The sequence below is a fragment of the Trematomus bernacchii genome, unplaced genomic scaffold (assembly GCF_902827165.1).
Source record: "Trematomus bernacchii unplaced genomic scaffold, fTreBer1.1, whole genome shotgun sequence".
Taxonomy (NCBI): domain Eukaryota; kingdom Metazoa; phylum Chordata; class Actinopteri; order Perciformes; family Nototheniidae; genus Trematomus; species Trematomus bernacchii.
This window is the reverse complement of record NW_022987767.1, coordinates 1,157,874-1,302,052: the sequence shown is the minus strand read 5'-3', so window position 1 is coordinate 1,302,052 and position 144,179 is coordinate 1,157,874. Positions and strand designations below refer to the sequence as shown.

General features: G+C 39.7%; 1 long non-coding RNA gene across 1 annotated transcript; it reads right to left on the bottom strand.

Annotated features, from left to right (window-relative positions):
* Positions 1-33,490: 33,490 nt before the first annotated feature.
* Positions 33,491-98,528, bottom strand: LOC117496712. The gene is made up of 3 exons (XR_004557318.1): positions 98,252-98,528; positions 86,439-86,562; positions 33,491-33,555 (listed from the first exon to the last, which is right to left on the bottom strand). It is a non-coding gene; the product is annotated as an uncharacterized LOC117496712 (long non-coding RNA).
* Between the last annotated feature and the right edge of the window lie 45,651 nt (positions 98,529-144,179).

Genomic DNA, 144,179 nt, shown 5'->3' with positions numbered 1-144,179 from the left:
GACACCAGGCTGCTTTCTGACATTGATAGAAACAAGATAGTATAGATCCACATTCAGCAACAACAAAGAACCAGCAAAGAGATCAACAAGAGTCTGTTCTGCTGCTACTGAAGTTGTCTCTTCACAGTCTGCTGCCACATGACTCACTCATATCAGAAAGAAATGGACCTGAGTTTCCGCAGTGACTCACTATGTAAGCTTGGATGAATGATATCATATTTGTACGAGTCACTTTAAGTATGAGAGCGGTCATGGTCTTAATAGGGTTGACACATCATCCATAGGATTTTCCCAGAAGTTGATCCAGTCATCAACAACACATTTTAACCAAAATCATAAAAGTAAAATCCAGGAAAAGCACATATCTTGTGGTTTTCCTTCTGTTTGGTTCTCGGCCTTGCAAATCTGTCATTACAGTGTTTTTTTTTTTATATATTTCTCCAGTAAATCCACTGATTGGTCAACACGAAGGAGGAAACTAGTAGCTTTGTGGGTTTTAGAGAACAATACTTATTCTAACCAGAAGACTTCTCCAACAGTTCTGTGATTAGAAATGTGTCCAACTTGCTAGATTTAAGGTTTCATTATCCTCCACACACGGCACACTATCTATTTTCTGTCAGATTTGAGAATTTCATGATCGTTATTTCTGGTATGACATCATTTCAGGACCGCAATCATTGTGGGAATGTCCTCCCAGTGGACTTCAATGTCCTGTATTGTTTCAGTGGGCCTTGAAAGCTATGAAATAATCTACCAGAGAGGTTAACAAACTACTTTGCTGCCAGTGGGGACAAACAAATCAACTTTCACCGTTCGAGCCAAATGCCCCTGACATAGAATTGTTTTTTCTGAATGCAAATAATGACCAAAGTTTGCTCAGTGATGAACAGATCGTTCTATCAGTTTTTCTTGGAAAACAATTTGTCCTTGAATGCACAATGTTTGTACCCATGGACTTTTATGAAAGGTCCCATTTACAAATTCACATGAATCCCCCACCCCCATCCCCCCCTAGTGCGAGATAAGGACAGGGGATTAATCAATATCTACTCCTACAGGAAAACACTGACACATACACACAGTGGCGTGTTGTCATCAAACCGGCCACAACTTCAAGGCCACAAAATGAATGATTTAAACAAAGTTTCTATTGACATAGAAGTTTCACCCATGTTTTTCTTCCAAAACATCCTCGACATAATATGGTCCATTTGTTTATGTAGTAAATGTCAGCAGGATATCATCTGCTGTGAATAACAAGGTTGTTGCCAGAGGGGGCAGCCGAATCCAACAAACCCCAACAAGTCCTTTTCTTCTCAGAAAATGGAATAACATATGTATATCAAATAGCTTTTATTATGAATATCATATCATTATATCCATGCTTTGTCTCCATCAAAGATAAGGACACTTGGTTCTTGGCTTGAGGCATTGGCTTGGCCGTTTTTTTTTTTTTTTCCCCCTGCAAAAGCCAGTTGAGGTAGCCTTCTTAGCAGCAATAAAAGGTAGGATTATCACCCTGCTTGTAAAGACTGCCAACCTATTTGGGTAAAGTGTAAAAAGCGACAGGAAACACAGCTGATAGTTAAGTCAAGGCAGGTGTTTGAGGAAATTACAGCTGCCGCACACAGAACGGGTGATCTGTCAGGGGCGTCTGCTTTGTTAGTTATACTGAGGATCAGAAAGGCGTGCTTTACTCATAATGACCCGCTGTATACACTGTAGTGACTTAGCATGTGGTTGTAATCTCCGTACTACAATAGACAATGTGATTCTTTTTAAACACACACCTCTGTATATTTGGTGTGGCTCTAAAGGGGTTTAACTGTGAAGACGCCTGGATTTAGAGGGATATAGAACAATTTGAATGTATGCTTTGGCTTGAAAGAAATGACCAGGACAAACACTCTAACTCTCCTGACTGTAAATAACATGGAGTACAGTAGCTTTATCTTTCTTAATTGGAAAGACTATAAAACCCCAAAGAGGAAACCAGCCAGTTGCAATGACAGTGGTAGCTGGGGTTGGATAGAAAACCCTCAGAGTTCAAAGATGAGAAGTTTCCCACAGAGAAACACCAAGGGACTCAATTCAACTTGTCTTTTTCTGTTTCTTTGGAACAAAATTCAGCTTGTTTTGATATAAGATTATGCTTCATTATGGTTGAAAAATATTTGCATATCTTACTGATCCTTTATCTTACATGGTGCGGATAATTAAGCGGCCTCCAATGGGATTATTCTCCAGCTGTAGGGCTTGTTTGTCCAGCAAACAGAATCCTACGCTCACTGGCCAGTCGCTCGGCCACTGGTCACTTCTGCTTATAGATTTCCTTTGCTGTGTGGCCTGAGACAGGTCACGAGGTCAGCCTCTTGCATGGCATTCTGGGAGTGATTGTTCTCCGAAGGCACTGGGTGTGGAATCTATCATCATTAATGCACCAGTCTTCTCTTGTTAACCGGCTGCCCAAACATGATGGAGAAAGAATGGAGGTCTTTTGAATTGGCTGCTTTTGAAAGGAGATCAAATTCGTCATTTCAGCTAATAATTGGGCCAAATAGGAAAATGCCAAAGAGGTCATGAGGTCAGCCCAATATGCTGATTAGAGACTAGATTTGATATCTGAGATTGAGAAAATGGATGATTAGCATAATTAAGTTAGTAATGCATAAGTAAAAGGTCGGAAGATTTAACTATCAGACATATAATTCCATTTTGTGATGGATGAATGTATAATTTCTTAAACAATAAACAAGAACCATATGACTTTACTGCAGAAAGACCACCAGTGTGATCACCATGCTTTTTTTTTTAGGGTTGCATGACAGCAGCTGTGGGTTCTCACACTGATGAATACGGTCAAACGTATGCATCCTCCGAAATGTTTACTTAAAGATTGTGATCCTGGGTTAGAAATTGCGACCCAGGACTAACATTAGTGTCCTCCATCACCCGGCCGTGCACTTCTTTCAGCTTACGGCTATTAAAACTGTCCACATGATATAGGTGAGAGGAGCCAGCTGCTAATGTTAGCATGAGCTCTTCCTTCCCCCCATCCGTCGTCCGAGGGAAGGGATTCTCCCATTTTATCATTGTTTCAGTTTAACCTTTGACCCCACAAGGGAAACTAAATAATTAATTCCATATTTCCCTATGGTGACGGCACGATTGGCTGTTAGTGACCATCAATCAGAGCTGAATGGTCACATGACTCATTGCTGAGATACAAGGAGTGCACTGCCTGGAGAAAGAAATAATTAAGATGCACAGAAAAAGCAAATAGTGGATGTCAAGGCAAAAAGTGAAGCAACTAAATAAAAGTTAAATGCAGTTTTTATCAGAAAATAAAAAGAGTTAGGGCTCCAACATAGTCTAAGTTAAGCCCGGGGCATGACGCAACATCTTGCAAGAAACAGCGTCTGAGGGCTTCTTAACATTTAACAAACTATTTAATGTGTCATACCCACTTAACGGGAAGAAACTCAGCTTTCAGACAATATTAACAATTTTTAGCTAAACGAAACAAAAGGGTAATAACAAAGGCTCTGAATTAGCCCTGAGCGAAAAAGTTCTAACGCACTTAGCACAGAACTCAAGGTAAAATACCCTTATTACTTATCGGATCTGCACAAACATCGATTATCGATTAGCAAACTGAGATTCCACAGATTCCAGAAATATAAGTATCATCACTGAGCGATCAGAACTCGCGACAGGGGAAGCAAAACCAGACATCACACCACGTAGCTTTACGGAGCGAACACGGCCAATTTGTCTTACCTTTTGCTGTATTCTGATCAAAAGTTGTGTTCAATGGCATTAAAACGATAAAAACGCTGCTGAAGGCTAATCCATAGGTTAATCTGATGTGTCTGTGTCACTTTGAAATGATTTCTGATAATCCATCTTCATATTTATGTCAAAAACGGAGATTCATATTAGCTGCTACGAGAATGTATGACAGCTTCCGGTTCCGGGGCATTCTGGCTGCGCATCACTCATTCACCAATGGGTAATGTTTAGATGGATTTTTAGGAACTTCCCCTCGATTCTATTGGCTCTAACGGTTACAAAGAGGTGTCAATCATCAAAATCGACCAAGGGGGGCCAGAGATATGGAAAATGCACCCAAATGACCCCAGAAGTGTTTTTTTTTTTCTAAACCTCTCTAAAAAGGTCAAATGTCACTTGTTTTGCATCAATCTTGATACAGGGTACTTATTATATGTTATAGTTTGGATTCCTAAAGCTTTTAGTCTACTATCCCATCATTCAATGGTGGTTTTCACTATAAGTAATGTTTTTTTTCTGGACGGACACTATCATTTACGTTTTTTTACTATGTTCAATCTGAATTTACTTTACAATAAAAAAATTCTGTATTGATTCTGACTTTTCTACATCCAACTCACAGGTTTATCATTGCTTTGAGAAAAAAGATTATTAATTTACCCCTTTTAGAAGAGAAGATGTAGTCATTTGTTCTGGGAATGTCATTTTCGAGCCTGAGGCCTGAAAAACAGGCTCGGGGCTTAACTGCATGCCTCATTGGTGTGATAGAGAAATAGGTTTAAAAATGTTTAATGCTTATTACCCATCAACAATTTTGCCACAAAAGCATAATTTTACTTAATCAGATAATCACTTTTATTATCTTGTACACAAAATGTAACCAAGATGCATCATAAGCAAAGATACCAGATCAGTAAATCCAACGTTTGGTTGAGGCTCGCTGTGTAGAAAGTGTGTTTATTTTTGATTCATTATTTTTGAACAGCATTGAATCTGGGTGAAAAGTGCAAAACCATAATAATAATGAAATTGGCCAGTATACAAATGTATTGCAATTTGAAATGATCATGAAGGCTGAAAAGGTTGGAGAGCAACAGAATAGCAAAAAGAAATAAAGCAAAAAGAGACGAAATGAGGCGAATCAAAACCAGAGAGAGATCTGTAGAGATATAAGGAATGGCATTAACTAAATGACACCACTTTCATTAGTAACAACAAAAAAAACTTTCTGAAACTATTGCCCCAGATAAGAACCGTGTGAAAAATCGATGTGGAGCTCAGTTGTCAGTATGACGGTGTGCTGACTAACTCTCAGAGGAGCAGGCAGAGTGGGAAGAGGGTTTTAAGGACGCCCACTGGAGATAAGAGACCGTTCACATGGGAACAGCGGTAGCCTCTTAATTTTTTTCTAAAGTCACCAAATCTTTAGAGGAACAGAGTTGAGTATTTGCCTCCCTTCTAATTGAGACTGGGATGACAGCTCAGGGCCGTACGGGAGATGGAAACAGTGGGAAAAGGGGAACAGGACCAGGGAATAATCTCCTCCTAAGCCGTGCCTATTTATCACGGAGGTAACGATAAGAATCAGATTTAAAGGTGAACCCTGAGATGGGTCAGAGCCTCACACAGGCGGTAACGCGATCTGCAGGAGAGCGCTGATAACCCGGGACAATACGGGGGGACACCTGTCAGATAAATAAAACAAACGGTGCACATCTATAAAAGGGGGCGTCCGCCTCGCAGAACAAACGCATCACTGAGGCTAGAGAGAGGAAGATAGGGATGGTGAGGAAGAGATAAAGGAAGCAAAAGAGATGAGTTATTTCAAAGAAGCTGAGAGACGGTCAGGGATTGTGAGGTGAACGTCAATGATGTGCAATGTCCACAAGAGTTAGCATTCCTGTGTGATGACTTCAATGTTCGAGCCGTGAATTAAGAAAAGTATAACTCAAAATGCATTCATTGCTTTGATAATCAATTTTAAAGTGGCTATTACAAATTAGTAGCCCCATTAAAAGCAGGGATATGAACTTCCTGGTTATGAAATATTAAAGCTGCACCTGGGACAATATTATTTAAAAACACATCAGGGACAATCATGCAGTGGGGATCTGAGCCATTCACACTTATAAGGACAGTGTGATTATTGAATAAATGTGCGGACTATTGCAAAGAAAAAGTATGTTTTTATTATTTTTAATGGATATTTAATTTTGAATTAAGAGACTGTTAACTAATTTGCTAAATACTAGGGCTCCACGATTTGGAACAAATAAATAATTGCAATTATTTTGACTGATATTGCAATTGCAAATCGCATTAAATTTAATGTTATTAGCCGTAGCCATCCACAGCAAGAAGCCAGAATACATCATAATGTTTACCAACTGCCTACTTTTATAGGCAACTAATGGCCGTGGTGTTTCCTGGTTTTAATTAGAACCAAAACCCAAAACTAGATGATTTCACAGAACACCTTTAACCAGGAACGAGGATCTAATCAGTGAGACGTTCTGCTGCAGTGGGCTGAGAACCTGCAGGCCTTACACTCCTCTGGATATAACTCTGCTGCTCAGCCTATTTCCAGCTGCTGGTTAACACTGAGCTGCTGGTGGGCGTCTTGAGCAGATTGCCCTCTGCTCGATATGTCGCCTGGTGAGGTCACTCCGTGGCCTCGGGGACCCTCGGGCACTTCCCCTCTGAGGAACAACAGTGCTTTGACCTCTGGGAATCTTCCCTCTCTGCAGCGCGTGTGAGGTCATGTTTTCCAGACCTTGCGCATGTTCTCCTGTTTTCTGTCCTCCCCAGCGCACTGTATCAACAGCGCTCTGCAGTTATGAAAATATCGCGAGACAGAAAGGATTATATCCTGTGCCACACAGCGAACAATGGAGGAAAACATGTCACTGACTTGAGGTTGCAAGATAAAATGCCTGCGATGTGTAGGCTGTGTTTGTCACTCATAAAAAGTCAATAGGAATGGAGGCGGACAGTCACCTCCCACACGGGGAATTAATGGCCGGAGCTGCCGAGCAGAGATGACTGATGACATCTATAGAGAGCGAACTGCCACTGTCACTGTGGGGTCTCTGGTGGGTCTCTGGTGGGTCTCTGGTGGGTCTCTGGTGGGTCTCTGGTGGGTCTCTGGTGGGTCTCTGGTGGGTCTCTGGTGGGTCTCTGGTGGGTCTCTGGTGGGGTCTCTGTGGGGTCTCTGTGGGGTCTCTGTGGGGTCTCTGTGGGGTCTCTGTGGGGTCTCTGTGGGGTCTCTGTGGGGTCTCTGGTGGGTCTCTGGTGGGTATCTGGTGGGTCTCTGTGGGGTCTCTGGTGGGTCTGTGGATCATGTCAGCAGCACCAAGGAATCACCTTTATGTTTCAATAGATAAAAATGACACTGTGATGTTCAACAGACAGAAGGATTCAATGATGCTCTGAGTACAAGCCTTGTTCCAAATAAACCACCTGTTGCAATGCTAATATATGTACTGTACTGCATAAAGCTGCACAATCTGGAAACAATTATAATTGCAAATATGTGGATTGGTCACATTTGGAGGGACTGATCATTTTTTGGAATCGTAAATCTCCTCATTGTTGAAAAATATAATTCAAATTATGCTGGTGCGATCTGAGGATCTATACCAGGGATGGGCAACTTGGATGGTGGTGGGGGCCACATAATGTATGTACTGGCCACCAGGGGGCCACAGATTCACTTGGAACACACACACACACACACACACACACACACACACACACACACACACACACACACACACACACACACACACACACACACACACACACACACACACACACACACACACACACACACACACACACACACACACACACACACACACACACACACACACACACACACACACACACACTGTATGTAATTGTAGTTGTCTAACTTGAACCTAGCTAAGACACTCTGCTGTTCCTCAGCGCCGCTCCCCCTCCCTCCCGCTGAAATTATGAATGAAAAGCGTATAGTAATCATAGATAACACGGCAGGGTCCGTGACAGTTTGTTTTCATCTGATTTCAAATAAACAAAGTCTTGGTTTTTAGAATATTAAACTTGTTTCGCCAAATTCAGATGATAAATACAACTTTTAAGCTTGTAACGGCATAATTACAAGCGGTAACTTAACGTCACAGCAGGCATAACAACAGCCGGTGTTTCTTGTGAGTGTTTCCCCGGGAAACAAACACAATACACACAAACGCGTCACAGATTATTTTGCGGTATTTGGCTGCCGAACAAAATCATGTACGCAGCTCGCAACGTAATTAGGAGTCTAGTGGACGGTATCAGTACTACAAGTAAACAAATACAAAATATGCCCCCGGGCCGCCATTTGCCCATCCCTGATCTATACCAAACAAATATGTCTTGTTAGGTCTGTATACTGTATGCAGGCCTGGGATATCTCTGCAGTTAAACAATACTTTAATTAAAAAGTTAATGTCATACATATTAAGCCTTTAACAAATAATTTGCTTCCTGCGATTTGAATATTGCACGAGTCCATGTTGCAATTTCAATAATATTTGTGCAGCACTAGTACTGACTTATTTTAAGTTTACCCCCGCGCATACACATTCAAAACAAACTGTGAAAATGCCACAAATAGTATGAAAAGATGAATTGAGGAAACATTTGGAAGCACATTCTTTTCTCCTCCCTTTCTGTTAGGGTAGTAAAGCTGTTGTGGAAACTTCTGCACAGGAAGTGCATGGCGAAATTGCCATTTCCCGCTTTTAACAATGCCCCAAAACATATTTCTGCCTCATCGTTAGAGCAGCTTAAAGATGCCCGTATTAGTCCACTGAGTGTACGTGCGAACGCTTTTAAATTATTTTAATTTACAGGAAGTCGAATCCAAACACTACTGTGTGACTGCGATGACTCACTGAATCACACAACTGTGAGGTTATGCTGTTTATATCCCCCTATGAGGTCATGCCTTACTCATATCATCTAAACACACAATTATGATGCCAGCCGTGCCCAATCATGGCATCTACAAACCTGTATTCATAAATGAATCACACAACGTGGACGGATTGTTCTGTCAAATATGTTTTTGTAAATTAGGTTTTTGAAAAATATATAATTTTTGTTTTCAAATGTAATTGTTATTTTACAAGTGTTGATCCAATCAATTAATTTAATTACAAATAAAGTTTAAAGAAACACACGGTGAAATACAAAGACACTGGAATAAACAGCTCAAAATAAAGTACATACAAAAAATGTGGGGCCTTTATTTGCCTATTCTTGCAAATACAATGACCTTTTCTGATATCCCCCAATAAAACACTTTTGTGTTTGTTTATTTGTATCCTAACCTGAAGATGTGAAATTTGACCAATCCAACTGTTTCCGTCATAATAATTGTAGTTTAAATGTATTGTATGTTGTTGTGTTTTGTATCATACTATTATAACATGACACCATCATCCACAACCACTTAACCATTGCTGTCAGTTTGAGTATAAACAAATACATTAAGTTCATAAAAGACTTTCAATGTTGTTCCAATGGTTGTTTTTCCTCACAGAGAGTAACTAAGTGCATGCAGAGTAGGCTAACAACAGTAAACAGATTCACCCCCCCCTCCTCCTCACATTCCACAACTTTTGATTCCCATGTGTTCTGGAAACTCTTTGCCTAACTACAGTACACTTGCATACTCTTAAACATTTCCCCCCCGATATGCCACTGCTCTTCTTTTCTGTCGGTTAAAAGTTATTTCTCCAATTCAGCAAGAGTTCCCTTTCTTATAACATCAGGGTTTTCCCCTTTCTGCTCTCCGTCTCACTTTCTCCTTTCTTCTCATTCCTCTTTTCTTTGACTCTTTCTGCCTCTTGTAGGCCAGTGTCTGCAGCTGTATTTTTAATCAAGTGAAGGATCCATAGAGAAATGGGCATTTCTTTCAGGGCATTACATTCTTCCCCCTCCTGTCTGCGCTCATGGATCACTGGTTAGCTTAGAAATACAGCCGGCACAAAAGCAGCAGCTGACATGTGGAGCTTAATGGTAATAATGGCCATTTTTAAGCCCAATCAATCACATTTAGTGGACATCTCCATTTTTGCCGGTGAAAAGGTGTAAATAATAATAATGATAATACAAGAAAAAGAAACAGGAGTGGCAAATGTGGTTGTTGGGGGGGAAAAAAAACACCTCGGTAAATATTTTAACTGCTTATTAAGATTTGGGGCTCACCACAAAAGGAGCATCTGTGCTGCACAGCGCCGACTGAAAGGAGAGACACAGATGGTTCTTAGTAGAACTAAACAGTGAAAACTGAGCCATGAACCGGGCAAAGTAAAGCCCATTTATTCAACTATTTATTTATTGTGAGTGAATAGACGTGGTGGTGTGCGGATGCAGTGGCTTTTCTCCATGGGAGGACTGTATGTGTGCTTTTGATTGTGCAAATTGAGCCCTGAGAGGACAGAATTCTTTGGACAGCCTGTTAAATGTGCAATGAATACCTCCGTTTGTTTATCTTTGCAAGGTTCAGATATTTCAATGTCTCTTCGCCTCTCCTTTTATGAGTCTCTGCGACTTGTGGTGCGATTCTTAGACACGCAACTCAGAGGACAGGAGGAGGGGGGGGGGGGGAGAGAGTCAGGTTGTCTTTGAATTACAATGTTCTTAAATTTATGATCAAGAACATGGCCATTTTCTTGGCAAGTGGAAAATAACTGTCAAAACAGTGAAGAACGCATCTGAATTAGTACGGTTGAGTGTGTTGGCTGAAATGAATCCCACTCTGGCTCTGTCCATCGGAGTAATTAAGGTAAATGTAATAAGAGAAAGCAGAGAACATAGCTTTTCACAAGATAATATGGAACATTTTACAGCTTTCATCCCTTCCTAATCCTCCCTGCTCTTTTATCTTGTTGCCTTTTTATTGGCTGAGCAGCTCCTGGGAACTTTAGCCTAATAAAAAACAATCCTGCGGAATTTCCAGAGTATTTATGCAGTATGCAAAAAGATGGGTATGCACTTTCTTCAGTGGACAGCACTTGTGTTTTATTTTTTAACCAGAGTAAATAAGATTGTGTGGGAGGCCTGTACCCTGCGTAGTTTAAGTGATAATCACAGAGAATGTGTTTGTGGACAGCAGCATGAAGGTAATAAGGAGCTTGGGTGTAATATTGAGTTGTGGAGCTGCAACACAATGATCTGATTCATTTGCCTCAAAACACCCCACTTTTAGCCCTCAAAACATCTATATTGTATACAACGGACACACAGAGTGTTCAAATGCTAAATGTCTCATGGTTCTACTCTACAGGATACTGTGTGACACTTGCAAGAAGATAAACAGATGCATTGTGGGCCGAAATGATGAATGCCATTTGTTAGATTTTGCTCTTTTAGAGGTCACACTCAAATCTTTGTCCAGGTAATACATTACATTTCATCTGCAATAGCTCAGTTCATTTTCAAAATCAAACTCATAAAAGCATCATATAAGCAATAACCCAAGAGAGCCCTCGTAGAAATTTACATATTAATCCAATGTTAAAAATCCTCCTCTATTAAAACCTTTACTGGCTAAAATAAAACTGAAAATACTTCATGACAAAATGAATCTGTCCTCTGCCAAGACTTTGTTCAGAGGAAGCCTTTCTACAGGCACACATCCCGGTGTCGCCAGCATGTAACGCTGCATTTAAAGCAACACACACACATATTTCAACAGTCACCTCGATCCTGGTGTTGCCACGGAGTTAGAAAACTATCTCCTGCTATAAATAGAGTCACTTAAACTTCCTCCACATGAAGATGCAGGTGCAAATCAGCAGCAGAGCGACACTGCATTTAGCCCGCAGATAAAGAAACATGTCACGTACTGTAGCACCTCGACGAGGGGGGGGTATTTCAGGCTACAGTTGATTGTTGCTAGCTAATATGGACAACATACAATACTTCTTACAAATCGTTGTGATAATAGCAGATTATCTTCTGAAGGATATGAGAACATGTTAGGTAAAACTACAGGTTTATAAGACGAGAAAAAAAATCGTCTTCTCTTTGGTCAAGGATGTGATGCCTTTTGTATTTAAAGATTCAGACAAATGTAACGTTTATAGTCAGAGCTTCCTCTTTTTGTTGTTACCTCATGTTGTAAGGAATGTAACTTTTTGGAAAATACACTTTTTGGCTTACCGGCCTAGAAGTTTGATACCACTTGTGTCTATAATAAACTTAGATCTATCTTAGATTAGCATAAACAATAGACACTGGAAGCAGATGGAAAAATACTTGAATTATCACAGTTTTTAATTACAACTGCTGAACCACACCACGAAGAGCTGTTCATTTGCAAAACTCAATGTCCAACATTCTTATTTCAATTATTTATTTTCTTGTTTTCTGATCAGGATTACAATAAAAATAATCAATACAACATATCTGAACTAGTAGCTTACTCATTTGGTTGACGCTTTTATCCATGCAACTTACAATAAGTGCACAAACCATAGAGATTCAAACTCCGAACAACAAGGAAAGTGCAGATATTTTCACTTCAAGCAAATCATACCATTGTATGTTCTGGTGAATTTATTACAAGGCCTAAGCTAACTCTTTAAACTGCTTTTTTTTTTTACAATCATTTAATTGTCGAAACAGATCGATTTCAGTTTGCGACAGAAGATATACAGAGTTTCTGTTGTCCTGATGTCAATGGGGAGCTCAATCCACCATTTAGGAGCCATGATAGCAAACAGGCGTGTTTTTGAGGTGTACCTGGGTCCCACTCGCAGTGATGGAGTAGCAAGCCGATTGGCTGATGCTGAGCGAAGTTCACGTGTGGAGTGTATGGTTTAACTATGGCCTGGATATAGGAAGGGGCTGATCCCTTCACAGCTTGGTAGGCCGGTAGCAGTGTCTTGAAGCTGATTCTGGCATCCAATGGCAGCCAGTGGAGGGAGCGAAGGAGTGGTGTAGTGTGGGAGAACTTGGGGAGGTTGAAGACCAGTCGGGCTGCAGCATTCTGAATTAGCTGTAGAGGTCGGATGGCGTTTTCAGGTAGACCAGCCAATCTCTTACAAGTTGTTAGTGATGTCTACAGGCCCTTAAAATATTTGTATATCTTCCCAAACTGAGGTCATAGCATTATAAGCCGAGCACACCAAACACTTTTCTCTCAACATCCACACAACTCCAAACAGAAAAGTGCCCCTACTGTTAGAGTTGTTAACTGGTTAGCTGGTGATAAGCAGCCGCTCAGAGGGTTATTGACTGAGGGTCAGAGACCGCGGCCGGGGAGCAGGGGTCCGGAGCCCACCTGGGGGAAAGATGGTAACACCCCATATGCCTCTGCCCTGCGTTAATAATCCAATTATTGCTGCTCAGCATCAGATTGATGTGAAACTGATTCATCCATCATGTGAAGTGACAGGCGAGACTGCGTCCTGCTACTTCCTGTTCGGCCTTTCTTTTATTTTTTCCCCAAACACAAACATATTTCTGACAAGTCATGAAAAGACTCTCAGGCCCCATCTGCTGCTCCTGCCTGCTAATGACTGACTGATCGAACCAGGGTGTGATTGGCCAGACGTATGGATCAACTATTTCGATCTTAATTTCTTTGGATAAGATTGTTGTTCTCCTTTATGGTTGCCTTGATAAAAATAATATTTGTGTCTACGATGTTTCTAACCTTAATGAGGGATAGAAAGTCAATCATTTTATGTCCAGGAAACTTAAAGGGGACCTATCATGCAAAATGCACTTTTGTACGTCTTTTATACATGAATATGTGTCCCCGGTGTTCCAGGGAACTCACCAAGTGTCAGAAAACACAACCCTCTCTATTTTCCTCCATACCCAAATCTCTAAAAAAGGGGCTGCAACGGATCTGATAAAAACTGATCCAGATTTGAACACTGTCCTGACGTCAGGACAGTGGCGCTACGGCTATTGGGCCAACTCCACCAATCAGGAGGAGACAACCACGGCCATTGCCGTTCGAAAGCGCTGGAGACGCTGTAGTACATATGCCAGGCCTGTAGATGGTGCTGTTCTCACAGAATCAGCCCTTGCAAAAACAGAGCTAAAAAATGTCAAATTGAGCAAAATGAGGCATGGCTAAAATGCATGATCTGTTTGGTATTTTGAAAAAAAAAGTATAAATATGCCTTATATAGGTATGGTCCTACACTATATTATTCAAATATAGCATGATAGGTCCACTTTAATTTAATTTCACAAGCCCATCAGAAGAATCTAGGCACTTTCGATTAAATTGCATTTTTTAAATGGTTACAAAAATAGAAAATAACTGCAAATAAGTTTCCATTTAAAATCAACAGATCGGAGCACCAATCTAACAGAACAGCGTTACCATGTGCGGTGCCACCCACTAAGAAATAATGCAATACACACATCTACATGCTTGCATAAGGGTGTGTGAGTGTGTGACTGACAGCAGATTTACACTGCTGCTATACTGTCAGTGTTTGGGACAATATTTACAACTCACAGTAAAAGCTTTTTTGTTGGGCATCTTACAGTACAGTGGAGTGAAATCATGCCATTAACAGGGTCAATCCTTTTAGCCAGACTTGTAATGAACATTACTAACACTTGCTACCATATTAATTAGTACCAAGAAACAAATACAACTGCTTCCTTTTACGCTTGTATTTATTTTATGGCTTTGACTGTAATTGGCTTTTTTACTTGATGAGTTGTTTCATTGGCATCAAAGAGGCAAAACTTTGTTCAGTGCCAAAAATAATCTGATAACTTTTATTCTTCTGGTGATTCTGTAAATCAAACCCAAGATTGACAGCTATGACCTTTGCAGTTTACAGTTATGCGGGTGTTGTTCATGGCAGTAATGGTGAAGAAGTAACTAAAGCCTCCCATGTCATGCTTTTCCGGTTATTACCCGTCCCCTTGTGTGTTATGTAGCTTTTTATGCATGTAAACCGTCTGCAAAGTCACAAACCCTCAAAGTACACCCTGTAGCGAGTAAAACTCTAACACAGAAAAGACCTGTCTATGCTGCCCCAGAACGCCTCGTTGGAGATTTCTCTTTTTCCATTGTTTTATTCCTGGGTACAGTGACGTGACCATACCCACACACTCTCTCAGCGGCGAAACTGTGACGCGCTGGGGGGATGTGGGTGCTAGTGGAGCCTCGCAGATGGGGGTGCTGCAGCCCCCTCAGCACCCCCCCCCTTACCGCGTCCATTTGTGATGTCTCGCTGTCTCGTAGATCCCACGCATCAAGCAGGAAATTAACCCAGCTCACACTGTCCGCTCCTCACAGCAGCGAGCCCCGCAACGTCCCGCCAACACGGCACCCAGACCCCACGCAGCATTCTCATCTGTTTGTCATTACTGGTGTCATTTTCTGGTTGCTAACGCCATTGTAACACATAATCACTGATGTTCCGCTGTAACGGTGGTGGACTCATCACAACAGAGTAGGCGAGCTGACCAATCAGAGCACAGTGGGCTCACAGGGAGGGGGGGGCAGGAGCTCCAACAAGCCGTTTAGGACAGAGAGTGAATACACATACTATACAGAGATGCTGTATGAGAAACCAATGTGAGTTTGGAAAATTGCACAATATAAATCTATTTTAGTAGACCTCAACAATGGAATTATGATCAGTAGAAATGGCCATGACATGGGACCTTTAAGGTGAATCTGACCATTTACCAGTTGATTTACGGTCCAACCCTCACCTATGGTCATGACCTTTGGGTAGTGACCGAAAGAAGGAGATTGCTGAGCTTCACTCATGGGGTCAGTGAGCGCAGCCTTAGGGACAAGCTAAGGTGTTCAGATATCCGGAAGGAGCTCTGATTATAACCACTGCTCATCCGTGTTGAAAGGTTGAATGATAGAACGGAGGGTTTTGGAGGTTTGACAGAAACATATTAGAATAGAATAGAGTATTATCAAGTATAAATAAACGTGTTTCATATGTTGATGGCACATTTTATAAGGAAATACTTATTATACTTATAGCGATCTGGTAGATTTGAATTAAGAGCCTCCAGGAGGCACTTTTACACAAAATAAGCCATTCTCCAATGGTAGTAATGATATGGAATTTGCTAAGCGAATTAATGTTTCCTTTCCTTTTTTCCTTTTGTATTTTATCAACATTTTCTAGCTCGACTTAAGTACTAACTGCACATTGCAAAACTTATCAGGCTCTACTCAAAAATATTCAATATACTGTATGTTACAAGTTGCATTCCAGACAACACATTTTTAGTGTTGTTTAAAAAATTGCTAGATTACAGATATTTGATCAAAATGTTGTGCTAAGCCAAGAACAAAAAATAGGACTAGTTTGCGAAAAAAGTATACAAGATAATACTGTATTACACATAGTTTATGAAGGTGAATCTATAGATATATAAGTGGGCATGGTCTGCCATCAGAGCCTGGTTAGCTAAACCACCACTAGAAGAAGTCAAAACACAGTTTTCTTCCCCCCTAAGCAGACGCCTCGCCTCTCAAACAGCTGTGTCTACCATTGTGGCATATCACACTAAACTGATTATAACACCCTGCAACAATCAGCAACAAAAAGGACTCTGATATGCATAATTGTAATCATGTTTGACAATATTGTTAAGTAAAAGAGCCCGCATAAATCAGGATGTGGTGTTGTGCGTCCTCTGGGGCTCCAGCAGGACGGTTGAGGGGCTTCACTCAGCTCAAAAAGGGGAAGGGGAAAAAGTAATGTTTGGTTAGCGACACTGGCTTCCACAGAGCGACTTCTGCTTTACATTCAAGTCCCTTACACACACATACAACAGTATCTGCTGCGGGATTGGAGCGTGTAATGAGAGCCAAAATAAAGAGGCACTTAAAGTGTGGCCCCAGCACCCACAAAGGCTTCCTCAGTGCGGTATATAATAGGGCCTGACCGTGTAACCCCTGCACCCCAGCCCACCCCCACATCTGTGTTATTAATGTAACAGTGCCATGCATGGGCTGTGACTTAGCCTCAAGCTGCCAAACACACATTTAACCTCAGCCCATCTTCTTAATTGATATAAATAACGGTAAGAAAACTACTTGGCAAAAAGGCTACAGGTATTCATCATGGTATTGTGTTGAAATGACACATGTTGTGTTCAAGGGAACGTTTTTATTTCCAACAAAAAGAACATTGAGGACATTAAAATGTATCTACGCCCTGCCATAAGCAACATGCTATTGTCCTGTGGCTGTTAGCGCGTTATCCTGTCTGTTTTTATTGTTTGTCATTTTTCCGGAGCTGACATTAACCTCACGCGTCTGTAAATCATGTCCCTTAAAGTGCCAATGGGAACACAGGCTGGTGTTACAGCTTGATTGGTGCAGTGAGGGGTGGAGAAGGGAATAAGGGCAATGAGACCTGTGGATTCTCAGAGATATCTCTTCTCAATGCCTCATGGACCATTAACTGCCTATCAAAGACCCACCAGGCTCCACTCTCTGATCTGCTATCAGAGTAATGGGGAGACATTCAATCACACGCAATTCTATGAGGCATTTCAGGCCTCTGTATGAGTGAGTTACTGAGCTGTAATGTCAAATATTTAGTGTTAGTTTGTGGTAAAACATAGCTGAAAGTTACATCTTTTTTAGCTACAATTCAAATGTTTGTAGTAAAAACCATGTTCAGGGGAAACAAAGGTGACAAAATGTCCATTTATCTAGTTCCAGGTGGGCTTTGTGTTAATATGTTAGACAAGCACCACTGTGGCTTTATCAGCTGGTGAGTATGGTAGAAAATCTCTCATAAATCGTATTTGCCATTCTCAGGACCAGAAGAAAAGGAAAAAGCAGCCCATTGCTAGATCCTGTCAACAGAGTCCTGCATTTTATATAATTACCATGTTTATTGGATTTTTATTTTCACAGTGACAAAGGGGCCATCTGCCTACAGCAGCTCTCCAGTCGAGCTCTAAGATCAGCTGTGAAACAAACTGGGGACCAGATCAAAGCTCTCTGACTCCCCCATCATCTACAGAGGGAACATTTAATGCCCCCTTTTTCATGGCCAGTGCAATACAACCATTACATAATTTATACAATTTCTCCATATGTTTCCTTTTTGTGCACAATTATTTGGTAATTGTGGGAAATGATCGGGTAATCTTTGCCTATTGTGATCATAGAGTAACAATTGTGTACATATTCAAACTTTTTCTCAACATTTTACATTGTTATTCATGCGTTTCATGAGTTTAGTGATCTTTGGAGCCGTGAAACATATTCAAACAACCCTAACTCCTCCATAACAGGATTGAATTGTATCCAAGAAAAACTATTTCTCCACAAACACTGAGATATAGGTTGTTTTGCTAGATACTCAGTTTCCCTCCTAAACAATGTTGTGTAATAAACCACCTCAGACTCAGAAACCAAATCAATGATTTGTCACACATATAGCTTTTGGTGAGTGAGGAATGAATTTGTATCTAATGCATTGTTTACCCAGTAGGTAGTAGGGCACCTTATCAATTGTTCCATTACCTCACATGCAATGATGTCAATAACAGTATTTTAACACTCATGTCAGCTTGAGTCCGTCTGGTAGACGCGTTAGACAAGAAACACAAAATCAAAGATAAGAGCACTTCAAAGTTTGCTCGGGAGCTGTCAGGAAATCAAATTAAAGTTGTTCTGAGAATTGTTTTTAACTTACTCAAAGCCCAAGGTGGGTGGAGTATGTTAAAAAGCAAACAAGGTCACATGTTGACTTTGAATGAAAGAGGAAACAATTATTGTTAAGATCACTTTTTTTCTCTTCAGCCATTACTGCAAACCTATGTTACCTACCATATCTCGTAAGTATTAGCCATTATGTTTTATTATAGCGCATGGATTCCCTTCCCTTGTCCCAACCGGCTCATCTGTGTCACCGCGGTGCCCTTCGACGCAGAGAGGTGACAGGCCTGTTAAAAGACGCTCCGCTGGGAACAAGGAGAGTGGAGAGACTGCCTCTCTGCCTCTCTCACTGGGATCGTATTTCTGAGGGTTATCAAGCGGCTCATTTAAATGAGGGCTGGTCACAGCAGGAACCAGCTGAACAAAGTTACTATTACCAGCGCCTCTCCTGTGCTGCTCTCACTCTCCCCTAATTGGGTTTGACTGCATTTGTTTAAATCCACAGTGGAAGAAAGAGAAAGGAGGGTGGAGGGGTTGCAGTGAAACTGAAGTGTGTCAGTTTGTCCAGACACGGTGGCACTTTAGAAAAAAGGGCTACCACTCCCTGGGCTTATTAAACAAAGGTTGGGGGGGGGGTGAGGGCTGGTGGGCCACAGAACAGGCCAGTGACTGGAACAAGCCAATCCTGCTCTCTGCTTGCACATGCACAATCACCTCTGGTGGTCCCAGCTCATTTCCTCAGTCAGCGGGAGCACTGACACACTGTGTATGGCGGAGCATGGACACCCACATAGGCATGTAACACATGAACATGTACACAAACACTCCTAATCCATAACCACTCCCACAGTTACAAAGCCACTAACTTGTTCAATGCTGAGCTCCAAGGTACATATGGTCGCCCTACGGCTCTCGTGACAAGAGGGCGGCTTTGATTTAAATATAATGACATTTGACAGGAGTCGAGAGAAAGTGAGAGGACATTAAAAGCTCAATATGTTTGAATCAGCAGCTTTTTTCCCCCCAAGGACAACACTGACCCTTTCACATATACTAAAACGAAGGTTCGACAACTCAACACAGTTACCCTCTCTGGCATACTGCAAAGTCAGATGATGCTGATCAACAGCCAATAGCTCTGAGGTAACCGGGGACAAAGCCGATCAAATGCTGTTTAAATGTCAGCCGTCCGTAGTTCCCCGCTCACATAAACAAAGACAAATGATAACTTTAATGGCCACCTACTTTTTCAAGCATGTTTCTTCCCCTCTTGACCACACTTTGCCTCGCATCACGCTAAAAAGGGATTCCTTGTAAATTTTATTGCAGCAGTGTCAAAAAGACTCCCATCGAAGAAGCAGTAAATATTCTAACAACGTCTAGATGCAAGGCCATTCCTGCTGGCTCCAGGCACTGAATTAGGCCGGCCTGTTTCTAGTTAGACAGTCATTAAAGAGATCTTACAGCCACAGCAAATGGTTTCCTGTCCTGAGTGCTTAACTCCTGTAGTAGGAAATGTCCTAGGCCGTAAAGGGTGAACCAAACTTCCTGAACATTTTTTAAAGTTACCGCAGAGGGCACGCGGCGTGTTCCGACCATTCGATGTGGCCAATCAAAAAGGACCCTGCTTGACCCTTACATGGCACTGACCGTTTAAACAGGTGGTGTCAATTTATTGGACCAGCGTTGTGTTTAATATGGGAATGACAGGCTTATTCACTCGCCGGGGAAAAACTCAACCTGGTATGAAAAGAATAACACGGAGAAAGAGGAAGGATAAACAATGAAAGCTTCATTGCTGGGAAAATATCATCCATCAAAGCCGAGTTGGACATTTTTTTTAAAGGGTTTTCCTTTCCCATTGGTGTTGCTGGATCTAGGGCACGAAGCACAGAGTGGTCCAACAACAAGCTGTATTTAATCTAATTAACTCGAAAAACTTCTATGTATTGAGGAGCATATCTACATCAGTGCTAGGCAATGTGGATTCTATCAAACATCACAATATTCTTCACTAAATACATTGATATTAGGACAATATTTGTTGATGTTTTTTTCTGAAACATGTGGATTTGGGGGCAGATGTTTCTAAGTTGGAAAATAGGTGTCTACTAATCAGGAGGCCAGTGGTTTGATCCCCAACCCCTGCAGTCAACATGTTAAAGTGTCCTTGAGCGAAATACTTAACCCCAAATTCCTAGCTACGCAAGTCACTTTGGTTAAAAGCCTCAGCTGAATCATATGAATTGCGATAAAAAATGTACACACAAGGACATTTTTGATAAATAATTTGGATATAATGATTAAGTGTGTTAAGAAAAAAATACAAATTTGTAAATCACATCTAACTATTATGTAGCTTTTAAAACCAGGAACATTATAACATGCCATATTACAATAGTTCAAATCTAGCACAATATCTAGTTGTATATCACAATAATGATATAAAATTATTATTATCAAATCAAATCAAATTTTATTTATAGAGCACATTAAAAAACGACGTTTGCTCGAGCCAAAGTGCTGTACATGTAATACAAGCACACTACAATAACAAGAAAAGACAAACATGTACAACAGAAATATAAAAAACAAAACACAGGGAAATGTCAGGTGTCATACTCAGCTCTGACTAGAAGGCCAGAGAGAAGAAGTGTGTCTTCAGTGAAGATTTAAAAACCCCTAAGGTCTGGGCTGACCTCACATGAAGGGGCAGACTTATTATATTGTAATTTGAGAAGCCCTAATATCCACTCTTGCCATTAGCACATTTTGCAAGTATAAAGACTATCACGTATCCATTTCTTAGAGGAATCACCCTCCCCATCACCGCCTCCCTTCTAACAGCCAGTTTGCAGGCAGCGTAATAACTCCCTAGACGGTAAAGGTGTTGATCCGGAGAGGCAGAGCACCTGCTGACTCCACTCTACAGGTGACTCCGTCTTTCTTTGACCTCACAAAACAAAACAGCAACCTGGATCTCCTGTTCCCACCGCACACTGTCTGGTCTTTGACTAGAGGAAAGCCTGGCCTGGCAGACAGAATGCATCATCTATTAGTCATGTGGAAACACATTCACATTCAGCTTAGCAGGATGTATACGGCAGCACAAAAGGCGGGGTTTATGGCGCTACGGTTTGTCAGGCCGTGCATATGTCTCCGTGCCTGGGGCAGAGAGTTGAGACACAGAGCGAAAATATGATATTACAGATACGGTGAGATGAGTGACTAATATCCCGGGAGCTGAGTTCCCACATGACTGTTATGAATCAATGCACTCAAGAGTCGATACAAGTACAGTAAATGTCAAGTTAATAGCCGGCTGCAATGGACATGAGTTTTAAAAGGAAAAGATGAACAATGCTCACGTTGTAAAAGAGGTGGGGTTGTTGGTAGGTCAGATTCCTTGAGTCCATTAGCTATCCATACACCATGTTGATACTTCAGAGATATGAAGGGTATAATTGTCATTGTTCCAAACCAAGGCTTGGAACAAATGGCTGAGTCACAAAATATGTACTCACAGAGAATCAATGAGATATAAAAAAAACACTTGGTAAAAATATAATGGGTGATAAACCTGACAAACATTTGAGTAATAGAAAAGTATGCCTGTAATTAATCACATATCCACACACCACATCCTATAACTATAAAAACGGTTGTGCAATACCAGGCTCAGTCATTTTATATGTTCATGTTTTCAATAGTCTTAGTGCTTAACTAACACATGTATGTATACTTAGTTGATTTTGTTAATGTGCGCTTGCTTCTATATGTTAGCAACACTTCTCTACAGCTCCCTTTGCTGTAACAACGTACATGTCCCCACATTGGGATGAGTAAAAGTGTTTCTTATTGTGATTACTGACCATATGTGCAGGCAGGGGTTTAAGCTCGTAGAAACACTATAATTCACACATGCAGCGGGCCAGGTGCCGCTCTGTTTGAGGCAATGTGTCAATAGGAGCAGATATGTAACTCCGGAGCATAGCGTCGGTAATGATGCTGTCCAGCCATTAATCACCGGCTCTAGAGAAAACAGAGAGTTCACTCATGGCAGAATCGGCCTGGCCCTGGGACGGAGATTAGAGCCCTAATGAAAGCAAAACAAAGCTGGACATGTGAAATTTATTGGCACATTTATAAAAGCAGCCCCTGAAGGACACTGCCACCAATAATCATTTCAGAATCCCGGTCAAGTGCCGTTTCCTCGGCCAGACGCAATCTTGAGAGGGGATATTTGTGGAGTGGCTGAACAAACACAGATTTGCTGGTATCTCCATCTTTCCCAGCAGCTGGGAAGGCAGAGGGAAGGCAGAGCTGGTGTTTTACGCCCCGCCTCGCTGCAGTCGACTTCTGGGAACAACACTCTCTGTCCTCCTGGCTCCTCCTATGACCCAGAGAGCTGTAGCATGTAGCAGCTTTCTCTGTCTGCCGCCTCCAAACGCCTCTTTTCTTCGAGTCTTTAACCCAATGGCGGACGTATAATCTCAGAAATAAGTAGGACTTTAGATTTCTAGTCAATCCACTTATTTCTAAATTGGTGTGTTTTGCTGAACCAAAAAAATGCATTCTTTGTTTATTTGTGTTCAGTTTCTTATGTTAGTGAGACATGGCCATCACTGAAATCTAACTACAATAAATAAGAAAATATGTGGAATAAAGATAATTGTTCATATTGGGTCCTTTTTTTATATTTTTTGTGTCAAAAACTACCTCAAATCGTAGAGTTATGCCAGTAAGAAGTCATTTCAAAATAGTAAAAAACAGATGAAACAAAATGTCAAACATTATCAAGATGATTTGAAATGTGTTTAATTCTTAGCAATTAGTAAAACCTTGGAAACACTCAACCTAAAACACTAACTTCAGTCATTCGATGCCAAGTTATCATAAATCTGTCCAACACAGAGGGCATGGATCAAGATAGAAGTGAAGATATTTGGCCCTAATGGCAAGTTGCCTAATGTGTACCACATGCAGCAGGCTGAAAGGAAAGGGAAATGGTACTTAAAATGGCCATTGTTCTAATTCAGAGCCAATCTGGAGATAATGACACCCACATCAATAGCAGACAGTCGATTCACGGATAACATCTTTTTTCCTTTTCGTTGGGCTGTTATCATCAGCTCGGGGATTAACCATTTTCAAGTCGAGGTTATGACCTTGGTGCTGTGATTGTTTATGATTTTAGTCCTTGAAGATGTGCCTAAAAATCTATGCGTCTAATTATTCATGAGAACTGCAAACAGGCGAGTTGTAATAATGTGTTCAGAGTACACCATGGCTACACATGACTCAATAAAAGAATATGAGGCAATATGAATACAAGTAATGCACGCGAAGGAATTAAATCCTAATCCTACTAACATTTGGATAGCATTTCTAATAATTGGACGAGTTTCATGTTTGTACTTTCTGTCTGTGACAAGCCCAGTTCCACTAATTACAAGTCGAATCAGTTCATTAGTGGCCAGCAGGTTGTTGTGATGTGTGCTTTGTGTTGGTCTTTAGTTGATGGTCAGTTGCTACGCCTGTCTTTGTTTCCCTTCGTACACTGAGCCGTTCTCCATGGTAACCACTAATTAGGGATGATTCCTACTGGTGCCCTTTGCCCTGGGAAATGTGCCTTTTTCATCCCCGCTCTCCCTGTGTTGTAATGCTACACCACCCCTCTGAGCAGTTTAAATTATTCACCTCTCTAAAATAGGCCTCTGGGTGCATGAAGCCTGACTGACCTCTGACCTGCGTGACTTGGACCTTTGCTACAGAAATCTATATTTTTCAATTTGTGGATCTCCTGACATCGAGGCAAAGGTGAAGCAGAAGAGGAAGTGAACACAAGAACTGGTTGTCAACATGAAGAGCTGCAAAGGCCCCTGAACGCCTCACTCATTTGCTGTGAGTGGAGGGCACACTCTAGACCTGTAGTTGTCAAGAAATGTCACAAAAAGATACAAAAAAACCTGCTGCTGGACAGGGGGAAACGTCAGGGCCTTACCGACATTTTCAATTCATGTGCAGGTCATAAATATTAGTTGAGTGTGTCGGATTTTATGGCAAACCATATTAAAAAATGTAGAATGTGTCCTCAAAACAAAACTGCATGGTGTTTTAAGATAATGGCATCTCCAAAGATGTAAGGATACATCAAAAGGGAACATGCTTGGCTGTACAAAAGCCAAATCTATCGAGTATACTGAGTTGAGATATTTGATCTTTGACATTAAGATGACTTCGTAAAAGTGTCAGGGAATCACCAAAATCATAAGAACTATCCTCAGGGCATCATGGATATATGAAACAAATGTAATGGCAATTAATCCCAAAGCTTTTGAGATATTATTATTTATACAAAGTAGTGTAAAGACGACTGACAACAATAATCCGAAATACAGACAATGCCATTTCTAGAGCCATGACGCTAGCGTGGAAAAAAGAGAACGAAGACATACAATGGGTGTTTCTCAATGTCGAGGACGCTTGCTTGGTAGCACATGTACCTCCGAGTGAGTTCCTCCAGAAGCGAGGCAAGAATCCTTCCTGGCATTCGGAAAACAAAGAGTGGAACAGGCGAGCAAGTGTGCAGGTGTGCGTCATATGAGAGGCCCCGCCTTACATTTTCCGCCAAAGATTTGGGAAATTGGTCCGTGCGCAAAGCATTGTGGGGATTTTAAGACCGCGGAGTCTACACATGTTCAGCCTCGAAATTTCCCGCAACGAAGTACGCCGGGCTCGGTAGAATTCCAAGTATCCTGGACATTGGAACAGTCCTTCGGCGGCACTCGATGACGTAGTATCCTTGAAATAGTGGCTCTGGAGCAGCTTTCTTCGACATTGAGAAACACCCTGTATATCTGTTCTTCAAAGTTTCCTGCCATCTTTGTTTTGTGTATGACTGGCTCCCTCTGTTTAATTAAAGTGCATTCATGTCTCGTGTAATATCACTGTAAAATAGTGTGAAAGCTAGTAGCTGGTACGTATTATGCTGTGATTAATGGCTCTGACATTGTACAGTCTGTGACAATGTGCTAGTGTCATCCTGTCAAACAAATCAAGCTGGACAACTGGCGGGAATCTCTTCTACACTATCTGACCACAGTATAAGATATAGGCTTAATTTGGTTATTTAGACCCTGTGCAAAAACATTGAAACTATTACATTAATTGGATGTTACAGCCCTAGAATAAAGATTATTCTCTTGAGACAAAGCAAAGTAAGCCTAAAGGTCAGAGCGGTGTCCCTGATTGTGTCTGAGGAGTATTTGGTGTTGCAGAGGCTTGAAAATGCAGCAGGGTGCCACCGCTGACACGGAGACACTTCGACCCGCAGCTCTAATCCCTTTTGAACCAGCCGAGGCTCCGGCGTGGGACCATATGTTTGGGAGAGCACAAGAGCTCTCCTGTGCTATTTTACGGGGGGGGGAAACATTTTTGCCAGCCTCACCCCCCCCCCCCCCCCCTGCAATCGGATCAGTCATCAAGTCATCCTGCGAGCCTGGATGAGAGATCTCCGAAGGGAAAAAACAAACACTTGCAGTTCTCTCCCCGGGATAGCAGGGAAAAGTAAATTACATAAAGCAGACATATGTCATTCTGATTCCACTCAAATTGTGGATTACTGCTTTGATTAATCACTCTTTAATCTCAGAGCTGAATTTATATGTCTCCCATCGCAGAGAAATAAGATTATTCCTCTCTAGCAAAGGGCCGTGATTATTTCTTTCTTCTGCCTGAGCTATTCTTCATCGCCGGCGGATTGCAACTCAATTATCTCTGTGTCAGACGATTATCTCCCAGTTTAATTTCATCTTCATTACGCCCCAGTCATATTTCAATTAAACATGCTATCATAGCGTTAACACATACTGTACTTAAACACGTTATTCCTTTAGTTAATATTGTGCTAAGAGCTCCCGTGGAGGGTAACAGATGTCATAATTATGCACTCGTTAAACATATCTCACACGTGTCGGGACCTTAGCGGTATTAATCTAATCGCAATATGCTTTAGTTGTGATCTATAATACTGCCACAATCTGCTTGGGTCTTTGCTTAATTATGATATACAGAACAAGTATCCGCAAGCCGGGTTAAGGAGGTTCAAGGATTACTAGATTACTCACGCATTGTTTCTTAGTGCTGCGATCAATGCTGCTGTAACAATCTAATCTGGGAGAGCTCCTCAGAAATGTGAATATGTAGAGCAACATGTAACTGTTTGAAAGGGATTTGTGCTCCGCATTATGTCACGAGCATGACGCAACTTTGGTCAAACACAAGTTTTCCTGTCGCCTTGATATCTTTAGTGATTCACTGTGAAGTTTGCTAAGCTTAAGAGGAAGGAGTCGCAGTACACGGTGTGCCAGAAACGCTCAAGAAACCCAGGGCAGTTTTAGTGCAAAGGATTACTGGGTTTTGTGCAGGATTTACTCGCCTGTTTTGACAAGGTCAAACTCTCCAGAAGTGCACTTGTGTTTTGAAACATTTTCAGAGTTTTTGCAAAGTCATTTTCACATTAAAACTCCATAACACAACTGTAGATATAACGGTCTTTCCGACGGTGATATGATCCAATCTAGAAATAGGCTTTTTTCATTCTTACGTCATCAAACGCAGCACGGTCAGCATGATTTGTATTAAATCTAAATCAGAGTACTTTGTAGTATTAAATTATTACGATGTTATGTTTTCAAAAAATAAAGCTGTTTCTGTATTCTGTGCACAAATGCAACAACAAATATGAGGGTAAAAATAAGGATGGAGGTTTTAAGAGAAGGTCTCCATGTTTCCTAAGCTTTTCTATTCCAGTAAGTGTATTTTTAAAGACAACCAAGGACACAGTATTAACTCGTAAACATTTATTATCTTTCTAAGATAAGATGCTGGAACTTTATAGATTGAATGTTTCAGTTTTGTTTATGTCAAAAATATTGTATTATTGCTCCTTGAACTGAATCCATGTCCCTCTCCTCAAGGTCTTTTTATCTTAGGAAAACAGCTTTCATCCTGCATGGTATTATTTATAATAAACACAGCGGTTAGATGTGTAGTGCCTCTTATCTACTCTCATAGGATAAATCACAGTTTTAACATCAATATTTAGGAGAAAAATAATAGACATATCAAGGAGATAACTGTTAGACAACCACAATCCCTGTTGTTGACTTGTGGATCTGTTATTCAGAGATGGATTATCGGCAAAATCTGCTTTTTGTGGATTTGATCTCCTTGCAGATTATCCATGTATTTTCCTCCAAAGGATAAGAAACACTAATCTCTCAATAACACTGCTGGAAGAGGATACCGCATGTAACGCCATGTAATAAGTAACAATGGAAAAACATTGAAATAGGAGAGGGATCTTGTTCTTATTTCCTTCACTTCCTCTTATCTTATTTCTAATGGAAATCTACTCCTCGCTCCAAACTACTCTGAAAAGTTGAGCTATATGGTCTTTAGTTGCAATCAAGGAGAGCCAGCCAAGTATGTCTCCACATCTAACCCAGCATGATAATGCACTAACCCTGTTGCCAGTTCAATGAATCCAGACACTGGCTGCCTGAGTTTCCTCCCGCTAAGAAGGGAGAATAGATTACCAATAGCTCAGGCAGGGAGGCAAACAAACATACAAATAAGCTGCACTCAGTCGAAGAACGCCTAGCAATTAAAGCAAAATGCCTGTGATGCCCACCAGATAGGAAATGTGTGGGACATGAACCAAATGTGCAGAGCAGAGCTGCCAAGCGGCCCACATCGAGCGGAAGAGCTGCAGGGAGGGCTGTCAGACATGGAGGAAACATTATGCAAACTTTAAATCTTTATTCAGTTAAATCAGAAACAAAGGATGTTGTGAAGGTCTTAATGAAATTATTGTAGAAATTCATACAATCAGATAGATCTGCAGATAAAAGTTGGACGGAGTATTAACCGTGCTCTGAGTGGGGGAACTATGAAAAAGGAGAACGGAGACCCCCATGTTTGTGTTTGGCTGGTATAAAACATCACCTGATTGATGCCCTGAAACAAAGGTTTACCGCTAATGGATGCTGTGTGGTGTTTTAACTCAATCTGGGAAGTGTTTGAAGTTGAACTTGATAATCTCTTCAATCTCAAAGGGATATCCTGGCGACTAATTTTTTAGAATCAGCAGTAATATGAATAATATGCGTGAGAGGCCCAGGGCCATTGGCTGCTCTGCTCTGAACATTGTGTGCAGCTACACACACATGCACACACACACAGGCAGGTGTGTGGTGGAGAGAAATAGAGCGGTTTGTTAATAGTTGATATTTAGCAGAGGTTGGGTGAGTTAGAGAACGGCTGGATGGGAAACAACCGTGAGGATTGGAGGACTTTCACACTTTTTCATTCTGTGTTATTAAAATAATTGCTTGCATGTTGGGCTGCAAAATGTATTGTGTTTTTCTACAATCGCAATATGGACTAGTTTGATATCCAAATCGTAGTGCAACATTTGGTAAAAAGCAAAATCAGTGAAAAAATAATCATTATTGTAACAAATGGTATTCTTGAGATTTAATAAACGAAAACCTTGTTTGGTACATCATCATTTAATATATTTTTAAATGTGAATAATGTTTCAAAATATGATCCATCCCTCTAATATCTGGACTCTTATATCAGTCGAAATAATTGCAATTAGTTATATTTTACAAATCGTGCAGCCCAATCTGCATGTATGAGTACAGGAGTAATGTAAATATGTTTGTCTTCTTTTGGATACTATATTAATATGTATATACGTTCTACTGTTGCTACCTTTTTTCTTTATTTATCCTATTTTTATTGTATTATATGTTTAACTCAACCCATGCCTGTTTACATGCTACTGTGACAAAAGAAAATCCATTTGGGATGAATAAAGTATAATCTAATGTTTGTGCATATTTGTTTTTATTTGTCTTTTTGCATGTAAACATACAACTATGTTAAATCTTAAAGGTGGGGATGGAGAGGAGGACAGGGGGAGTGTGGAGAGGGGGGGGGGGGGGGGAGAAGGAGCAGAGGCAATCAGGGATTATTGTTACTGACAGCGCTGCACCTTGATGGGCTAGGCGCTGCATTGTTTGTCACCTAACCAACCTCAATCAATCAATCATCTCCCTCCGCCCGCATCACCGATCAATCAGCTGGGCGCTACGCCCACAGAGGGCTGCTCAGGTTACACCGGCCAATCAACTGTCACCGCATCAAGTAAGACCATATCACAGCACTTAGGACAAAACTCAATATTCAAAGAGTGGCTGATGAATTTCAATGTGCTAAAAACTCATTTTGGGGAATGTTTTATAGTCATGTAATGATTACATTTCCTGATCGATGAATAGTGAGAGCCAGGTGGACCACAGCAGGTAATTATCTGGACTGATGTGTAGTGATCAGAGCTTCTCGACATGTAATGTAATGTTTTATGCTCGCGTGCTGTTTGTGTCCCAGGCTACTTCCTCCTGCATCTTCGTGCATTTTGTGAGCATGTTTGCTTGTTAACTCCTAACACATGTACCATAGCTCTGAGGCATTCTTCAAACGACGGTAATTCTTAGGAAATGGCGATAAGTCGGAGATATGTGTGATTTGCTCTGGAAAGTTTCACATGAAATGTTATCAATGAGGAATTAAAAGAAATCTCCTCATCACCTGAAGAAAACTATTATCAACCTTACACATTTAATGAATAACACTTCTCCGGGTTTTTTTTTTTACACGGCGGTGGCTGAGCTGTTATATATTTAATTGTTTTGAAACAATAAGTGTCCGCATCTAAAAGCTGCTTTATCAAAGACTGTAACAACAACAACACATGTGTGGAAATGCAAATACTCAGAACTCAAACTCTGAAAGGAATCATGCTCAATAACGGTGCAATACTCTTCAGGTGCAATAGACACTGTGCTATTTACGCATTATTTAATTAAAATGTATTTACAAATAGTAGACAATACCGGCTTCTTCAATACTTTGTATGTTCACTTACTTAATTTACTACTTCTTATTTTGTATAGGGGTGTACTTATGGTGTGCTTGCCTTTTTATTTAAAGTCTACTCTTTTTCCGTTTGCCTTTTATCAGCAGTGTATCTTGGCTGTACCGCTTTAAATTCTCCCGCTGTGAGACGAATAAAATATGTTTGTATTTTTTAACTATGTGAACTGTCACCACTACAATACGTCAGAATATGATTCTTCCTATGAGTTTGTCCATGATGGATATATATGTACTGAAGGAGCACCTCCAGCAGCTATCCTATTGATCCCCTCATGTTGTGTGGAAGCTGTGTTTCATCCGATGAGGATTGTCTCCCTCCCCGATCCCCAACTGGGGCTGATGTTTCTTTTTTCAGCACATTAGGTTGCAGCCTTAGGGGTGCTTTGACCAGTGGATCAATGGCTCTCGCGCTCTTGTCACCATTCATTTGGAGTGAGCGAGCGCTGGCTCCAGTCCTCGTCTGCCGCTGGCCCTCCTCTCACCTGGCCTCCCCTCTCTCCCTCTCTCCTTCTCTCCCTCTCTCCCTGAGCTCCCCTGACAGCTGGCTGCCACCACCAGCAGCAGACAGACGACAAGTCCTTGGGCTCCACAAACGCATGCACGCCCTCCACAAACACACGCATCTGGATGCTGACGCCATGCAGCCCCACTTTTGTTTTCCCCCTCCTCTCCACGGTTCCTCCACCCCCTTCTACCCGTCTACTTGTCTGTCTCTGGTGCTCTTGTTCTCTGTCTGGGTTTCTCAGCCTCTTCCTCTGGTCTCTGGAGTCAGGAAGGAGCAGATCATCCAGTTGGAGGGGAACCAGCTGTGGGCCAGAGTGGCTCCAACGTCAGCTTGTGATCCAGCATGTAACCACTCCTGCTCCAACTAGCTATTCACATCGGGGAACACACAGCTAAGTTAGATCGTCCTATAAAATCAAAGAATAGAAGTCTTTCATTCGATCAAATATGATGTGAAAAAAGTAAGGATAAAAAATAAGGTTTTCAACTTCTGTTACGTGTAGCAAAACCAGATCAAACTGCTTTTACTGCAACATTAAAACTGTTTACTATTCAGGAACAACAAGCACTCCTAAATATCCCCACTAGTTATTGTGCCCTTGTGCTACAGAACATATTGCACTGTATGTAAAAATGAACAAACATCGGCTGGGCGTCAGCCATCGACGAGGAGGCTTGTTTTATCGCCTGTACTTTATTACAGTTTGCCATCTGCACGGAGGTATGTTAATAGCTAGCTGCGACTATTTACACATATGAAAAAGTACATCCATCTGCCATGTTCCGCCAATCTCACATGAATCAGTCCCGCCTTCCCCTAAGAACAACTGCTGTTTATTCACAAGGTGACAGGCAGCACGAAAGCCTGGCGACACCTGCACCTTACATCCTGCCGTCTGACATATGTGAACCTCGCACAAACACACACGTACACACAGAAACATCTCACATCCGTCCTATAACACACCCTCTCCATCACCACGTTTCTCAAGGTTACAACACACAATATGTCTCGGGCCCCCCCCTTGACACTCTTTGTTTTGAGAGGATTCATATGGAGAGGCACTCGTGTCAAATGAGCAAGAGCCTATCAATTCTAATCAGTCAAAAAGGGATTATGAGGTTAATTACTTATATAGTCATTTAGGTTAATTCCTTAGCCAGGACTTGGCTTAAATCTCTACAAGGTGACAAAGTCTGGCTGGGTACACTGGGCCATTTAAGGCAACCATGAGATCCATAGCAATTACTATCTCGCAGAAATACTGTATACACATTCCTTATAAAGAGACAGAGAAAGGCCTTGAGGAAAAACTAAGATGCTTTTAACAGCAGCAATAATCAAATAAAATACGGTTATGCATAACGTGCTCGACTCTGCATCGAATTACAGCTTCTTTTTGCCGTACATATCAGCGCACTTTATTGGATGAATAATAACAATCCATATAAACTAAATATCGGCGTGGAAACTGGAAAATAAATCTTGATTATGTACACAAAAACATCCCTGGCTGCAGTGTGTACAAGCCGAGCATTATGCCATAAGTGTGGGGTAAATCACCCTCTGTGAAAATGTATGGCCCCACATCAGTCATAGCAATAATCGCACTAATCGCTGCTTTCTGCAGCAACAACAACACAAATAGGGAAGCTTTATTCAGGGCTGACAGGCGGCTAAAGAGGCAAAACACACAGAAGAGTAGTGTGCTTTTTTTACGATACTTTACACCAAAAATATAAAAAATTCAATCAAATAAAATTCATTTTTGATGTTTGATTACAAAAAGTCACTTTAAGGCCCTGAAAAATATGATTTAATACAGAAACTATAAATAAATAAATATTCATTCCTATAATTCAAACAATGAACATATGGGTGTTTGGACCTAAGTTATAAACAATAATAATCATGGAAACAATATTGATACAAATAATAATAATGTTAATAGTGATATTAATACTCATACTACTAATACTAAGCTTTTTTGATTTAGTTTGATTATGAAACTGTAGTCATGGGGAAAGCAGCTCAGTCCCAATCTGTTACCTAACATGAGAAATGCACCATGTCAGCGCAGTAACCAGAGCAGGTAGAGTACAGTGAGCTGGTCGGAGGTGAGGGAACATTAAGCATTAATCCCCACCTGACACTAATACTTGATGTATGATTGACCCTGAGGCAGGACACTGCACATTACAATCTGGGCCATATGGCAAGACATTAGCCCTTCAACCCTCCAGCAGGATAATCTCTCCGTTCTGGCAATGCTTTTTTCTTCACAGATTTCTTCGCACAATAATTGCATGACAGTATTAACGTATTGGGACAGATTTAGAACCCTGCGTCACTGCAAGGGAGGGGCTTTGCAAAGGAAACATAATCTGTGATCAAGGAGGCCAGCACACACCCTGGACACACGGTATATAAAGACATTTTATATGTGTTATTATTTGTATTAAGATAAACGTAACATTTTAAAGAAAAAAAGTACATTAAGTTGTATTTTTTATGGACAAATGACAGGTTAAGAGTGTTTAAAAACGAGTTTATTCTTCATCCGGGCAGCTGAGGAACCCTGGAAAAGACACACAATTACAGTAAATACATTTTATTCACAAACAGTTAAAAAAAATTGTAAGATTGTTATACATATTGGAGTTAAATGAAATAGAACACACCAATAAACGAACCGAAGCTTGGGAATAAAGGCCCTGACACTAAGCAGAACGTATTTAAAATATAACACGTCTAGAATTGTATAGATTACATGTATTCTACAGAAATATATACAAGCCGAAAAATATGTAACACAAACCAAATTCCCTAAAACTGGTCTAACCCTAACGACTAAATGGTCCCAAAATATTAAATGATCAGTCTACACATGGGTTTTAAATATATAATACATTATAAACACAGACGGATCACAAGAGAAAATAATGCTATGAATAAAATGCATGATAAATGTCCTGAATAAAGCCGGCTGACTGTTCCCCAACACCTTCTAGCTCCTTGATTCCCTACTCTCCCCCTCTGACCCTTTGACACACTCATCCAGCCTCCCTGAAACCACTGTCACAACCACAACCCCCCTCCAAACAATACACACACACACCACGGCTACCAATCCCCGCAGCCCCAAACACACACACACACACACCACAAACACATGAATACACTCACCAGCATCAAGCTGTCCCCCCCCCAAACCCTTCAATCCCCCAGCCCTGAAACACTAGTCCTCCTGAAACCTCAGCCCTCTCCTCTGCAGCCCCACCTAGTAATGAACAAATTCACTGCGCATTACTCTGGACTTGATCTCTAGCAAAATAGTGCTGGAACAAACAATTTGGTTTGTCAACACCTTTCTCTGGACTCCTCCATCAATGTCAGAGGTCCAAATTTAAACAGCAAAGTGCATTTGACTGCAGGACCCTGAGCTGATTAGACTTCCCAGCTCAGCGAATTGCTCTAGACAGGACGGCAGCTCTGATTGCTAACCCGGCTTGAAAATAGTCTCCGCTGCCCGGGATTAGCATGAATATTTTGATATAGATCGATAAGCAATCTCCACTCCATAAGAAATGCCAGCAGCCTTCATTTGGCTGATCAAAGGCACATCAGCCGCCGGGCGACAGCTGGCTATTGTTTTTCAGCTCGGCCTATGTTGAGGGAGCGAATCCATGGGAGGGATCCACAAGCACAGCTCCAGCTCTCTTCCCACCTAATCGTGGAAACAATCACTGCTTCACAGGATCCCATCTCCCAGGGCTGAAGACACTCAAATGAGGGAGGCAGAGGGCCGACGCAGGGGGGGACAGAGTTCATTACCGCCGTGGTCTCAGACCGCTCGCTGCTGACCCGGAAGGAAAGGAGGGTCAGCAATCTGTCTGTTTATCTTTTCTGCACCTAAACGCATCTCATTGGATTAGACACTACACTGACCAAGGGGTCGAGGTTGATCACACTATATCTTTGGGGAGGTAGCAAAGGGAGAGTCCGGTTTTGATATGCTATGTTTACATCCAGTGGGAGCTGAAGGTGGATAGGGGACACAAAAAAAAGCTACACAAGGTGACACAATTCTTCAGCAAGCTTCCATCTGGAACGTCCCTAAAACAATGGGCACATAGTGTAGTGCAAGAGTGAGCCCTTAACCAGGAAATGAGTTAGCATTTTAGCACTTCCAGGCTCCCTTGCCTTGAAGTCATTGGTCTTTTGAATATGTTTTTGGTTTGATTCCCAAAAGAAGGTGTTTAATACAAGCTTACGATAGTTTCATGTTTTCTTCTATGATATAAACCCACATCAGTAGATAACCCCCTGGTGATCGCATGAAGCTTTCAAGTTTCTTAAACGCACGTTGTTAACATGTGACTAAGTGAGACTAAAAGTCATCACAGGATATTAGCCGCCTTTAGCCTAGCGGTGGAGTTATGCAAGCGTTATGTAGTGTGTATAGCATGACGTTAGCTATCAACTTCTGTCACGCTTGAACTATTTTAAAAGTGGTGTTAATCTGTGGAGATTACCCTGCTTCACAAAACTCGTAAATATCCTAAATGTGTGTTTACAACAGATCATATTTTCTGCATTATTCCAAAATCCAATGTGAAACTGCTATTCCTTTTAGTCTGGGGAGCCCTTGCAATGCTAACTTCAGGGTCATCAATGCACCACTCTATACCCACTAGCCACCCCCCAAATAATAAATGTCTGTCCAGCATATCCTCCCCAACAGCAGCGACTGGACTGATCACTCACAACACTAACCCCACTGATTTGCCAGACCCCATAAAAGGGCGCAGGTGTGACCCGAGCATTTAGTAGTTAACTGGTGCGGAGTGAGACCACACGCCTCTGACAGACCGGAGGCTGCCACACAGGACCAATATGAGAGGCGGAAAAAACCAACGGGGGGAATAGTGCACCAATTGTAAATTACAGGTTTAATTCATTAGGAAGTGTCACTTTATTCCAGGGCAGCCTGAGCAGGCCGATTAAAAAGTGGTAATCAGGATTAATTAGGAGAATATATATGTGAGGATTAGCAGGCCTATCCCCTGCATGCCCCAGCAGCTCTCTCTCCCAACATGCATCTCTCTCTCCTCTGTTACCCTCTGCCTGGGGAGAATTCGGCTCTGCTGCCCTCTTTCTCACAATCTCCTCTCTCTATTAACCAGTCTCTACACTCCGCTTCTCCCCTCTCTCATGACTTTTTCTCAACCGACCTAACACAACCTCTGATTAGTCATGAACTGGATTTTTAGCAAAGGCTCAGGTCATGTCTTTTTTTGGTTGAGGCAGAGCTTTAGGCCTTTCAGGGGAAATTATTTCTGATTTTGACTTGATTATATCAGATAACTTAATCAAAGATTGTGTGAAATAAAAAGCTAAGTCATATTACTTCTGTGTGATATTTTTAATACGATAAATTCACGATTTTCAGATTCTGTTTTTTTGTGGATTTGGTTCCGTTTTGGGCCGACAATGTTCATTGTTTTTAAACTGAAAAGTAGAAAATCTTCTTTTTATTTGTATTCTTTTGTTGGATTTTGCAAATATCCACATGTGTTACGTCTTCAGGAGTCAATTACATGACGCCTAACACAAGTTGTACTCTTAAATGATTAAAAGGATATCAAAGACTCAAAAACACAAATCAAACTTGTTTTGCTTTGACCTTACTGCAATTATTTGATGTATATGTTGTGTTTTTTATATGCTTCTAAAAATGAAAAAGCGTGTTTTTTTTGTTATGGGGGCACTTTACTGGCTACAATGTAAGACTGAAAGGACTTAAATCTGTAAAACGTGTTTGTTTTTACGTATTTAATCATCTATTTACATTATTGATTACCTATTCATTTATTCATTTACAACATTAAAGTAAAAATATAGCACTCAAGCGTCTGCAGGATGAACGGGGGATAGATGCAGAACAGATGCATAATGGGAGACTTTAACACTAACAACCACTCGATGTCATCACACATTTCACTCAGGCCCCCTCTGGCCAGATTTATTACTGAAATCTGGTTTATCACAGTGTTTATATTATTACTTCAACATGTTTCAGTTAACATAACCTTGAATCACTGCGGTTCAAGTGCGAGGATGGGCTGTTTTGCTTGCGGTGCAGCTCATCATTGATGTTAGCAGATGACGCATGCCCTGCTCTCTGGCACCGGCTCAGACCAGATCTTTCATCCTGCTCGAGTGCGGTCGGGCGGACCTTAGCATTTGAATATAAACTCAACAACAAGGCTTTATTTTGTATTTTGATTCAATGAGAAAATAATATAGCCAGCAGTGTTTGAGGGGAAGATAAGATTTGGTATGTGGTTACAACAAGAGCAGGATTGTAGAATATAAACAAAGGTGAAAACATGTAAAAATGTTTCTTACATATCGACAAGTTCACTTTAAAGACTGTTGGATGTGTCGCTGCAAAGACTAAAATCATCAGACCACACAAGATGGCCAAACAAAGCAATACAAAATGGACTTTTTTACATTTTTGTATTGCTTTGTATGGCATGACAACTCTTTCTGTGCACACCTCTAACCATAGTTAACTGAAATATGAATTATCTTACCCTACAGTACCTAGATGTTACTGTTAACTGAACCTAGACCAGCGGGTAGACTTTGACAGGCACTAAACAACTCAGGAAGTGTCTATTAGATACAATCAACTGGGATACATTATAACCAGTTTAGATATTTCCTCCTCATCCAATACTTACAAACACAGTTTACTTCACTGTGCAATTTAATGATTTTCGTGGATCTGGAAACAGGTCTGGGTGAAGCTGAGGACTTAAATAATAGCAGGAGTGGTATTGAACCTCTTCGGGGAAGATCAAATGCAGCTTTCATTAGTTTAGTACAGCGCCAGGGCTCATTGATGACTTGTCAGACAGTCTTCCCTTCAATACGCAGCGAGAGGCTCTAAAAATCATCCTTTTACTGAGCCCTCTCGGCTGTAAATTCAGCCCCGCTCAATACTGCACCCACCCCCCCCATCTCTAAACCTCCATTATTTCTTACCATGGATTAACCCTATGCTGCTGATCAAAAGGAAGCTTCTCCGTGTATCTGCTGAGGCCCAGACCCCTCCATCCATTAGCCACTCATAATGAAATCTTCAACTTATTGTTATGGAAAAATCCATTGTTTGTCCACAGGTACCATATTTAGTGGGAGAGCATGATCTTCCGGAGGATTAAGGAAATGCTTCAGGGGGCTTCGCTGCTCTTCAGAGGGAAGGAGGAGGAGGAGGAGGGTGATGGGGTTGGGAAAGGGGAGGGGTGAGATTGCTTCACAAAATCAGGGATCTTATGCACCTTTTGTGGGGTGAGACTGTTTCCAATTAAGACGGCATGAGCAGCACAATATCACATTGTCACGCAGTAAACAGAGCTCTACTTCCCACAGAAATGGGATTGCTTCCCCCTTTAGGAGCTAATGACTGTGTCACTGTCCTATTTTCCTGCTCCGTCTGAACAACTTAATACAGACATAACCTGAAAGCATCAAAGCGTGCTGAAAAACCCCCAGATACTGATCATATTTAGGCGGCGTGTTCCAGATTTGACCTGTGCATGACTACGATCCTTACTCATTCTCGCTGCATTAGGCTGTCCTTGTGTTTGAAGTGTACTTACAGTAAATATGATACATACACCAGGGCTAAAAGCTTTACATAAAACTGTCTTCAAAGAGCATATTAACCCATCTTTGTTTACAAGAGACAAGACGGAGAAAAAGACAATTTGGCACAATGGTCGTAAAATGCGCCGCTCCCCACCTCGCTGGCATGCACACACACACACACACACACACACACGCCAGCACACAGTCTGGAGACATAACGCAGACACAGGGCTAAATCACTGGGGACAGCAGCATTTAAGACGGAGTGTCACATTTCTATGTAATAAATAGCAGAGATTGATTTGACCTCCCAGCCAGGTCCTGCAGTTTACTTATACACAAGTTAAGAAAAATGGAAGCTCGGGCTCTCTGGGGATATTTGGAAGGAAATCGGATAGCCTGCTGTGGGTTTAAGGGCCGCAGCGGTCCAGCGGGGGTCAATATGGCTCTGCTATTGGGCCTACCTCTCTACCAGCTCTACTGCAAGACGAGAGGACGGAGCCTCGAACACCTCCAGCTGCTATCTCAACGCTGTTTACACTGACGAGCAACGAAGAGGAGAGGAAGGTCAAAGAGTTGTTGTTACCAGTTCCTTCTAGCTTTTGCATTATTCACAGTAACCTCATAATTCAAAATATAGTAAGCCATTTTCCCATCTTGCTTCAGAGGTCAAAAAGACAATAGTTGTGGTCAAATCGTTTGTTTTGCTTAGGTAGGTGAGTCAGAGTGATATGACCCGGAAGTTCCTCAGTTGCAGCCATGATAAGAGCTGTTCAAATTCTCTCGATGCCCCCAATGCTTCCTTTATGATCTACTTTAGGGTAGGATACATCGGACTATCAATTATGAAAGGAAAATAATTAATGCTGTCCCACAGTTTCAGTGACGGAAACAACCGATAGTGACCGACTAACGCAGATCACAGATGTTTCAGTGCTAATTGTTTAATATAATATGTTTGAATGGTGATATGCAGACTAGTTGATAAGCAAAGCTAACAAGTATTGGATATTTTACATTAAGCATTATGTATTCAAATATCTTTGTACAACCATACTTATTGGGATGTATGTCATCTAATACGAGTGGACAGGGGAGGAGTGCAAGCAAACAGAATCACTGTCCTTGTTTATTTTAATTAACACAGTGGTATATTTTTGTCACTGTTGTCTACGTTATTAAGCCCACGTGAAACAACATGATACAACCTATTGGGCAAAGTGTCTCGATCCACCTTCAGTAGTTATTCTACAGAAAGTTGTATTTTAGACACACCTAAATAACATCTGTTGGTGCATCATAAAGCACAGTTGTCTTTTCCTAAGTCCTCATGTACTCTCCTTTACATCTTTCCTTTCCAGTGAGTTTGCCAGAGATCCGTCCACAACAAAACATCTCAGGATCTGCCTGGAGGGCGGGAAACGAGAGTAGATACAAGCAGGTGTAAAGTAAGATCCTAATTTTGAGCACATCACCGGAAGGCAAACTGCTTTTACAGCACATATCTGCAACCATAAACAGGGGGCGGTGTCTCTGTAAGCATTTACAGTGACATAAGGAGAGGAAATTGGCTGAGACACAGGGCAAAAATGTATGTACGTCTGGCACCCAGCTGCAGGACGAAGGCTCCTGAAACGCAGTCTGCCATGCTGTACCAACCACACCATGTACCAACCACATCTGAACGCTATACCTCTGCCTCAAACGACGCACCTGTACCTCTCATATCTCTAGAGTGTCATTGCCTCAGAGACTGAAGCATAATTGGAGAGAGTGGTCCACCTCAACAGGATCAAGAATACACAGAAGCGGCTCACAAACAGCAACATGTGGTGCCCATAAAGCCCACATCCTCTTCGGAGTAATTATATTGCTACAGCCACAAGAATTATCAATGACGCAACAAGTAGTGACAACATCTTCAAAATATGTCTGCCACACCAAACGGGAGCTACCAATTTAGGAGACTCCAGTTTCCATTACAGGGTTAGTGAGGGCTTACGTTAGTGTTGAGAAGGTCCAAAGAGTTATCTGTGTATCTGTCTGCCAAACACCTACTGGACATCCACTACCAACTTATATGGCGTCATGGACTTCAGCTTTAACCCAAAAGTAACTTAATTGTTTAGCATGTGCTTTATATAATCAGAACCGTTTGCTCTTGTAATTACTGGCTGCAACTTCACTACTCAGACTGTAACACCACTGTTGAGAGAATATATATGATGTTTCTACTAATGCTAGGACCTGTTGTTATTGCTTCTTATTTCTTTATAATACTGCTGTTCAGTGTTTACCATCAGGGTATATGCAGGAATCCTGAAGTCAAATGTAATGCCTTTTAAGACCTTTTTTAAGACCCTTTCCATACATTTTAAGACCTCATCGCCACTTGGAGTTTTAACCGGTTACATTGGCGACACACTTTACCTCACATACAGTATTGATTGTCCTTCTTCCTTATCTTCCAACCATTTGGACGCAAACTTGCATTTCCCCATAACGATGTGGTTTAACAACCAGCGTAAACGGACCTTTGCGCGCTATCAAGCAGTGAGCGTGCGATGTCCTGTTCAGATGACGTCAAATCCAACGCGATGCCATAAATAAACTACACAGAATCACACTACACACCTACGCATGATTACATTCAGGCAGACTGTAGAATACAACGTCTTTGGACTATGTATATACTTATTGAAAACAAGCTACAAAATCTAATACCTTGGAAAATGCCGTTTAATACTTTTTAATATCCTTAATTTTCGCAAAATTTATTTATCAACTTTTTATACTTTTTAAGACCCCGTGGACACCCTGCCCATGGATGTGTGCTTATTTGATGCCATTTTTGTGCTAGCCGCTGGGAGGCTGTGGCGCAGTGGCCTAGTGCATTGGTGTTTGGATCAGGCGAGCACAGGTTCAAACCCCGCTGCTGTCAGCATGTCGTTGTGTCCCTGGGCAAGACACTTCACCCCAAATTGCTCCTGTGGGGATTGGCCACAGTATTGAGTATGTAAGTCGCTTTGGATAAAAGCGTCTAACAAGTGACATGTAATGTAATTTAATATGTTAGTTTAATAATCGTATTTTTGCCTTTTGCTGTAACATTTCCCCGCTGTGAGACACATAACGGATATTTGATTAAGTCATGCAACACACACTTCTAATTACACAAAATATGACTTTCCTAATATGTGATTTAACAAAGATATAGCCTCATTGTCTTTCATTTAGCACAAAGTTCACACACGGTTAGCACTGCAGGAAACGCTGGAATGCTATTGACTGCCCAGCTTGCTTTCCTCTGAGCTCTGCAGAGCGGAGGGAAAGCAGCCAGTGATGAACGATGGCAGCACAGTCAATGAAAAATCAACTGGGAAGCACAAAGCTCTTAATGCTCAGCCATATTGGCTGCTGACGGGAGCAAATAACATCAGCATAGCACTTACAGAGACCAATCATACATTTCCACCAGCAACGACACTGGTTCTGGACCGCAATAAATTCTTCCCCCTGATTAAACAGTAAATTCTGCATGCCTATCAGGGTCCCATTAAGTGGGGGGCTGCTTTCAAAAACATCATTAATCAAGCGCGAGATATGGAGGGAAATATCAGTCATCGATTGTAACTGCTTATGACAGTTTACACAGCTTTATATCTGCAGGGAGTGCTCGCTGATCTATCAATTACCAGCAGCCCTTACCGCATGCTAATTGTGCATTTTCCCCTCTAATGCATTTGCACTGTTATCTTATAGGCTAATGAAACCAAACAAATCAATAAATATAAATTATACATGCAAAGATGTACTGCTGTGAACATAAAGCCTCTAATTAATTGCACTTGATTAATTTATATACTTTAATTATCTCTCGGAGCTGCAGATGGCATAAATATCTGGACAATCTGCTTATTGCTATGTCAGTCATAAAACGGCAGACGCAGTGAAACTATTAGGTGAGGCTAGCTTTGTCACTGGAAAACACACAGTTGCTGACATAAAAAAGCCTCGCCTCTGAATAATTTAAAGAGAGCAAATTGCCAGACAATGCAGGGCTCGGGACTGCTGTAATTTCCGCGCTGGTTTGTTACGGTGAGCAGTATGTCCATGTTGCATGAGCAGAGCGAAACTCACCAATATGTGTTTAGTTTCCATGCTATATGTTTCTGTTAAAGGTTGGATTGAAAGCGTTGAATGAATCAGTGAATTACAGGTAAAGGGAAGCAGAGCATCAAATAGAGGAATCATATCTGCTGAAATGCATATTTAGAGTAAAACAAGTGTGCAAAACAGCCCAGTTGAACTTGAAAACAGATACGACACTTCATTTTAACCTATTGCCTTAAGAAGTCAGTGTGTTAGGCATGTGTGCAGTATGTAGTGAGTTGTGGGCACTTCTGTTTAAACTCTTAATGGCTAAACAGCCTGTTAGCATTGTTAGCATTCTTCATTTAAACCAATTGCTTCACCACAAGCTAACAAGCGTGCCTGTGTCTGTATTGCAAAGAAAAACACCACTCCATGTTATTTCAATATAATGCAGCAAAGCATCGATGTTGGTCTGCCGTGATTCAGGATGAAGAGGAGTTGTCTTTGAGGGTGCAGCAGGGGAAAGATAGTGAGGCTTCTGGGGGTTTACATCTTGATGCTGCTAATGAGGGTGTTTTTAGTATAATTACCCCAACAGGGTGCTTGGCAGTATAATTACCAGAAAGACATTACAGAGGAACATTAGTGTGTCCAGGTACAGTAAATATGTCGAGATGCAAGGTGACTTGGTCTGCCCTTTTTCCAAGCTGGATCTTTTCTAAACATTGTTTTACGGAGAAGGACCAATGTTACAAAGGGAATTACAGTTACATGTGTCCCTTAAGACATTCATAGGTTTCCCTTTTACTGCTTTACATCTGAACGTTTTAAATATGTAACTGGATAATGGCTGTGTGAGTATTTGGACTTGCAACGAGTGGGAGTCCAAACAATGGAGATTTTATAGCAGAGACTCAAACTGCAGCAAATCAGCTGCTCACAGTTGAATGTACTTTATGAAGTAAGCGAATACCTGGCAGGGATGTCTGGCACTTTTGTGTAGGCGACTCCAGACATATAGTTTAAACCACATAAATGCCACAATTCCTGTAAAAACACCTGGACACCTTTTTGGCCTCAACTTCAAACATTGCACTCTATTTACCCTCGCAGTCCTTTCATGTGGTCAGAGTTTTAAAAAATAATAATCTCATCCCATAGAAGCTGAATGTGTGGGAGGCTGTGGCTCAGTGGGAAGTGTGCTGGACTTTGAATCAGGGGGTAGCAAGTTCGAGTCCCACTGCAGTCAGCATGTGTCCCTGTGCAAGACACTTCACCCCAAAGTGCTCCTGTGGGGATTGTCCACAGTACTGAATGTATGTTAGTCGCTTTGGATAAAAGCGTCTAACAAATGACATGTTATGTGTGCGCACGGTGCAGATGGGTGGAGGCAGGTCAAGGCTTTGTAACCGGTGGAGGTTGTTGAGTTTTAGTGTTGTTTATACGCTGTTAAGTGCGGAGGAACTGGAAAGAGCACACTGGAAATAAAAAACAAACTGAAGCTCATACAGGATGTGTCACATAAAATAAGTCATGTTATAAAGAAATAAACCTCATTCAAATGTAGCATTATTTGGATTCTGAGAACTGTCAATATACAGTAAATGTACTTACCTCTCTGTTTGCATATGTGCAGTGAGACTGTTAAACAATTGAACTGCTGAAACAATTTCAAAACATTCATCTGCTACTTACTGTAGTAATATATATCTACTATCAAATATATATCATTCCAATAACTTGTATATAGACTCGTACTGCACTATTCCACATGCTCACTTTATTTTAGAACTATTTTTCTTTTTGTATTACTTTTACTATCTGTATTATTATTATTATGTTGCATTGTTGGAGAAGCCTGTGACCTAAGATTTTCAACGACATAATTACTCTGTAGCTATGTCAGTTTGACAATAAAGAACCTTGAACCTTGATATGTCCTTGTGAGTGTTGGCTGTAAAATGTTATAAGTCCCGCTGAATTCCTCTACTTTTGTTTTGTTTGGTAATTCAATTGATGGATGAAAATATAAGTCCTGTTTGACCACACATCCACAACCTCCAGAAAGGAATACACCACAGCCATATAAACAGAATTTGGGGGGGGGGGGGGAAGCACAATTCCTCAGACAGTGTGTCTTTACTTTATCTTCCTCCCCTCAGAGCGGAGACTTTTAATCATCCCGATATGATTTAGTCACTTTTAAACAATAATGATCACGGAAGGAGCGTCATTTGGGAGGAGGTGATCAATCAGAAGCTCATTCAGCTTTAATTCATGTAGATGCACACCTAATACTCATTACAAAGATGCAATTTCCAGCCAGTCAGCGTAGATTAATGGGGAAGCATCTCTGCTCGTGTTCCTCTGCGCAGCGCCATGCCTCCAGCACGATGGATGACTTTCATACAGACACACCGCTCCACAGGCTCATTTGTTTAATAGACATGCTTATGACAAACTGGTAAACTGAAAACATCACAGAGCGATCAAAATGACACAGAGCAGAGTTTTTCTTATGGTTTTATTGTTTTTGTATGATGTATTAACAGGTTTGAGACACAAATGTTTCCATCCCAAAGAAATCTTGAAAAACTAAGAAAAGAAAATATGTTTTACCATCCTTAAAAATCTGTATATCAATTGTGCTTCCCTAATAATGTGTGTTAATATTATATATTTTCCAAGTTAAAGTGTTGAGGTTTAGGGCTTCAAGATTATTTATTTAGTTTCTGGAAATGTTTTTTATTTTTGAGTGCATTTTTACAAATAAATGTCGGTTTAGATTGTCTCCAAGTGTCCAAAAGATTTAGTTTAAAATCAAATTATAATTATTTGTCATAACTTTGGAACAATGTATGATTCAGGACATACATCAAGGAACCCATATGAAGCTCAGCGCAAGTTCAACCAGGAAGACCGCTCCCCACTCATTAATTTACTATTTCCATGTTACTACTCTCTCTCCTCTCAATAAGTGATCGGGGGCGTCACTCCCCAGCTTAACCAATCACTTCGCTCTATTCTCACAAGCCTATCATAGCGCTCCTCTGACAGTTGTCATTTCAGGTGACGCAACCCTCCTCCACCCCTTTTCACCTCCTGTCCCTCTGAATCCAGGGTCAAGCTAAGCCCCTCCTCTTCAGACTGACTCCAACTATCCATTCACCACCACCAGTATCTAGACCCCGGGGGGTTTCATCGGATCGGTTCTCCGCTCCCGAATGATACTCCTGCACAACGGGGCCTAATCGCCAAAACTCCATTAGATTCATTTGTGTATTCCTGGAAATAAATATGTATTCTTACATCAAAACCGTCTCTCCTGATTGAAATAGTTACACTTTTGCTCAAAGCACATGTGTCAAACTCAAGGCCCGGGGGCCAAATCAGGCCCTTGGTGGATTTAATTTCGGCCTGCAGGATAATTTTTAATTACTATTAGATCTGGCCCGCCGGTATATTGCACGCACACCTTCACTCAATCCTGAGGAGTTCCTCAGCTCAGAGCCTGACCCCAAACATTGATGACCTTGATCCCAAACATTGATGACCTTGATCCCAAACATTGATGACCTTGCACCCAAGATGAGATGCCAAGTATCTGAACTAGCATCACAGAGCAGCACACTGAGTTTCAATGGATGTTTCCTTCTGCACTTTTTCTCTCACGACAGCAGGGCATGTTTGTTTTTTTCTTTGAGGGGAATTGTTTTTTTGAAGCTGTTGTTGGCCTGTGGAAAAATGTAATCATGAGAAATGACTCCGGAAAAGCTGCAGATAGAGCCATAAGAAATGAATGCAACTGATTATTTAATGTTTAATGTTGTTTTTATAGGCAATCATTTAAGCGTTGTTAGTTCCAGGTTTAATATGTGCAATAAGTTCATTTCAATAAGTTTTACAATAAACATTGAACCAGTCCGGCCCTCCACTAGTACCCATTTCTTTATTTTGGCTCACTGTGTATTTGAGTTTGACACCCCTGGCTTAAAGTATGGGTCATGCTCACAGTTAACACACAATCATGTACTACTTTTCCAGTTGCCTTAAATTAGGATCCATTTGGTCAACAAATTATAAAAATACTCAGCAACAAGTTGTTCCAGTAACAAAGCAGTTACTTAAATAATCCCCAACCCTGGAGGTGAACCGTTTTCATTCAAATAATGATGTGAAATATCACTCAATCACATTGTATTTCTATTATATGCTAGGCTATTTTGTAAGCTATTAACACCAAACCAAAATGTCACAAACTACATTTTTGTGTATTTTTTTAATTAATTTTTATTTTAACCTACAGTATGCTAAATAAACCCATGAAAAAAGGGTGCATATATATATATATATGGAATACAATTTGAACCTTTATTAAATGAAGAGGACAACACAATGTAATTAGTCAATCAGGCTGAATATAGCTGTTCGTTCCCATTTCACACAGCAATACTTAAAACATGATTTCCATCTGCAGGTCTGATGGAAATCCCTCAGGGGGCTGGGGGCTGGTTCTCTAACAATTAAAAGGTTTGATCCCTTGCAGACAACATTCCTGAGATACTGAACCCCAAAATTGCTCCTGTAGCCAAGGAAATATATTACATGAATCAATTGTGGACTTTCTGACCTCCCTGGTATCAGTTGGAGCCAGTAAGGAGGATTGCAGCACGAGGAGCTCCAGGTGTCTGGAGTTGTATTTGCTGCCCTGGGCTCTGTCACTGTCTGTGGGTTAGAGCAGCATCCCTGCCTCCTGCCCTCCCCTTCCTTTCCTCTACCTCTTCCTCTCTTCCTCTCCCTTTCCTCTCCCCTTCCTCCCCCCTATACCCTCCTTCTCCCTGTGCAGGCCCAGCCATCCGTCCTGCATTAATTGGGTTTGGTGCTGGAATCCCCCTCTCTCTGCGCGCGCTCACGTCCACCCAGCAGCCGTAAAGACAAGCATGTTTAGCGCAACAATTATGATAATTGCTGCAGAGCACTCAGCTGAGGGAATAAGCAAATCAGATTAAGGGCCCTTCTGCATGATCAAATATTAATCTGACGTGTCTTCGCTCTGACCTGGCTTGGAACATAAGAAGCTCTTGTGGTCTTATGCATTAACAGATTTGCACAGGCTGAACTCATAGCAACTCCAACTAATAATATTGGACATGCAAGTCTGAGCGCTGACGAGATCTTCTGGGAGCCGAATCCACTTAGAATAAAACTAAATAAAAATAGCCAGGATATTAATCAGACTAAGCTTTATGACGACTCAATTATTGCAAATTAGAAATGACAGTGAACACCTATTAGTGCTAAATTCTCAGAACCACCTGTTGGACTGAAAACAACAAGCTGGTCCTTTAACTAAGCTCTGTTTCTACTAACTGCAGCTTAAAACACACACACACACACACACACACACACACACACACACACACACACACACACACACACACACACACACACACACACACACACACACACACACACACACACACACACACACACACACACACACACACACACACACACACACACACACACACACACACACACACACACACACACACACACACACACACACACACACACACACACACACACCATCACAAGAGTACATCTATGCATTTTATTATCATAGAAAATATGATTTTTTTTTTAAAGTGAAAATGCTACTAAACACATTATAAGATGATCTTGAACAGATACACATTCAATTTTAAGTTGGTTTTTATTTTTAAACATATTTCTTAAAAATTATAACTCAAAAAAAATAATGATTATTGAAATGAGAAAAAAATGTTTTCATTTATTCCTGAAAAATAATAATAAAAATATGCAATGAGTCTTGAAATTACGAATTTTACGTTTGGTGTTTATATTGTAAATTATCCAAATTAAATATCATTTCAAATATTAAGTCATTTGATTAAACAGAACATGTTGTATCGCTCCATTTGTTTTTAAATGTACAATTCATTTAGGGTTTCTTATGGAGAAAATAACTTCACTATGGATCGTGGTTTTACAGAGGAATAAAAACTAAAATAAGCGAGTTTGTCGCTGAAGTGCCAACCTCCGAGAAGCTGCTTTTTTAAAGAGGTGGGAGAAAGCAGTGAAGTTTGTAAAAGTTTCTGCCAGAAGGTTGAAACGAATCACTCTCACAAAACACAAGTGATCAAGACGATGATCACAGGGTGTTAGCTAACCGTGAAAACATCACACAAACACACAAACACACAAAATGTATTTCAAAGTAGATATAATAAAATGATCAAACATATCAATAGTTCAGCACCATTGAAGTCCAGTGGGCCTCGTCACATTTAACTTCCTCTCCTGCCGTAAAGAGTGGAGAGCAATAAACAAGATGGCCACGAACCAGACAGCAACTAAGCAGATTAGAATGATATTAAATCAACACAAATACCTCGTATTTAACAACACAAAACAGCTTGTAAGAATCATTGGATTATGAATCTGGATTACATCTCTGCACCCCGTCTCTCAGGGACTGGGGGGGGGGGCTCCACATGACCTAATCTACTTACATAGCATATTTAACTCGCTATGATTTATAAATAAGATAAGGCTTATTCAGAGGTCAAATCTTAATTCAAAACATATTGTTGACTCTGTCGGGCATTAGTGCAACAGATGTCCCCGCTCATCTCCAAATAAATACATTTCAGCAAGACAATAAAACAGAAACTGTGCGTGTGTAAAGGGCAAGGAATGTGCACGTAAATAAAGCAAACCACAGGACACGCAAATAACATTAATGTATATGTTTAAATATATAATTATACAGTACAATACACGTACACAGTGCATAGCTCAGGAGCAACTCACAGACACAAAGTGAGGGCTGTAAATCCCAAACATTAAACGTAACAACATAAACTCACTTATGGGAATTTCTAATTAGATTTCTAATTAATTATATAAACTTTATGACGAAGAATGCACAGGCTATAGCGGTGCTTAATCACATTTTATGCATGCACTCATACCGAGTCTTGGGAGTCAACATGCCCTCAAAGTTAAGATGTTTTTCCAGGGATATGAATATTTGAATAACATACTGGAAATTCATTTTTACCGCCTATTTATTAAAATCTCTGTGAAGTGATACAGGCACTGCAGCATGTATTTCATTCAGAGCTTCTGTGAAACAAGTCTAAGTCGGTTTGTGAGAATGATCCTTCTTGACTAATATGAGATTAACCCAGATGCTTTGCACAGGAATAAAAACACACTCACTGCCTTCTCCGTGGTGAATGCATAGAAATACCACACAATCATAAGAGTATAAGGGGATATACAGTTACATGAAGGTGAACCTAAAACAATATTTAGTAGCTTCGGTAGTGAAGTAGCAAGAGGTAACAGTTTTTTTTACATTTAAAAGTATTCTAGAAACACACGTGAATGTCTTGTACTGTGGGGGGGGGGGGAACCAGAGTGATCTGAGGAAACTCACACGTACATGAGGAGAAGATACAACTCTGCACAAAAAGGAGACGTGTTAAACGGAGACTGCTCTCTACTGATGAGCAAAGTGCTGACAGGGTTTCTCATATTGGACACCATCCATGAACAGTGTACACAGAAGTTAAACAATGTAAGAAAACCCATTTCAAAAACACATTAAAGTACTGAAGCATTTTTGCATAACACATTTTTCCAAAAGGAGATATGGAAATTGTGTTATGAAATAAATCACAACATAGTTTTGCCCTTTATATTGATAAATGTGGGAGAAATATTTATTATAAATTAATGTTATGTTGCAACTATGTAAAAAAATTGTAAGACATGGTTTTTTGGATGAGCTTTTTATTAGAGTCATCCCCTCTTTTAATTATTCTTATTTACTTATTTTATATATTTGTATGTATTTATTTAGTCGTGTGTATTGAATGAACGTTTGGATCATTATAAAGTGTATTTTACTTTTTATTATCAAACCTTGTGTACCTCCTTGTGTTCCTTGAACTGTTATATAACGTTTTTATGTGTGCGAAAGGTTTTACATTTTGACCTGAATTTAATTTCATGTTCTCCGTTTGGATGTGTGATGCCATGTTGTTAAAGCCCTGTGAGCTGCACCTAAGAAAAGTGCTATCAAAAATAAACTATACTATGACTATGTACACAGAAAAGGATAAGCTTCTAATACAAATAATATATTGTCAAAACCTCAGATTCACACAATAGTTTGGTCTTCATCCTCATCATCATCGCTCATGACATCCCTGCTCCTTATCTGCTACCATAGTAACAGAACTGATGCTTAACACTCTGTTAATGGTTCAACTCGCTTACAATTAAACAAACATAGTTAGGCTGGTGATCACATTAGCCAAAAGAAGAGAAGCTGACGCCTAAATGCTGTTTTCTTTTCTTTTCTGTGTTGATTAGCTGCTGTTTAAGTGTGATAGTGTGATGTTCTCAGGTGTTTTAGACGACAATAATGCACTTTATAGAGGGACTGCCACTTCAGTAACTGTTATGCTGTTCTTTACCTCGTTTAAAAGGGGACCTATCATACAAAATGCACTTTTTGATGTCTTTTATACATAAATATGTGTCCCCGGTGTGTCGGGGAACTCACGCAGCGTCAGAAAATAAAACCCTCTCTTTTCCTCCGTACCCAAATCTCTAAAAACAGGGGAACAACGGAGCTGATCCAGATTTGCGTCCGATATGACGTAATATCAGAAATGTGGACCCATCAGAAAGTTGCTATCAGAAACAATGCCCGACTGTTTTGGACGTAATATGGTCGGTGTTTACATTAGCATCGCTAACACTCAGAGCTAACCTGTACTGGAGAGCATGTGTGTGAAGAAGCAGGAAATAAAAAGGAACTCACCTTGTGGTATAACCGGCAAGAGAGAAAGCCTTTGAGCTCCATACTGTTTCAGAAATAATCCTTGATAATCCATGATATGGCGTGACATGTTTTTTATATATTTGTATATAAGCATAGACCTATGCTATTGCCTAAAAATAGCATGATAGGTGCACTTTAAGCTAATATAGATGTAAGTTTACACTTTACCTCAGCCACATCATAGTCTCTATGCATTACATTAATGCACACAATGTACAACAATATCTGTTTTCTTTTTGTTTATTACTGCCGATTTTACTCCATATTTTATTCCATTCCATTGAAATGTAAATACTGTTATATATTTGACTATATTTTGTATTATTTTAAATATTCTTTCTAGTTCTCTACCTGTGTTTTTAATTCTTGTTCTACTTTTACATATGCACCACGACACCAAGTCAAATTCCTCGTACGTGTAAACCTACCTGGTAATAAACCTGTTTCTGAAGTAAATGATGTCAGTGTAAAGAACAATACCATCTCTATTTTGAGAGTAGGAGTAAATGGAGTGAGCTGGTGTTTGTCCAGAGAGAAACAGAGTGTTCTCCTCCTCCTCCTCTCTACTGTCAGCCGGCGGTCAGTCCACATCTAAACTCTGAAATGAGAGAGGAGATGGAGGATCCTTCGAGGCACGCTGCATTGCACCGCGCCGCCGCAGACTGACCGCCGTTAGCCCGACCGCAGCTCCTCGTTCTGCAGCAGGAGGTCAGTAATCCTCCTGGAGGGCACACTTTCTGAACCACGTGTGACCGTGTGTGAACAGAAGAGCGCTTCTCTGAGATCCTCCAGCGTCTCTTGTTCTGTGCTCGTACACAATTGGATTATAGCAGAACCCCTCTAATTCTGAACAGTTCCCAAAGATTTAATATGCCACTGGAATTTGATATATGACTTAATTTAGATGGAAACCTCATGACATGCGGCTTGTGACCTCCTGTTGAAACACTCGTTAACTCTTTGTGCTTTCGGACCTGGACTAAGGGTAATGTGTATCAAGCTTTGTAAAGTTGTATTTGTTCTAATCATAAATTATATTAAATGAAACATGGAGAATTAATAATAATTAGCAAGTAACAAACTGTAATAAAAGTCATCTTTTCAGGTTTTTCCTGTGGTGTTATTTTGATTAATTTGGATCTGAAATATATGGTGATTAAACCCTTTATTACACAAACTGCATACTATTTACTGTATTTAACTAACACATGTCATTTCACAATTTTTGAAAAAAAGTGCTGCATTAATGCGCCATATCCTTTGTAATAGAGTAATACGATTACATTAACATTTAAATGTGAGTTTACAAAGTGTTTAGTTTCAAATGTATAGATTCCTGATGTGAACAGGGTTTTAAATAACGTACATTTTGTCTTAAATATCGTTTTTTTTCTGTAGATTTGGAACAAAAACATTACCAAACGACATACTAAATGGCTTTATCAAGTTCCATCAAACTAATGAATGTTCCTGTTATTTCTGTGTAATATATTTAGGTATTTATTAACACCATTAATAGTTTATAGCGACACTAATTGTTAATCGTTAACTAGTGGTACTAATGGTTAAATAAAAAAACTATACTATGAGTTTAAGTCCTTTATGCTGCAACGTTTGTATGATTTTCACACTAATATACATTTACAAAATAACCATCAGGTAAACTCAACAGTCATTTAAAAAGGGAAAACACATAGAACTCAAAGTAAAAATAATATAATCAAAGCACTGTTATTAATATCTCCATAATTCATATGCTATAATGCAATCTGCTACAAGTGGCTGAGGTTTGTTTGCACCTTGGAGCCGGGCAGGTGCACTCGGCGCGGCGCGGGGTATCAGGTATCCCCTCGGCCGAGGCCTCTCCCATTTGTCACGGTGAATGAGTGGTCTGCCTGACTGCACTTTCTCATTCCATTTCCTCCCAGGCTGCACTGAGGCCCTGCCACCCACTGTACGCTGTCATTTCTTTAACCCCTTTTCCATTCACATGAAGTGTGGGCAATAATGCTCTCTCACATTCCTGCTTTCAATAGCTTACACGCTACGGTCCCCCACCTCTAACCCCCCCCTCACCGTAACACACACACACACACACACACAAACCACACACACACACACACACACAACACACACACACACACACACACACACACACACACACACACACACACACACACACACACACACACACACACACACACACACACACACACACACACACACACACACACACACACACACACACACACACACACACACACACACACACACACCACACACACACACACACACACACACACACACACACACACACACACACACACACACACACACACACATCAGGCTACACCTCCCTAATGGTGTGAAGAGTACATGTTACTCATTTGAAATCACAGTTCTACAAAAAGAATAATAATGGAACCCCAATAAAACTTAAAAAAAATCTGAGGAATAAATGAACTACTTGAAATATATGTATCTGTTCCTACAGTCAGAAACAACATGGCCCTGGCAGATGCTCAGAGGCTTAATGATTAACCTCTTCAGCAGAGATCCAGCGTGCTCTCTCCTCTCAATCCACTTACAAAGAAAGATGTTAGTGCTGCTCTTACTTACGTCCACAATGCCTCCCAACATCCATGCTAGCTGTGATATTTGGCTCAGCCATCCTAACCCACCATGTTCCACAACAGTAAAAAGCCCCATCTCTGAGCCCACTGGCAGCCTCTCTGCAACTGTAAGAGGCGACTGGAATGGAAAACATTGTCTGTTCCTACTCAGCGAGGGGAAAAAAGAGCTGCATCACAAGTAAGGGGTAATTGCAGAACACCCCGAGCTCATCCTATAAAGAAACTTTCCTTCTTTCCTTTTTTTTTTTTCCCCTGCAAAAAGAAAACCAGGAAATCTCCACTTATTTCAACAAACATTTGCCTCAACTCAGGAACTAAGCCGGAGTTTTTTTTTCTTTCAAAAAAGTGTGTGGTGCATGTCTGTGGGAGACCCGGAGGCCATATGTTGTCCAACTCCACTCGACATGCAGAGGGAAGAGATTGCAGCACCATCTGCTGGAGGAAAGTATGCAAAGACATAGAAGTAAGAAGGAGAAGTTTGAGTGAAGTTAGAAGAAAGATATGTCCAGTGTGCGTCAGTCATGTGATATGTGTTCATGGTGCTTTGGATACATGACTGAATAAGGAAGATCCAGACAGTGGGAAAAAGTTCTCAGTGTCATAATTCAACTTCAAATCATTAGCAGAGGTAAAAGTTCATGGAGGCCTTTTCCTCACATCACATTCATAACTCTGACCATGAGACGTATAAACAACCGTTTTGGTTCTTGCCCTCATTTCCTTCAGTGGACAACTAATAACGAGTTAATCAGCCTGATTGCACATTCATCACTGTGATCCCTTTCTTCCAGCTGACGAGGGGAAGCATGTTTTACTTGGGAAATGAAATATTTAGTGACCTGTTGCCTTTGCCCTCACACTGGAGACAGAGGCCCTCCAGCTGAGTAAACAGCAGGCTGCTCAGCGGACAGGTAACAACCGTGCCCAATCTGCACTGACCAGTAAAACGCCGTTACCCTGGATACAAGGCTCTTAGTTTTAAAACAAAATGCCTTTTTTGTGTGCTATCCAGAAATAATTATTTATAAGTAAAGTGTGCAATTCAAATGAAAGTCAAGTGAGATCTTAGAAATGTACTTAATATGCAGAATCAACGTACATTAGTTGTATGAATCAACTCAAAATTCTCTACCTCATTGCATTAAAACTTAAAATTAATAAAACTGCAAATAGTCTGCACATTGTATAAGGTTTATAGTAATTTACTGTTCTAAATAGGTTGGTCTATCATAGTGGATTCTTACTTATTCTGTACATGTTATGATGTGTTTTCTACAGATACTGCAGATATGTACCGTATATATTTACTGTTTTTGTTTATAGCTCATATGCAATGCCTTGTTAACATGCAGCTGTAAAAAAATATTTACTAATTTGGGATCAACATAGTACCTACATCTAATCTTACATTTTACATGTGTGCTCTTTTCATTTTCACAGTCAAGTCTTCAATTGATAACAAAATAGAAATATAGAACATATTTTGAATAAGGCTAACAGAGCTCAGAGCAAGATCAGAAATCTCTTCCTTTGATACAAGCAGAGCCATTTCTTGGTCTTTTGAGCTGCTCTCCTCTATGACTTTCATTAAAGCCTCATATCTTCAGCAATGGATTTTGAAAGGCAATTTTCTGTATCTGTAAGTCAGTGATCTGTCTCTTATAATCCTGACGTGGTCAATGAAAGGAGACATTTGTTATACTCGTGTGCAAAGTCCCACGGTACTGAGATACGGCCACAACGATGAAGACTTTCTACAAACCCACACCACACGTACTTCAAGAACTTCAAGGAGAATTAAGGTCTTTACCCTAGCGAACTTCAAAGAGCGATATGAAAACCAACAACAGCAGCGGGCTCAGGAGATGTTGGGAAGATGAGGAGAATCGATATCTGTGTGGGGAATGTGGGGGAATTATGTAAATTCATTATTCTAAGTTAGGGAGATGTTTAAATGTATTTTATTTCTGCAGTAACAAGTAACCGCTCAACCTTGTAGATCTGCAGCTCAAGCAATGTTTGTATTACTGACTCAGTGCAAAGTGGTAATTTATGAGGCTGTAAATAGACAAAGGAATCAGGCACTGAGGTAGGACCCTAACATGACATTAGTCTGCAGTATTTGAAGGAAAAAAAGCTCCAATCTTCAAATCCAACATGTTTCCATCGTGTGAATGCAACACCTCAAAATATTGTGAGGCTTTTAGAAATGTGCAAGAAACTCAAATCTTTTGTGTGCATGTGGAATAACAAAATCTATTTCTTTAACCATATGTTCACAGTCGCAGTTTTGCTAAACATAACTGATTCATTTATGTGCATGATGAGGTGTGAGATGCACCTGAGGACAGAGAGCCCTGCATGTATCACCGAGGTGTTAAACACGGCATACTAAATATCTCATTTTCTTCATAGAGCACCTGTTCACCACTCCGAGGTGCTTTTGCGATTGGAACTAAGTCTAAAAATAACCAAGAAAATGCAGAACAAATGTCCCTGTTGAAAACACTGAAAGTAAAAGTCATTATGATTACATCTCCAGCTTGTGTGTACACTTAGAAGTTGAATTGAAGAAGATAGATCGGTTGTGCCTGATCAGGGTCTATTGAATTCTAACCTCTCAGCCATCCTCAAATGACCAGTCAGCACTAATGCATCCATATTGTGTCTGATTTATATTGCTGCAAAGCATCCCCAAGACATTGAGGGAGCACCATTGGAACCCAATACCAATTATATATGTTTGTTTCTGGGGAAATGGCCACTCAGTACGGTGGATCAATGTGGACATCAAAAGGTCAGAGCAATACATTTCTGCTGAAAAGTTAGCGTGCCATCAAGCAGCTCATCTGCCAGCCTTCTCCTGACTGAGAGGTGCAGTGAAGATGGACAGATACATTCATTATAAACAGATAGGCACCGGTTTCAAGCATTCTCCCTTTCCAGTTTCCAAATGACAGCAGCTAGTGAAACTCCAAAACAGTTTATAGACATAAGAAGTACAGGATTAAATACCAATCGAATTTTATTTATATAGCCCAATATCACAAATGACACATTTTGTCTCGGGGGGCTTTACAGTGTGTAAACCATATGACACCCTACCCTACACCCATAGGTCCTTTGATCCCTGAAGCAAATAGGAGAATCTCCCAAGAAACTCCACAATTTACGGGGAAAAAATGAAAAGAAACCTTGAGGAGAGCAACAGAGGAGGATCCCTCTCCTAGGTAGGACAGATGTCGTATGTTTAGATTAACCTGTTAAACCCTGAGCCTGTTTTTCAGGTCTCAGGCTCGAAAATGACATTTTCAGAACAAATGACTATATCTTCACTTCTAAAAGGGGTAAATTAATAATCTTTGTTCTCAAAGCAATGATAAACCTGTGAGCTGGATGTAGAAAAGTCAGAATCAATATAGAATTTTATTATTTTAAAGTAAATTCAGATTGAACATAGTAAAAAATAAACCATTACTTATAGTGAAAACCACCATTGAATGATGGGATGGTAGACTAAAAGCTTTAGGAATCCAAACTATAACATATAATAAGTACCCTGTATCAAAATTGATGCAAAACAAGTGACATTTGACCTTTTTAGAGAAAAACCACTTCTGGGGTCATTTGGGTGCATTTTCCATATCTCTGGCCCCCCTTGGTCGATTTTGATGATTGACACCTCTTTGTAACCGTTAGAGCCAATAGAATCGAGGGGAAGTTCCTAAAAATCCATCTAAACATTACCCATTGGTGAATGAGTGCTGCGCAGCCAGAATGCCCCGGAATCGGAAGCTGTCATACACTCTCGTAGCAGAAATCTCCATTTTTGACATAAATATGAAGATGGATTATCAGTAATCATTTCCAAGTGACTCAGACACATTGGATTAACCTTCAGCAGCGTTTTTTTTATCGTTTTAAGCCATTGAACACAACTTTTGATCAGAGCACAGCAACGGTAAGACTTATTTTCCGATTTGGTCCTGTAAAGCAAATGTATTTGTTGTTGTTTGTTGTCGTTTCGCCGCGAGTTCTGATGGCTCAGTGATGATACTTATATGTCTGGAATCTGTGGAATCTCAGCTTGATAATCGATATCTTGTTATATATATAGTAATAAGGGTATTTTACCTTGAGTTCTGTGCTAAGTGCGTCAGCATTTTTTCGTTCAGGGCTAATTCAGAGCCTTTGCTATTACCCTTTTGTTTCGTTTAGCTAAAAATGGTTAATATTGTCTGATAGCTGAGTTTCTTCCCGTTAAGTGGGTATGACACATTCATAGTTTGTTAAATATGAAGAAGCCCTCAGACGCTGTTTCTTGCAAGATGTTGCGTTTTGCTCACGCCCGCGAGGCCGTGGGGTTTAAAGAAAATATATTTACAACACAGATAATCCAAAATGCTAAAATAAAAAAATATCAATATATATATAAAAAGGAAAAAAAAAATGGCTCCAGGAGGATGTCAAAAACCTTCCAGGTGGCACCCCAAAAAAAATCAAAAAAATAATGTCTGAGGCTGGCTTGAATGGGGGTCTTTGATAATGAGGCGATAAGCATGGCCAGGCTCAGTGGTCCTCCACACTGAGAGCACTGTAACCCGCCCCATAGGAGCAGGGCATATCGATATTCATATGCAAATCCAATTAAAGACCATATTAATGACCTGGGCCTGAATGCCCTGCTGAAACTCACACCTGGCAGGCCTGCAGAGGATATCCTTATGCAAGCATGCCTTATAGATTGTTGCTCTTTTCCCCTTTTACTGCTCGCGCCTCTGAGGACCTTTTGAATCCATATTAATTTCCTCTCTGGCAGTTATGTGGGCAGGGTATGAACTGTGCTATTTCACTTTTAATCTGTCAGTAATTTAGTAATGTGTAAACTAATTATGCGGCAATATTAATGTAATTGGTTTTGGGAGCTGTTCAAAAAAATCAATGTGTTTGCAGAGAATGCAGTAAATTGCATCGGGTTATTATAATCATGTGTCAAGTGCTGATTATGTTATGAAACTAAAAAGTAGATGTCGGCCACAGGTCAATACAGCGCAGCTCCATAAAATCTATGGCTCTCCATTCATTAATGTGAAAGGAGTCAGTGAGCTCCTTCCTCTCTCACTCCCACCACTCGCCCAGCTACTTCCTGTTTATACCATATAGAGAGCCTCGAGGTTAATAACAGAGAATACTGCACAATAAAAAATGTTTCTTTACAAACAACGAAACAAAAACACAGGCTACATACTTGTTTCTTAGCATCTGCAGATGTCAAAAGCAATGTGTAATATGTAAAACTAAAAATAAGAAAATCAAGGAGAAAGTATTTTTGCATGATGATGTATTTTCTATGATATACTCAACAGGAACATAAAAGCGATCGTATAGATCAAGGGTGTTAGAGGCAACCAGGTGATACTGAATTACTGAGAAAAAACATGTGATGCTTGGCAAAGTAAAAATGTCAAAACGAAAAAATAAAATAATTCATTGCAAATGGATAAGAAGCAGATAGTAATGTTGTGTTGTTATTCACAATGAACTTAGAAACAGTAAAAAAGTCGAGACGAATAAATACTTTTTGGACTGCCCCAGGGATACACGATTATTTGTAATTTCAGCGAAATAGCAATATGCACACTTGCAATATCCAAATTGCAATATCAACAATATTTGGTAAGAAAAACTATAAAAACTATAAAAATATCTTAAGAATAGAATATGGAGGGATGAAACCCTCTTTTAATGGTCTCACATGCAGAGCACACAGCACACACAGTGACATTTGTTCTCTGCTTTTAACCCATCCTAGCACCAGGAGTCTAGTACGAGGAGCAGTGGGCAGCTATTGTACAGCGCCCGGGGAGCAATGGGAGTGAGGGGGGAAGGGGGATGTCCGGTGCCTTGCTCAAGGGCACCACGGCAGGGCAGGAGGTGAACTGGGACCTCTCCAAGTAGAAGTCCACACTCCATATTTTAGGTCTGGTTGGGGACTTGAACCGGCGTCCCTACAGCTCCCAGTCCAAGCCCCTACTGACTGAGCCACTGCCGGACTAATGAAGTATCGTGGCGTTGCAAAGAAGTCCCGGACTACAAACGTAGACTTAATAAAAATAACTTGTTTGATAAAGATACTGTTAAAAGAAAATCCCATCATTAACTTTTCTTAATGCATTTTTTTGCGATTTAAAACAATTTTCAAAAATGATAACTGTCTTGTATTGCAAATCATATCTTAAGTGCAGAAAATATAATCAAAAACAGTTATTTTTTCCAAATCGTGCAGTCTAAATCACATGGTCATGAAGCCTCAGATTACACACTAGTTGCTCATAACATAATGGGCTAAGATAATTATAAAATGAGTCCCTTTAAACACGACAAATAATCATGGAAATTGATTATCATGCATTTAAACATGGTACTCTGTTGCTGGCGCAGAAAACTGTGGCACAAAGCGATGTCTCACTGCAGAGAGAGAGACGACTTTTCTTCTCTGGTAGCAATTACAGCTGCCAGGGTTATGATTGATAGCCTTTGTTTACAGTGTTTAAAAGAGGAGACAGATTTCAAAACACAACTTTGGTGTACACATAAATAAACGAGTGTAACCTGAATGCTAATCCGGAGTCAAGACATTGGCAATTGCGCCCAAAGGGTCAACAATTAAACAGCAATAACATTTCCCATCTTTACCATGAAATGATGTCCGTTTTATAAAGCCGCTCATACATCTTAACTTGACAGGTTTCAGCCGACTGTGACGATTCCGGAAAGTAAAAAGAGTGCTTATGTAAAACTGTACATGCTCATCAAGGGAGTGGTTAGAACTTCCCTCTTCTGAAAAGGATTCAAATTAAACATCTTGGAAACAGAGTGTATGCTTTTTTAACTGCCTGCATTACGTAATCTTATGAAATCACGCTTTCCAAATTGCAGGATTGCAGATTTAATTTACCATGAAAACAAAATCTATCTATGTTTCATGGTGATTTAGTTTCATATGCCAGATATGTTACTTTATTCTATAAGTGGCTTTTCTCCTTTATGGAAACAAACCAACGTTTAGTAAAACGTCGTCCTCCCTGTCTGATTCGTCTCAGAGATGTTTGGCTGACACTGAAGTCAATTGAAGCTTGTATTCCACAGAGAAAGCATTCAGATGAGACACTGGGTGTTTCTCAATGTCAAGGAAGGCTGCTCCAGAGCCACTATTTCAAGGATGCTACGTCATCGAGTCCCGCCGAAGGACTGTTTCAATGTCCAGGATGCTTGAAATTCTACCGAGGCCGGCGTCCTTCGTTGCGGGAAATTTCGAGGCTGCACATGTGTAGACTCCGCTGTCTCAAAAATCCCCACAATGCTTTGGCGGAAATCGCGCTCCATTTAAGGCGGGGCCTCGCATATGACGCACACCTGCACACCTGTTAGCCTGTTCTACAATTCCCTCGTTTTCCGAGGCTAGGAAGGATTCTTGCCTCGCTTCTGAAGGGCCTGACTCGGAGGGACATGTCCCACCAAGGAAGCGTCCTCGACATTGAGAAACACTCATACTGCGAACAAGCAGCGCATCTTTCTGTGATGACAGCAATAGATTTGTATTGTTCTATAGCTGGCAAAGAGCCTTGAGACCCCCACTATCACCATCACAACATCCAGTCTATACTCCTTCATTTTCTCACAGGCTGCTATAGTGTGAACCCTGCATGCTGGATCTTTAGTATGTAATACAGACTTGTTTTGCAGTTTACATAAGTAAAAACAAAAAAAATAGTGATTGATGATATTGTGAGCAGGGGTCTTGGATCTTAGGTATTCTAAAATAAACTTAACTTTTTTTTTTTTTAAATGAATGAACTGTGAGGCTATAGTGCTTGTTTAATTTTAAATCAAATGGAATTGCTATAGTGTGTAGGTTGCTTGCTGGGAGTGTCTATTTAAAATTAAATTAAACATTTTGCCGTTTACATTTGTATAGACTCTAAGAAAAATCGACTGTATGTGACATGCATGTATTTATTCATTCTCTTTGACATTACATTTGATTTAGCAGTTGCTTTTATCCAAAGTAACTTACAATAAGTGCATTTAATCATTAAGATACAAACTCAAAAAGCTAGAATCGTACAGTACGCAAGTTTTCAATAAGCAAAACCATTGTGAGTGCACCTGCAGAGGCTTATTGGCTTTGAATAAACACCAATTGCCAAGTACAGAAGTTTTGTTTTTTTATATTATTTCTTTTTTTTAATTGCAACAGAACTACTGAACAAATACATTCTCAGTATCACAGCAAGAGCATATCCAACATGACAAACATACACACTTTGGTATACATCATGACCACAATTAACTCGTCTTCCCTCATCCCAGCTTCATCAGTAGCTTTCTCCGTTTTTTTTACTGGTGGTGGATCCACAGTTCTGTCTCTCAGGTCCTGAGTGGCTGAGCTCCGGGTTAGCCAGGACTACTGAAACATCCTTTCACTCCCAAATCACACTAAACCTCTCTCCTGTTTAACAAATTGCCTGAACCAACTCCTTGTCTGGGGAAGGCTTGATCGAGCTTTGAAGAGTGCAGGTCAGTGTAAGGCCAGCATTTGAAGTCACTGCTGAGGCTGGACTGAGGAGGTTATCTGGTAAAGTTACAAGAATACACGGCAAGGAAAGAATGCAACAGTGTGCTTTCAATGTTCAATATTTCTCTTGTTTTGAAATGAAGTGTGAGTTAAATTAATTTGGGGATTTTGTGATGCAAGAAGTGATCAGAAATGGGAATGTTCAAGGATAAAAAGCATTGTTAAATCAGCAGAAATGGTGGTATTGTTGAATAAAAAATCCTGATAATGTCTGAAAAGATATGATTTAGATTTGGAGATGTGAAAAGATTTGGGGAAATAGGAACAAGAAGTAGGAATGAGAGATAATGGACTACTTATATGCCTATTTTAAATAGTCTAGTGTTTAACCACATGGCACAAATGTGATCCTCAATCCCATCAAGTATGGTATGAAGATGCTTAATCCACATTATTGCCATTATTATTGTTTCAATTTTGAAAAGTTAGGCCGAACACTAACAAAAACAAGTGCACCATTGGATAATTAATTAACCAAACGTTGTGTTTCTACCGGACTCTTTTTCACAGCTGCAGCCCACACACACATGGGAGTGTTTTCATATCTCACAATGACACATGGGCTGTAGTCGCCCAATAACAGTCACATGGCAAAGGTTGCCTAAGCGACTCACTCTCTCACTGGTTGCCGGGTAGCAGCGCTCAGTCGCTCTGTGAGTGATTCCCTTATGGCAGAGCTGGTCAAGCAGGGAATAATTCGCGAGAGCTAAGGTCACAGGCAGATGATGAGGCTAATTAATCTTGTTTTGCACTCCACCCGCTAATTATTTGCTTCCGTAATTATGCCCCTAATACCACCCCGCCCTTGTGAACCCATGTAGCCCACCTCGACCTCCCGCCTGTAACTACAGAAACAGCCTTATTAAAAGGTGAAATGTTGACGAGAAATGGAATCGCAAGTTTTTTTAATTTGTGACGGATGTTTCAGAAAAAGTGGTATATCACTTCGCACCGCTGTGACCCTCAACACGTCTGATTCTATTGGCTACCGTAAAGTGCTTTGAAAGCTCTTCTTCACACCGCATCCCTAACAGCAGGAAATCACAAGAAAAGTTGAGGGAGGTAAAGAGTGGAGGAAGGGGAATCATTAAGTGACTCATTAATTCTACATAATCACTCTTTCAGACACTTTTCTGACACTTCCTCTGTGTGCGCTTCATACTGTTAACAAGCAGGGCCTGGCAGAGACTGCAGCAGCAGCAGTAGTTGGAAACAGCTTCACATGGCAGTGACGGTCGGCTACTCGACATGAGAGACAGAGACAGACAGTTCCACAGTCAGGGGACGAAGGCTGGATGAAGACCCCAGGGCTCCAACAGAGCTAGATTTACCCTTATGTGCGAGTCTGGAGGAGCCACTGTCATTGATCGAGGCTGGAGAGCCTTGGAAGCCGCCATTTAGGCTGCAGCAATACAACTGTGCTGCTATTGATTGATGAGGCTGGTCCTGTTAATATTATTTATGGTAGGGGGGCTACACAGCTCTCTGGAAGAGTAAGCCCCCCCATAATAAGTGGTAATTGATGGCATGGGAGGCCAGGGCTCCCTCACCCTGCCTTCCCCCTACTCACTGACCCCAGTCCTGTGAAAGTCAGATAGATTGCCTCTAACACAGTTATGATTGATATTATCAGATTACATAACCCGCTACAGAAGCCTTGTGGGCCTACTCAAGTGGGCACATTGATTTTTGATTAGGACGCCACTCAACACATCTAGGAAGGAGCTTGGAAAATATATCCCGCAGATCAGGCGCAAGATTTCTGAAGGGATGTTTTCTATTGGATAACTGGCTCTCCAATACTGTGTACTAATATGACTCAAGGATGATACAGATTGTTGTCTTTTGTTCTCATTGAAAAGTGAAGCAAATGTACATCACACCAATGTTTCCAGTCAGATTAGGTCATTAAGTATGGCTTCAATTTAGCCATCTTTCGTGGACAATGGTTTTGTAACACTTTCTAAAACTGAAAGAATTAGCTGACACATTAATTGTGTTTTAACATCTGCCTTTTTGTTGTATCTGAGCAGCTAGTAGCTATATGTTTAGCAGAGTAGACCACCGTGATAGAAACCTGATGTTATTGTGTCTTAGTAGCGCAGTCACACTGACACTGGACCTGACCTTGTAATCAAAAACATCCTTTCTTTCCGCAGGGAGAAAATGCGAAACAGAACGGCAATATTGACAATAGCTAGAAGGCAAAGTAAAAGGTTATTAGTTTTAATATAATAGACCCAGATGTATAACTTCATATCTAATATGCTTGTGAGAAATGTTTTAAAATTCATTTGAAACAATCATTAGTGATAAAAAGTCAAGGTTTTAATTTGAAACAACCACTTTATAATTAAAGCTAAGCATACTCACTGTAACAATACTCTCCTGGCTTCTGAACACGATGGCAGGTTTCTGAAAGTACCTGTGCAGTAAAAGTCTCGACTGTTGCGTGACCAGGTTTTAATCGCCGCCCCCCTCCCCCCTAAAAGACTTGCTCAATTACCGCAGACAGATGGACGACATCCAGCAGATCTCAATGGCTTTCTGTGAGTCAGACGCAATTTTCATTTGCGGCACGCCGTAGGATGAAATCAAAATGTGTATGAAAAACATATTAGTGATTCCCTGGAGGCTCGCCACAGTGTGTACATGCACAGGGTGTTAAGGTGATGCTCCAGAGAGAGAGGGGCATATGTGTACCTGAGAATGTGTGATGCAGGCTGTGATTAATGCCTCTTCATGACTTTTTTGACACCTCTCGCGTAATGGCTCCTTATTTTAGAAATGGCTAATTATCTAATCATTTCACTGAAGAATTTCGCCATATTTTCCCTGACTGGCAGGGTCATATTCAGCTTGCATGAGAGCTGCCTGGAAAAATAGTGAGGATGAGGGAGAGGTAAAATCTTGTTATGCACCTATTAAAGAAACTCTCATTTTCAGTTTGATGGCAATTGAATGCAGCGAAAAAAGGATCAGTGAGGCAGCTGTGTGAAGTGACCTCTGGCTGACCAGAAGGAGAGGGAACAAGGCCGGAGTTATGCAGCGAGGACACACATTAGTGTGGGGGCCTACAGTATGAACAGGGCTACTTATTCAAAAACCACAATATTTCCAGTTCTGCACGGGTGACGTGAAATAAAAACAACACAAGGTTAAAGAAAACCTTTGGAGTTATTTTAGTTGAATGCTTGATCTTGGTTGTCAACAAACTTTTACTTCTCAACTCCATATAAACTGAGGTGAAATGTAATGAAGAGAATATATTTTATGCTTGACACTTATATTATAGTTTAACAGATGGTTGCTATAATATAAGCAGACTTCATTTCATTTAATGTAAAAAATGAGCACTGTGGCTGAGGGACGATAAGAACTCCCGTCTTCTGTTTTGCATCCGGTCAATAAATGTTAAGATAAATTAGAACCGACTTGTAAATATGATAATAACAAACTGTTCCTCCTGTGCACTTCCCTCATTGTTTTATTGCATGTGTGGGCAATCTTCCAGATAGAGTTGAATTGATTTGTTTAATGATCTTCAATCCCTCCAACGCTTTTCCCTCATTCTCTAACAGCCTGCCTCTAACCCCTCAGAATCTAATGCCCTAACCCCCTGCCTCTTTATCCCACCCTCACCCTCATCAGCACAGAGTAAAGCTGTGAATATGAGCATTATGAGCTTTGGGTTCAAAACTTAATGGTTCACAAATCAGCCGCTATGGATTTTCTGCTACTCCGATCGATAGCCGCTGGAAGGGGGTCATGATTTCCAGCTTTCAGATATACTCCAGCTGCTAATTCATATCAGTGAGTTAAAGCCCTCAGTGCTGAGTTGGAATAATTTTATGTCAAAGACAAAAGACAGACTATTAAAGTGAGGAAGCAGTGTTGTAATGCTCCATTAACTCAGATACATTTCCACAATGTGAAATATTGCAATGCCACCGAGTCTACTGTATATTCGTCACTAGGCGCACTTCCTGTATGTCACCGTGTTACTCTCATGGTATGGTGTGATAGTATGATTATATACCCCTATAGCTAGTGCTATGAACTCTCTGGCTTTCTCTGTGATTCTCTATCATCACATCAACAATGCTACACTTGCCTAGTTCCTTGAAGATTCACTCTTAAACCTTCATTGTTTTAATATTAAGGGAGTGTGCTGACAGTATGTTAAGTGAGGCACATACTGGGACCAGTTACATCATTTTTTGACACACAACCTGCAATGCAGCAACTTACAGCAGCAGCCATGAAAGGCGTGTTACAGTATACTCCCTTAGTTTGGATTCCTAGAGGCAAGTTGAAGTGCAAAGTTCCTCTCATATGTGTTGGCCTTTGGTCCATATGAAAACTGTGAAAATGGTGCCATTAAGATCAGTTTTTGTATTTTCATGTGGTTGTCAATAACTAAATGTTATGTGTTTTGTTTATGTGAAGTAAGGGGTTGTTAACCAAATTCAAACTAAATTATAAAGGACTGTTAGGTGTGCAAATGATGACATGTTTAGTTTAAACTGTAATAAAAATACAATGAATACAAAAGGAAATTGACTCATATTATAAGTGCACAAAACTAGTACAACCAGTACAAATACAATTACTGCAAAAAGTACTACTACTGAAACTGCTAGCCTTGCTATTACTACTTCTTCTGTTTTACTGTTACGAATACCACCAGTGAGCCAGTGATACAGGTCAACTGCATGCAATTCATGCCAGAAGTGTGAGAGCATGACCAAAGTGTTCCCAGCATGACTTGGAGTCCTCTTCCACACAGGAGACCTCTGCATGATGGCCAACGGCAGAGAGAAACACAGGGCCGTTCACTGCAGGACAGCCTCGTATGATTAATGACCTCCAATTAGGGCTGGATGGCAGGTTTCACGGGTTCCTTCTGCCCACACCACCCCGACTAATGATAATCTTTCTCAGGCATGCCTCAACAGCTCAACTCCACTAAAACAACAACAACAAGATCCCAAACTGGGACGGGACGCTCTGCCGTCCAGAGAGGACACAGCGTTACTCTCTAATCCTCTTATCATCAGTGTGTGATATCATTTTGTTTCATTGGGTTACAAAGCTGAGGCACATTCACATTAGGGTTGTTTGAAGTGGTTTGAAATTAGATGTACCCAAATCAAGTTACATACGTCACTTGTGTTTCCACCTACTTTAACGCATGTAGACGACTAGAAAACTATTTTCCATGGCAAATGTTCCTACTTAAAGTGGTTAAAAGAACATAAAAGTCATATTTGCAGCTTATGAAACTTAAAATCACTACTTTAGCTAACCACACATTATAATGTAATGGCTCAGTTAATATGTCGTTTTAATGTAGCTTTATTTTTATTTTTGAACTGGCTTGTAAAATATCATCAAGTGAAAAGGTTCCCATTGTCCCTTAAATTCCATCTAGTGCTGTATCATAAGACATTTAACAAGTAACAATTAATTCAGTCAATTCAAACTGTAAGCATGTATAGCAGGGCAGCTGGAATAACTAAATAAAATAAATAAATGATATTCTCACTGATTTGCTGTAAATTGCTAATCTTGAGCTGCAGTTTGACAAACCAAAAATAACTTTGATATTTATATGTTACACAAATGTTTTGAAGCCGTTTACCCCGAGATCAGTTGAAGACATGACAAGCTGCTTACTGATTGTACTCGCTGTCCATTCATGGCACCACTTTCCAGCATAGAGCCACACAGAAGAACCCATAAAATACCAATGTTCTCAACATCAATTCAAATAGAAACCACTCACAGTATAACCACTTTTGATGGGATTCTCACCAGTTGTGGACAGGAGCTTTGCTAGCAATAACAAATGTGCTACTATGGACGTATCTACAATATATAACACGTTTTTTTTTCCTTAACAAATGACTCCAAACATGTTCTTTTGTTCCGCTTAACACCAATCTGACACTTCTGCTTATCTGCCATTTGGCATATTTAGCTTAAAAAAAATTTTTTTTTTAGATGATGATGTAATTGATAACCGATATATTTGGTTGCACTGAAAAGCTCTGCTGTCCGACATGTATGTGGATGTGTATGGAGGTACACTAAAGGGTGTTGGTGTTGCTAAATAACAGCAAAGAGCATGTGTGCCAAGGAAGCCATTCTGTCTTAATGAGAATTGTTTTCTGTTCCACGAGGATCTTCCATTCGGGCAACACGCTGCCCGCTGGCATCAGTGCGGCCTGGAAGAAGCACTACTGTTCATGGAGTTTTGACTCTCACATAGCCCTCCAAAACCACTCTGTTATTAAAGCCTGGAAAAGGATAGAGTAAGTGGGGAAAGGAAAAAAAAAAATCTGAAAACAATTAAACACAAACCGCGTTTGTACTGGGGAAGGAGTGGCTGTTGTATTTCAATCCCAGACGACCTATGGGATGCCACGGAAGTGCCATTAAAAAGAGAAAGGATGCGTGAACAGCTGTTTTCTGTGACGGCTCACTCTGCTTACCATGATTTCCCTCTGTTAGACTGGGTCAGGATTACCACAGCCCCCCGGCACACTGCTTAACTTTCCTCACATGGCGCACATATGACAGAGAAGACTTACAGTCCTACATATGCCTGGTTGGAGCAATACTGTACATATGTGAGGCACAGAAGTGGAAATGTACCGGTAAGTATGAACCATTGGATACGTTTAAGAGCAGGTGTGTTTGTGTTGTTAAAAGATGTACCTGGCAATTTCCACATGTTACATTTGAACAGATAGAGAGGAAAGAGAAAGAGAAAATTGTGTGTAATGTAGATAAATGTGCGGCCAAGCAAGAGCCAAAGGGAGAAAAATAAAAAAGAGTGTGCCTGTGTGTGTGTGTGCCTGTGTGTGTGTGCGCCTGTGTGTGTGTGCGTGTGAGTGTGCACGCTGGAGAAAGAGAGAAACTTCTGGAGGAATGTGATTAAGTCTGTTTATGGAGTTCTATCACTGACACACAGAGCAGGACCACCTGCAGTCTGGAAGTCATTACGCCGGGGTCACGGGATATCCTACATGTAAACTCTGAGTCACTTCACCTCAAATTGGGTGTAAAGATCCCATTTCCTCCCATCGACAAACTGAACCACCTGCAGGGCGATGGGATATGATGTCGTCGAGGTCTACGGCCTCCATTACTATTCTATCACACGGCTACAACAGAGGGAGCCTATGAGCAAGTCTGATAGGATGGAGATGTTGCTTTGTCACTTTAATTCAATTTTCAATGTAAAACCTACCCTAGTGCTGCGTTAACACCGGACGTGATGCGATGTTTGGGGGAGGCGCGATAACATGTAAAGTCAATGCAGAGATGCGGACAGACGCGAATTCGCTCCGACGGCGCGCATGAAGCGGTTGATGCGAATGCCGCGGCGCGATTGAGGAGATTGGAGGGGGAACCGCTCAAGTTCAATTTTTTCAACTCGAGCGTCAAATTCGCGTGACGCGATCTTGGGGTAGGCAATCGGCGGTGAGGATCTCAGCCTGCCGTCACTGACGTTGAACCAGAAAACCAAAACATCAGCCGTTAGCTGTTAGCACTCACAGCTCCTCACATCTGTTCAGAAACTGGACAAAAGTTAAGCAAGTACAAACCACAGACTGTCTGTGTCATGGCGAATACAGTCGCTGCTTTATTCCTGTCTTTAGGCCGTTGTTGTGAGTGTGGACGGTCGGAGCATATACAACGTTAGTTTAGCCGATCTCCATTCAGAAAACACGCATTTTAAAAGGTTTTTCGCCTGCCGTCTGTCTGCAGACTTGTCAAAGCATTAATTCATGGTTTTTACTAACCGGTATCAGTATGTTGTTACTTCGGCATCATTTTGAAACGTGTATTACAATTAAATCACGGTCAAATATGTTAATTTTGTTGTAATTGTAGCCCCCTCACCAACGCGTCTTGTTTGAATGATGCGAGTAAACACAGCTGACAGCCGCGGTGAAACTCGAGCGTTTAGAGTGATGCGATAAGAGCGATTAGAGCGAAGTGAATATTCGCATCTCGTCCGGTGTGAACGCAGCATAAGTGATCGTAACAGAAAGTAACATAGTATTAAATGTTCTATTATCTGGATCCATGAGATTATGATGTTTCGCTGATACAATACAGCCACATCAAATTCATGTGTCTATAACTTTAGTTTTCTATGTAAATATGTGTTTTCTCTTGCCGGTAAACTCAAACCTGAGTTAACCAGTGCAACTCTACTGTATTTCATTAGCAAATTAAGCAAAGCATGGGTTTAGGCAGTATTTCCCCAATCTCCTCATTATAAGCTTTGTGTTATTGGTAATGTCAATGCTCTTTAAATACAGATATGGCATTTCCTAAACAATTTAACAATGACATATTGTCTGTGATGTGCTCTCTTCAGTTTTCCTTGCCAATACCCATAGATTCCATTGTTCAAAAATCTTCATATCTTTATAATATACATGTACCTATATCCTAGCACAACACAGTGAATTCTGCATTTAGGATGTACAGCATTTGCTGAGGTTAGCCCAGCTGTTCGGCCCCATGTCAGAAGCAAATGAAATGGTCTGGCAACAACAACAATGGAGAGAGGGGATGTGAATGGAAACAACGTAGATTAGATGGGAGATTCATCATCAATGGTGGAAAAATGATCCAGCGCCCACTGGACAGAGGAGATTATAGTTATATTTGTGGCCATCATCTATTGTTAATGGTCATACTGTACTAGGCAATTACTCATTTTGATTATCAAATGTTGGGCATAAAGCATAAACAGCCTTATTGAAATTGAAAATGTATACAAGTGCTAAACATTCCCAATAAAGGGTGAGAAATCAGAGAAAAGTTAAACTATGCATCATTATGATAAGCCTCACTTCCTAATCATTTCACACAATATATTAACATGGATGTTATACTATTTTAATGGCTAAAAAAGACCAGTCAGTAAATTAGTATCAACACTTTACACTGAATTATTTTGTTTAAAACGACTGGGCCGCAACACAAGCTTGCATTACTTCTCCTTTTGAAACAATGAATGGAAAAGTGACACTGAACCAGAGCTCTGACAATAAACAAAGGGGAAACACAGCCTCATATTTGTTATGTAAAGTAAACCCCTCTCTCCGCTGGAAGGCTGAAGATCTGACAGCGAGTTGAATTAGATTGATGCTTCCCCACCGCCTGACACTTCTGAATCATGGCTGCAGCCACACACACCAGCAGCAGCTCTGGAATGTCTGATAAAATGATATTAATTCCACACATTAATGAGATTAATGAATCAGTGCAGCTCAAAGTAGAGAAACCAGCTTTTCCTTTTTGTCTGGCCCTGAAATAATAACACAAAAGGTAATTATAGTGCATCCATCAATCTGCTGCCGGACAGTCTAATTATCTGGGCATTTCTGAAGTGCTCTCACTTCTCAGCACCCATTTGTATTGTGTGATATGTTATTTTTTCATTAATGGAGAGCTCATCTGTGGCTCCTCCTGCATGTTACAGTGACTGCCTGTCAGCGGCAGCCGGAGCTATGATGGAGAGGTGAGGGTCTGGAGATTGAGAGATCCAAAATGTCCGTGATGGATGAAGATGTCATACCGCTAAGAGGTACACATCATCGACTCATCGCGCATCTTGACAAAGCACTCTTATCCTCCAAAGGGAATAATGAGGATGCTGACAGCACATCCACTATAATCAATGGCTTTCAAATGAATAATCAACTCCACTAATTGAACAAAGAATTTCTTCTTGGATTTAGTCTTCTATTGAAACCTACTTTAGCCTTCTCCTACTGCTATGACATGTTCGGTTTTCAAGCCATGCTCCACATCAAACGGCACGAAAGAGTGTGTTATTGGTGTCTAATACGTCTATTTGTAATTGCTTAATATTGTATGTACTTTACTTGTTCTTGAACATTGTCACTGCTATTGGTTCAATCTTTTGCATCCCAAAATGGTTGTAGGAATAAGAACAACAACTGACCAAGTCAATCCCAGTGTTGGAATATAAAATAAAGTACATGTATTCAAGTTCTGTATGATTTTGAGGTACCTGAGTATTTCCATTTTATATTACTTTATACCTCTTAGTCAAATCATTTGAGAAGCCAGTAAAGGACATTTACTCCGCCACATTTATCAGAGAAACCTTTAGTTACTAGTCACTTTACAAATCTAGATCATTAGCTATTACAAAAAGTAAAAGAAATAGATAAACTATGATATATGATTATAGGTTAAGATATCCAGCATGAGTATATGAAGTTATGCTAATTAGTTATTCAATTACCAGCTGTTATAAACACGCATGCATCAATTGTCTTAACTCCGTAATTGTATATACATTGTTCTGAAATTGTACATTTTGATGCAAATACGTTTGTACTTTTACTAAAGTATGACATTTATTGCAGGACTTTTACAATTTAGGATTGCTACTTTTACTCAAGTAAAAAGTCTGAGTTCTTCTTATGCCTCTAATAAATTCTTATGATCAAACCGTTTTTAGATGTCATAAAGATTTTTTGACTTGTTATTCAAACGTGAAAATAATCAAATCTGAAGGTTTTATTTGTGGCTCATAAATTGAGCAAGTTCAACAAATCTAGTACATATGAGGATGAAACGTTTTATGATGATATTACTTGAGTTTATTTCATTGAATGTGGGCATCAGTGCTCTGCATATAATACATAATAAAACCCAAAGCACCACACCCCTTAGTGTCTTTGCTAAAGCAGCTGCATAAACCGCTATCAAAACTCAGCCTTTCTCAAACAAACTCTTCAGCTCCATCATCTGGATTGTAATGGATTTCCAAAACAATAATAATTATGCGAGCTGACCCAAAGCGGAACCAGGTTTGGCTAGTCCTTCCCTCCGTCCCGACTAATTGTGAAGCGTACAGAGAGAGCCACTTCCTGGAGCTTCCTCTCTAATGGTCACAGACGATTGACATTTCAGAGCACATGAAATGTCCCCCAGCTGTCCAAGTAACTGGGTTTATATTCACTCTTCTGTCGTTTTTTTTATTTAAACAAGAAACCATCCTTCCATAGGTGTCATGCAGAGACTCCAACACCTACATGTTACATCTGTTTCTCTGAGTAACTACGTTCCTCTACACCTGAACAAACTATTACATCTGTTACGTTTCTTTAACCCGTTGTTTTTAGCAGGATGGAGCTGTCCCAAGTTTCCCATTAGTTCAAAAAATGAATTGAGCAATGCCTTTAAAAGCCTTTATACACCGAGCACGCCACAAATCATTGGACAGACAATGTTATGATGTGTCTGCTGTCTCGGTGCAGGGCTCGCTCCAGGGCAGAATCACCCCGGTCTGATAAACACTCCTTGAGCTCTACAGTCATAGCCTAGGGGGGAGTGAATGGGAAAATGGACAATCTGTGCTTGGGTTACAGCTGTAGAGACAGCTTAATGGGAATATCATAGAGTGGCCTCAACTTTAATTTCTATAAACTCATTAACATTTGAGACAAGTCATTCCACTTGCTTCAGGTGTCTTGTAAATGGCTCATAAATGTCAATGTCTTCTTATAAACACTGGGGTCAGTTACTTATCAGGCATGGCGAGGGACACTTACTGAAAAGTGGTTCTCGTCTTTGTTTTCTTACAGAGGCAGCACAGATGACTTTAAATAAACAAAAGAAGAAGAAGAAGATAAAACGAGACACGGACCTCAATGTCAATGGCAGGGAGACCCTTACCCACTCACGCCACATGATGAGTTTTACATCCATCATTTCTCATCTCTGCCTTTTTTTTCAAACAACCTTTTAAGCACTTAAGTGCAGAAGCCCAATGGATACAGTTGAGCTGTGAGTGACTTAATAACAACAACAGGTCACATGATGCCCCCAGAAGGTTATGCCATACACATCAATTACAAAAGATATAGCTGTAAAAGTATAAACACTATTTCCTGAGTCTATGCAATTTACACATGTCCCCTACATAGTTAAAGCATTAAACACACTGTGAAAAATAAAACCGAATCCAAAAACCTGGTATACGTTCTCTCTTTAAAAGCTTAATTAATAAAGTAATGGCCACAAGGGGGTGGAAAACATCAAATCAAACTGAAGAGATATCGCTATATCAACTTTATAAAATTAAATTGCCATATTGTTAGCAGAAAAAGCTTACTTACAAAAATAGCAGTCAACAGTTGGACATATGTGACCCGCTCTATCGAAATCAGTCGGAAGTGGCAACGGCTCATTTCATAATAAACGTGGATTTGCGTAAAAAAATAGTTTTTCGGGGTTCAGGTGTTTTGTTTGATTTTAAATAAAATGAAACTTATTTTGCCAAATTCAGATGATAAATACAAGTTTGAAGCTTGTAACGGCATAATTACAAGCGGAGAACGGAGTAACTTGACGTCACAGCAGGCATAACAACAGCCGGTGTGTCACATTACACACAAATGCAAAATGACACAAACACACACACACACACACTCGCGAGCTTCCCCCAGACCAGTAATCCAAACGAAAATATCTTCCCTCCGTTACTACTTTGATCATTCGCTAATAATCAATCAGATCGATGGATTCCAGAGAAGAAGAAACTTTGAAGGCCTTTTTCTCAAAATGATGACTCGGTGACAGTCATTATATAATGTGACATATTTTGTTTAATATTTGGAGTACAACAACAATCCTGATATCATTAGGAAGCTAGGAATCTCCTCTTTCCAACAGTGTATACAACTCAAAATGTGTCTTCGGGTCAATGCGACTGATTTCGATGGAGCAGGTCACATATTGTACAAATATATCAAAAGGCAGTGCATAAACCTACCCAAAACACACCATATGTAAAAATCCTTTAAAGATTCTGATCACATAAGAAAAAATATTACCATTTTTCTCTTCTTAGTAAACACAAACATGCTCACTCTAAGAGGGAGATGAGAAAATAAAGGTAGTAAATGCTATCATAAAAAGAAATTTGCCACAGGGAGAAAATGTGCAAAACATATGCTGATGTCTCATACACACACAAGACACACTCACTATCCAACACACACACACATGCATACACACAAACTATTCCAATAACTCGCTCTCTCCCTCTCACCTGGTGTGTTCACAGTGAGATCATACCTAGAGGTGAAATTTGGGATAAATCCGACCGGAACATCTGTAATCAGAGCCAGGAATATAAAAAAAGGGCTACATTGGTGAGTTATGTCTGTAATTTTTCAGTGTTTTAAGATCATTTTCATTGCAAATCTGGTCACAGGTTTCCATTTGATGTGAAAGACACAATGGGAATTTGCTGAGAAACATCTGAACATCAAAACTATGGAAGTGACCGCATCGCTGCAGGGAACACCCTCCTGTTGAGGACTCAATAAAAGAGTTTCAGAAATTAAAATGTGAGCCTGAATTCTGTGGTTTTACACCATTACTTATTTTGTTACTTAGTAGAAGCACTATTGGAGGCAAGCCTTACATACCTTGATGTTCTGCCTGTCGAAACTATTCTCTAGCAATGTATAAGATTAAGATCAACTTTAATTAATCCCAGAGGAAAGACACACACATGCACAAACAGGACCTAAAAAAACTAATAAATAAAACTAACTAAATAAAACTGGCACCTCTGCAGCTGCTAGTCCACTAGGGCTGTACCCGAATATCCGAATATTCGTTCGTTCGTTGGAGTACTATTCGGGTTTATTGCGAATATATATTTCCTACTACATATGCCGATTATTCTTAAAGTAAACGGTGTTTAGTTCAATCAAACCATTTTAAACACACATTGAGAAATTAGGCTCAACATTCATTTGTTTGCTGATTTAGATTTTCAGTCATTATGGTGCAAGGCAAGGCAAGGCAAGGCAAGTTTATTTATATAGCACCTTTCAACACAAGGCAATTCAAAGTGCTTTACAAAAATGGAAGACATTAAGAAAATGGCATTTAAAATCAGTCATTAAAAAGAAAAGATAATAAAATAAACATTAAAAGAAAAAATACATGGATAAAAGTTACAGTGCAGTTTAAGATGTGAATAGTTCAATTAAAAGCAGCGGCAAAAAGAAAAGTCTTCAGCCTGGATTTAAAAGTAGTAAGAGTTGCAGCGGACCTGCAGGTTTCTGGGAGTTTGTTCCAGATATTTGGAGCATAATAACTGAACGCTGCTTCTCCATGTTTAGTTCTGACTCTGGGGACAGAAAGCTGACCAGTCCCTGAAGACCTGAGAGTTCTGGATGGTTCATAATTTAGCAGTAGGTCAGAAATGTATTTTGGGCCTAAACCATTCAAAGCTTTATAAACCAGCAGCAGTATTTTGAAATCTATTCTTTGACACACAGGAAGCCAGTGTAAGGACTTCAGAACAGGAGTGATGTGATCCACTTTCTTAGTGTCAGTGAGAACTCGAGCAGCGGCGTTCTGAATCAGCTGAAGCTTTCTAATAGATCTTTTAGTGAGACCTGTAAAGACACCATTACAGTAGTCCAGTCTACTGAAGATAAAAGCATGGACAAGTTTTTCCAAATCCTGCTGTGACATTAGTCTTTTAATCCTAGATATGTTCTTTAGGTGATAGTAGGCTGATTTAGTAACTGTTTTAATGTGCCTGTTGAAACTCAGGTCAGAGTCCATGACTACAAGATTATCATTGAGTTTGTCTCCTGTTTGCTGCTGAGCAGGTAGTGTACAGTCACTTGATATAGCTTCTTCTTCTCTGAGAAAAGTGTTGATTCTCAAACTGCAACTATGAGAGCGCACCAAAGCAGTTAAAGTTCAGTTTGTAGTTTAACACTGTAACGGGGGAGCTTAATCAAACACTATTTATCCACCTGGACTGTTTCAGTGCTCCAGGTATGGATGTTTACTAAAGAAAGTAAATTCGGACATATTTAAAGGTCGACACAATGTCAAAACGCAGATCCAAGCAATGCAAAAACAAGATAGCTTTTCCCTTTTGCATCCCAAGTCCAAAAGTTTAGATTCCTGCTGCGTACAACTGTTGATACCAGACAACAATACACACCTATTTGTACTCGGGGACTGTGGCATAGATAGAGTATGTATTGAAACTGCAGGGGAGATGCAGTATGATGAAGGAAAGTTCACTTTTTAATTAAATGTTGTAATCATTCCTGTTTTATCTCAGTTCACCTTTACAGCGAGTTTTGTCAAAATGTACAATGAGACCCTCCGAGACCTCCTCTACACCGGCAAAGCCAGCAAGAGGCCCGAGCACGAAATACGGAAGTCCATAAACAACGAGGTGACAATCACCAGCCTGACGTATGAGAAGGTCACCAACGAGTATCAGGTACGCCAGGCAGTTATCTAAGTTCATTTGCAGGTTCAAATGAGACTGAAAAAAGTATGATCGGTATTTCAATTAACTGCTTGCACACCATGTCATCCGTGCAATTGTTAATTAACGGAAAATGATCTCTATCATCCCCTCCTCCTGCCAGGTTCTCGGTCTGATCATGTTGGCCAATCGCAACCGCTCCACAGCCCAGACGGCCCAAAATTACTCGTCTCGCTCGCATTCAGTCTTCCAGCTGGATATCGAGGGAGCCAATGTTGGCAGGGACGTCAAATGCAAGTGTGAGTATGAACCATAGACTGTATGAACCCACTCATTATGGCAGTAACCAATGTGTTTCACTTGTATATTTAAAATATCAAAACTGTAAATGAAGAAAGATGTCTGTTGTTTGGAGGTCTAAAATTGCTGTTAATGTATATTAACAAATAACTATAAAACAACAATACTGTAGAATATCAAAATGAATGCAGTGAATAAACCGAAATACACGTGTTGACCCCCCCCCCCCCCCCGCGCGGGCCGAATATTAGAATATTCGCTGCTGATTACTACCGAATATCTGGAGCCCGAAAAATGGTATTCGGGACAGCCCTATAGTCCACACATATCTTTGGTATAGATCGGGAATTAAACCGGCAACCCTACGGTTTCCAAGCTGAGTCCCCACAGACTGAGCTACTGCCGCACACAATGGACAGAAACATTTCAGTTTGAGCACAGGGTTAAGGTTATGAGACAAAACTGTAAGCAATTCTCACTGAAAGATACTATTGATTAACACAAAAATGTAATCAAAAATAAACTATTTGGATTATTTAGACGTGTTACACATTGGTGGACTTCACCAGCCAAATGACTTTACAAAGAAAGGCTTACATAAAAGATCTTATTGCATTTGTATTTGCCTTGGGGTTTGATTTGTGAAATAAGAGGGTAGGATAATTTTGACATTATTATTTTAGTTATCATTGAACATTTTGTTTTTTGCAGGGATTGGAACGATCCAAAGATTCTCCTACGATAAGATTGCAGTAGGCCAAATTGAATTTCTTATAATATTTAGAGTAATTGTTTAGTCCTAGTCACACAACAACACAATTTCAGTGGATGTGACGGATCTAAAATGTCCCATGCGAGTCCCATATGCACGTTTTTTTTTTTAAATATCTAATTGTAATTATTTTGACTGATATTTGTCTTTGTTTTATGAAATAAGACGGAAACTATCATTTTGACAACATTATTTTAGTTTAACATTTTGTCATTGAAAAACAGGTAAAAATAAAATAATGTGCTTTTTACAGGGATTGGAACGATCCAAAGATTCAGTAGGCCAAATTGAATTTCTTATAACATTTAGAGTAATTGTTTAGTCCTTACCCAAACTACACAATTTCAGTGGATGTGACAGACCTAAAATGTCCCATGTGAGTCCCATCTGCACCGTGACAAGAGGCCTTTGCTTTCCTTTCCTCCAACATAAAGGATCCAGCCCACCACAGACCGGAGCATCTTTCAGTTGAGTTATTTGCCGCAGCGTCTGATAGATCACTTCTCAGCTTGACTTGTGGTTGGAGGCGATTTCATTTTCCAACCCTCTCAGAAGTTATCTAAATGGATTGTACAATAATCTGTTGTGCCCCGAAACCACAGAGCAAATAATTATTCTGTGTTCAAATGTTTGACAGCAAAAATTAGTAACAATCACCAAGAGAGCAGGTGTTTTTCTTTTTCCCTTCTCCACCGCCACCCCCCCCCCTCCCTGAGTGCCCGCAGCAGAAAAGGTTGTGTACAAGGCTAGTATTGATTTTGAAACCATTCGACAAAGAATAAATAAGACGGGAGAGGAGGGAGGCCTTAGCCATGAGCTTTTTGATCAATCAACATGTCACAGCGGGAACTAAATTCAATTCTTATTTATCAAAAACCCCTGCTTGTTTAGAATGCTATGCAACGATGCTCTGCGGCGGCCCTTAACGGTCCTTTGAGCCACAAACATCACTGTCACCGGCATAGATTTCATGACGGAAATACTTTGCTGTGAAATCTTAATCCCATGAAGACAATAAATACATTTGAATTGCATGAGGTCATGTATTCACAGAGATGTGACACACATGGCATTTTGTATTTGTACAAGATTGCAGAGTGAACAAGCAAACTGCTACTGACTGAAATAACATGCTATATAGAAACAGATATGTAGTTGTTGCCGTTTAGGTTGAGAAAACAATTGCATTTATGTCCACAGATGAGCAGCTATTACTTTTCATCCCTGTTGGATCTGCCACAAACCCTGTAATTTGTGACAACCTTCATGTATGTTCATAAAACAGAGATCAGAGGTCAGGATCCAACCTGTGATTTCACAACAATGCAGTCTGATGAACGCTGAACACCCGGAGCACCCTCACTCAAACATGCCTGATTAACAAATCAATTTTCTGTCATCCACTCGTGAAGTCAAATAAAGCCTTTTCTTGACTTGTGTTATTATTGAAGGAAAATGGAAAAGGGGTCACGTTTTGACAGCTGTTCAACAATCCGCCCACTCAGCCACCTTTGCCCAACCATTATCCCTTCATACACCTCCACTCGACCCAAAATACTCTCTTTAACATTGGCATTGACATATTTTGTTCACTACAAGGTTAACAGGTGAACCATCTCACAGACATACTGTAGTCGGAACAAGAACAAACTGAAAGACCCTTAACGAACATGGGAGATGTAGGCAAATGTCACGAATTGAGAGCTAAAATGCTAACTCAGTAGCTTCTTGTTGTGAGGACAATGCGTATCAATGAGCCATTGTGTCATCACAGTTCAAGGGCCTTCACAATGAAATCAAGTATCCGATAAATGATAACATAATGCTTATTTACATATACAGACATGTGTGTAAGGGATATTACAATGCAGACAAATGCTCTTCTGATTGTAATTACAGGGTTTTGCTTTTGATTCTCATGGATCATTTCTGCTCCAACACACTCAAGTATCATAAGAAATGCTTGTAATTAGCCTATTCGACCCTGAATAACTGGGTTAGGGTTAGGAGAGTATATTTATGATGACTTTTATATCATGTTGACCTTTATATCATGTTGACATGCTGCAGACCTGAATCAAACAGGAGGTGAAAACAGCATACTCAATGACATATTCACATTCATAATTAAGTAAAACACCATTAATGGACTTATGCCATGCTCTCCTAAAACAGAGAGTCACATGTTCATTCTGTGTTTAACGGTCTTCTACAAGCTTTAACAGATTGAATTATTTGGAGGCAGAGACATGCACAGGTCACACTGCGATGTGTTCTGTCAATTTTCTCATCCCTCTATTCCTTTGTGAACTCGACACCCATTTCCTGTTCCCATGCACTTTTAGCTTTGATGATAAATTGATTATCAAATAACATAAAAGTGGCGTAAATCTGCCAGATGAATGCCCCCTGGTGAGGGCTTACGGTGGGCAAATTCTCCCATGGTCCAATAACAGGATGCAAGTGGAATAAGGCTGCTAACAGGGAGATATATTTGTTCAGGAGTGAAACATCCAAGGAGTGATGATTGTTGTGAGAGTTTGGCATCATAGCAGGTATTCTTCCGCTTACAAAAGGCAAAGAAATGCACGGCAATTAGAGTAAGAAGGAGCTGCTTAATGGCATATTTAATGCTGTACAAAGTAATTCCTAATTCCCTTAATAAACAGTTTTGCTAAATACAGTAAAAAATAAAACATTTGATCGGCTATATCACAGTCATATTTGAGAACACCAGACACGCACTATAGTACAATAATGGCGAGACAGAACGAGACAAATGGTGAGTAGGAAAAAGACATTACGTTGATATTCCAAATACATTTCGTAATGTGGAAATATTTATCTTGAAAATTGGTTTTGTTAATATACCCTCTTATCTATGAGAAAATAAAGAATCATTAAAAAAAAGCGAAGGTGTTGGAGTGACACACCTAGTTTATAACAGTGAAAATCATGAATGAAAGCTCATTCCCAAACGTGCGAATAATCAATCTGAAATGCTTATGACAATTAACAATGCGAGATGCAATAAGAGCCGGGTGTTTTGACAGCTTAGATTTGGATTAAACCTGGCTTAATAGGATCATTTCTCTCACAAAAGCTACTCCTTCAAACCAGGGCAATCAATTATTATGAATTATACATGGATTGAATTAAGTGTCTAATGTCATTAATATGTCTCATTAGTTTGCATTGAGTACGGGAGATTTTCCCCTGTGTGACTCCTCCATCAAAAGGAGGAAGAGGGGGGGGTTGGATGGGGGAGAATAACAGTATTTGCATTGAGCAGAGGCGCCATTGTGTCAATGTCAAATGGAGTGTTTGTAATGTCTCTCTCTCTGCTGCTGGAAACCATGAGCTTTATTCATTTCAAATATTTCCAGCGATGCATTAGTGTCAGGATGTGTCGCTTCCATTTCTCAGAGACGAGCAGAGGCCTGACAGCCCGGGCGGATGTGTAAATACAACAGAAAACACTTAACTATGAGATCATCTGCACCGGGTTATTAATCTTGCTTTTTAAGGGCCTGTGTGGCCTGGACTCCCTCCATGATCCTCCTTTCTTGGTGTTGGCTATATTCTGAACCATGTTAGAAAAATATCCATTAAGGAGATGGATGTGTTTTGGGGATGGTTGGAAAACAAAAGCAACACACAAGTGCTGATTGGGTGGGTTATGGGTTAAGGGCATATTTACAATGGGCTTCTTTGTTTGGATGGGATTCCACACAGGGCATAATGCCTGCTGCTGATGTATATCCACATAGCTTACTATCTGATGAGTCCTAACATGAGAAGTCTACTGGAAGACTTTGAACTAGGGCTTGGTGATATGGAACAATCCCATATCACAATGTTCTCCTTCAAATACCTTGATATCAATAATGCAGCGATGTTGTACGGTTGACCATTCGTGCTTTTACTAAATACTATCACAAATGTGGATGTATGACTTAGTGATTAAACACAAATACTAGAACTGCTTGAACAGTCTGATACATTTAGGAAATACACACCTCACTTTACTGTATAGCAGTCTTTAAAACCAGAAAAAAAGACTATATTACCCAAAATCTAAGATAATATCTAGTCTTATATCTCGTTATAATATCCATATACTGCCCAACCCTACCTAGAAAGACCAGACCTTGTTTCTTATATTACTGAGCTGATATTTTGCTTCCATAACAAGATAAGCCTACTTCACATTAATACAGTTACACACACTTGGAAAATGTCGAGCACACAAGGATATTGTTATTCCCGGTCATGTCCCTCACACACAATGCGTCTAAGGGCTATTTATTCAAGACACATCTCAAAACTCAAAACTGCCCCTGAGCGCGCATTGCGATGCATTAAATACTGATACCTCGCATGAAAAATGAATCAGTATTGCCGGCATTATAAACTGCTTAAAAAAGATTATCTGCACTTGTTTTGTCCTAAATGTGTTCATAACAACTCAAGGAGATCATTCTCAGCACAAACCATGGCATATATTTACCTCATTTATTCACAACACTGACTTCTAGACATGCAATGACCCATGGATCATCTCTGGGTGCTGATTCAAGTGATGACATGTCCCTGTTGCAAGGCAGCAAGCACTAAACCACAGGCTAATAATGCTATGTAGAGTAGAGCAAGAGTATAGCAATACAAGTCCATAGCATCAAAGTTATTTAAAGGTCCCCTATGATACTGTTTTTCATCAATATATTATAGGTCTCAGATATATACAAAACATGTCTCTGAAGTGTTTGGCTCCAAATACCAAACAGATCATTGCAGCATTACCCATAATCCCCTCTGTTTCAGCCCTGTTTCAAAAGTGCTGATTCTCTGTCTGTTACTTTAGATGAAAATAAGGAGCCCCTCCCCACGCCCCTCTGAGAGATATTTGGTTAGAAATAACACAATGGTGCTCTAGGAGGAGATTCAGGTGATAAGGTGTGGGGGGGGGGTTACCTTGGTTGGTAATTGGCTAATGATTACACAAGACAAATTGTTATGACATCATAAAGTGGCCAAAATCTGATCAGCTCATTTTCAGACAGGTATTTATATAAATGGATCAGGACAAAAAGAGAGAGAATCTTTGTTCCTGAAACTTTCAGAGTCTCTTTACACAGAGGGGACACATGTTGATGTAGAAGAGACATGAAGAAGAGGGGACACATGTTGATGTAGAAGAGACATGAAGAAGAGGGGACACATGTTGATGTAGAAGAGACATGAAGAAGAGGGGACACATGTTGATGTAGAAGAGACATGAAGAAGAGGGGACACATGTTGATGTAGAAGAGACATGAAGAAGAGGGGACACATGTTGATGTAGAAAAGACATGAAAAGGTGGACAATACATATCCGTACTGTTGAACCTTAGAGAGACTACCAAATGAGGTGGCAGATGTTAAAGTAGCCAAGTGTAAAGGAAATCAAAACATGTGCTTTTATTAATTATGATTCATTATATGAATATGTCAGGCTGTAAAAAGGAGGATAAAAGGACACAAGGCTTCTTATAACGAGACACAGCGACCTTAGCCTTGTTCAATTCAATCCAGGTATGCTTCCATTAATTAGAACTAAATAAATAATGTTCAAGGAGCCTATTTAGAGGTTTTATTCTCAAGACATATAAGCCATTCATTATCAGGGTCAGTGTGAGAGAGGGTGATAACGGAGAGCGAGGGTGCATGGAAATAAGGGAAACAGGTAGAAATCTAAATGTCAATTCAAGTCAAACTTTATCACTTAATATGAGAAACAACATCCAAACTATTGATACATGTTTGTGCGTATCCATTTTTCAAGAATGGAAATGTGGTGCCCAAGTGAAACAAATAAAAGAGTATAACATTCCCCTGAAATTACTCTTCCTTGTTTTTGAGTGTCCAGGGAGGCAGGTGAAGTCTGCCCTTATTACCAATGTCAGAGATTCGATTAAGCACGAGGAAAGCAAATGATCCCAATGAACTAATGATTAATCCGGCAGGTCTATTTACTAATGTACCAGAATGCATTAGAGGCATAAGTTAATGGGGACAGGACATCAATTCAAATATAAATGAACCACATTTGCATCGGACGCTTATTGACTGGTGTAACAAAACGAATTACAAAAGGTAATCTACTTATAAACCTTAGAGACGGATGAAACATGATTCCCAACATATCTACGATTTAACTTGGGCCCATTCTTGCCTCCAGAAATGACAGCATCAATACAAACAGATTGACCGCCCTGTTGTCAAATAAAACATCCGTTCAAATTAAAAGGAAGGCTAGAAATAATGAACCTGATTTCCTGTCAGTGCATCGAGGCAACATTTCACCCTGATTGGAGAGGACAACTTGTGCTACTGACTCTAAACTGTAACCTGTAAGTATGACCTCAAGCATCTTTGGTTTGCACGACACATTGGAAATCAGACAAACAGTGTAGTAACATGCCTATTAGTGGCAGATATGTTCCCACACTCTTGAAAAGCACAGTGTGGGGGATCGTCACACCTGCCAGAGGCGACAGTTTTATGTCCGAGTGCAGGACCATCCCTAGGGGCGAGTAAAAAGGTAAAAAAGAAAATAATACTCCTCCCGCTTTGTGGATGAAAGGCCCAGACTTAATCCTCGCTTTGTTCTTGTACATAGATGAACATGAAAGCCCACTTCTGTGGATTGCTTCTCTCCGGACCCCTGGGTACCGCGCCGGACCCAGAGCTCAGTCTTATCAATAATGCTGCGCTCTTAACCATGGGCTTAAATTGGTGGAAAATATTCCACAATTTGACGGAAATCCATCCATCCCCTCTTCCCAGCGGTAATGACACTTTTGCCAGCTTGTCTAATACCATCTAGTAAGTGATTTTTGTAAGGGGAGGAGGGGGGGTTTAAAAAGAGAAAAGCAGCAGTTCTATTTGATGTTTCGATCCGGGATTGATCTCAGAGGAAAGACTCACATTCTGAAAGTAGGATTATTGGCTTCACTGGCTCTCCTCAGATGTCAAAGATCTTTGAACAGCCTTGTAAAGTGCACTACTTCCAGGCTGCTGCTGAACTGCTTATGAACTCATCAAAAGAGCACCTGTCTCCATATTAATGAGGCGCCATGCTCTTGACAAGGGTCCTCTTCCCACACATACCTGTCCCCTTGAGAACCTCGCCGCTTTTCCTGGAAACTGCAGAACAAGGGTGCTTCTCATCCTCTCCTCACAGCCAGACTTTGGAGAAAAACTCAACAGATCATCCCAGGTACAGAGTGCCACACTGAAAGTAAAGAAGAATCACAAACCATGATCAGAAAGACAGCGGTGCAGACGTTTCATCGTGAAAACACATGCTATAACATCGTCTTACATGCAGTGCGTTGAACAGAGTAAGACTGCAAGTCATGCTGCAGATGGATGAATATACATTTTGCAGAGTATTCTGAGATCAGAAATCCAGTGGAAGTAAAACACTATCTAACACATTTTGAAGCATTTACGGTTGTAATTGACTCCTTCTAAATGGATTTATTTGTATCTGTTTAAGGTGTTTAATGGTAAATTAATCTATTCATTGAACAGAAGATCCACTATGCGCCGTGCAGGTTTGACTTTAGGCAACACCTGTCTAACACTTGGTGCAAAATATGGCTTTAACCTTTACACTATGACCAGTGGCGTTTTTATATGTACAAAAGTGGTGGGGCACAAAAAACTTAGATGTCTATATATAAGCTTCTGCAGTGACGTGCAGTGAGGTTCATGGCTGGTGAGGCACTGGCACTGACTCTTCGGGTTTACAAATATTATATTTTGACCTAAACCAAAATATAATATTATTTTCAAAAGCTTTTTTTGTCTGATGCTTCGATTAATTTTAAACAGACAGTTCAACAAAAGGATACCCAAAAAATGTAATTTTATAATTTAAATATTGAATTGTTCTCTCTTAGTAAGATCCCATTTTCAATAAAATGGCGGTCTTACCTTGACTTGAAGATGAAGTCCATTTGCCTATCCTTCTGGACAAACATTTCTATTACTTTTTTGTAAAAGTCCTCCTTATGTTCTTGTAGTTTCAAAAGTCTATCATAAATCTAATCCATAGATTTATGATAAAAAAATTATAAAAGTAGGGTAGACATGTGGATGTTATCCGGCTAATCAAAACGTGCATTTATCTAACAGGTACGTTTCCCACAGATCTTATTTCGAGCTATTTTCTAAAATCCTCTGGAGAAATCTCATTGCTTTTTTGTCGAGGGAAGCCATGCGCAGCTTACTTCCTGGTTTTAGGACGCGCCACTGCAGCTCTCTCGTCTCCTCTTCACACACCACACTTTTCGCGGCACACGTACTTACAGCCAATCAGCTCTGAATGATTTGAGACGACGTATAGTGGGGATGGTAGCTCCATGCCCCTCTGGTCATTATTTTTTTGACACACACATTTCATTACAAAATACTCTGAGCATGCGCAGTGAAGTTTTTACAGTCACCGTTGACTTCACAGCGAGAGGAAGGGGCATAATCAGGTTTTGTCCCACATGGCTCTAAACAGCTCAATAGGCACACACTGTGACTGTAGACACACTAATTAGAAGAACACAGACTAAAACAGCAATGTACAGACGAATCAGATGATTAAACATGATCTTAAAATATATTTTATATATTTTTTTATTTATTTTTTTGCATTTTTGTAATCATTATTTGTAATACTTTCTGCTGACACTAGGTGGGGCTGTGCCCCACCTGCCCCTAATGACCAGTCGCCACTGACTATGACACCACTTCTCACAAAAGGGGTTATTTAAGCAATCTCATTGTTATTTTTGTCCAGGCAACAAATATAAATGCATGAAATCACATGATCAGTACATTCATATGTCTTTATGAGGATCCCCATTAGCACTAGCATTGGCTATTCCTTTTGAGGTCCACACACATACATTTACACACTATGGCCACAGTAACACAAACAAACAAAACATTTCATCTCATTAACATTCAAGTACAGAAGTGTAACATAAATGAACATTGTTTACACAATCACTAGCTAAAACAAAGCAAACAATCAAGAGTTCCTCAAGAATTACACAGTTCAAACTACAAATGAAATAACTAGCAATTCATGAAAAACATACGTTGTCTGAAGATACCTTAGATGGTGTATTTCTCTATCCTGCACGTGTTAAATTCGATGAAAACAGGGTATTAATTAAACATAAAATAATAAAACATAGATGACCATTTGGTGATAGGTTAGGAAGTGCAGGGGTGTCTGTTGTTTATTGAGGAGAGGGCAGCGTTATGGCTGAACTGTAATTGATAATGTAAAGGCAGATGGGGGTCTCCAGGGAGACGGTAGGAATCCGAGCAGATGGCCAAATTGCTGCTTATTTATGTGGAGCAGAGGACTCAGCCCGCTTGACGCATGGTATGATAGATCATTATAGCGCTCTGTGCATAAACACCAATATGCTTTTAAATCTGGACGACAAAAGCTGAAGAAAGCCAACAAGAAGAAGAGCCATATTTCAAAGCTGCTGTCAGGAGGCATGGGGGGGGGGGGGGGGGGGGGGGGGGGGGGGGGGGGGGGGTGGGGGGGGGTGGGTTACCGCGTAAACAATGCCAGCTGCCTGCCTGCATGTATCTAATTAAAGACCATCTCTCCCTCACCAACCTTCTACTTCCCAAACTAAACCCACCACAGAAAAGTGTTTTTAGGTAATCTGTTTTCATCTGATGCTTGTGTGTTAGCAGATTCAACCAGTTCAGTTACATGGACAAGTAGTAGCAGTAGCAACAGACATCTTTTCCACAAAGGGACCAATTGCATACAGTAAATGAGACATTGAGTAAACATTAAATAAGGAGCCAAGCACACGTAAGTAAAATCAAATCAAGTATGTACACATCCATGGTAACAACCAGTAAAGTAGCCCAGGATTCTCAAAGTAAATAGATAGGGACTGCCCACAATTTTTGGAAAAAACTTAACTAATTGCACTTATTATGACATATAGTGTAGTTGGGATATTATTTGCGACATTAGAGGAATATATAATAAAAAATCTATCTTAATAAATCATGTTGTGGTGTTTCAAGATGTCTTTTATAGGGATGCACGATATTGAAAAAAAACTGACATTGCGATATATTTTTTTTCCCTGCGATATGAAAAAATACAGGAATTGAAGAAAAGACCGTTTTCTTGTTCGCAAACCATCCTTCTTGAACTTAATGCCATACAATTGGTATTTTTTTAACGATATTTAACCGATGAAGGATTTTAGTTTACGGACTTCTGGATCTTATGTTATCAGAGCAACAAGCTGAGCTTGCTCGGTTATCCTGCTGTGATCTGATCAAGAATGATTGTGATTGGTAGGGATGTCCCGATCCGATTCCGATCATTTGATTTTGACAATCTGCCGATACCGATTTTTCCCGATCCGATCTTTATGCAATGCATTAAAATTAAGAGAAAAAAAAGGTAACAGATAACGGCTGGTCATCCAACGCAATGAATTCAGCTATCTTGGCTGTTATCTTTTTGGCCTTTTCACTGTTCTGGGGTAGTTTCTCTTTCCTTTTAAAAGTCTCTGAAGTGTCCGGTTGTTTCAGTGCCGTTTACCCCTGAGTGGCCGCTGTGTACTCGTCGTGTTGTTGTGGTGGTGTTTGGTATTAGATTGGTCATGTTGAACGTAGCTCTGTTCTTTCCACCACGCGGAACCTCCGCCTTGCAAACATTGCATCTGGCTGTTACACTGCCTTCGCTTTCAATTTTATAATACTTCCAAACTCCTGACATTTTCTCTGTCCCGACTCCCGAGTCACCAGCTGAACGTAGCCTCTTGTTAGCTTACTGCTACTATTAGACACTGCGCCCACTCTGTGGCCAGATTTGAGAGAAATAAGCAACCAGGTCTATGAAAACAAGCCCAAAAGAAGCAACACATGTTGTTGTGTAATTTTAAACCAAAACTAAGGCCTCAGGATGACTTTAAGATGTGAACATGGTCATTTTTGTTTTGTAACATTAAATAAAATAATAAAAAAAAAAATTAAAATTAAAAAAATTTCCGATCCCCGATTTTTTTCTCCCGATTCCGATCTTTTCAAAATCCCGTGATCGGATCGGGACATCTCTAGTGGTTTGCTGTGCATGCAGAGCCTGCATGTCACTCACTCAAGTACCTATTCCTTTTGTAGCAAGCAGCAAAAGAATTGTAACATGACGTGTTTGAGTAACGCGATTATCGCCACGACACGATATATCGTGCAGCCCTAGTCTTTTAAGTCTTTAGTTTACAGTCTGAAGGCCAGGATCTCTTTGCAGTGACACAATACTTCATGCAGATATTTCACATATTTAGCCTTTACCAAATAATGTGCTTCTTGCAATTTGGTTATCACGATTTGTTAAAATGTTTATTATTATTGTGCACCCCTATAAGTGTACATAGAAAAGTAATGATGGCAGGTGACAACATTAATAGTGTGTAAAAAGTGTATAATGCACACAGTCATCCCTCAACAGTGGTGGAACAGTCTGAGTATTGAAGCAGCAGCGAGTAAAACCTGACTTAAGAGTATACATTATATATATTTCACATAGTAGTGTTACTGAACAACAGGATAGTTGTATTTCTATTCCTTCAGACAGTAAAATGCACCCAGAAGCATCCATGCTCACACACACACACACACTGTTGTTAGTGGTCATTGTGTTTTGATGACACACACTGTCATTATGTTCGATCAGCTGTTGTGTGTGCGGACACAGACAGATTGGTTAATATGGTCGAGGCCCCTCTGATCTCCCCCTGTCCCTGGGTTAACTCTATTAATGTCACCCCGGACAACCTATTTCATATTTACTAAGTCTCTTTCATCTCGCCGCGCAGTAATTGGTCTCCTAATGTGAGAGCGCTGGTGTGGAGGCCATCCATCGGTGTGAAATTACCCAGCATGCTCTCCCTTCTTCTCATAAAGACACTTCAATACTAACCAGCTTTTCACAGTCGGGGATTGTAGCTTTAAGCAACTGTTCTGAATCATTTGTTCGAAGTTGTCCATCTTTGGTTAAAAAATATTGCATTAATAGAATAAAAACAGCAGTGAAAACTGATAACAAGCTCCTGAGATAAAGTATTGTGTCTCCGTGTTCCACAAAAGATAGGAGATAAACTGATTAGATATAGATTCAGCACTTGAGTTCATGTAAATTGGATTGGTTCTTTGAAACATCGACAAAAATACTGCACTGGACTTATGTTGATGAATACAATTGTTTTTCACTGTTTTAAAAACTGATTTCATTGCATAATTTAGATTGAAATCATTAGTTGTTAACATCAATATGTGATCCCCAAAAATGCAATAATGCGGCAGCCAATATCGTCAAAGACTATCTGAAAAAGAGCTGTTTATTTACAATCAATCGTCACTATAGTGAGTATTGACTTAATATGCATTTAAAAAAAGGATGTTTGTTTTAAACCAATGTTCAAGTCAACATATTGTAGAGAGGATTGCGTTTTAATCTACAGATAAATACAAATAAATTGTATTCATTATACTGTAACTCTTAAAAAAAAATGCATTTCCTTTGCACTTTAGACGCTTAAAAGCACACAAACTGAAGGCCTGAGAGCTATCATTAGCTATCAAAGAAGATATTGAACGACAGTGTATTTTTTGTGAGGTTAAACTGCCCACAGTACAGGAGAGTAAATGTGTCATTAAGTGGGGAATGTAAAACGCCTCCCTGGGCCTCCCATAATTCACGTTCCAGAGTAACACCAGCGAATATTAATATTTGCTTTTCATTTCAAGCAGCAGTGGCACTCTGCTCAGGAGGAGTGAAAAAGGCTAAGTGTGGCAAATGTGGCCTTCAGACCGGATATTATAGTGAGTAAGGTTGCTCCGTCGGCCAATGAAATAGAAGTTTACTGTAATGGAGGATATTTTATCCAAAGGTAAAATGAAAACTCACATTGTGAAGCGTCATTAGAGCCGACTGTGAGCTAAAGGCCTTCTTTGTGCACGAGGCGATGATTGACAGGAGATAAGAAAGTCTCAGCAACTGCCACCATGTGTCTTTCTCAGACTTGCTGAGAGCAGTAGCACTTGTGTTGTGAAGGGGGGGGGTTACTTAACACCACACATTACACTTCCAGTCACAGAGAGAACAATCACGACGTGCATGAGCTATCGCCGAGTGGAAGCATTTTAGGTTCTAAACGGAGAAGTTAAAGCTGAGTAATAGACCCTGTTTGGAGAGCTGATATCCAAAGCACCAAACACTGAGAAACATCGCGAGGAGGATAATCAGAAAGTGATTCACAACACCTCCAATACTACCCAGAGAAAGCCTGCTTTCTACAACCTGGGTCCTTTGTCGTAGTTTTGGCAAATATACAGTATACATCAACACTGATCATTATTATGGTAGCAGCAGCTGCTTTTACATCAAGCCCCAAGCAGATATGAAGCTCAGATAGTTTTAATACCATTTTAAATCAATTCTATTTTGTGTTAAGCATTATTAATTTGTTTATCATCCACACAGATAAATAAGAAATGTGACAGTATTGTCACTTGTATTTTTCTAAGTGAACTATGAATTATCAAAAGACTGCATTAGGCCACAGCTCCCAGAATTACTCTAGTATAAGTATGCAATCCCATATATTGGTCAAAACTATAGAATCAAGATCTACGTAAAAAGAGGAAATAGGAGCGTATGCCTCATGACATTATGTTACTTAACATGGCAACACTGTAAGGCTCATATTGTTTTAATACAATAAGCTACATTTGCAACTGATGAATGCTGAACGTATGCATGAAATAATAGCTTAAGGTATTGTATAGGCTTTTTACATTGTACCAACCAAAAACATAATTCCTCTTAGCAACACTTGCAGGAAATGACAGAGGAGAATAGAAGGAAAGAAGTCCATTTGTTTGAACTATTGGGCAATTTTCCGTCAATCAAATTTCAATCTGTAAGTGCAATAAATTCCCATACTGCTCTCACACACGCAACATAAGAAAGGCGAGTGACTAAGCAAAACAAAGGGCCATGTTTCAGAGTTAGGAGAGCGCCCACTCATTCTGCACTTCAAAGAGAAAAGTATGATTCTGCTCAAGTGGTGTCAACGTCTGCACACAATTTCTGTTAATAACTTGTTCCGAGAGAAGGGATCTGGAAGCAATTTGTGATAGCACAGCCACGTTTTTTCCTTTTCCTCTAACAAAAGTTATTCTAACTATTGACCTTTTACTGGGCTTGAATGGCATTTCCAAGCATTGTGCGATGCCACTGCTGCTCTCAAACGGAACTTTTTTAATTCTGTGCGTCAGTGTTGTTTCAGGCCTCCTCTCCGGGGTAAAGCACTTAAACTATTACGGTATGCTCGTTCTTTCACCATGCTGTTCCAACAGTGGGCCGTTCTGCTTTCCATGCACTGTAACACATGATACATTCAATTCCAAACAACTTGAAGTTATGAGGATTTTTGATTTCAAGGAGAGGCAACTGAAATGTGTATAGTTGTTTTGACGAGTCACTAAAAACTGTGAATGTGTGTCACTTGTTTTACAGTTTCTTTCACTTCAAGTCTATCACATTAGAACATTGCCACTTCGATCTCACACAGAAAGAGGATTGAGTTGGCTGCTTTGCTTTATGATGTGTTAAAGCAACCTGCTGAGCTCCCTTCCTTTAACACTGCTGCTCCCTTGTGGTGTATTCAGATATGATTTGACAAAGTGTAAAATTGAACAGTCTCAGGTGATTAATTAGCACCAAGAAGAGATGGATTGGGTTCATTCCTGTTGCAAGAGCTAGTGAATACGATTATTAGCCTTTAAAAATAGGTATAATATAAAAACAGGTGCGGGCTTTGTTGTTTGATTTTCACAAAAAAGGGTGCATTTTCTCTTCTAAATCCAAATAAATGCTTCAGTCTGTTTTGTGATATATTTGCATGTTGTAATCGATCTTGCCTTGCCAATTAGATCGGCCGTATTGAATTAATGTGACGATAAGTGTTAATTTATTTGGTGGATGGTTGCATTTTAGAAATCTGATTACTGAAAGCCAACACCTTCACATCACTCCAGTCCTAATGTCTCTCAGTCATATCCGTGTCCTGCTGCCCCCCCCCCACCCTCATCCCAGCCTGGTCTCTCACTAAAGCAATCAGGTAAATCCCACATTACTCCTGGGAAACAGCCCATTAATATTTCACTTGTTTCCAAGCCTGTTTGTGCCATACATCAATGCCCAACCACTCCTTTCAAAGCCATACATTAGAACTATTTTCAAAATACTTCATTGTCAGCCTGTGGCAGCCTCATTACTTATTAAGATAAGAGAAAAGATGTGCAGGAGCAGTTGGTGGCTCAGCTTGCTTTAAAAGCTCCTTTCTACTGTTTCCTCCGCCTGCCTCCTCATCCTCCTCTGAACCGCTTTGTGTGCTAACACTGTCAGAGAGCCGTTAGGAAGTTGCTTGGCCGAAAATAAGTGGGATGTTAGTTTAGTTAAGGGAGAAGAAAAACATGCCTGCCGTGCCGGGGAAAGTGTTCTAAAATAACTGCACAGTCGGCTGCTTTAAAGCCTTTCAGTATTTATAACGCACCAGTAGGGCCTTACATCTGCAAGAGGGTTGTAAACAGCGAAACATTTGGATGACATATCATGTAAAGCTGTATTCTAGTAACTGTAATCGTATAATTAGCATATCAAATGATGGAAAAATGCATCTCCTAACTCACAAGAACAGAATGTGTCAGTATGATTTATTCAGGCAAATATGTTTAATTACCACAACTGTATTTCTGTACTGAAAACTGGTTAAAACGGCTTTTAAATATGCTGCCACCACAGCTTGGAACAATGTACAGAAGGAGCTGAAACTCTCATATTTAATCACTATGGGGGAATTCAGGTCCATCTTAAAGGACAGAGAACATGACACCATTGGTAGATGTGAGTGCTCGTATATCTTAAAATCGTTTAAAATGTTGCCAGTTTTTAAAGATTTTTAAAAGTTTGTTTTATTTCGCATAGTGACTGGCTAATGTGCCATTTTATTTGTGTTTTACAGCTGTATTTGTCTGCCTGTCTTGTCTGTGTTTTATCTGTTGCAACTTTGTTCATGCTGCCCTTCTTAGCCAGGTCACTCTTGGAAAAGAGATTTTAATCTCAATGAGTCTTTTTACCTGGTTAAATAAAGGATATATATATATATGTACTACTTCAATTAGTTTAGACAACAAAACAACTGTGAGTAGGATGCTGGACTATGAGTTAATAAGATTACCAAAAATGTACAGTATGAATTAGAAAAAGTAAATGCTACACTACTTTATCAAGAGAAATCAAATCATTAGTTTTACTTCGGTTTATGACATTTTTTGTCGACAATCATTCAACCAATCGACTTTACACTTGTCTATTGAGAGAGAGATATGTATTAGTTATGAATACACTGTGTAGTCTATTCAGGAGACATATAAACGGTTACACTGCTGAAAAGCATGCTGGGTAAAACTCACTCTCCGGCACTCAATACACTACAAAAACAGATAAAGAAAGACGGACCAGAAAAAGACACATATTTATTCGGAATCTTTTTGACAACCACTTCTCCGATCAACTTCAAACGTGGCAGGTGTATTGCTCATGAGACAAAAAGTGCATCGTTGAGTCGTTTAAATTAGCCGTATTTATGCAAGCAATACATAAGGACAAACTAATTCCAAACAGGCAGGTTGCAAACGGACACTGCACTAGTTCATATTAATTCTCATGGCCTAATAGCTGGATCAAAACCACACTGGGAATGTCACCTCAGGCGTATCAGGAGTATCTGGAGAGCGGTTACAAAAGATAAGAAGGAATACACCGCCATAAAGGTGGGGGGTGACAACAAAAGAGACGTTGCAGCGTTATTGCCTCATCCTCTCTGGCAAAACATATTCAATTGCTATGAAGGGTGTTCAAAATCTACTACAAAAGGAAGAAAAGATCAGAGAGGAAGAAAGTTATAATCTTATGATACTGTCACTCTTTCAACATGATGGCATATCTTTGTAACCTTTGGGAAACACTTACATTTCTATCCATCAAATCTGTCGACAGCAGAGGGATTTTGTTTTGAAGTGTTTTCAAAATAATGTATGAATATTACATCATATATCTTTTAAATCTGAAGGCCCAAATATAGGGAGACTATCTGTCAGGTTCATGAATGAAAACCAAGAAAAGGAGGAAGGAAAAACGCAGGTTTTACTCGTGGAGGTCAACACTGGGTTAGAAGGAAACTGTGTCTGTCATTAGTTTCTCAAGTGTCATAAAAATTGCTAGTCACGATGAAAAAGTATCGTGAAACAGTATGTTGTCTGTGTAGAAGCAGTATTGACTTAATCTGGTAATTCACCATGTGTCAAAGACCTGTATCCACAAATTAGTCTGATATCTACTGTAAACTGAATTCAGTCATTTTAATGGACAATTATTTGAGTTAAACGACATTTTGACTTGTCATAGCAGAGAAAGCACAGGTGTGAGTAATAACACTAATTATAGCTCTGTTCCATTCGGGTTAAATGGCTCTTTAGCATGACTTGACTCCGAACCTGGAAGTAGAATTTAGCCATCATTCATTTTTGATTAATTACACCTGTGCTTTACTGATGTCAACATGTCTTCAGAAGTGACAGCCCAGTGACAAGACAGGGGCCCGTGCTACTGCACCTTCGCATAGGCACTTTGCAATATTTAGGCGCCGTTTACACGAGGAGAAAACTGCTTGTATCTGCATAGTTTCGCGTGCGTATAGCCCTATTATTTACACGAGGCCGATAGAAACTGACCCCACAAACGATAACGGGTCCCAAGGTGGATAGATTTGCAAACGAAACGCTCTGGGGGGTCAACCGAGTCCGTGTAATCACCTCGATACGAATATTTCCTGAAACTACATGTTGCTAAATACACCGCGGGGCTTAAACAGAGCCATGGCAACATTGCGGCGGGGCTGCTCTTCTTCGCTGCTTTTGGTGTATTTTGGCGGAAGTTACAGCGCCACTTACAGTCCCGGCATATGTACTACAGCGTTTCCAGCGGCCTCGTTTGAACAGACACGTTAAATGAAACGCATGTGAACGGAAGACTTTTTTGAATACGCATACTGTGCATAAACGCAAACGTTCCCGTGTGAGTGGGGCCTTACTCAAGAACTGTACTAAGAATAATTTTGATATCACTTTACCTGAGAATTTTCATTCTATGATACTTTTTACTTCTGCTTTACTACATGTTGAAAGCAAATAATGTACTTTTTAGTCCACTACATTCATTTTAACACTCATACTAGTTACTTTACAGATTCAGATCATCACATTATACAAAATATAAATCAATGTGTAAGTAAATATTGACATGTAATTGTTTATGAGTTAAGATATCCAGCATGAGAAATTCAATTAGCTTTACCACCTTAATGCATTAATATAAACAATGGGCCATTAGGCATGACAAGTACTCTACTTTAAGTACATTTTATGCCATTTATTTTGTACTTTTACTTGTAACAGAGTATTTCTAAATGTATTATTGCTGTTTTTATTTATATTATCGAGTTATTTTGCAACCTCTGGATAGAAAAACGTAGCCCATTACTGTATGTGTTGCATCAAAACCACCAAAGTAAAACAACAGGAGGGGAAACCACTGCATGCAGTTAGCCTACTACCATACTTTTAGGTAGGCTATAGGATGCTAATGAGTATTAGACGGATGAAAGCAAAGCTAAATCCAACCATAACATACTTTTATCAAGCTACGTAGCAAAGTTGCTAGTGCGCTTATGTTGAGTACATTTTTAAAAGCATGTGTACATATTATCGAAAAAATGTGTGTAGAAAACTGGGGGTTAATATTTTACCTCATACGAAGTATCATTGTTTCAGTCAGTAGCCTCGTTATGAAGCAGGTGCTGTTAGCGAGTTAGCATCTCCTTCCTCATCATGTCCTCGCGCTGCTCCTCCCGTCGACAGGTGCATGCATTAAACTCACGGTGGTCAGTTTATTGTGGTCAATTTTGCAACTTTTCTCCGCTATTCATGTTCTTTTTTTTCCGCTTCCTGAAAATATTATCGTTCTGCAAACTTTCTCCCAACTTTCTTCCCTCCAGGTGAGTAACCTTTCACCTCTGACCTCTGTCTGTTCTCCCGTCATCCTCGCTGCCTCACTGCAGTGAATAAATGCACAAATCCAACCAAGCCAACTTCCCTACACTTTATTCATGAATGAGGAATCAAATCAGTATATTACTGGAAGTCATAAAAAACGTTATGAAGACCTGTCAGTTATTAAATAAATGTTAAACTCAATTTTACATTTATAAATAATTTCTCTTTTTTGTTAGAAAATGTTCTATGTATCTGTATCAATGTATCCCTGTATCAGCAGGTGAGAAATACACAATAATTATTGCTGTACATTACTAATAGCCAAAGTCATATGTCTTAACATTAAGGTTACTTGTCTGTGTTCTAGAAAACTACACAAATATACGGTTTCCTTTGAAAATAATGAAAAACTGAATTTAAGATTGAAAGACACATTAATTATCTAACAATTTAAAGAATATATCAGGATAAATGAAACGTTTAATATATCAAAATGCAACATGAAGGACATTTAGGGACATTTGTTTGAGGGAATTAGTTGCCCTAGTTTAGAACATTAGATATGAAACAACCTTAAATATCTGGTTGTTTACTTTAAAACAATTGTATACTACAGTACTTTTTATAATGAGTCCTTTGATTTTAACACCATGTCACACACTCCTAAAGTCTCCAGCTTGTTTTTGGGACTCGGGTCAAGTAAAACGTTATCTCCACAAACTTGCTCTCTCTTTTGTTCTGACATGTTGTTCATACTTTAACGTGAGGCTAAGTATGAACATTTTCATTGTTGATAAAGATATGATACGTTGTTGGGGGTACTGACAACAACAACAACCTCACACAACATTGTTTTTATCACACAGGAACATTTTATTGCTTGGAGCCAGTGAAATAAGATTGTGCATGTTTCACTTGATATATGCTGCTGACATTGTGCTTTTAAACTTATTATACACCTAAAATAAAATATAATATCAAAGCAATATCCCTCTTTTTTTGGATTTACTGGTAGCATTAAATCATCGGTAAGAAGTAACACTGTTCTTTGTATCCCTTCAGTTGGCTGCACTGTTTTCGTTATCTCAAAATAAATTATTGGAGATGTTCACCAAACTAAAAAGACGGTACACTATTCACGATACAGCCAACTGTAATAAAGGCGAAGCTTGGTCAGCACAGGTAGGTTGATTAATGACTGAAGTAAGGCTATATTTTTCAAACCACTCTCAAAGTGGGCACTTCTATGCACTTTTCCTAATGGTTTACAAAAGCCGCTGGAGGGGGGCCGGCAGGTACAGTGCAGGGAGCATCATCTGTTCCCTAGCAGATTACTTACACTGTGCCTTTATCAGCCATCTAAACTCAGGCTATTAGTCATCACACAGCAGACGACAAGCCCCGGAAACTGAGCATTTACTGTTAAATGGTGATGAATGGAGCAGCCCTTCAATGGTCATACATCACACAGGCATCACGTACACATCGATCTCTCATCTCTCTCGGGATTATAGAGGTTAGTCATTTGGGCCTCACATTTAAAAATATGGTTACACCAAAATCTGTAAAAGTGGGATTTTTTAAGATTACATTGAATAGCTGTTGACTTACAGTATATTCCTTTTTTAATACCTAGGCTGTCAAATGTGCAATTATTCAACTGGACAACTAGCTACATGTAAGATTACTACTGTATTGCAATGTACTATTTGAAGCAATAATACATAATTAATCAATAGTTAACACCACCTTATAACTTTAAAACACATGATTTACTTACCAGTATTGTTCTACAATGTGCACATTTTTCTATATTTTATTTTATCTTCTTATTGCACATTTTTCCTTGAACTTATTTAGTTAATATACCTTTATTATATATACATTGAGTATGTAAGTCGCTTTGGATAAAAGTGTCTAACAAGTAACATGTCATGTAATGTATTATTCTATTTTAGTTTTTTTTTTTTAAATAGAGCAACTGTTACAAAACCAGTTTGACCTCAGGGTAAAGTATTAATGTTTCTGGTTCTGATTCAAGAATAGCTCGAAGTGAAAGATCTAAGTATAGGGAAACTCCTATTTCCAGTGATATTTTGAAACAGACTAATTGCTGTCTAAACTGAAATCTGTATTTGCGGTTTATTCATTCATAATACTTTTGAATCCTTTCAAAACACAAAATAGCAGCATTTGGTATTTGGTTTGGTAAAGGTATGAGTAACACGGAACATCATCTTAATGTATGAAGTTTTGAGTTAGCCTAATATGGTCAGCGTCATTCCCCAAAAAAGTTAACAAGTACACTTTGTGTGTTCTGAAACGGGAAAACATTTTACTGCAATGGATTGTTAACAGTAGAAAAGCAGCACAATGCTGGCTTAAGCTTTCAGTTTCTCAATTTAGAGCTCAGCATGACAGACTTGCCTCAATCAGTTTGCAGGGAGTCAATAAGTGTCTCTGCTTGGGTTTGCTTGTTGACTAATTTCTCTCAACCCATACTCAAACAAATCAGCAGCGTGCGTGGGGGTCATGCAAGCGGAGCGAATCCCTGGCAAAGAGCCGACCACTCTCTCAGCAGAAACAGCAGGAGTGTTTGGACTGTAAACACACCAACGCTGCCTCATCCATACATGCATTCATCCAGACATGCTGCACCAGGCTTTCCAGCTATGCCAACAACCCTCTCATGCTCACACACACACTTGTTTTGTTTGGCATGGTTCCCACCAGTGGTAGAATGTAACAAAGTAAATTAATTCAAGTACTCTATTTAAGTACAAGTTAAAGGTTTTATAGAATATTTTAAATGTAATGTTACTACTTTACACTTCTACGCTATGACTACATTTTGGAAGCCAATATTGTACTTTTTACTCCACCACAATGATCTGACATTACCACTTACTATACAGTTTCAGATTATTAGCCAATCAAACTTGTAAATTAACTAATAAATAAACTAAAATATATTATTTTAAGTTATGATAACAATAAGCAGTATACAACATCATTCAAATAATTCTACCTTAACCACCTGTGATGAACAAATGTGTGCAAAAATAATCATAATTCAGTAGTTTAATGATTCAAAATTAGGCTTTTACAGTACACACAATAAATACTTCTCCTTGGGTGCTTTAGGTATACTTTGATGCCAAAACACGTGTAGTTTTTACACCAGTAAGATATTGAATGCAGTGGTATACCTTTTAACAAAGTACTATAACAATTGTGTAAATATACTTTCACTTTTTGCTCCTAACCATGCAAACAGCCACCTACATACAGTACATGGGAAGAAAATCAAGATAAAAGGGGACTGGTGCAACAGAGAAGTAATAATGATAGGATTGAGGTGCACATCTACAGGTACACTACTGTACATGTGTGTGTGTGTGTGTGTGTGTGTGTGTGTGTGTGTGTGTGTGTGTGTGTGTGTGTGTGTGTGTGTGTGTGTGTGTGTGTGTGTGTGTGTGTGTGTGTGTGTGTGTGTGTGTGTGTGTGTGTGTGTGTGTGTGTGTGTGTGTGTGTGTGTGTGGGTATGAGAGAGTTCTGCAGGGACGTCCCTGTTCTTTAGTATGTGGCTCTTACGACAGCCTGGGGTGGCACATCCATCTCTGTCTTTTTGCCAAATTTGATTTTAAATATTTATCACACCATACATCTTGGCTGAAACAAATTGCTGGCAAAGTGCTATTGTCTGTGAAACATGTAGTAAGAAGGATGGAGGCTTTAGAGGGAACATCAATGTTTCATTTGGTCAAATATATGAGTGGGAAGTGAATGTGCAACTACAGCACTTTTTCAAACAGGAAGATGATATAGAAGTGAAACTTTTTGAAGTAAATAAATTCCTAAAGGGCAAAGGTGGAGGCAAGTATTTTAAGATGTAATGTTCTCAGCACTCTTCTTTTATAGGTCTGCCTACTGTATGTGCACATTTATATTCAAATGACATCTTTATTACTTACACTGCCAATAATGTAAACGTGTCCATGTATGTCCTCCACATCTTTTAAATAGGAGTTAGGTTGTTGAAGGTTTTTAATCAAGCTTCATGAATGATAAGATTCATTTATTTTCTGTTTAGGCAAATAATATCTTAAGACGTGTGACAAAGTAGGACATTCGCAGCAATGTATGAGGAAGATTTGCTGAAATTATAAGGGGCTTCAGTGCACATAAAATAGTACATTATCACATAACAAAAGGGACATGAACAAATACTTTATTGTCTACTCAACCATACAGTATTCAAAGAAAAATAAATGCATGTATGTTCATAGAAATTATTTATGGGAGTTGACACATTGACAGAAGCTACTATTCTTTAGGCAGGCTCCAGTCTCCTGCTGTGCTGCTAACTTCACATTTCCAATTGTCTACTACTTCGCTTATTCTATTTAAAAAATAAACACCATTTTTGCATGTGTTACTTTTATTTAAACTGGAGATGTAGTGCAGCTCAGTGCAGCCACCACATCATATTGTTAACCATGGAGCAGCTCTTCTGAGTGCCTCGCTCGGGGGCATTTGGACAGAAGCTGTTGAGGGACCTGAGAGCAATACTCATTCATTTTCACATTGCTCTGTGCAGAGAAACCAATATATTCTACCTGCTGCTGCCAACTGTTGGAGTAACACCGGACCAAATTCAGAGTAATGGCGGCTTTCGCAGCAAACAAAATATGATGTACAGCTTACCTGGGGACAGGGAAGTGTTCCTCTGCAGGATGATGTCAAAACAGCAGCAGAGCCGAGTGACTCAGATATTGTTCCACTTTTCTTACATCGCTGTGCTTAAGGGAAGGCACTGCCACAGATGTGATTTACAGCATTGGTTTCACTCTGAACAACACACATTGCTGTAATGCATGTATCACATGATACGAAACTGTAATAGTAGAGTATTTTATGTCAATATCAGAGAGTAAATATACATGTATATATACAGCTATTCAGAGGCAGGAAATCATAAATAACTGATGGGCTGGGTTATTTTGGTAAAGATAATCACACACTCTGGACTCTTTATACTACTTGAAGTCAAATCCAATTAATTGCTTCTACTTAATCCTTTCAACCTTCATTTGTTTTACATTGGCACAGAACGATATGAGAGTAAAACTATACAGTATTGTTTAGAATAAGGTTTCAACATCTGGCTTTGTTTTTCTTTCCAACTGACACATGACTCAATGTAAATTATATACAATATGCATTTGTATAAACTGTTCCTTTTTCATTAGTAGTCTGATGATGATGAATTTAAATCTCAATCTATAAATAATGAATCATACCTGTGCTTTATGCATGACCCCTGATGACCACATGATGGTGCTCTTGTCTTGTGTAAGAAACAACATTGTTATTCTCAAAAGCAAATTGCGCAGGCAGTGTGCCTAATTCCCATGTTTCCATTTAGGAAAACATATTTAACATGTCATAATGTATTTTACAATGGATATTACTCATATTTTACTTATTTGTTGAGGTAAGATCCCTATTATGAGTAGGCCTATAATTCAACCACATTCAAACTGATCATAAATACCACTGTCCTCTATCACTGACAATGTAATCTTGTGTTCAGAATTAAAAAAAATACTTTAATCAATCCCTCAGCGGGGACATTTACATTGCTAAGTATAGCTAATATATGAAATAAAGAGGCAAGCACACACTAATGAAATCAATCACCTGCTTTTTTTAAAACAACATCCATAACATTCATCTGGCTGCAACTTACAAATTATTTATCTAATATATCATATTCCAATCACTTGTATAGACTCTTCTTATTGCACTATTTCACTACTTCAATATTTTACAATTTTTCTTTTTGTATTTACTTGCACCATTTTTTCTGTTTTTCTGTTTTATTGCGTTGCACTGTTGGAGGAGGAGCCTGTGACCTAAGATTTTCATCGTCATAACTACACTGTAGCTACGTATGACTAATAAAAGCCTTGAACCTTGAACCTTGAAATAAGTACAAAACTAGCACTAAGTCTCTGTAAATCAAGATTGTCCTTCCTGGCTTGCAGTGCTTGACAACTCTCATAGTGGATGTATTAATATGTGAGGCTATGTTTCTCTTCCTTGGCAACAGCATTCTCCCACTAGATGGCACTAGTGTAGCACCACAGCCTGGAGGCCATTGTTCAAGTCAACACCAATCCCTTCACTCTCTAAAATGTGCAGCAATGATTAATTACCAATTCAGTATCAGTACACATTATTATCCAGTATTTGAAAATAGGCAGACAAACAGAGTTGTGCAACCAAACAGTTCTCAAACACGAAATAAATAAGGAGCTTTGAGGCCATTTGGACATGCATCCCACAAAGCTCCTCTGCACATAAATATGTATTACATCTGCAACTCAATTAGGCACGGTGCAACTGGCCTTTGGGGTAAAAACATGTGAACTTGCATAGATTTCCTTTAACCACTCATCCATAAGCCTTAAGCTGTACAGCGTTTGCTATCACTGAAAATCATCCTGGCTGCCTGTGTGTGGAGGTTGTGATCTAATACAGCGTTTTGATCACCACAGGATTAAAGCGGCATGCATACACCTGGCCAACGCCATCAAATGGGATGATGTGCCGAAATAGCTTTATTACAGTCAGCCGCGTGGAGCTGGCATATGCAAATATCCCAGACATCCAAATGGAGAAATGCAGCTTCATTAAATTTGGCAATAAAATATTTGCAATAGCTCATTGGCTTCTAATGGCCATAATGAGGACTATGACTGAATCCAATCGCACTGCGTTAGATTTAATTTGTTTGGCATTTCACAGATGGGAATGCATTTACAACTGTGAGTAGACATGAGAAGCCATTACAAAACCAGGACATAGACGAACGCTTGCCTTGTGGTGAGTCTGTGTCACCACAAAGACCTCCACACTTTCCAACCAGGATGTTTCCCAGAATGCTTTTATAGAATATACAGAGGCCCGATTCTCAACCACATACTGGAAATGCCAATGGCTGATTTTACCATATTGCATTTCAACATATTAGGTTACCGGAACTTAATTAATGCAATTCCATTCCTTATAACTATCTGCAGCTGGCTTTTGGCCAAGCCCTGATACAATTGGCAGGCAGATTACACATGCCAAACTAGAAAAGATATCAGGGGGATAAACAATGAAGCTGCTTGTCAACTGAGAAACGAGGTAAATGCAAATAGAAATTGTCGTAAAAAGGCTTTTTGCAGAGACACAATTTGCATTAACTGCAAACAGATTTTGAGGAGCGCAAATTAGTCAAAAAAGTCTGCAAAAGAGATTATACTGGATACGTAGATACCATAAAGTCTTGCAAAAGGCAGCAGTATAATCTAAAGTCCTCAGAAATACCTTATACCATAAATCAGATTTGTTTCAGATTCTTGTACAGTATATGTTTTAATTAAATAAACAGCAAAGTAACACACATTGGGAAAAAGGATTGCCTCATTCAAAGGCTGTTTGCTTTGCTTTTTATAGCACTAGTCAAATATGCGCCTCCATACAGTATATCTGCCAGCAAGCTATCAAATGCTGTGTGTACAATAACAGCTCAGCATGGAGGATTACATGCACTTTTGCATGGTATGTGCTTATCAATCTATCTTTCAATTGTCACAATATGTTTTCTAGTTGTTGTAGCAGGCAGAATAATCAAAAATCAATGCTAACAGTGGAGTGAATAATGAGGATTACATCGTAGGAATAATACACAGCACAGAGCAAATGATTATATCCTGACAGGAGAATAAGACTCAATTTGATCACATCCTTTCCTTTTCAGAGCGCCACTGCAATCTATTCTGGATACACAAACTAGCTAATCAATTACAACCCCCAGCTAATGCAAAGATGCTTTTCATACACAGCCCCCCCCCCCCACCACCTCACCGCACACTGCTAAGATAAATTGGCTGTGACCCAAGCATGACCCTGGCTGATGTTCATGAGACCATTACATTCCCTGCAAAGAGGGTGCAGTGGGGTTCTGTGTTTGTGTTTGTGTGTTGTGTGTGTGTGTGTGTGTGTGTGTGTGTGTGTGTGCGTGTGTGTGTGTGTGTGTGTGTGTGTGTGTGTGTGTGTGTGTGTGTGTGTGTGTGTGTGTGTGTGTGTGTGTGAGTGAGAGAGAGAGAGAGAGAGAGAGAGAGAGAGAGAGAGAGAGAGAGAGAAAGAGACAGACACAAATGAATAGGGGAGGGGATTCCAGAAACAGAAAAGGAGTGAGATACAATACCTAGACGTAACTACTTTATCTTTTAATTTGCTTTTAATACATTTTACTTGGATAAAAGCCATCTCTATTTTATTGCTGCAAGCGTTTGGAAATCATGGGTGTACTTCATCATTTGGGAATTAAACTCTTCATCTTACAAAAAGGACCCGTATTAGGAAAAAAAAACAGTAGTATCTAATGCTACAAAATAATAAATCCATGCTTTTATTTAAATATGTATTATTTCTTTGTACATTTATGTACATTTTGTGTGTTGTCATAGATGTAAAATGAGGCACTGCACTGTAAACATACACATGTCGTCTTAACTAGGGGGTATACGTAATGTGTTTGTCTTTTTGGTGGCTACAGATTTCAGATGCATTAATAGGCTGTGGCATTACTTATAACAGAGTTCATATAATGTAAGAGGCAATAATGTCTCCAAGTTAAAAGAAAGGACAGTCACCTTTTTCTCTAAATTGATGCTGACACATGAGACATCAAGAAGAATATTAAATGAGACACATGGACATTAGAAAAAAAACAATAAAAAACTGAGAGGAAATGTACAGTAATGTGAATTCAACATGTAAGCAATAGCTGTGGCTTTATTTTCAAGGTGTGCCATTTTAAATCATATGTAGCGCTAATTGCAGTCCAACAAATGCATGTTTTCCGACATATTCCAATCTTAACCATTGATTTCTGCTTGGCTGTTTTGATACAAAAAGCCAAAAACAGATCGACAGCAATGTGAGTTTACATTGCAGGGTCAACTGAACATCCTCCACATCCATCCATGTGATGGATTGCAGGGAAACAAAGATTCCTGAGAAATTATCCCAATTTGTCAATTCAATTCAGCAAATCAATCACTCTCCTGTAGACAATATATTTCATACAGTATCAACAAATTAGACAAATGGGATGGTCTCTAGTGTGTCTCAAATACAAGTTACAAACAATTCACACCCTACCTAACACTGCAGGACACCCCAGCAATTACTGTAATGCCATTGGCGCTGCAGAGATGCTCCGTACAATCGTTAGCTAGTATTAGCCAGCAGACATTGAGTGGAGGATGCCACAGGGGTAATGTGGATCTTTACACGGTGTGGACAATTATTTTTGTTGCACTGCATCAACAATGTGCCGCGTGCTGTGTAGTGTGTGTTCCTGATCCTTTTAATGGATTAGCACAGTGGCCATGGATTCAAGGGTCAGCAGGCGTAGCTCTGGGGTTTGACCTCAGTGTACTGTACTTATCCTGCAGTGTTAAAACGCTTCCACTCCGATGTGCTTTCTCACAGAGTCCTAGTGAGAGGTCCCACCACGGCTGTTTGTCATGTTAACATAATCCAGAGTGATGTCTGCTTAATTTGTTTCCCTATTCTAATAACCTTGCGTATAAATAGTTACAACCAGCATGCGTGTTTTAGGCATTTTCACCTCTTGAGCCTCAGAGGAAATTAGCATTTGAATTTGTAATCATGTCCCTTTTAAAGTTGCATCACACGCAGAGGCTGAAACGAGGAGACAATTAACCTGCACAGCTAAGTGGACAAGAGGATCTGACACAAATAGCTCAGAGGAAAATGAAGTCAAGTTACATATTTCATGGGCTGTTTCATTCAGCCGTGCTGTGGGTAAAGACTTCATTATTCATTATTGTGGTTTGTAATATGATATCATTTAATACACGGCTGAAATACACCTCTTTAATTAAGGTCATATACCGTACACGTGAGAGTTGGTGGAATAAACAACACATTGTTACAGTGTTATCATATTTAAACTGTATACATTGTATGTAAATTGAATGTTAATGAAGCATAGGTCATTTTCAGTATATCAGGAACATATACTACGTGTTCGCAAAAACGACTTCCTCTTTTCTGCCTATGTTTCTGCATGATCTTCCTGTGTTCAGCACAGGAGGGAACTTCACAACGTACATCCTACTTTGGTGATTTTCATGCTTTCAAATAAGTTGAAGGATTACATGCTCCTTCGGGGGCTAAGACCATTTTTCAAAAACGTTCATGCAGTCATCCGAAAACACTTTGGATAATGGCACACTGTATCGTCATGCAGCTAAAATAAGGCTTGTTTCCTATTAAACAAACCCTCAATTAAAGGTACCGTGTGCATTTTTCCTGTGAACAGAAGGCTATTTGTTCACATTCCTTATTTCCTACATAGCTCCACGTTAATAACATGTCAGGTTCTTACAGTACATGTAGTCTGTCATTCTCTACAAAGTAAAGCATCATAGGCAGCGGCGCAGAGGGACAGAAAGCCAGAGTTATTATTAATAAGTGGAGAAGAAAGAACATTATGCTGGCAAGCTGGCTCATGAGCCAGCAAATTGAGCTTGCAAGTACTAAAGCACCACAGAGATAGGTCATTAAGATACCCAGAATAGAGCTGAGGAACACATCATAAGGGTTGTGTAATTCTGAAATACAGGTTTTCTAGGTTTGCAAAGCTGAAACCTTTCTTGTGCAATACAGAAACATTTAGATTAGAAGCAGTGGCTTTATGCAGAACCAATTCTGTGCATTAAGCTTTTAGCCAAGGTCTCTAACTCTGCTTCCAAATTCAAATACTAAAACCACTTCACCTCCAATCTGCGACATTTCCTCTATCTGTTGGAGTACAGAACTATTAAACCAGCAGGTTGTGTGGAAGCACTAATGGTTTTACAAACATAAGCAAAGGACCATAGAGAGGCTGAAGGGGCCCTTTGAATGGTGGAAATTCTTCAGCCAAATTGGTTGCCAGTAAAAGCCAGAGCTTGCTCAAAGTAGTACACAAAATCATTAGCGATATAGCTCCCAATTTCATCCAAATAATGTATTTTGAAGGTGAATAAAAAATGGACAGCAAAAGGAAAGCAGCAGCATCTTGTAGGTACTCAGATTCATACAAGATATGTTCATTCTCCGAGCAATAGTTACCTGCTGACCTAAAAATTACTATGTATGTTCTTGTAAAGGATAGTGACCTGACAGTCTGCTGCTCAAGGACACTTTTTATCTGGTTGCAAATCTTTCATTTCAAACGTTTTTCTTTATACTATTTGCTTATACAGTAGCAAGTCCAAGAAAGCAATAAAAAAAACAACGTTATATCTCCAAAGAATCCTTCTGGAGAACCAGTGTTGAGATTTCACCCTCAATCCCTGGAGGAACCGTCAGTGAACTGCTGCGCTGACCCAATGACCCGGAGGTCACTGACCTGTGTGTTGACCTCTGATCACTGAATCACTGTTTCTGTAGAGCATGTGGTTTTATATTTCTGTGTTCACTTTTGAAGCTTTTTGATTCAGCATTACCATGAACATAATTCAACCATGGAGGCTAAACATAAGCGGAAAAAACAAGCAAATGGGTAAATAGTAAATACTCAGCATCTGTAAAAGTGTTGATCCTGAAAAAACAGTCAATTTATTCGTGTTTTTGGAGCTGTTAAACAGTGTAACTGAATGAAAATGTCTGCACTAGGTGCTCTTATGCCGTGTGTGTATGTGTGTGTTTATCTCAGCCCAAGCACGTTTTTGAGCTTCGATAAACCAACATGTTATCTCCTCTGTTTATAACCCCACAGACACAACAAAAAAACATACAAACCATGTTTGAATACAAAACATGCTGTTGAGATTCACCAGAGTTACTTTATTAACACAGCAAAAGTACTAAAGTACGCTGCCATTAGGGTTGCAACAGAGATAAGCATGTGAAAAAAGCCATTTCCGAAAGCAAGAACTAACTAATCAACAACTCTCTTTTCCAGCCCATCTGATATACAAATTGTGCCTAATGAACCCTGCAAAATCAATTACCTTGGTAATACTTTGCAGGCAAGGAAACCCAAACACAGAATGCATGATGCATACCTAAACAGACATTACTCACTGCAGATTATTTTTGCTCCATTTACATTGCATTAGCACTAGAAAGAGCAAACTGACTGCTGCATGTTCCTCAATCATGTTCATTATAATGCAACCAGGCCAGATACATAAACCATATCCATGTAAAGAATAATTAGAGGATTCATTGCAGCAAACACTGTAGCGTGATTAATGTTACATGCTGGACAATCAAAAAACAACAATGTGTATGCTGGAAAAGCTAGGGCACAGTATGTTATAGCATAAAGTATTTAGCTGACTCCTGAATGATGGATGATGGTACCTCTTTCTGCTGATGAAGTTATTTTTGCATGCCTATTTAGCACTGACACTTCGGCATGAAATACTTTATCATACATGCTGAAGATAACATTGAATTGTTGGACTATAATGTATTTTATGTTTAGAGGACGTGAAGAAAGGGCTGCATCAGTCTGTTCTTTGCAGTGCCAGACTTTATCAGGATCCTTATAAGAAGCCTCTTCCAGAATAAATGGGTTTTTGTGATCTGTTTTGAAGTATGAGTCTAATAATACAAAAAGGCACGGCACACACTCTGGATATAATTCATCCTTCAGTGCTTTTGCTCTGTTGCATTCACAATAAAGTCGTATGTGATCAACGATACATCATGCTTGGTAAAAAAGTTGTTGAACTGTACATCAAACTTAAAAAAGCTGATCCACTGCTCTTCTGCAAAGTAACATACTGGAGAATTTTCCGTTTCTGAGCAGTGAAGCACAAATCTAAATCTGGCGTCATGAATTATTAAAGCCCCCTTTACGGAGCTTTCTTCAGAGGAGAAAATCCAGCACAGTATATAGTACATGCTTGAGATCAAACGGAGCAGAGAAAAAAGGCCAAATGTAATACAGGAAGTATTTCCACCAAAGTGTTCCGCGTTGTTCTGCACTTGAACATAGCGGCAACTTCAGTCAGAAGAAATATGAGAAAAACTTTCGGATTTGGAGAGGAAATAGATACTGGGACATGGTCAGCGTTCGTCTCTTCCATGGTAACTATAATTTAAATGCATCTACGGAAGAAATGAGAAAACTAGCGTACCTTATCAGATGACCAGGCGAGCACATTTCCCTCTGCTGAATATCACTACACAATAAATAGTTTTTGGTTTGGAAGTAAGTGGCAATTGTTGATGAATCACTCCTCTCGGTGTCATCCAACTTTGCATGCCTTTGTGAAATTGCTTTTTGCACCCCATTTACAAAACATTTCTAAGTTGCATTTCAGTTGAGTTCATGCAGGGAAGATTTATACAAAAGTCTTTTCATCCATTTGATTTGGACTGCGCAGTGTTTGGGTTTGTTTTTAAGCACACACACTTCATCAAAAGGCATCTTTAGTTTCTCACAGCGTTATGCTAGTTGGGTTGATTAAGGACACGACACACAGAATAAAACTAATACAGTTTGGGTGTTTTGACCGAATGTGTGAATATTCAGTACTTTGTTCTACTTTCCTCAACACAATACTCTGATTAGTTAGGCCTTTGTGACATAAACAACTGTATATCAAATTCATATTTAAATATTTAAATGATGGTGCTGCCTTTCTGATTTTTGTTTAAGGGTAAATGAGGAGAACTTGTGATTTAGCCTGTGACAATATCGCCAGAGGATAGAAACTCTCACGTCATGGCTGGAAATATATTTGTGTTTGCTATCAACAAAACTAATTATATCCCAGTAATTAATAATAATGAAAATCTGTGTCAGTGAGAGTGACATCCATCAAAATGCAGTCGTGGAGCTGTTTCACAAAACACTGAACTGTCAATGCAAATAAATCAATATCAGTCTTCCAGGTTGTTAAATGTAATTTCACTTTCATTTTATGTTAGATACACAATCTTCAGCCAACGTTGCCTCAACAGAGCAGGCAAAATAATTGCAGACTCTTCACACCTTGGACACTTCCTGTTTGTTCTTCTGCCCTCCGGTAGATGCTACAGGTCAATTAAATCAAGGACAAACCGACTGAAAAACAGTTTCTACCCCAGAGCCATACGAGAACTGAACACCGTCAAACGCTGAACTAGCACACACACAGTAACAATTTGCAACTGCACTACTTTTTAATAGTTTTATTAATTTATCAGAGATGCCAAATATCATCCCTGTGTTTTTTATATTGTAAACTGTATTTAAATGATGTGCGGGCATGTATGCATGTTGGTATGGATGTGTGAGCATATGTTTATGTGTGTATATGTTTATATAGATATATTTTTTTTCGTATTATGTGGAAATGCACTGCGAGGATTGCTTTTTAAAACGTTGTTGTACCTGGTGCGATGACAATAAAGGAATTATATTCTATTCTAATAGAAAAAAGCAATCTGAGGCTACGGCTACAAAGAGGATTTGGGTAAAACTGTTCATACTAGTTGTAGTCTCTCCATTTTTTGCCCAAAAACTATACTGGGCATGGAGCAACACTGACATCCTTTAGTAAATCAACAGCCATTTGCTAACTTGGAAATTATTTATTTAATATATTCGAAACATACTACCAATAGAAATACATTGCTTTTAAAATCGTTCTGTGTGACACGAATCAATAGATTAAATTAATTTCGTGACTATAGTAACACGAAATGCCGTGAGACTGGGTTGGTACACCGCAGTGTAGTAACATGATCATATGATGTCACTGAAGCCCCTTTGTTTCACTGCAGTAAGACATTGTCAGAAAATAAGTGAGTGGCAATCTCTGCAACTCTTTAACTTATAATGAGCATCAGAGAAAGGCGAAGCGCTCTCCTCTACAGACAGATAAACTCAGCTCCCAGAGTTAACTGCTTTCTGTGGGGAGAAAATCATTTCCCAATGTTTATACTGTTTAAATCCACTATAAATGAGAAAAAAAAGAAAAGCTGATATCATTTTGTTTGAGCAGAATCTCTCCACTTGACTGAATGTGTCTATAAAATTCTCTGAGAAAGTAGGTTGCTAAAATGGACTTAATTTGGCATGATAGATTGAGTCCATGCTTCAGTGACTGTAATTGAATCTGTGACCTATTTCTTCAGAAGAAAATGTTCTCTTGGGTTATTTGTCACTATACATTTTAATGGAGTTCAATAGACTGACGCTGAATTTAAACATTTTTATCCAATTAGTAGCATTCTCCTCCAAATGTGCAGGTTGTTTTAAATGTAGACTTTTATACGGTAGTATTTTAGTCTTAAACAACAGGCTCTTGCTTGCCATGATACAGATTTGTGTTTAGAATTCAGTCTATCACTAATGTCAAACAGTACAATGCAAATCAGCACAAAAACAAGGCTAATTGTCCGGTGGTTTGGTATATTTTGCTCTAAATCCTGTCAGAAATCAGCTGACCAGATTGCTATAAAAATAAATATGTCTCAATTTACAGTAACAACCATCACTGAAATAGTTGGACATTTGGTAAAGAATAAAGGGAGTGCTGAATACAGATAAGATGACAGAAGATCAATATTGGAGTCTTCCAGCAATCCACCAGTCAGTCAGATAACAATGTAAATAGAGAATGTACAGTACGTAACATTTGATTGTTCACTAATAACCATCATGGTTATCACTTTCTATGGTCATCAACAAAGTACATTTAGCTTATTTTACAATGAGAATTACATTTAAAACATTGCAGGCAACAAACGTTATTAAAGTCTCCTGTAGCTATGCTTGATTTCTATTTACAGTTCAGGTGTATCATGTATCATTCTGTACAACATCACACCACAAGCATCATTTGTGGGATGATCTTCACCAGAAATTACATTTAAAATGGGACATGATGGTGAAAGCTAATAGTGCATAATGCTAGAGGGCATTACTGTGCTTCCAGATATTGTGATTGTACCTCATACTTCACAGAAATGGTGCTACACTTGACAGGAGATGCTAACTAAAGTAGACAGGTCTTGTTAAACATTCATACAAAATCGTTTGAGACAAAGTTTTGTTCTTCAGGAACACCTCAGGCTAAAGGGTATTTATTTTGCAGCCTCAGATCCAAACCTGGACAAGTCACAATCATCTACTAAGCATATTAACAATTCAGACTAGCTGACCTACATTTCGATTTTGTAATATCATGTTAAGCTTTAGATTCTTCTTTTAAATGCTCTGAAGCCAAGCAAGTGACTCAGTGAGGCAATGCTTTGAGCTAAGAGCTAATGCCAGCATGCTATCATTTCAATGACGATGCTATTGCAGTATGTAAAACAATGTGTCTGGCAACATTGAAGGATTGCTAGTCAACTTACAAGGTTCAAGGTTCAAGGCTTTTATTGGTCATGCGTACATAGCTACAGTGTAGTTATGACAATGAAAATATTAGGTCACAGGCTCCTCCAACAGTGCAACACAATAACACAGAAAAAACTGAAAAAATAGTGCAAGTAAATACAAAAAGGAAAATAGTAAAAAAGTGGAATAGTGCAATAAGAGTCTATATGCAAGTGATTGAATATGATATATTAGATAAATCATTTCTAAATTGCAGCCAGATTAATGTTGTAGATGTTGTTTCAAAAGTTCAGGTGTTTAACAGTCTACGTTCTCTTTGTAAGAATTAGAGCCCATTTACTAGCTTTGTCCACCATGTCTGTAGCTCTCTGAACTATTGTCTTGCACTTGTTATGGCTTTTTCTTTTTATATCTTTAGAATGTTATATTTTCACTGATGGAGTAGCCTGAGACTTAAAGGTCCCACGTCATGGCCATTTCTACTGATCATATTTCCATTGTTGAGGTCTACTAGAATAGATTTAAATTGTGCAATTTACCCAATATCACATTGGTTTCTCATACAGCATCTCTGTACAGTATGTGTATTCACCAGGTATTCACTCTCTGTCCGAAACGGCTTGTTGGAGCTCCTGCCCCCCCCTCCCTGTGAGCCCAGTGTGCTCTGATTGGTCGGGACGTTGCAAGGCTCGTTGCGAGGCTCGTTGCGAGGCTCGTTGCGAGGCTCGTTGCGAGGCTCGTTGCTGCTCGCCGCTGCTGCGAGCAGCAACGAGGAGCGGACAGGTTCCGGGTCGGTGATACAGCGAGACACAGCGAAACTCATCCTGAGCACACACAAACACTCACAGCCGAAGTAAAAACAATAAGTGTGGCTTGATATTGAGTAAGAAAAAGGTTTATAACGCTGTGAGAATGGGTCTGCGGAGAGCATTTCTCCGCCATCCCAACTCGTCTATTACCAGCGTTCAGGGAGCTCTATGCAAGTCAATGGGGACGCCCTGTTAGTTAGCCAAGGGATCCTGGTGTGTGAGGTGCTCTGCGGATTGGTCCATTTGGGCCAATCCGGTCATTTGTTGTTGACTTGGGTGTTCACACGTCACAGAGCCCAGGAAGCAAACAATGGAAAAAGAGAAATCTCCAACGAGGCGTTCTGGGGCAGCATAGACAGGTCTTTTCTGTGTTAGAGTTTTACTCGCTACAGGGTGTACTTTGAGGGTTTGTGACTCTGCAGATCGTTTACATGCAGACAAACCTACATAACACACAAGGGGACGGGTAATAACCGGAAAAGCATGACATGGGCCCTTTAATGTGTGCCTATGACAATAAAACCTTTGAATGTTGAATTGTGTCTGTTTCTCTCTTTTTAAACCTTAGTATTTTAAAAGTAATTCTCATTTCACAGATAATAAATCTTGTGTTATCACACCGTTGGTGAAGTGTGTTTTTACAGCGCTCTGAACAGATCGGAAAAACAACTACACCCATCACTACCTATTTCCTCTGACATCAAATCCACAGGAGGGCTGGCCAGAACCGTATAATAGCATTTTATATCTTTCCTAATGCAGTCACTTCCCTCCTGACATACACTGCATTCAATGGTGCGTACTGTACATACCTTACTTTCCACTTCTCTGCTGAGATTCAGAAGGGGTATGCTTGGTGCAAATAGAGACAGTAATTATAAAAACCCTCAACAATATGACATTTATTATAAGACTGAAGCAATTAATTAGCATTCATGAAAAGTAAATGTATAATTACATGATTTAGTCTAAGTGTGGCCACTAATGATAAAGTACCTCCGGTGGTAAATTGCAATTATTGAGGGCGCAAACAAGATGCCATCAGCTGTCATACGTACATTTGTGGAATTATAAAGTTCAAAACTGATAAAAGGAACTAATTACTAATTGATGGATTGTTTCAGTGTCCTCGGCTTGTTCAATTAAGTCAAATTGAATGGCGTCTTCATTCTTTTAAAGTAAACTGCTGTTTATCATTAAAGGTTCAATTGGTTGACTTCCTGTGGAAATGTTGTCCCTCTCACACTAATGAGTTCCTAGACATTTTCATTGTAATTAATGCTACTGATTTCTGTTAATTAATTGTTGCTGAGGCTCGCTACGTCAGCTGAGTTAAGGAAAATAAAATTGGGTCATTGGGTTAAAAACCCATTTCAGTCAGACAACTGCATGTGTTTCTTAATATGTTTATTAGAAGCAGCATATAGTTTGAGTTTGGCATCATCATCACTCCACAGATTTACAAAGAACAGTGATGATTAGATAACTATCCCCCGAGCCTACAGGTGGAAGCTGGGGTGGAGCTGGGGTGGAAGCTGGGGTGGAGCTGGGGTGGTGGTGGGGCAGGCGAGCAGCAGCAACATGAAACACAGCAGCAGGAACATGAACATGAACGTAGCAGGAGCAAGTGAACACAGCAGTGGCAGCAGCAGCATTAAGGAGGCAGAGGCAGGACGACCTGGCAGCTTCAATAGAGCGGCATGTTTAGGAGAATGTGTTTGGTTGGTTGTAAAGAGGGACGAGGTGCGTCACGTGTTAATGTCTCATTGGTGCTCGAGTTGACTGCCTGAACTAGCTCGCAGGCTTCGCCCCATGTGTGATTTTATAATATGGAACTACTTTTCCTCCCTAATTTGTTAAGCAAAAAGCCTAGTGCGATTACTGCTAATGTTGCAATGGTGACTATTTTGCATGGAAAAATCATTCTGTTTAATGGTTTATCATATTTACCGGTGAGCAAAATGTAAAGCAGGGAAGAATGCCAGTGGCAGTCAAATGCAATCGGACTATTATATGGATCAAATTTAACGAGCTAAAAAAGTGACATGTGAATCCAACAGAGTAAAGAGAAGTAGTTGTGTTAATTAAGAATATTTTTGCTGCATAACCAACAAAAACGATCATGTTAGAATATAATAATATAAAATACGTCCTTCCAGAATCATTTCAGCTTGGATTAAAATGTAAATAATGAAGATTGATGAGTGGCTATGCTGGCTAATGAGGAATCCAATCAAATATCAAATTCCATTTAACCCCATTGACATCCCTAACCATCTCTTATTGCACTACTTCACTATTTTACTATTTTCTTTTTTGTATTTACTTGCACTATTTTTTCTGTGTATCTGTTTTATTGTGTTGCACTGTTGGAGGAGCCTGTGACCTAAGATTGTCATCGTCATAACTACACTATAGCTATGTATGTATATGACTAATAAAAGCCTTGAACCTTGAACCTTGAACCAAAACAAATGCACGATTTTTGAGATCACAAGCCTAGCTGCTAAATGGAAGAAAGCATTCTGTCGCATGCACATCCATAGACTGCATATATACGAAATGGATGTAGTCACAGTGGTTTCACCAATTGGATTGTGGACTGCCGTTTTTAGCCTCAAGTTTGGCGTTTTGCCCACTGTATGGACCTCGTGTTTTGCACCAAAACGTGACACAAGAGTAGAACCGAACTACATATACAAGACTTTTTAGGCGACCACAATGTTGCTTTTAACTTTCATAGATTCAAAAACACACTTTGAATAGGTAAAAGTTTTAAAACAAAAACACGGACAACACTGTGATGTAGCCCTGCCCTAAATGATACCCTCCCTTATCGCCTAATATACTCCAAATGGGATCAAAATGTATAAAGTGAACATCATGGCGTATTACAGGAGACTTCTAACAAGCATTTGAGACAATTAACTCATCAGGAGAATAATAACTGAGGTAAGTCAAATGAAAAGTAGAATGATTTTCTCATTGGCTTCTATACAATCTGACTTACTTTCTTAAACATTACATTACATTACATGTTACTTGTTAGACGCTTTTATCCAAAGTGACTGACATACTCAATACTGTGGACAATCCCCACAGGAGCAATTTGGGGTGAAGTGTCTTGCCCAGGGACACAACGACATGCTGACTGCAGTGGGGTTTGAACCTGTGCTCCCCTGATCCGAACACCAACGCACTAGGCCACTGCGCCACCCGCCTCCCCAATAAAGATTGGCCATGGGACAAAATACAGGTTTAAAAGCACTTAAATATTGGCTTCAACCATATAGTAAGATGCTTTCCTGTTGTAAGACTTAGACTGAAATGGCAAGTAGCAACGGTCTTCACCCAATTTGAGCTGTTCATGCTGTATTCAGCCTTGGCCTTTCAGATGTGTACACTGAGGCTGTGTGCAAATATTTGAGGCAGAGATGTATTTGTGAAAACATGAACTGGCTTATTTGGAATGAAAAGTAATGTAAAGCAAACCAATTCAGTTACCCTGCATTAAACACTAGCTTTGTCTCATGAATTGTATTTTCTGAGACGGAAGTTGCTTTATATTGACAGTTGTTTCTATATTCTGTCCAACTGCGTTAAAACAGAAGAAGGAGCAAACCATTATTGGCTGGTGCATCTTGCAAAGGGCAACAATAAAAATAGATATCCCCATTTCAGCTTCTCAAAGATTAAAAGACATTCCTTCACCTGGTGGGACATAGACAGGATTTAACTGTAAGATGTAGCTGTGTTTGGAATCACAACCTAAATATATACATTTATTTGTCTGAGATTGCTGTCCCCTCTACATCTTGATCGCTTTGTTGTCGAGATGTTTTTTTAAACTTTAAGGGTACTTGCATGGTGTAACTTGATGTGCAGAATCTTTCTGATTTATTGAGGTTTGTTTGTTCCATTTCCAATCAAAAATACACTGAGTAGGCGTGAGATATGACACACTATGTGTTGTGCTTTAGAGATGAATCTATGCTCTTAAAAGCAGAATTCAAAGTCATGACACACTCAGAATAACAATCACTGGGGTGTTGAGACTTTAAAGACGGGATGACTTGGAAGAGTGCTTAAAGAAACTCGGGGACAGTCATTAAATTGTTTTAAATACCATTCCAATTAGCTAGAGAAAAATTAACAGTGTTCGTAAAATACAGTGTGTTCGAAATGGCACTCTCCTGTCTGATGCTATTGTTTAACAAATGCCAGAGCTATTAAAACAGGCACTGCTGTGGAATATTAAGCACACTCCTCTGAGATGTTATTGAGCCAGTCGCCTGTCAGACAGACACCAGCAGCTGCAAGCCAAGACTAACATTATGCTTATAATTATATTGTATTAATACCTCCCTCCCTCCCCCCCCCTCTCTCTCTCCCACTCTGTATTTAGAGGACTGGTCAAATTCATTCTTCATTACAGTCTACAAAAAGTGCCATTTCAAAAACAGAACTAATACCGGAGATGTGTGCCAACAACTTCTAAAGAGTCTGTGAACGATTATAATTAACGGCATCTGTGGCATTTTATGTGCTGCTAAACATAGAAAGCATATTGTGTACTTCAAGCCTTTTTTAAAGGGGAATTATTCAAAATCGAATAGCCACAGAATTGAAAACAGACAGCAACAAGGAACAAAGAGATCATTTTTCATATCTCTCTACACACATATTGAGGCAGTACATGTGTGTCTTGTAATTGTATTGTTGAGGAACCTGTGACCCAAGTTTTGAATGAGTTACATACACCGTAGTTGATATTACAATAAAGCTTTGCAATATTTGAATATTTGAATATAATACAAACAGACATACATGCAGATGCATGTATGTCTGTTTGTATTATATTCAAACAAGGTGAGATAAATCACTCTCTGCTGATGATGAAAAGTTCATCCATAAGGTCTTCTGATGTTTTTCCTCAGCGTTTTCCAGCTGTTACTTGCTTTTAACTGTTAACTGTAAATGCGATGGATAATTATTATTCACCCCCACTGATCAGAGGATATGAATCGGACACACCGGGACATTTGACCTTGCCTCAAAGCACACCACAGTGCCACAGAGCTAACTTGAAAAACCTTTGATAAACATGAAACACCACATTCATACCGAGCTTCTATTGATGTACTGTCATTAGCTTCTTTCACCTTTAACCTCCATGCCAACTTGTACATTTCAAGATGCCTTAACTTGCATTCTCTCAGCAGGTGCGGACTTCACTGGTTGCAAATATAAGTCAGATTGTATCGAGGTGTATGAAAAAAACACACTTTTGTGTGAACAATTTCCTGATGAGTTTTTGGTTTCATTTTGGCATAATATGTAAATGATGGTACCATTTAGGGTTAAATTGACCATAAAGCGGCGTATGCATTAGGATCCTTGTGATTGACAGGTCTTAGAAGTTTAACCTTTCGTTTATAGTTCAGCACAGAGTTAAAGGTAACATTGAGATCAACTATGAGTGATGTAAAGCTTCCTGTTAACTTTATTGCATCCTCTCGTCAAAAAAGGCAAAAACATGAGGCTTTAAACCCATCCATCCATCCATCTTCTCCCGCTTATCCGTGGTCGGGTCGTGGAGGTAGCAGTTCCAGCAGAGAGCCCCAAACGTTCCTTTCCCTGGCCTCATCAACCAGCTCTGACTGGGGGATCCCAAGGCGCTCCCAGGCCAGCGAAGAGATATAATCCCTCCACCTGGTCCTAGGTCTACCCCTTGGTCTCTTCCCAGCTGGACGTGCCTGGAACACCTTCCTAGGGAGGCGCCCAGGTGGCATCCTTACTAGGTGCCCGAACCACCTCAACTGGCTCCATTCGACGCGAAGGAGGAGCGGTTCAACTCCAAGTCCCTCCCGGATGACTGAACTTCCCACCTTATCCCTAAGGGAGACGCCAGCCACCCTGCGGAGAAAACCCATCTCGGCCGCTTGTATCCGCGATCTCGTTCTTTCGGTCATGACCCATCCTTCATGACCATAGGTGAGGGTAGGAATGGAAATGGCCCGGTAGACAGAGAGCTTGGCCTTCTGGCTCAGCTCTCTTTTCGTCACAACGGTGCGGTAAAGCGACTGCAGTACCGCTCCCGCTGCTCCGATTCTCCGGCCCATCTCACGCTCCATTGTTCCCTCACTCGAGAACAAGACCCCGAGATACTTGAACTCCTTCACTTGGGGTAAGGACTCATTCCCTACTTGGAGTGGACAGTCCTTCGGTTTCCTGCTGAGAACCATGGCTTTAAACCCGTAGTCTACAAATCAAAAGGCAACGTCACAGTGACAATGTACAGATCCTGTTTTCTTTCTTTGCAATTTATTAGTATGTACACTTCTGTTTTTGTGCTAAGAAAAAAAGAAGCAAATGCTACACTAGAAACATTGTAATCTGTAGGGATTTGGTTCTATAGGACACTGCTATGTTAAAAGCTGCAGACCATGTAACATAGTGTGAGTTATGAAGGACACTTACTTGACACATGTACACATTTGTCATCCGGTGGTGTGCATCCTTCAGGAGACCATGTATTATTTCCCATTGCACCAGGTTTGAAGAGCACTGTGATTTAAATGCTAGCAATTATATTGATCTATGTCCGCTTCAAGGCCTTTTCATACCAGTTCCTGCACTAAATTTGAGTCTTTTTGATAAGAACTCCGCTTTAGACAGTAATCTGTAACATCAAAGTTATAGTTAAAGTAATTTATTTTTGTCGCTTACACAGAAAAAATCCATATTGATTCTTTTCTCAAATATGACAAGACTGGATAGAAGAAAGGACTGCAGGTATCTGTCACACAGCTGCAGGGAGAACTGAAACCTTTGCTTTCCTCTCACAATGTGCAGAGGATTCATGAGTTTGATAAAACATACACTGTATTATCAAGAAAAAAGATGGTTGTTATTCTCTCAAAGGATGCTTAAAGTGGACCTAGCATGCTATATTTGAATAATATAGTGTAGGACCATACCTATATAACAGTGGCGAGCCGTGAGCTTTATGCCTAGGCCCTCTGATCCCCACCCCACCCTCGAAAAAAGAAAAAAAAATAGTTATTACGTCACAGCGTATACTTCAGCGGAATATCAAAACAACGGCCCAGGGTGCACAACGCATCAATGACAGCGACCCTCTACCACACAAAACAACACCTGTGAACCCAATTTGTGTTCTTTGACATTGAAAATGATATTGCATTGTGTTTCTTACTTTCGTTGCCGTTGTATGTCTTAAGTGTAATTTGGCATGCTTTTATTTTGAAGGCGAGTTCACGCTGTTGACAGGAAGTTGTTGTTGCTATGGAAACAAGAAAAGTTTCACAGCGGGCGGAACTTGTCATAATGTCCGCGATAATAAAACCCACCCATTTAGAGGGAAGATATGATTGGTCAATTGTACTGTCATTTGACATTACTCTCTCGTTCAGTTACTATAGCGGGCCCTCTGTGAATCGCAGAGAGGGCCAGACAGCTTCTTTCATGTAACCCCTACATTCAAACAGAGAATGAACAGGCAGATTCGAAGGATTTATTTCTTTGGAAATGTTATTTTAAATACAATTAAATCAAGTTTTTTTTCGGTAAAACTAATGAAAAAGATAACAAAAATAATATTAAAAAAATATATATTTAAAAAAAATATTATTTTTTTTAATGTTTTTAAATATTATTTTTTGGAATATCTTAGGCCCTCACAGAGGGCCTAGAGGGCCCTGACGGCTCGCCACTGCTATATAAGGCATATTTATACTTTTTTTTTTTCAAAATACCAAACAGATCATGCATTTTAGCCATGCCTCATTTCGCTCAATTTGACAATTTCTAGATCTGGACAGATTCAGTGAGAACAGCACCACCTACAGGCCTGGCATATGTACTACAGCGTCTCCAGCGCTTTCGAACGGCAATGGTCGTGGCTGTCTCCTCCTGATTGGTGGAGTTGGCCCAATAGCCGTAGCGCCACCGTCCTGACGTCAGGTCAGTGTTCAAATCTGGATCAGTTTTTATCAGATCCGTTGCAGCCCCTTTTTTAGAGATTTGGGTATGGAGGAAAATAGAGAGGGTTGTGTTTTCTGACACTTGGTGAGTTCCCTGGAACACCGGGGACACATATTCATGTATAAAAGACGTACAAAAGTGCATTTTGCATGATAGGTCCCCTTTAAATTAACAGACTTCGAAAGAGCATTTTTCAGATGACCTTTGGTTGAAAGTTTGACCACAATGTCACTAATGAGTGTCATCTCGAGTTGTAAACACATCAAACAATGACGTCACTGTGTACCTGCAACACCCTGAGAACACACCTACTGTGACAAGAGAAGAACTTCTATATTATACTATAATATTACTGGAGGATGTCATTAAGATTTCCTCTGCTGTTAAGGTATTGTTTAAAGGTTATTAAGCGGTTAGATGCTAATGAAATGCTCCTCAAGATTAGATGTATGCTGCTGCAACGCAAACATTTCCCATTTGCAATTAATAAAGTACATCTTATCTTTATCTTATGTGTGGCCGTCATCCTCGTGTTGCTTTAATGCAATATGTATTATATATTATTATAAAGAACTTCACATTCTCACAGTCCAATAGATGCAATTTATCTCTCTATAAATATCGTCTAGACAGAAAGAGCAACTTGAGACCTATGAACTTTTGGTTTAAACAAGGTCCCTGCTCAAATCAACATCTTCACTGACCTATCTGAATTTTTTATCAGTTGAGCCTCCCTCACTGATGAAGGATGGGACGATTTGAGGACATAACCCAGTGTTCATCATAGATTGTCTACTGCATTGTGTGCAGTGAGGAAGACAGAATATTGAAATAAAGAAATTACTTCTGTGCAACAAATACTATTAACCCTCCTGTTGTCTTCAGGTCAAATCTGACCGACGTACTACTTTCATTAATCATAACTTTTTTGTTTTACATTCGATTGCATTAAGGCTTTATGATATCCTTCACAGTCAGTGGCGGCGCCAGAGCATTTTTGTTGGGTAATCTATGGTAGGGCTAACCCATACAGTGGTGGTGCTCAAGTCAGTATTTGCAATGTAATTACATACACGCTATATCGCCCCCCTTGACAGTGAAACGCCACGCGTGAGGTTTAGATTATTTCCCTGTCTCAATCAAAATGGAACTGTATGAAATAAAACGGCACATTTGTCTTGTAGTAAATAAAAAGGGATCACTGTGAACGTGACGTATGATAGTACACGTTGAAGATCCAATGGGGATACTGAATGGCGGTTTCGATTGATCTCAATCAATAAGGCATGACGCAGATCCAACGTTGCGTTGCTCTGATTGGCTGTAGGTCTATTCAAATTGCATTCGGAGGCATTTTGATCTGACCGCGGCCGCGCTGATATTATAACGCCAGAGAATTTCCACACCTTTAGTGTATAAAACTCCCCCACTACTTAGACTATTCCTTGCACCCCTCTTATAGCATAAGCCCAATGGTCTCAACCATATTGCATCAGTAACGTGCACTTGTTACAGCAGGATCAGTTTGTGTGCTGTGGACACGACCCGTATATTTTCGCAATCCGTGTTCTCAACATTTAGCATTTCGCTTATTATTTAATTGAATTTGCATCACTTTTCATGGTGGGGCTAAGGTGGGGCTAAGCCATTTCTTGGTATGGCTGTAGCCTACCCCAGCCATACCCTGGAGCCGCCACTGTTCACAGTAGACATTTGAACATATACAATTGCTGATCACCACTTTCATTGAATTTTGGATGATTTAGTCAACTTTGTAACACCCATGGTGTTCCCGGTCAAAAATGACCGCCATAAAGAAAATGAATTAGTAACCATCCGGATCAGATAAAACACACACACAAACACCCACACACCCACACACCCACACACGCACGCACGCACGCACGCACGCACGCACGCACGCACGCACGCACGCACGCACGCACGCACGCACGCCAAAGTAAGGGGGGGAAAACGGAGACAATAGGAGGGTTAAGTGAGACCGAGATCAATAATTCATAATTTGATTTACTAACTTATTGAGTTCATCTATAAATTACATGTTTTATTTATCCAGCTATTCTCATTTTGTTAATTCGTATTCATGGTTTTGCTGTATTTTCTGCTAAATGTTAAAATGTTGACATTAATCTATTTAGTTCCTCAATTAACTACTGTTGCTATCATGTGGCAATTGTTTTAAAATGGTCTTTTCCAAACACCACATCAACATTTAAAATTGGTAGAACATTGAGAGTGTTTAAAGACGCTACAGAGAGCTCAGCTAAACCGAGGCCGTTTCTCAATGTCGAGTATACCTGCTGCAGAGCCACTATTTCAAGTATACTACGTCATCGAGTGGCACCGAAGGACTGTTTAAATGCATGTTAAATGCCCAGTATTCGGCGCCACTCGATGACGTAGTATACTTAAAATAGTGGCTCTGCCGCAGGGATACTCGACATTGAGAAACGGCCCGAGACTAAATGAAAAGAGCAATCCTGCCTCCAGAGCAACACAAAATAAAATAAACATGTTTGTGCTTAAACAACTAATACAAATGGATAACATCTGACACTCCACAACTCTGTAAAGAACGATTGCTCTTCTCTTAACACGAGGCCTAACATTCATTTTCATTTCATTTAATCGTTTATTTGAACCGGGACAGTGCACATTGATGAACACTTTAAAACAAAATAATGCTTACAAGTGTAAATGAGCCGGATTTTAGCTTTGAGCTGATTTCCATCCGCAGTCCCCTCACATACAACATATAAGAACATGACATTTATATACATAGCAAAAATAAATACATGACATGCAGAAAGAGCATGAGCAGCATACAAGCATTAACCACATGGCAGTACAATGTAGCATCTATATATAAAGTGCAAGAGAAGGGGTTGAGAGAAGATACAAGAGCTACCTAAAGTGCAAGAGGAGATACCCCTGTGTTAAAGTGCATTTAGCGGTGATTGCACGTCTGTTTGTTGCTCAACCATTCTTTGAGTTGACCTTTAAAACTATTGAGAGTGGGACAATCCCGTATCTCAGTTGGGAGGCTGGGAATGAGCTGCCTTTAATGGAGAGGACATTTTGTCCAAACGTGGTCCGTCTACGGTGGACTTCACAGTCTCCTCTGGTTTCTGACCTAGTGCCAGCGTCCAGTGTGTTTTCTGTGGATGAATTCCCCTAAGGGAGGGAGGGGGGGCCAGTCCATGTAAACATTTATAAAAAAAACACATACTTTTAAAAACTCAAGAAATTGTGTTTTTCAAGGATGGTACAGTGGTGGTATGAATGTGGCTTTCTGTCCAAAAGCTTGATAGCTCTCTTGTACAGTTGTTCTATGGGTTTCAGGTTTGTGGCATTCACTAATGTCTGGAGATTGCCACTCCCATTAGCATCAGGAAATAACAATGATGCACACTGTTGCCTCCGTAAGATCTGAAATGAGAAAGGCTCATAATTATTCATCTGTAACTGATGCAGCAATCCACTCCACAAGGACTGTAGATTGTTTCTCCGTAAGGTGACCTCCACTGAGGCACATCTTTAGAAAGAAAACATCCGTATGTAGACTCGCCACAGCAAACAAAGACTGCCTTGGTTCAACAAAGCTTTGCATCAATGCGAGTACTACCGTGTTTCCAGAAAGTGAAGAAACACAGTAAATACAGTACAGTACAATGCAAGCTTATTATTGTGGTCCATGCAGGAGGGAGAACAACAAGAGAGATTTGTTCCACAAGACCTGCCGTTTCCTGGCCCAAGATATTCATTAGTTTGAAAGCTTCAGTGGGGAAGACAGGACTAATGGGCAGCCATGTAATGCTTTTCTCTCAGAGCATGTAGTGCGTGATGGCATGTTTCATAATCAAAAGAAAAGGGGACCGCTTTCTGCCTCTAATCTCCACATTTGTTGCAGTTTATCAGCAGGCAATGTACGGCTACAGGAATCACTATTGCTCCGTTGTATTAATATTTCAAGATGACAGGATAGTCACCACTGGAGAAATTGGTCAATTCCTTTCATTTTTGAGATGTCGGCTATTATTATTGTGGATTGGAGACTCCTTGTAGAGCGTGTTGTATGAGAAATGGATTCTTATTTGTATGTGAAGACAAAGCCAAGTTTGTTAAATGTAACCACGATAATAACATAACATAACATTTCAACGGTCAAAACACACTCAACGTATACACTAAGTTACTTAATTGTTCAGTCTCTGTACTGTATGCTATGCTTCTTTGAATAATACAAACTGTCAACATAAAACATAATTTAATTTGCATAGGATTAATTAAAAACAGCTTCTTACTTCTCTTTTCTGTGTTGATCAGTAGACTAATTAAAAAGTTATCTACACAATGTTGACAGCTATTTCACGTGACTTTAGAGTATATTTTTTAATTGAAATGTACTGTATGTACTGTGTGTGTGTGTGTGTGTGTGTGTGTGTGTGTGTGTGTGTGTGTGTGTAAGGTGTTGATTGTGTTTGAATCAAGGTGTGTTGTGCTAGTTCACAAACAGAGCTGTTCATCACCGAGAGTGCCAAAGCCTAATAAGGTAGGTTTAGTATTTATTTTACAACAAGGGTAGCCAGTCATTAATCATTTAATAAAATTGATTGTCATGGTGAAATAATGTCTTGATTGGAGGATTGAGTGTTTCATTTGAGTGAATGTAGTGTGTCAATGAGTGTATCTCTTGACTTTTGTTGCATGCAGAATGGCTTAAAATGTTCTTTTTGAAAAATGATATACTTATAAATAACAATGTACTATGTGAAACTTATTCCACTTCACTGCACACTTTAACAATAAACCCATTTGATGTTTTTATTTGAAAAAAAGAACTGGCTGTAAAATGTTAGTAAATCAGTTTTTATAAATATCGTTTTTACAGGTATTCTGTTCTGTACAGATAGCAATACAGTAAAGGTTATACACGCAGACTTTGCAAAGAAACATAACATGTTGACAAGTGCAGTCGCCCAACCTAATTAAAAATGTGGAGAAAGAAATTGCAGCCACAGCTAAGGAGCCATTACAGAAACTGCTCCAATGGGGCTATTTTCTGAGAGTGGTAAGTTTAAACAGAGAACAACTCGTTAGAAAAACACCACCTTGGGTAAATACAACTTAGTAACCAGTGTGTTGTCACATTTCTGTGTGTAGAGTCATGTTAATGATGCTGTCTGCAGGTAATGATGGAAACGTTGGACATGCTCCGTTACAGTGGATCACTGGCCAACATGTCTGGACAATAAAACCCTTCCCTTCTATCTCTCTGCAGTGCATGCATAATGTTAAAGTCTTGTCTTTGCCTGCTAATTAATTGGAGAGGCAATTATATACGTGCAGCTGTTCGGCCAGATGCCAGTGAACCCTGCTCTGAAGTCACGCTGGCAAATTAAACCTGACAAACACGAAGCATGCTAATCAAGAGTTTGTCTAATAACAAGAACTGCATCTGGTCATGCCCGAGACTCAAAGACTCCATTCACTTAAATGAGAAGCAGTAATATCTGACAATATTTGAAATATATGCCTATTCATCGAGTCGGATTAAAGCAGGCAATTAGGGGAGTAACATGAAATGAAGACGGATACTTTTTAACAACAGTATGTGTTTTATGATTTCAGTTTTACATAGTTTGTGCTAAAGCAAACCGTACATTATGTGTAACAGGGGCTAAGGATAAATTGTAGTTTTTGGAAGAAAGCCATACTTTTGTTGGTAAATATTAATTTGAGTAACGCTGTCAAACTAATAGAGTGGAGGAGTGAGGACATATTTGTGTATCCTGACGCGTAGTTAGTAAGGGCTTGATCAACAAACAGCGAACACAAGTTTATGGCACTTACATGTTTAGTTCAGCAGGAAAATCTGCACATAGTAACACCACTTTTATGGTTTTCTGAAGTGTAAATGCAGAAATTTGAAAGCTAGCATAATGCTATTCAAACTACAGCATGATCACATGATGTCACCAACGCGGACACATACAGAAGACACATGTAGAAGCCTCGGACATTCACTATGCGCTATTTACTGACATATTTAACGTCATAGAACAAGCAGTGTTAACCACAGACCTTGTTTCAGGCATCCAACAAAAAACACGTTCAAAAACCATCGACTTCAAGACAAGGGTACCGGGAGTGGCAAAAATGCTAAATCATTTCCAGGTTTTTGGACTCATTGCTGCACCACTCTAGTGTGGCTTCAGGTAGAGCTTTACAGTTTATAGAAATGAACAAAAGTATATTTTTCAGTAGCACCTTTGTAAAAGGTGAAGCGGCTGGGATGAGGATCAGCACCTCCAGAGGTCAGAGCTAGTTGATGTGGACAGGGAAAGGAACGTTTGGGGCTCTCTGCTGGAACTGCTACCTCCGCGACCCGACCACGGATAAGCGGGAGAAGATGGATGGATGGACCTTTTTAAAGATCTATATGGCACCTTACGTTATTATATGTAGCAGAACAATATAAATAAAAACCCATTAGGAAAGACTAAAAGGTGTCAGAACAATTTGTATCTGTATAGTTAAAGTAAACTACACTGTAACTTGTATTCATGTTTTATTATCTTTGCTTTAAAATGTGGGTTTTTAAAGGCCATTTTATAATATGTTTCTTAATGCTCTTAATGTCTTTCATTTTTGTAAAGCACTCTGAATTGCCTTGTGTTGAAAGGTGCTATATAAATAAACTTGCCTTGCCTAAAGTGCAAGATTTTATGCAAATGGTACAGACACTAGTACATAAAACACGCCACTTTAAAAATAATTAAATCACTTTTATCAGTCTCGGTCTGATGGTAATATTCCCTGCTCATGTCCTCAAGTGAAAACTGCACAGCTCCAAACGGTGATGTGCTGCAATGCAGATGGATGTTTCACTGCCCTGCTGGAAGGAGGGCAAAGAGGAAACGTTGCCTCCATTCTCGCCGGGGTCTCTCTTGTCTCGGCAGCCCAAAGTCAAAACGCATGATCATCATTCCTTCTCTCTTTATCACCACAACGTACCGCGTCCTCACCGCCTGACAATTTCATATACGCTGAAATTCATGACCTCATCACAAAGTAGAAATTGATTTAGCATGCTGCGATTTCCCCCCTCGCTTCTGAAGCCTATCCTGATTTTTATTTTCGATGGCAGTGAGACTAGATGTGTTGAATTTTTGCACTGTTCAATTACATTTGATGTTGTGAAGTCAGATTTGATGGTGCTCAAAGAAAAACAAGCTGCAGGTCCAATGTATGACAATAAACAATGCAATACAGGGATACAGCCTGCAAAGTGACTACAGATCTCTATTCCCACTTTAAAAACGTCACAATAAATGAATGTCATGTATTTTCAAGGCACTACAAAGCCCCCATTTTTGCTGTAAAACATCCAGTCCATAAAATGTACATCCATCTGGGAGGAGCCAGGCAATCATGCACCACAGTGATGGGGAATAGGTTTTGAATTAATAACTGGTAGCCTTAATAAAGCGTCTGTTGTTGTCAAAGATGACATGTCGAAGCGATGCATTTGATAGGTAGCGTTTGTAAATCCCTTTGAAAGGCATCATTAATCTTCTCATCTGGATGCCGTGGGACATAAAATGAAAGAGTGGGAAATTACTTGTCATCCTCACAGCAGAGCACTGGAACATTTTAAATGGGGGTGTAATTGTTTTCCTGATTAGTTCAGCGTGGGTATGTGTCTATTTATTTACATGTTCTGTTAACAAGGACAGTGTTTGTTGTGACCCAGTTACCCCTCCACCCAACCCCCTCCATACCCAATTGAGGATGAAAAATCCCTTTGAGCTCCGGGAGCCGCCGCAGGACTGCCTCTGCTGGAGAGAAGAACATTATTGTAGTTTAAGGAGACAGTTCAAGGATAAATATTCACCAGAGAAATCAATGGATTATTTTCTTTATGAACAAACAAATGAGCTCATGTGAAGTTATACTCCCCTGTTAGGATCCTGCTGTGGGAGCACACTGGTGCTAATGTACAATATCTGAGATTAACAAGCAGGATAAGCGTTTTAACCGAGATACATTGGTTTGATTCTTAAAATAAGACTACTTATCTGTCAGAAGATATAATATGTGCCAGTATTACCTCTGCCATAGAATTCAGCTCGGTTTGTCTGGCATGGTCGTCTTCATTTAGGGTGTTAACATGCTACCGTTAGCTAATTAGCACCTGACACATATACTGTGAATGTATGTTGTCATAAACCAAAACTGCCTGAAATGTTAATTCAATTCCTCCTAAGGAGACACGAATAATGTAGCATACAACTGTTAAGACTCAAAACCACAAATGTCAACCAAATATAGGAACTTAAAATCCAGGTATCACAAAAACCATTAATGCCTCTTTTCAACTGCAAGATACTGGCATGACTTGATTGTACCCAACTTTTTTTTGTGTGTGGGTTAACACCACATGTTTAATCTAATGCTTATATTAACTCTCTTTTTCTTCCCACCAACTCCTGAAGGGAATATATTGCCCTTTAGCTGCTCACAGCTCTGCTTTGTTTACAAGCTTGTACCTTTGTTTGTCTGCTGCTTGTTTTTGGGCAAAAGCTGCTGCCTGCAATGGCTGAAAACAATGTTAATTCAAATAGTGGGATTGAAACAAACCAGTAAAGTTGTAGGCATAAAACCCAAACTACTCAAAATAGACAGGAAACATGGACAGTGGAATAACTCCAGTGACAATAGAGGGGGAAAATGACAAAGAGAATACTGGTCAAGACTGGCATTTATACACAGACACAGACTAATCACTTCAACAAGACACAGCTGGAAAGGGTAGGGAAAAAGACAAGGGCAGCACAGGTGGAAAGAATCAGGGCCGGGCAAACCATCAAATGACTGAGGGTGTTTCTCAATGTGGAGGAAGGCTGCTCCAGAGCCACTATTTCAAGGATACTACGTCATCGAGTGCCGCCGAAGGACTGTTCCAATGTCCAGAATACTTGGAATTCTACCGAGGCCGGCGTACTTCGTTGCGGGAAATTTCGAGGCTGCACATCTGTAGACTCCGCGGTCTTAAAATCCCCACAATGCTTTGCGCACGGACCAATTTCCAAATCTTCGGGGGAAACCGCGCTCCATTTAAGGCGGGGCCTCGCATATGACGCACACCTGTTAGCCTGTTCCACCATTCTTCGTTTTCCGAGGCTAGGAAGGGTTCTTGCCTCGCTTCTGAAGTAACTGACTCGGAGGAACATGTCCTACCAAGGAAGCCTCCTGAGACATTGAGAAACACCCAGGAAGTGAAACCAGACTAGACCCAAGGAGAGATCCTCCAAAATAAAAGAGGAAACAGAAATAGATAAACCAAGATCATGTCAAAAGATTACTGAAAGATTTTAACCCGCTCTGAAGAAAAGAACTGTAGAGCCAGTGTTTGTGTTTGGCACTACAAGCGACAACTTTTCTCATTTGTTAGTGTAAGATAGATAGATGGATAGATAGATAGATAGATGGATAGATAGATAGATAGATAGATAGATGGATATATAGATGGATAGATAGATAGATAGATAGATAGATAGATAGATGGATATATAGATGGATAGATAGATAGATATATAGATAGATGGATATATAGATGGATAGATAGATGGATGGATAGATGGATAGATAGATAGATAGATGGATAGATATATAGATGGATAGATGGATAGATAGATAGATGGATAGATAGATAGATAGATAGACAGATAGATAGATAGATAGATAGACAGATAGATAGATAGATAGATAGATAGATAGATAGATAGATATATAGACAGATAGATAGATAGATAGATGGATAGATAGATAGATAGATAGATAGATAGATAGATAGATAGATAGATAGATGGGTACTTTATTGATCCCAATTTGGGAAATGTTTGAAAGCAGAAACTCCAACAGTGAGTAATGATGTAATGCCACTGTCTTTAAAATAAGTATATACAGTAAAGCAGAGGAACCCATCATCTGCAGAGAATACTTATCCATATGGGAAAATGTAAAGAGTGGGATGTACAGTATGTCTTGTCATTGACACAGTGTCCTTTTCAGACCTATAATTAAACTACCTGCCCTAGTTTTAAAGGTTCAGAAATAACTCCATAGAGCAGATGTTTGCATTTTACTGGCAGCTGTCATCGCCGGGTGCTGGCAGCCTCATAACATGCATACTTGTTGTAATTGAGAGGTAGTTCTGCTTGTCAAATGAAAAAATACATCTGTCATAACAAACTGCTGCTGCGACTGGCAGGAGTTATTGATAAGGGTAGTAGAAGTTCCCGGCAACCCGGAAATAATTTGAACTTTGTCACAGAGCCCTGAATTGTACGGAGCTATCGGGCACAACGGCCATCTTTCATCGTAGCGTATCTGAACTCAGCGAACCACTGCGGACGGATGAGAAGGGGAGAAACAGATGGTGGGAAAAAGGAGAAGGAATGTTGATGATTCAATAAAAAATGTTTTGTTAATCTAAAGAAAAATGACATCTTTACAAAAAGGAAAAAAAGCTGTATTCATCAATTTGTTACATCATCAAACAGTGACTTTTAAATATGATGACATTATATTCATATAGTGATGTGAGCCTAATATCGTGTTCAATTTGGGATATTTAAAAATATTAATAATATCCTGATACAAAATTATTGTCTTTTTTTCTGCACAACAGTGAAGTGACGTAAAGGTCTAATTTATAATTTGTCTTTGGCTGATGAGTCATTATGTCCACATTACTGATTATTCTTCAAAAATCACACTATGAGGAATATTTGAACCAACCAACGAAAGAATCACTAAAACATTTTGACATTATAGATGTCAGGGAATTTTGTGAAATACCTCGTAATAGTAGATATAACTCAACATTGACCAGCCCTAATTGTTGGTATAAAACACTTGAATTTAATTTACATAATTAGCTATTTCTTTAAATTTTTAATCTGGGTGCAAACAGCAAAGACAGTTGAGCTTAAACCCAGCTAACAAAAAAACACTACAATTTGACTTGTTTGTTTATTCCATCATTGACACATTGAATGAAATCCAGGTTCCTGAGCGATGTTTGTTGTTTTGCTGAGTGTTGGTCACAGGTACACCTCCAGTTCATGATACAACTGGATCTAAACACAGAAAGCTGAACCTGATAATTTAAGTCGTCTGGGAATCTGCTGATGTGCCAAAAAGGCTCAAGTTCACAAGCAACACAAAGCCAAGGACGCAAGCCACCTGCTGCTGCTCAAACAAAACAAGTGCCAGCCTCTGCAGGTCACACAGCTCCTCCTCAGAAGCTACATTAGCATTGATCCAGACAAAGCCGGCCCCACACGCCATCAATAATTGATGGTGAGTCATAATCACAAGGTTTTCATTATGTCTCGATGGTCATTGGTCTTTTCAGGAGCACCCAGCTGTGTTGTAGGAGAAAGTCAACCTGGGGCTTTGTTGGATCTATTTCCAGCTTGTCACACTTGTTTCAGTTACTTTTATGCACATTCAATAACCAACAATGTTGTTTTAAACCAAACATGTGTTGAAAATGACCTGTTTTTGTGTCCACCAACGCAACATAACAAAACTGGAGCCAAACAACTGGAGATAATTTGTGTGAATCATTTGAAATTGCAGCACTCACTTGCAATAGCAGAGTTGGACATTGTGGACCCTACCCCAACATTAGATGTGCTCTCTGCTGCTGTCATAACAGAGCTTTACATAATGTGTGCTATTTCAGTCGATGGGAAACGTGATCCTAAATATCAATGCCCCATTCACTGTACGGGCCCTCAGCTGCTCATAGCCCAGCTTGATGAGGGAGCACAGACTTAGAGTCAGCTTAGCAAAGTCAGAAATCCTCTATCACCCAGGGGCAGGAAATAAATATGACAAGACAGCTGGTATGTGTGACTGAGTAAGTATGGTCTTGGGATCTTAAGGAAGTATGTCTCCTCATAACAATTATAGCCCATCATTCCTAGGACTAGTCAGACTTTTTACAGCAAATGGACAGTAAGAGAAAAATAATAGATTGGTATTTCTTTCACTCGGTGCCTCTGCTAAAAGTGAACAATCCCACTATAATTCAAAAGTAAGTAGAAAATGGATATCAATTACTGTAACTTCACATCCAGTGATGACACTTACTCTGCACGAACTCAGTCTGAGTAAAAATAGCAAAATGATTTTACCTCGGTAGAAATGTTCAACAAAAAACAACATACTTTTTGGATATTCTTCTGCTGCTGGCTAATGTTGAAATGACTACAAAGTCCAACAAGAGTACAAATATTGCATATATATAATACATTTTTGTATCCTGAAAATGTCAGAAATGGACTCCGCATCTTCAACAACGTCCACAACCATTCCACAATTGTGCAAAAGGCTATAATGGTAATTAATACTATACGCAATTTATGCAAATTGTGCAAATTGCCCAATATGCAAGTTAGCATCCTATGTACTCGGGAACCGTATAATCTCTAATATAAAATGTTGGGGTACTCAACATTTCCAGGTTCACAGTAGGACTATGAGCTGGCAATTTGTCTATAAGGAGGATGACTTCTGATTGCTGGATTGTTTCTTATGAGCAGACACACGACCTATAAGAATTAAGATAAAATCTGAGAGTCCAGCTGTTATTCCTTGTACATTTTGTCACTCTATGAGATTAGTTCCAGCAAGCCATTAAAAACTCATCTTTTGCTGCCATTCGGTGTATTAATGTACACACTTATATCTGTTATATCTGCATTATTAGCCTGCTGTATTCAGGACATCTTTGTCTAAACGCAGCTCTATCTCGCTGCACAAACTGATGAAACTCAAGCAGGCACCCTGTTGCGTGTATTAGAGCTCATATATTTGTGTCTGGCACAGTGTCAGTTTTCCATAGAAGTGAATGAGAGAAGGAAGTTGCACCTGCCCCTTTGTTCTCCTCCCTGAGGGGGATCTTTGTGTTTGTCCCAGAGCACCGTGGAGTACAGTGACAAATGTCAGTCTATAAACCACACAGCCTGACAATGACTGAGGAGTTTAGTCCTCGTCCCATTCACAGCTACAGTTATATGTGTGTTAAATGAGAGGGATAAAGCAGCAGGTTGATGTATAGAGAAGTATTTTACCAGAACAATGTCCGCTTCTGCTTTTCGTTTCTTTCTCTGTTTTATGTTGCCTTTTTAATGCTGACACACTTACACATACATGGACACACACACACAAAAGAGATCAATTAGGCACTCTGCCAAGCACATTAACATGTTTTTTTTACTTCTGATTTAAAGGGGTAAAAAAGAACACAAAAAGAAATCAATTAAAGTGAATTGGATACAGTATAACAGACGAAGCGGGCATGTTGTTAAAATGCAAACAGCTTCTCCAACACCTACTCTGAAAGAAGAAAATAAACGTCTTCTCTTCAGCTGCTTCAACCCCGTCCTGAGAGAATGGAGCTGCAGAATAAAGAAGGCATGTCTACTCTTCCAGGTCAGTCATGCCCTGTTTTGGGAAGGTTGGAATTTGAGATCCAAGGATAAACATCAGCTCCCCAGAGAGGACGGTTACTCGTGTGTAATGCTGCTGAGGGGAAATGAATCTCTCCACAAGCAAAACAACCATGAAGAACACTTTCTTAGACTCTTTGGGAAAGTTTAAACTTGTGGCTTTGAGCAGCAACCGCTCATCCTCATTTAACATCCATGAAAAACACACCATTGTGCAGAAAATGAAAAGAAATGACAATGCAAATGAAAAGTGTAACGTTTTTAAATGAAAATGGCATTTTGGTTTTGCCTTCAGAAATCATTCGAGATACACTTGAAAAAAGCTATTTCTCTTCAAAGCTCTAAAATGCCATTTCATTTTCTTTTCATTTTGATCACCCATGTCTTTCTCCTGGGGAGAGAATAATATCTCCACGGGCAGAACCCCGAGTAAACAGCTGTGTCTTTGTATTATGAGTGCTTACAGGTAATCAACAATGCATCCACTTACCCAATACTCTTCACAGAGGGGATTGTTTTCAGCTGCTCTCAATGATTGAAAGCATTAGTGGTGAATGGCAAACTGCTTAGATGGTTCAAAGACTTTTACTGTTGCCACAACCACGGTGTGCTCCTGGAAAAAAAATAACCATCATTTGAGTTTCTGCTTATTTCTCAAAATGAAGTAAAGCACGTTTTGAAATTGCCTGCAAGAGGATGTTGTTTGGATTATTATTTGAAGGTTTTAAGCTATAAAAGTGTCAGGCAATGCAAACTGAATATTAAATGTGTTTTTCAGTGAATTCAAGGTGTGCGTTTGCCAGAGGTGAAATGTAACTCAGCACGTTTACTCAAGTAACATACTTAAACACTATTTTTGACATAAACGTAATAGTATCTAACATTTTTTTAATATAGAATAACCTTATATCTCACTAAATTTCAGCGACAAATATTGTACTTTGAACTCCACTTAATTTGTTTACCACCAAGATACTTGTTGCATATAAAATGCCAATACAGCCGGTATTTTAAGTATCTACAGTAGGCTCAACCAACTACAACACCAATATATTCTTATATGTATTTGTAAGTGATTAATATTGAATTATTCAGTATTTTTTATGTAATACTTCGAAAAATAGCCATTCTGCATTTTAGCTGATAATTATTTGTTCTACTTCTTCTTCACCTTTCAATTGTAATGGAGTATTTAAAGCAGGGGTCTCCAACCTTTCTTCATCCGAGAGCTACAGTACTTTGAAAAAATGAAAGTGGCCAAGAGCTACTTGCATCACATCGCTTACATTTGTTCACATAGCCCTCATCAGTTGAATTAAGCTACTTTTGCACACGTGTGAAATTGCAATACCTAAAGCTTATCAAAAATCTTTACTTCACATCAAGTCCAAGAAAACGACAATTTCTCACATATTATTATGGCCCACGTAGTAAGTACATCACCTTAATCACCACCTTACAAGCCTCTTATGGCACATGAGTAAAATAAGTGCATTCACTCTTTTTCACAGTTGGTGAGATGAATGGCACTGCATGGAGTCCACCATACAGGTGTATGCTGGACCCACTTAGGTTCACTCTAATCGAGTCATTTAAATGGCCGTCAGTCAGTCTTGTTCTGTATTTAGATTTCATTCCATTCATGTCAGAAAGAGCTGCTTCACAAAGGTATAGAGCCAAATGAAGCAGACATGTTCAGTGCTGCTTGGTGAATGTTCTTATAGTTTTCTGGGTCTACAAGGCTCCAGAAATGTGTTTTTTTTGCTGAGACTTAAGCTGAACATGATTTTGGAGATTTATAACCTCCATCTCCATCTCCACAGGATTGACACAGTTCAGCCATCTTTGTCTTCTTCTTCTTCGTCTTGACATTAGATTTTAAACCATAATAAATCAATTGTATAGGTCTAGCCTCCCTATATCTGTGTGTGAAATTGTTCCATCCTCAAAAACGAAAATCTAATACTTCTGCAGCTGCAGCTTCTGCTCAAGAAAAGGACACTGAATGTCCTGAATGTGGCATCACTGACATGACTACCGGTAGCTCGCGATCGACGTGTTGGAGACCCCTGATTTAAAGACTAAAGTATTTCGACTTTTACTAAAGTAAAGGATCTGATTACTTCTCCACCTCTGGTTTTTGCTGTACCAGGAGAATATAATATCATATAATCTTACTTATGAAAGATCTCAGTCATAATCTTCCTCCCCCACAATCCTATTTTCAAATGTTATCAGACCACAGGCCATCCGACAAAATAGACCAACAAAGCTGCTGTGACTTGGTAACATTTCTCATTGAAATAAACACTTGAGAATTTGCATTAAATTGCAATGCAGTGGTTTGAGGGCATAACTTAGTTTAATCTACATTAAAATATGCGGTTGTGTACTTTTGAGAGAAGATTAACGCAGAGGGAAAACAATTCTGAATTCCACATATCACCAAATGTTTTTCTGAGGAACAAATGTGTATTTTTACTGCTAATGAGCAATTTGGCACGGATACAAAGCTTTATTGTTACTGTTAGTCCTCTGAGATGCTACAGCGATATGGCTCTGGCTCCGTGCTGAACCGGGTCAACCAGGAGTGCAGCACCAACATGAGACTGAGTGATAAGAGTTTTGTGCACCTCAGACCCTTGAATTCTTTCAAATCAATGATATGAGATAGTATATAATAGCAGATGCAATTGTAGCAATGTTGCTGATAATCAGCTCTCAAGTTCATCTCTGAAAGGCGCAGATGGTGCTGTGTGAAAAAAAGGAATAATTAATTGCTTGTAAACATGTGTCCAAATGCACCGAGAAATAAGTATGTTATATCTTGTGAAACTCCTCCACATTCATCGGGGACTGATGATGAAAATCTAGTATCTAGTTTTGAATCTGTGCAGTAAATAACATGGTAGGAATAAGGCATTTTAAACCTTTTTATAACGATTTCCTCATATTCTTCCTCAGATCTTTTTCATTTTTTAATTAAATGTTCACCAACAATGATGTCCTCTTTTTTGAAATCCTCCCACTTTCAGTTCCTGTATTTGTTGTGGTCTTGTGCTCTAATAATAAAAAAGCGAGCTCTGAATCACCACTGCCCCTTTGTCTCCAGGGTACGGAGCTCAGTCATGAAAGCGAGCTCATCTTGTTTGTCTTCACTAACAACTACCATCAATACAGCGGACAGAAAACAGACTGTTGCAGATCTATTAAAGTCTAATCCTCATCATGTCATGCATGTGCAATGTATTACACTGTTGCATGGCAGGTGGAAATATGGCCTTACAAAAGAAAAAGTCATATAAAAACAGTCAATGTGTCCTTCCTTGTGTAAGTTGAGGACTAATTATGGCCTAATAGAAGCTACAAGGAACATGAATGTTCCAAAATAACTAATTTGATTGTAAGCAAGCCAATTATGAGCTAATTACCCAGCGTTCCTAGCCTGAATTAGAGCGCAGTGGGTGAACCGACCATGCTTAGCAGGGCTTTAGTCAAAGCAAGTGTTTATTAACATAAATGAGCTGAAGGCTATCTTTTATATAAGTTTGCTGTTTTGCAGCTCTGCAGCTATAAACTTGTTTTTCCACTCAAAACACCCAATAAAAAATGCCCTGCTGATGTTTCAGCTCTATGCATGTGTGGGTGGAACTCTCCTACACCTTAAACCTGACGTAACTTCTTTTTTTGGCCACTTGGGGGCAACGCAACAATGACATTTTTGATGTTATGGCTTTTTGTTAACAAACAATTGCTTATTTATTGATACAGCAGCAATCAATATTCACAATTATGTAGTGTCTCTTTTGTTTTGTGGCCTGATGGATTAAAGTCGCCCAAGACTCACCATCCTTTTAGCTCTGATCTGCTCTCAACCACCGTCTGAAGGAAATATGTAGCCATTTAGCTGCTAAATGCTAAGCTATGTTTAACAGCTGGCAACTATGTCTGTTTGCAACTTGGTGCTGATCAGATATAGCAACAACTTGTTGCATGTCGTAAGGGAAAAACAAAGTGCTGAAATGTGAAAAGCTCTGCAATGCTGACAGGAATGTGAGGGTTTGATGGGCTTTATATGACTACGAGTAACAACTTTCTTTTCACACAAATGTATTGGAGCCATTCATCCCAATATTTCAGATTGTTTACAGTATAGAGAGGATGGACAAAACAACAGGAGCAACATACAATCATGATTTATAGCTATATTGCATGACATCACGAGGGTGTTACATTGGGTCAGGCTGTTCTCATAAACTGTTCACAGCTATACCAATGGAGAGAAATGCACTGACATTCATATCCAACAAAAAAGAGTTGGTTGGATCCGTGTAATTGTAAACCAGATGATTAAAGAGCAACCAAGTTCACAAAGGCATGCTTTCACAGATAACTGTCCTTTGGGAAAACAGAATTTATCTATTTGTCACTTAAATTCTGTGACACAACTTCTGTAGTTATTTTAACTTCCCGTAAGCTAATAGAGTAGTTTTGTTGCCTTAATCAACCTAGGGTTATGTGAAGACAGAGATTATTTTAAGAAAAAGACTGCATGCATGTTACAAACTAAAATTGCACACATGTTGCTGGACATTCACAGGAGAATGCAAGAGAATGGAAGTAAATTCAAGGTGCAAGGGCTTTATTTGTCATACGTACATAGCTACAGTGTAGTTATGTCGATGAAAATCTTAGGTCACAGGCTCCTCCAACAGTGCAACACAATAACACAGAAAAACAGAAAAATAGTGCAAGTAAATACAAAAAGAAAAATAGTAGAATAGTGAAATAGTGAAATACTGTAGTGCAATAAGAGTGAGCTTATCTCTGACAGGAATAATAGCAGAATACTAAAACCAACATGGCAGATATGTAAACACAACTAGCACCACCATTCAGCTCCTGTAGTTCAGCAGTGTCCCTCTTCTTTCCCAGCATCTCCCTTAAGTTGTTTGTTGGTCAGAGCAGTCGGCAGCAGCCTGCAGCGGTGAGTCTCAGAGCTCCAGCGCTGGATAAGAATCAGAGATGACAGCCGGACAGGCAGGAGGCAGATGGTTCCTAACATGGCGTCAGTTACAGGTCTTACAGGGGAAACCTTTCATCCTTTTGTTTGCCCTCCGCTCGACGCGCACATCATTAGAATCCCATTCTTCACAGGCGCCATTACTCCACCGCATTGTGCTGTGGCTCTTTTGATGGTTTGTGTAGTGGTGTACTAGTTAGCAGATCCATATATGGAGGTAAAGTTGTGAGTTATTCTAGCTTACTGTTCGTAAAACAAATAAACTGTTGCGTTGTGGTTATCTATATATATCTGTAAACTCCAGATGTTCCAATATTTTTGTTAAACTCTGAAGAAATCCATGTGTTTGTTTTCATTTTTGTCATGTTCTATAAACCTCTGATTTATGGATTTATAATGGTGAACACTGAGGTCACAATGTTAGGTCAATGGACAAGTAAAATGAGTTTAATTTAAAACCAGAGAGACAAAAGTGAGAATAAACCTGTTTATCACGCTGAACTGAGTTGCTGGTGCACAAGCAGCTGCCTAAATGTTGTTGAAAACACCCGAGAGTGCAGCTGCAGCCCCGAGCGCAGACCGTTCCTCATCAGAGTCACAATGAATCCTCTACTTCTGTTCACAGTAAATGTGCTGAGAACCACATATCAATTTAATGTTGTCATTTGTTTTCACTGCTCTTCAGTACAAAATGACCATATGGGCCATTAATGTATCTGGAGATGTGGTAAGTAGAAGAATTGGCCGATTAACATTACAATGTAATCTATCAGAAATGTGTTTAATTAGCCAGTTAAGTGTTTTTATGGATGATGCTGCGTTGCTTCTTGGTATAGGCTAAGCAAGGTTAAACTGTTTGCTGGTGTCCTCTGTGTAAAGTAACGATTGACACTAAACCAACGCAGTGCAAGATAAATGAAAACAATTTAAGTGGGTGCCTTTTTTAGACCCATTGCTAAGGCTGGTCTCAATCCACCCAAAAGGCCTGATCATTAAATGGATTTTTTAAATATTACAGTCTAGAGTTTTAGGATGGATTGTAACATTTAAATTCATACTATTGGTTGGATGACCTGAAGACTTCAACATTTGTTTCTGTTTCTCTAACAGAGCAAAACAAATTCTCAGGTTTCTAAACCAGGGGCATTGCATCAGTGCATTTAATGAAGTGAATGCAAATGTACAACTGTATAATAAAACAGTAAGTTTTAGGTCTGTTGATAGCAATGGCTTTCCATATCTGGCTGCAACTAAACATTAATATTTACATTAATTAACATAAATCACAGACACTATCATAATGTCTGGCAGCAGAGCTGGCTGCTAGCGCTGGCTAACTGTATTTCCTGGAGGCGTTATTGTGAATCCCACTGTATCCTTAGCCAGAATCTCCCTGCTAGCATTAAGGCACTATATTGACCATGCATCTATGCTTGAACTAGGTACTGGCAACTCAATATGAACAGAATAAACCCAATGCCCTGACCAATGTGTATGTTGACCCTCAATGTCATAATGTCAACTATAGCTACAAAAGGCAAGTCTTGCCATGGAAAGCAATGGGATTAATAATTATACGTCTTTGAGACTGCCTTAAGCTAATGTGTGTTAGCATTTTATCTGCCGATATGAATAGGTTAAGTGCACACTTCGACTTTTAACTGCAAATGTCACATTTTAATGTGAAATTTGAGGACATACCTTAGGCGTAACAATGTCATACAATAATGGAGATATAAAACAGTGGATCTTTAGTTGAAATAAGAAGCTTGACTTTAGCTGAAGCAATACGCTAAGTTGATAAAGTTTCTGTTTGCAGCGGGAAAAAAAGAGCAATAGGACTTTTTTAATAATTAATAATGTTGCAAGACA